General features: G+C 37.8%; 1 protein-coding gene across 1 annotated transcript; it reads left to right on the plus strand.

The window, feature by feature from the left end:
* The first annotated feature begins 2838 nt into the window (after window positions 1-2838).
* Window positions 2839-117079, plus strand: LOC116728437 (metabotropic glutamate receptor 7-like). Its single transcript, XM_032576561.1, has 10 exons — window positions 2839-4303; window positions 51416-51632; window positions 67716-67851; window positions 68487-68641; window positions 71329-71466; window positions 77734-77934; window positions 89741-89880; window positions 98301-99236; window positions 109520-109772; window positions 115988-117079. Exons 1-10 carry the CDS (start codon window positions 3815-3817, stop codon window positions 116035-116037), a joined length of 2715 nt encoding a protein of 904 aa, XP_032432452.1. The 5' UTR covers window positions 2839-3814; the 3' UTR covers window positions 116038-117079.
* The last annotated feature ends 22212 nt before the right edge of the window (window positions 117080-139291 follow it).

A 139291-nucleotide genomic window follows, 5' to 3' on the forward strand; every position in this document is an offset into this window, starting at 1 on the left:
AGGACAAGTTTCAGTTACAGCAACATTACTTGTTCTAATCTTTTAATTAAACAAAACAAAACAAACAAAAAAACTAATGAAACAAACATTTTCATAAAGAGGGATTCTATGCCTTGTAATCATTTTTGTGATACACCAGTTCATAGTGACCGCTTTTAACCTGACCTAAATTCCCAGTCTGTAGAGAATTAAAAAGATGGAACCCAGAACAAATGTAAATATAATGTAATGTTGATAGCAGCAGATCAGACATGCAACAAGGTTCATCACTTGATGAAATGCCTACTTTGGAAGGTCAGGAGTTTAAGCCGCCTTTTGTAAGTGCAGAATTGCAAAATCTGTTGGTCTTTCATTTTCTGGAACCTAATTAAACCCTTTAGAAAATGAATACATCTATATTTCTTATATTAACTGGGCATTATGTGCAGCTCAAACAAGAATGAACAAAATCTGTAGATATTTTAACTTCATATACAGTGGTATGTAAAAACATTCTTACATGTACATGCATAAAGTAGCATATAATTGGGAAATGTTAGAAGAGTTTTCAAAAATATTCACATAAAAATATGGAAAGTGTATTATTCTAATAATCAGTTTATATTTTTTAAAACATTTTGTTTATCATATTATGGAATTGGATTCTAGTTCTCAATTTTTTTCAAAAGTGTCCAATTATTTATAACTGTGTTATATACTTCTTAATCAATCTTTTTACAATGATACTGATGTCATGTTTTAACACCTGCCGCCTTGTAAATATATCTCTGTGTTGTAGCTGGTTTAAAAGTGGTCAGTTACTAAAGTTACTTGGAACTGAAAGCTTAAACATAACTATTGCTCTTACCAAGTATATAATTAGCACTTTCTCACATAACCCACTGAGCATGTACTCATTAGCAGAGCCTAACATTGATTATTGTTGCCATTCTGCATATTAGATTTACTTTGAGTAGCAAGAAGAAAGTACCTTTTTTAATTATTGCTTCAAATTGCCAAGTGAGTCCCTGGCTAATGCAAATTATCATAATCTGCTTTTGGTAAAACAACCATCTGTGCAATTAAATAGTTTGTTGATGGCAGTGTTCTGTCAGTGGGATGTGAGGCTTCCTTGCTCCTGGAGGTGTGGTTTGTTATTATCAGTGAGTGTGCCAACACCATGATGCATGTGTGCACAGAGGATAAGAAAAGTCTATATGCCTCTGTTGAAATGCCAGGTTTTGGTGGTGAAAAAAATGATGACATGATAACTTATTTAGAACTTTCTCCTTTTTATCCTGTACAATTCAACCGAAAAACAAACAATTCTACTACAAGGGAAAATGTCAGGTATGGACACATACCCGGACACCTATCCATCCATCCATCCATCCATCCATCCATCCATCCATCCGTCCATTCATCGGTCCATCTGCCCATCCGCTTATCTTTGCAGGGTCACCAAGGGCCTGATATGTCCAGAAGACATCCATCACAGTGTAACACAGAGACACACTGCCAAACATCATACCCACATTGTCGTTTGGCGGTGGAAGCAGTATGGTCTGGGATTATATCCACAATGAAATACAAGTTAAAACATTAATCTTTGATAAAAAAAAATAATAAAAAAAAACCTTCAAGTTTTTGCTAGTGAAGATTAATTTTAGTTTTCAGCAAAACACTGAGTCCAAGTATACCCCCAAATCAACAAAAGAATAAATACATGAGAAAAAAAAAGCTTGGAAGGGAGTAGCCTGGCCATTACCTTCCTGTGGAATACCACTTGAAAGAAAAAAAAATCTGGCTTCCATCACAGTCTGTGCTTTCGCCCCTTGACTCGGATTGTCTCTGGTCGATTTTTGACCAGGCCAATCAGCGAACACAAGGTGAAGTTGTGACCAATGACATTGATTTTCTGCGATGTTTTAAAATTGTAGTCTGTCTGGAGTTTTAACAATGGCAGCGGCGGAAGTAAACAAAGCCATTCAGTCCGCATTGACCACGCTTTCAAATATTAAATTAACTTCGTTCAGCTTGGAACTTCTCCATTTGCAGTGGAGAATGGTTGTTTCCAGCGCGGGCAATCTCTGGTAAGTTTCTTACTGTTTGTCTTGGGCGAACTGTACCAATTGAATAAAATTTAAAACCTCAACACAGTCCACGCCTCGGTGAAGCAATCATTTCTCAACAGCTGAGAGTACAGATCCTGTGAACGAGCCATGTGTAGTACAAGGAACTGTTTTTTACCAGGCTAGGAATGGGCTAGAGTTCAAAACTAAACCCAAACCTGAAAAAAAACTGGTTAAGCACTTACAAATAAGTAGGATGCTCATTAAAAACCTTATAAAGATGCTGAATATGTTTTTAAAAAGTACCTTTATTGATTTCTCTTTGTTTTCAAGTTGGACTGTACAAAATGTTTGCCTCATTAAAGGTGAAAACTTTGCTAAAATGATACACAATGGTCTCGTTTTTTACATCACAAAAAAAACTGGCATTTGAACAGAGGCTTGTAGAGTTTCTATCTCCACTGGGTGCATGTGTGTATTGGAGGGGTGTAGGTTGCAGAGGAGAGTCTTCAGAAGAAGGGTTGCCTGGGAGACCAGCCTGGAACCCCTCTTTCTCCTTCCTCCCTGTTTTAAAGGTGCATCAGTAATTAATCCAAAACTATTTCAGGAAAGGCACGTTCCTGTGAGTGGGGTGAAGCCCTTCATAAAACCTGCCGCTTCTCTGTGTTTTCTTAATGCCACCAATCTCGATTCCAAGCCTGCCATTGTCAACATCAAAAGAAAGGAAATGCTGAGTTTTTTTTTCCCCCAGTGTGTGTGTGTGTGTGTGTGGGGGGGGTGCTGCGTGTCTGTTTTTGAGGGAGCCTACACAGCGAAGCAGTGAGAGCCACTCGCATTTTTTTCCTCATTATTTAAGCGTATATGCGATTTCTTTTCGTCGCCTTTCCCTTCTTAAGAGTCTGGAGACAACTTCCTGGAAACCTTGCTGTGTAGTGGTGCCAGTCCCCCTTCCTTCTCCCCCCCTCCTCCCCCACTGCCAGCTGAGTGACGTCTCGCATGGAGAGGAAAAAGGGGGGAGCTGAAAACTCGGCGCGCACACTGAAACCTCTCATTCATTTCGTCCTTAAATGCGACCGGTTGCAGAGACGGGGGGAAAAACAGCCTCGGATTTAATTAGCTGGGTTCTCTCAGTCCTCTGCTTAGTGATCGCTCATTTGCGCGGGTATTAATCTTTCTCTCTTTTTTGTCTTACTGTCTCTCTCTCGCTCTATTCTGTGCTCTCCCTTTCTTGCTCTCTCTGGAGGCTGTGGAGATGATTATGCACCCATGGGAGACAGACACCACAGCCGAGCCAAGCTTCCGTGCGCTTCCGTGGAGTTGTTATGGCCGGGAAGAATGTCACCCACTTCTGCCGGTGCACAAATTTAATTTTGAGCGCAGATTTTGAGAGATAATCTCTGCCCCCCTTTTTTTCCCACGGAATTTGCTTGAATTGCGATTGTTGAGGTATTTCAGATTTGAGCAGAGCGTGACTTGCCTGCGTTTCCAACAGCCAGTTAATCTTCGGAGTGTGATCACTGATACTGTCCGTCTAATGGATGGGGGGAGCTGAATTACTGTCGGGGTCTTCACTATTCAACAAGCTGCGCTGCTCGCTCCTCCTGGCTGCACAGCGATGGGCGCAGTTTGCCTGAGCCTTTCATTCCGTCTCGCTTCTTCGGCCCAGCTTGTTGAATCTCCACCTTGGTGACTAAAATGGAGATTTTCTAACAAACTTCAAAAATCATCATCAGTCGACTCCATCTTTCCTACAAAAGTTGAGCATGGCGCGTCCGGGTCTTTGCGTCTGGAGACTGCTTTGGCTCCTGAGCGCCTTGGTGGATTTTGCGCTGCTCCAGGAGACCTACGCGCCACACTCCATACGGACACAGGGGCACTTGACCCTCGGCGGACTCTTCCCGGTGCACTCCAGGGGACCCGACGGCACGCCGTGCGGGGACCTGAAAAAGGAGAACGGCATCCAGCGCTTGGAGGCCATGATGTACGCGCTGGACCAGATCAACCAGGACGAGCAACTCTTACCCAACATCACCCTTGGCGCACGGGTGCTTGACACTTGCTCGAGGGATACGTACGCTCTGGAGCAGTCCTTAACTTTTGTGCAAGCCCTCATCACAAAGGACACTTCAGACGTGAGGTGCACGAACGGGGAGCCGCCGGTGTTCGTCAAGCCCGAGAAAGTGGTGGGAGTGATCGGAGCCTCGGCGAGCTCGGTGTCGATTATGGTTGCCAACATCCTACGCCTGTTTCAGGCAAGTCTCTGAGCAAGTTTATTTATTTATTTTTCTTGTGTGTGGCTTTCATGTTTTTATTATTTATTTCCCACTACTGTGAACAATCCCCTGGCATTTGTGCGCTTCAGGGGGGGCAGAGGAAGTGGTGCGCCTACTCTTTCCCTATCTGAGAAGAATAAATAATAATAAAAAAGTGGATATACTTCCCCTGCATAAGTTTTCATTCATATTCTGATCGCGAATTCTGTCCACTTTATAAGTCGTGGGGATTCTAGAAGGGCAGGTGGTGTGAGTTTGGGGGGCTTTCCAAACCACTACACTGTGTGGATGCGACAGCTGAGTGTGCTGTTGCATGTCCCCGGTGGTGCTGAAAGAACAGCTCCCGTCTGTTCCAGTCTCACTCCAGAGTCTGGATGAGTGGGCATTGACAGCCTGACACAATCACACCCAAACTCAACTACCCCCCTCCTGAGAATAACAGGCCTATTTCATGTGATTGCACATGATTATAGGAGCCTCTTGTACAACAAGACTGCAGGCGGTTCTTTTTAGATATATATATATATATACATACATATATATATATATAAATTGTTTTAAAACTCAAAGACTAGATTACAGTTGAGTTGGCCTGCTTTTATCTCCACACGGCCTCGCTTTCAAGCTGTTTTCAGCCTTATTGAACTAGATGACTGCAAGTCAAAGAGACTGAATGTTTTATCTTTTTAAAAAGGTGTTTGTGGTCACATCTCCTTATCTTGCTTACAGTCAGCTGCTGGTGCTGCATTCAAACAGGAAGCAGCAGCAGCAGGGCACCAATACACCAAATTAAATATTTAAAGCACAGCTCCATGGTAAAATAACTAATTGCTTGAAACACAACGTAGCTACTCTTGCAAGTGTGCAGAGTTGTGAGCAGTCTTTCCTGTGTGCATGGGGACAGTAGAGCAGGAGCTGGAGTGTTTGTGTTAATGATTTGCGGTTGCAGATTGCAACTCGCAGACTTGTCGTGCAGTGTTTTGTTTCAGTTCAATTAGACAGAGCATTGGCCTGACAGTAAGTATCAGTTAAACTGCAACTGGAAGACCATCAACATACTTAACAAGCTTTTAGCTCTTCCATATTTTTCCTTCTTACATGCGCATACAGAAAGCGCCACAAACATAATACCATCATTTATTTATTTATTTATCGGCTATTTTGTGGGTTTTGAGGCTCAAGTGGCTGGACAGATGGACTCCACCACAGCTTTTAGTCTTGCCGCCACTTCACTTGTTAATATAGCATAGGAAATTTCCATGATAGTAGTTTGGTCAAAAAAAAACACACACTCACACACACACACCCACGCACACATTCAGTCGTTATTCTAACTTTATTTATTTAATTTATTGATGAGTGTTTGGTTGTTCTGTGCACATCAAATTTCTGCTCATTAATCTCTATGTAAGATCTGCAAAACAGATCACTCTCCAGTTCCCTTCAGTCTCTCCTCCTCCCACCAGTTGGACCCGCACATCTGCGAGCGTCAAGGTGTCAGAGTGTAGGTGTAGTTCATGCGCAATGTGGCTCTGAAGCTCGGCTGTCGTAATCAAGCTTGAGGAATCTTTGGAGTGACAGCAGTTGTCATGCAGCTTCATCCATCACTCCGCGCAACCCCCTTGCTTCCCCGAAACTGTTTCCAGAGAGCGAGACTTAATCATCATGCCAAAATTGCCACACCTGAACGATGAGAAATTAAGCATTCCTTTGAAAATATTCACCTTAGCATTATCTTGTTTTTAATAATTCAATGTACTAGCTGGAACTGGTAGAAATGCAACTTTCAGTGCAAGCCTATGTCGCAACTCAGTGCCTTGACAAACTATTTACACACCTTAAATATTCTTAGACTTTGACATTCTACAATCAATGTTTCTGTTTTGATTTTATGATGTCGACAAAGAAAGTTATTTAAAGTTATGAAAATGTAAATCTTGGTTGTAATTGTTCAGTGCTTGTTTGCTGTGTCCCCTTCATGACTTTTGACCAACAGCAAATTGAACTACTTATGCGTTTTTTTAGACAGTGGTTTTGTTTATGCCATTTTCTGTGAAGATCTTCTCATCTGTCAGTTTAGGTGGTCATGTCTTTTTGGTTTGCACTTTTGCCATACCTTTCCTGTTTTTGGATGGTGGAATTAACAATGAAACACCTTGATGTTTGAAGTTGACATCAAAAATGTTAAATATATTACTGGATATTAATCTTTTTGCATAGTTATAGTGATCAAATAAGAACTCCAGTCCCATTTCCCCTTCATTGTCTTTTGGAATTTGACAGGTTTCTGAACAAAATACAAATGTCCTCATCCCAAGCTGTAATTCATGAGCTATGAACAGATAAACCCCCCCCCCCCCTCAAAAAACATTGATTTCTTGAGAGAAAAGCTTTTTAGGTAAAATGTTTCACAGCAGCTAAGTCTAGATGCCAAAGCAGAGTGAGTACTCCTGAAGCCTAATGTCTGAAGTTGCCCTCCTAGCCTACTTACCTCATTGTTCTCTCTGAATATCAATAGGTCATTTGGTGTCTCACTCCTGTGATAAATGAATCATCAGGGAAGCTAAATAATGATCGCAGATTTTATTGCCAGATTCCAAATATCATGGCCCGTCTATTCAAGACATGAGTGGCTGCTGAACTGTTAATGCTGGGAAATTGACATGAGGGATAGATTTTTCTGAGGACCCAGGAGGGTTGATCAATACTGTTGCCATGGTGAGGCCGATTTGCTGCTAAGATGTTTTTATTTCTGTGCCTTTCATGCTGCGTTGGAAATGAGAAGCAACAATGCCACACGAGGAAAAGAAATCAATCTGCAGAACTCAGGAATTGTTATCAGCAGCTATGATGTTTTGCACCTTTTCGGAAAAAAAGAAAATCGCCCATTCCCTTGTTTTCTGCTCTCGATCATAAGGAGAAGAAGGATGACAACGCAGTTCAAAGAACGAGGCAACTTTTGTCCATTTGTAAGTTTTAGCCTCTTGAATGAATCATAAAATAGATTTTTATCAAGATGACATTTAACATCAGGGAGTGCGGTCTGCTGTTCAGCATTGCATCTTTTCTGCTGAAGGCTGAGGGAAAAACCTTGTATTGAATCCAGGTGAACTCCGTCTTGTCCTCCTGTCGGGGGAAGCAGCCCCCTTAGAATAGCTGTCTAAGTGAGGCATTGATGTCCTCTGCTCTCATAGCACTGACAGGCTCCAGTCGGCTCTCCTTTTTCACAGAATCATCGCTGTGACTGATTTGAAGGAGATGGAAGACTTGCAGTGTGATCCATTCAGCTGACAGTGGAGGAGATGGACACCAGAGGAATAAGAAGGGCTCATTGTGTGCGGGGGTGTGTGTGTGTGTGTGTGAGTGACACTACAAGCTCCAAATATGACACTAAATACCAGAGGTTAAGTAAATCGGGTTTTCTGTGGACTTTTGCTTAAGGCAATTAGTCACAACCCTGCTATAATATTCAGCCAGATGATAAATGATAAAAAAACGCAGATGGTGTCAAATGTGCAGGATTATGAGTGGGTAATCATGCATAAGTAGGCACATACTTATAGTGCAGAGCCTTGCAAAAAGCACATTTTCACATTTTGTCACCTTACAGCCAAAAGCTACTATGCTAAGATATGCTGTGTAATGTACTGTCATTTTATGTATCAGATCAACACATTGCAGTCTAAAGCGTGAAGTGAAAGGCGAAGGATATGTGTTTTTTTGAAAGGTTTAACAAATGAAGGTTGGAATTAGGGTGAACATATGTATTCAGCCCTCCTGAGTCAATATATGTCATTTTAAAAAGCCACATTTTGGAGACTGATTTTTTTTGTTCGGTCTGATTGCACACCCACAGCATAATGCTGCCATCATCATGTTTCACATTTGCAATGGAGTATTCAGAGTGTATGTGGTGTAACCTTTCCACTGTGCATAAAGTCTCATCTGACCAGATCCAGAAAATGTTTTTGGTCTCCTCTGGTCTGTGGAACATTTCAAACTGAAAATCATTGGGCTATCAATAATAATTGGATTTTTTCTTTTTTACTAGTTTTCCATGCAGATTTGTAAAGTGCATAACTAACTGTTATCCTGTTGGCAATATCTTTTATCCAAGTTGTGAATCTCAGCAGCTCCTGTGGAGTTACCAAAGACCCGTAGGCTTCCTCTCTGATTAATGCTTTCCTTGTCCTGGCTGTTTTCTCATGTGGATGGCCATGTTTCAGGCAGTTTTGTAGTTATTATGTTTAAAGCTTGGGATTTTTTATAGAATAACAATGTTCTAAGCTTCTCCACTGCTTTATCTCTTACCTGTCTGGAGTGTTCTTTTAAAATACACACCGATGGACTTGGTCCATCACTTGGTAACCTTCTGAGCATAGGTTGTTGCATTGAATTTTACTTGGCTTTATTTAGGGATACTGGATTAATAGAAGCTGAATATAAATGTACACCAAGTTGTACAAGTGTTTAAAAAATCACAAATACCTTTTTTGTCAGTATATCAAACAAAATCCCAATGAAACACATTGTACATTGCAGTTTTAATTCGACAGAGTGCGAAAAAGTTTTGGAACGACCTCTACATGCTCACAAACTAATAAAATCGCTGAAGGACAGAAGACAAAAGGGTCCTGTGGACATTTAATAAACCAAATCACTGATTTCAGCTTTTGTGTTTTCTCTCCATCTTTGCTAATGGGCTGCTTCTCGTGCCATTAAACACAGACTTGCCCGAGTACAGTTTAACTTTTACAACGCTATAAAATATTGAAAGTAAAAGGAATTTTTTCTATTCACATTATTGTATATACCATTCAGTAGAAAAGTCTGTTGCCTTGCTATTGTGCACATGTCCCTGTGGGATATAAAGAAGTGGAACTGCAAATGTTTCTAACACTATTAGCTGGAACATACAAGAAATATTGTTTGGATATTTTTAAAAGCTCCCATAAGAAAATTCTGCACAAACTACCCTGTGGACTGATATTAAAGCCGTGTTGGGATATGAATGATTACAATAAGCTACCAAACAGGGCCAATCATGGCCAGGCACTCATTAACAGGGTGGCTTATTCAAGAGAATTAAAACATGAATCAAACTGTTCAGCCCATCTGTAGGGCAGAGCAGTCAGATAAATAATGTATTGAGTTACATTTCTGGCTTCGTAAGGTCATAAAGTCCTCATGGTTATGAGAAGCAAATTATTCTTCATAGCATTTTAAAATAATCCTTTAACTTAGATTCTTTTATATATCCAGCACACTTCTTTTATTTGCAGCAAAGAGCTACTCTGTTTAGTGCTCAGTTCAAGTCAAATATAGATAAATGTTGCGTCAAAAAGCAATAAGTGAACACAAGAACAAGCAGGTGATTTTGTGTTTCAGTATTAAAGCTTCAACTCTTTTTAGGTGAGACAGAAAAAAGTTTAAAGCTTGATACATTCTTGTATGAACACAGTTGTTAAAACCTGTGACACTATATCAGGTAAGACAACTAGGGTGCTATACTTTAACTATACTTTAAGGAATGAAATTAAAATACATTTTATTCCAGAAGTACATATTTACTTTAGAAAATTTGCTTTTGAAAAATCTGACTGTTAATTTAAGTAGCTTTATTCACTAGTAAAAAATACTACATAAATAATGCTACATGTTTTTTATAAAGTCACTGCTGTCATCAGACCTTTTAGCTCTTTGTCGGTCATTACTTTTGATAATCTAATTCTTCCTAGAGGTCAAAACTTAAGTTTGTAATTGCCCTTTTTCTGTCTCTACATCTCTCTGGATCCTTCTTCTGTTCGCCCACTTTTCCTGTGTTGTTTCGGATCATTAACCTGTTGATAGATCCAGTGAAGAGTTATTTTCAGTAGTCTGGCAGAGCCCAACGATACATCTATTAAAATACTGCAGTATTTCAGAGAGTGAATAATGCAATACACTCTAACAACTTTCCTAGGGTTTTTGGAAGAAAATAGATCCACAGCATTTTTCCCTTCATACTCCACAGAGTTATAAAAGGTCTCTGACCTCATATTCATCCATGCACATCTACCTGTAGTCTCGTTTGACTAATAGTGAACATGGTTTTAAATCAAAGACCCTGTACCATTTAACATTTTGTGTTTGTTATGAAGACTTGGTCATCCCAAGATACAACTGTTTGCTGGAGCTCTGGAGTGTTTAAATTTTTTTTTTTACCTTCTTTATCTTCCTGCTCACTGGTTTGAACCGTTAAAGATTGCTCTGATTGTAAGTGTAGATAGGGAATTATTTGTTCTTACCATTCCCTAACTCACAAAGATCAACACACATCTGTCTTATCTACATGACACGTTTTCCTGTCTTGCTATTTTAAAGAGAAGCTTAATTGAATTGCCCTCTATGTCACACTGCATTCACAGCCCCTAAAAAACAAACAGGAAAGAATTACAAAATAAAAGTTACCACTAACAGACTAGGCTAGATAGCTAGATAGACAGATTCATAATTCATCAGTTAGACAGGTGGTTTTATGCAGGTCTTGTTGACTTCATGTTCATAATAAATTAATATTTAACTTTTCCAAAATCTAAGATTTACCCATTAACCGGGTTAAACAGCTTCTATAGCTGCTCGATCTTGTTCAGCATTGTTGCATGGGGGTGGTGTGGTGGCTTAGTGGTTGCCAATCCATCACAAAACACAACACTGCATAACACGTCAGTAATTTATGCATGCCATTTCATGCAAAGTGTTGTTTAGGAGACATTGCACTGCTTATTTATCTTGTACTCCTTTCAGAATTATTGGAAAATATGAGCAAACATATAACAAGCATTTGAATAGAAATCAATGGGCCGTGTCATACAAAGTTGATATTTTAGGACACTATTACCTTCAGTTCAGTGACTCCTTCTACTGGTTATAATTTGAACCCTTTAGGTATTTTGACCAAAATAAACTTGAATTGTCAAAGAGGAGTTGACTCATACTCTGAAGTAAGTAATAAGGATGCCATGAGAAGTAGAGTTGCAAGTATGCTAACAATGGCATTCTATAAGATGACAGTAACACGCCTTTTGTTTGGTACTTAACGCTTAAACGCTTGTACTTTTGCAGCTCGATGTCCATGCAGTCATGGTGAGCTGCACAACATCAGCTCCTTCCCTCCCCCTTTCGTCCCTGGAATTACTTGTGTTCTTCAAGCATGCAGTTATACAAACAGGAAAACAAACAATCAATACTTACTTAAGGAAAGGTCACTACCACCTGCTCCTTCAAATTGGCTGGTGTATCGGTGAGTATTGCTGTTTTCTGAGGGCAGAGTTCAAACACATTGAACTTTTGAAGAAGTCAGCGAGGCGAGAACGGTTTATGTCCCCAAGCAAAAGCATTCTGGCTTTGAGGGTGAAATGCTCGAGGATGACTAGAGGACGCAGGTGAAAGATTTTTCTTTAGGAATATTTATTTGGATGCTAGGACACAAACACACTGCCTCAAGAACGTTCTTGCATTTTATCACATTACAAACAAAAGCATTGATATATTTCATGAACCAAAGCAAAACAGCACCTTGTTTTCTAGAGTATTTACAAGTCTAAATCTGAAAAGGGCCACATGCATTTGTACTTGTCCACATACTCTGATACCCCTTCATAAAATCCAGTTATCACCTTATTAGTAAATATTATCTTTGTAATTTTATTTTCAACATAACTCAACTGTTCTATGTGGCCCTCAAAGGTTTGGTAGCGAAAAATGTCATATTTTGTAAGGCATACATTAGCCAATCCCAACAGTTAATTTTATGTTTAAATTATATTTGGGAGTTTGAATTTTAGTGTTTCCTTAAGGAAAATCCAATGATAAAAAGTTGCAGCTATATATTGACTTATATGGACATATAGGCGAACAGCCTGAGCTGCTTGTGCAGTGTTAATAAAATGAATAAATTCAGCTGCTGTTAGACAAGTTGTCATTGCTGTTGACACAGAGCTGTTGGGTCAGCCGCCTGCTAAGATGAATTTGTGAACAAGTAATATTAATGTTATTCCCTATGGCCGGGGGGGCAGGGTTAGCTTTATTATGCAGCAAAGTAATAGCTTCCTATATGAAAAATATATTCTCTAACAAAAGAGAATACATTTGTATTCTGGTCTTCATTTTTTTTTTAACACAGGAGCTTGTTTATTGCTCTTTTATGTGATTTTCAGCTAATAAATGTGGTTTTGCTGTCTTTAATAAGTACCATGCCTGACTTCTACATCAGTTCAGGGTTTTGGTTGGATAATCTCAACAATTCGACTCTCTATAGGGTCATACTCTTTATTGTGCTGAATTTGAGATCACAACAAATGCTGCTATAAACTCACATTGAGGTCACAGCCCAACCACTCGGAACCGATCGTCTCAGTCGCTGTAAAATGTGACAAGAATATAGGAGTATCAGACTTCGTTGGAAGTTTTGTGCAGCTTTTTTTTTCTCTACTGAGCAGAAGGAGCCAGAGGAGAGGAAACCCCATTACGTCGGATCCTCTTACGGGGATGAGTGGAAAGGCACAAGGAGGTCTCTGCTTGCTGCTGCTTCTCCTCTCACTCATTCCTCTGAAAAGTAAAACTTGATTTGAAAACTTGGTTCTGCAGAAAGCCATCCGGTGTGGAGTGAAAGGCACCACCGCGGAGTCCATTGTAGTCCGTTCAAAAAGCATCATCTGTGACCTGCGCAACATTCAGTGCAGAGCATCGGTTTCAAAGCCTCTCATCTGTTGTGGGTTTATCTTCTGCATGACTAAATAACATCCAACTCTGTTTCTCAGCTCTTATGTAAGTACAAAAGGTCTGTAGAGATGAGTAAGAAGTTTGCCTTCTAAATATGATCTTCTCCTGGTTTTTTGAGGGTTTTTTTTTTACAAGCACTTATCTCGTAGTCCCACAAATCTGCGTAAATGAGTCAAGTAAATTTGCTAAAAGGCTGCTTTTAGTGCTGCCTTTCAGTGTGTCTGGAGCTTCAAAACGCAACATTGAGTTTCCTTTTCTGTGCTTTGTTCTCTATTTTATCACTCTCTGAACACTTTCCACATCCACCTCTGAAATCACAAGGCACACTAGAAATTATACTGCACTTAAGACTAATATGGTGGATTTACTTGTCACAGAGAATTCCCTCTTGGGACATGAAAGAGAAAAGGCCACAAAGGTATGAAGAAAAGAGAAACACACGAGAATGTTTACCACATTTCTAAGCAATATAAAAACCTTTAATGAAAAGTTTCAGACACACTTACATCACGGGGTAAATATTCAGTCACACAAAAGTGGCTAAAGGAAGTGGTGGGGATAAATAAGTGAAATCAATTAATTTAAAATAAGAAAAATTAAAATTTTTGCAACAGTAACCTGGAGCTTAAAAACAGGCCTGGTGTTTTTCATCAGTCAAACTTGTGTAAAGCATGATTGTTTTAAAAAAAAGACAGTTAGGTCTGGGCATACACTTCACAGTCGTTGTTTTCAGCACCAACTTGAACTATACGACTATATTGCAGGGTTCAATAATTCACAGCTCATGAATCATGTCCTCACACCCTACGACCTGATGCTTGGATGTGACCTGACTGCTCACACTGTCTGTGCGTTCATCAAACGTAACCTTGAATTCACAGTTACAAAGAAGAAAAAGAAAAATCCGGAAGTGAGGAGATGCCTGCCTGAGAATAAACGAATGCTCAACAAAAGAAAACATGCTTCCTTGGCACCCCTTGACATTGTGTGCGGAGAAACTTCAACTTTAACGTCATTACAGTTAGCTACATTTCTTTACTGCAGTTAAGTGTTTGAAAACATCTCGATGTATGCTAATTTGAGGGAGATAAGGGAACCTTAAAGTAAATATGGAAGGATAAATGCTTTGGGAAAAAAACAACAACTTATTTTTATGCATCTTTGAAGACTTCTGAAGTTCATAAATTCCAGTATTCAAATTTCTGCCTGTCCTTTTTGCTGACACGTCTACTTTTAGTCAAGCAACATTTAATAATAATAATATATCATATTATATTCAGCAGTGCAATACCCTCAGGACTGGCGACCAGAATTTCAAACAGACTTGATTTTCATGCAGCCGAATGATTGCTGATTGGGAGCTGGTCGTGAGGTGTTAATCGCTTCTCGTTACACTCTGTAATTCACAATGCATGACAAATACTTTGGCTGAGACTCCACCAGATAGCAAAAACTGTCACACTATTAGAAGGTCGTCTGCTACTGAGCCAAATGTCACATAGTGTATACCCAGCTTAAAGCTAAGTACTAAATACATGAATAATTCAGGGGTATCCAGACAATTTTACAATGTAGTGGTAGGACAACTGTTGGTAACCTTTGTGTCTAAAATTGAGTAATTTCTAGCTCCATGCTAAAGTATCCCTAAAGCTTGAGTAGTTTCACATATTCACAGATTTCTGTGCAAATAAAAACCTCAAAATTTGCCTTGTATATTTATTCAGTTCCTCCTTACTCCGATACCTTTGAATGAAATCCAGTAAAAAATTATTTTCAGGAGAAATCATCTAGTTAATGAATAGATTTAATCCGTGTGTCACTAAAAACTTTACTCTTGAGTTGAAACTATACTTTAAGTTGAAAAACTTGCTTGACTAAAAGTAAACAGTATTTTATTAAAAATAGTCAAGAACTGAGCAGCTGATGTCATATTATCAGAAAAAGAAAAAAAAATACAAGTATGTGAAAATTCTGGAATTTTTAAATTACATCTTCATGAAATAACAAATGGGACACATTTCTCTATCTCATTCTTTTAGAAAAAAATAACGTTTGAAACCAATACAGTAACATACAGTATCTTAGTAACAAGAGACATGTATAAAGAGTCACTCACGAGTCCCAAATGAAACTTCTTGGCTTGCATGTACAATGTGTCAGAATTGTAAAGAAAGAAAGCTAAGTTTGCCACAAGCTATGTCACCCTGAACATCCCAACACTATGATGAAATATGCTGGTGGCAGCATTATGCGATGAAACAGAAACGTGTCATTAACAGGATTTGAGACTGGGGGTGAGGTTTACCTCCCAGCAGGATAATAAGTCTAGACATACAGCTAGTACTAGGATGAAATGGTTAGATCAAGGCGTGCTATGTATTAGCATGGTACAGTTTTAGACTTCAACTTGACAAACTTGCCGCTGTATTCACTGCAAGTGAATATGAAAAGGTGGTTATATAAAGTATCAACATATGCATAATTTCCTTCCATATCACAAATTTGAAATGTGTAGGCTTGATGGCGAACTAATTAAAATACCACATCACCACATACCACATGGCCTCATTAAAATACCATCAAGTTTGTGGTGGTAATGTCACTTAGTTTGGGAAAATACTGTAGGTATGTTCATAAGTTCATTGTCTGAATCTCTGCATCCCTCTGTACTAAACAAGGGAACATAAATCTGGGAAGGGAAAAGTGAATGTGCTAAAGGAACAACTGTAAAAGCAGTTATTCATTCATGTTTTTAACCATGTGGTTTATTTGGGGGGAGTTGTTTCTTTCAGCACTGTTCCTTCCAAGAGTAAAAATGCTGTTATCCTATCAGCCACGTAACATAAAAATATAAAATACAAGCAAAGCTTCTGGCTAAAATTTCAAAGTTCATTGAATTTGGTAATTAACTTCACGTTCATATGCTTAAAGTGTACTGCAATTTTTAGTCAACAAGTCCAACAAAGCATTTTCCTACACTTGAAGGTGAAACTGATTGAAATGTAACCACAGATTTTTATTCTCTCATCAGCACTCAGCTGAACACAACGGAGAGTCTAAATGTTCATCTGGATTTAGGCTTGCTGTCTATTGAGCTTTTTTTTTTTTTCATGTCAAGACGCAACGGGACGCAGGTTGTCACAATAATTAACAGATGTTCAGCTTGATTGACTTGGCAATCGAACATTCAAGCTGACTTAAAAATCTAATTTTTGCTGGGGACCTGAATGCAGCCGAGCTAAGCCATGTTACAAGTCTTTAGTGCATTGGGATTGCTGAGGGAGGATGACATGATATTATGTTTGTCAGATAGGTGATTAACTACGGAAGAGGATTAGGGCCACTGAAAAAAAAGAATTCTGACTTTTTTTGTGACGAGAGAAAAGTCTGAATAATTTTTTTTCTTAGTTACCCTAATTCTCTTCCATAGATTGACAATAGAAAAAAAGAGCTGTCATGAATTGCGGCGTGAGGTGATGACAATAATGCAATGAACCCAGGCTGTAGATTGAAAATTATGAATTAGTAAACCAAAAAACACACTAATCCAGGCAGCACAGATGAGCTCACACTGGTAGCAACTGGTAACATCAAAGCAACACAACAGAACTGACAGACTGGTACCGCAGCTTAGACTAGGACCCAACGAGGAACAAGGAGCACAGGTGGGGTTAAATACACAGAGGGTAATCACAGAACGAGACACACCTGGGAACAATCAAAGGGTAGACAGGACAACATGGAGACTCAAGACACAGAAATCCAAAATAAACACACAGAAAAACTCAAATCAACACAGAGAAAACCCAATCCTGACGAGAGCTATGAGATGCTACAAAAAAGAAACAGAATTTTGCTACTGGGGTTCATGTGAAACTCAAAAATAAGTTAAAAATATGTTAAATTGCAATTATACCACAATTTATGTTTGATTATAAAATTATTGCAAGAAAATGGCAAATGATTTGAATTATTTCATATAACAGATATTACAAGAACTGGTTCTGCATAAACATGCAAACCTTGAATTCAGCAAATTATTGAAAATAGTTTTTTTTACAGAAAATTATAATTCATTTATTTTGAAAGAAAAATTGGAAACCATCTGATTGTATCTGGTATATCTATGTCATATTCAGAAATCTCCTTTTTTAAGACATTTATCGAGCAGCATATTGTTTGTTTTTGCTACCATCTTGTATGCATATTTAGCAAATAAAGCTGTTAAAATAAGTATTTAAAAAAAAAATAAAGAATCAAACAGCATAACTTTCTTTGTTACAGCACTAAGACCTTTATGTAATTACTGTGGTCTATAGGAGTACATAAATGAAGGCTTATACTTGTAAACATATCATAAAACATCACTAGTAGCAGCTTCCAGCGTAAAGAGTAAATTATGTTGTATTAGCAACTGATAAAGTGTTCAGTAGACATAAAAGGTCTAAAGCCCCTGGAAAATAAAGAAATAGTTTGTTGCCTATGTGTGCGAAAGTGATGTTTGAGACAAAAACAACACTGTACCTCCACACCTCCCCCCATAAAGGAGACATCAAAATCAGGAAAATAATGGCTTTACCAGATGAAGATTAAAGTTCAGAATACACTGAGCCATTTTAATAGCAGTAAATGATGGTAGGTAGGAAAACATTCACAAGGTTTGTCTACATAATCAAATGACTTTCTACTTGGTACAGAATAATACTTGAGTCTTATAGGAATGCAAACATCTCCACTTGACTTTTTAACTACTGACATAATATTGGTTGAAGACAACAGTATAAACTGTGTAATCTATCAAGACACAGTTGGGATGAAAGTCACAGCATTTGAACTGCAGGGGATGATTGACTGCGGCCATTTTCACTACTGTCCACCCTGAGGAGATTGTGAGATATTTATCCAAAAGTCAGTCATAGAAAAAAAACTGCCATGGAATCGCAGATGTCATTAGGATTCAACCACCCAGGACTGAGAATGTCTGCGCCAAATTTCATGGTTGTCAGGCTCAAAACCTCCATTGTCTCCATTACAGCCACGCTCATGTAGGAAAGCTAATGCAACAATACACTTAAGATGGTAAAGTCTGTGTGGCATGTCTCACACATGAAATGAAGAGAAGGGGCAACTCTCACATAGATGTCTTGCTGTCCCTTGAGCTTTATGGCACGAGGCTCTGCCTCGACTGCAGGCTGATATGAGAAATCTAATGTAGGCATGAAGAGCAGCAAGAATGAGACAGAGACATGGCTGCGAGAGCTGCAAGAGAGTGAAACAAACTTACATTGTTCCTTCTGTTTGAGTGATTTCATATATTCTCAGTTTTCTCTGGTGGTTTCGAGTCATGCAAATATAAAGGCATCAGTTTGATGTTTCTCCCTTTTTCTGACTTGTACTAGTATGTGTATCTACTGCCAACTACAAATATGATTACAGCTTAATTAGCTACATCTTGTTTTGAAATTAATGTTTTTAGGGGTTTAGATTTTAATCCATGCCACTATAGAATGTTTATAAAATATGATGTAAGTATAAAAATTATACAACTACGTACTGAAGCTGTCATATAAATGTGAGGGGAAAAGAAATACAGTTTCACTATAAAATGTAGTAACAAAAAATAAGAGTAATTGTTCAAAATGGTGCTCTAGTGCTGCCCTGCCAAAAGTAGTTTATATGATTAGTTACTTTTTGAAAGAAATAATAGATGGTTAATAAAATGGGAGAAAACAAATTAGACCAAATAAGTTCATGTTCCCCCCCAAAAATTGTACTTGTGTGTGTCGTTCCACCATGTTGGGGTTCACTGTGCTTCGTTTCTCAGAATATATAATAAACCGCCACCGGGACTCATTGTTGGTCCCTGTGTTGTGTTATTGCAGCAGGGCTTCAGGGCGCATCAGAACATTTTCAAACAACAGGCAGTAATATATAACCAATATATCAGCCAGTACAATGCGGGCCATGTACACGGAGGCTAAATTATTAAAGTGCAGCATGGGCCTCGGGTAGTTAAGCTAAAATACCTGTTGATTTTGCATTTGAAAATGAAAGAGCGCAACTTCAGAGTTTTATTAGCTTCAATTTCATTTTCTGTGAATTTCCCTCGAGAAAACGATTGCCGAATGTTATTTTTTTCTTCTGTTTCTCTCTGGGAGGGTCATGTGTGAGTGCAGTTAAGAGTTTTTGTGTCTTGTCTTTTAAGCTTGAAAAACTATTGTATGCCTCAACCGCCAGAGCATAGGCAAAAAAAAAAGAAAAGAAAAGAAAAATCAGCTGACAGGATTACTGTGTTCAGATGCAAATCCCATGGGATTTCAAGTGCTCTCTGAGAACAGCAGCATTCTGAATGTTGCATTGATTCCTAGGAAATCCTCAATCACAATTGACATTTTGCAAATTAGACAACCTCAGTCCTTTCACATAAGGTTGCTTAAACTGCCATTGACTGAGGGCCAAAAGCTATTGATGGCACAATATAATGTTTTTTAACTGCCTTATCGGTACCAAAGCACTCACATGTCGGCCCTAACAAGGCCAGGAAGATCGATGGAAGGTTGTTCATCAATGGATTTTGCACAGAGCAGTCACTCACCTTCTACCCGGTGGTTGAAAGCCAATCAGATTTGATACTTGCCTGCAAATTTGTGCAGTTGTCTGTAAGGCAAACTCAGCAATCTTGCATCATTCAGTCAAAGACTGTTTCACTGCAATACCACCCCTGAAAACAATTATTTAAAAAAAATATTATACAGCACCCTCAACTAGAAAGGTGTGGAAATAAAGTCTTATATCATTGCAGTTGCATAATTTCACACTCCACACGCAAGAATGAGCACTGGATGTTTTCTTTTTTTTTCTCTCAACGTCTTCGTCAAGCTGCAGTCTGTGGCTTACCTTCTGTAAACACTTGGTCCATGCCTGCACTAAATAAAAACATACTTAGAAGACACTGTCCACTCCTATTACTTTCCTGTTGAAAACATTAGAGAAAACTCACATGTTGTACTCAAGTCAAATCTCCAGTTTTTATTGTGTAAGTCTCTGTTTTGCGACTTAAGTTTGACTCAAGTTTCAGTTCTGGACTTGAGACTCTGTCTCTGTTGTGGTAGCAAGCCACGTTTGCCATAGCTCTGGTTGTTTTAAACTTATTGATTGATGCTGTGACTGTAGATTTGAGTAGTTTTAGATTAGTTACTATATTCTGCAAATTATTGTCCTGAATAATGAAGATCAACACACATTTTTTGGATTTGGATGATATGTTCTCTTGTCTTTATGCTTTAGATTGTGACTAATAGAAGTGGACCTTTGTGTCTCGTGTTAACTATGCCCTGGAAATCAGGAAATATTGGTCACTAGATAAAAATTTCTTAACATGCTGATCAATAATCGAAGCATACAATATAATAATACTTAGGTTAGAACTATTGTATGGAAATTGTCAGGAGTCCACCAATGATTTTGTTCAAAGCAATTATTCCTAAAAGTAGGGCTATTTTTTTTCCTTCCACGGTATAAATGGTTAAGAAATGACTAATGTCTTATTATCGAAGCTTGTTCGTGTTTCGAGCCAGAACAATAATTAAAAAACTTTACAGCAACTGGAACTGGGACAAAAAAGGCTGCATGAGGACCCGAGTTCAGCCTGCCACGGAGGAGGATGGAAGAGGAGTTAAAAATATCCTTGAACCTTGCTGCTGCAATTTTTCTTTAATATTAGTGTGCTGGAATAAAAGAGGAATTCATCTGAAATTTGCTTATATTTACCAGGGGTTCTTGTAAATGTGGAGGCCACTTGATTTAAGTAGGCTAGCAATGCTTAGTTTAGAATGAACTTTTTTAGATTGATAGAAATAACATTTTTAGATTGGCTATGCAAAATACTAAAACAGACTCACAGTACAAAGTAAATGTGGGTTTTTTAGCAATTACTGTGCATCACTATGTAAATCTAAAAACTCAGCTTTCCTAATTTTAACAAAAAATTAACTTTAACTGACAAGCATAAATTTTGTCTCTTGAAGCATCAAATTAATTATTGTGAGACGTGAACAGCTGGTGTAAAATAAAAGACTTTCAGGACAAGCCTTAGAGACCGTATGTGAAAGACGGGATGTAATTGTCTGCACAGAGGATGTGAGCAGTAGCAGGCTGATTTGTTCAGCTCCTCAGGTGTTACACATCTGGCTTGCAGACAGTCGTTATTGATGGCGCGTTCCTCTCCTCCTTGCTTTAAATCTAACCACTAAAACTAAAAGCTCACACTGACGTAATCATGCACATGTAATTTGTTCACATTTGGTGTCTTCAGAGCTTGGTGTTAAAAATTAATACCCGAAAGGAGCAGCAACATAATCTTAACTTCCTCTTTGACTTTGACAATTATTGTATTATACTTGTGTGAATAGTGTGCAGTCAGATGACACTGACTCAGGTTTTTCTTTTTAATCAGCCTTTCAGTGGTTTGAAAGTGGCTTCAGCTGACACGATCCCTTTAATGGGCTGTTTTTTTTTAATTAAACTCATTTCATGGTCTGACAATAGAAAAGAAAATGTGAATAAGAGCAGCTTTATAGGCAGTTATACTGTTACTTAAAGCATATGAGAGCACAGAGACGAGAGGAAAAGCAAATAGATGCACAAAGCTGAATAGAAACCTGATACGAAGATTATGCTGATTGACAAATGGAGTCATACATATATAATTTAGGCCTATAAACAGTTTCTTCTTAATTTACTTTATTAAATGTGATATTTAGGTTTGAAAGCTTATATAGACAGGTGATCTGTATATAAGAACATCTTAAATCTGTGACAAAACAGTTTTTGTGCCCTCGTTATACAGAGTCGGGATTCACAGTCAGTATTTTTGTTCATTTATTTGTCAGGGACCTTACACAAAAACATTAATCTCATAAGAGAACAGATGTGTTGGATCAGATTAATCCGCTGGCTTATTTCCATCTGTGGTCCCATATCAGGTAAACAAAATACTCAGGAAATACATACACATGTAAAACAACGATAATAATTTAGCAAAAGACAAAAGGACACACTGCCAATCATGTTCCTACAATCAAGACAGGAAATTTATTTTATGTGGTTGATGTCTGTTTTCTGATTTTGTGAGAAATTAGATAGTGTGTATAAAGAACTACCTATAGCTGTGCAGTAATACTTTTTGTGTTCATGTAACAACAGTATACTGAACAATCACATATTCATAGTTCAATTTTTGAACATTTTTTATATGTGTATTTTTCTGAGGAACGTTGCAACAGGGGAAGATGCGATATCATACAGCAGCCAATCCAGGAGGGCTGTTTATTTTCTTGGTGGTGATTGGCTGTTTCCCCAAGAGAAGAAATAAGGAATACTATAGATCAGTGGTACTTATGCTTTTTCAGCATGATACTTTAAAAATTACAAAGTCAAAATGATTTACCTGCTACAAAAATGCAAGACATATTTAGACATAAATATGTCTTGCATATTTCTAAATATGCAAGACATATTCCTTTATATGTTTAATTCCATATGAAAATGACATGTTTATGTCTTGTGTGATTTGTGACGGAGTGAGAATTGCCATGAATGCTTATTTCTTCTTCAGGTGACTAGAGTGGATCCCCACCTATTCGCGGTTCAGTATTTGCGGATTCACCTATTCATAGAGCATCTAAAATATTCAAAAAGAAATGCAGCTTGAGAAGCTAAAATACCTTTGTTCAATGCCACTTGACAGAATATTGACCGGCCTTTGTAAGGGAAACAATCCAGGAGCACAATTGATTTTCTTTGATGCTTTTTGGCTGAGAGAAATAGCAGCAAGGAGATGTTAGCCTCTATGTCATGCTAGTCGCTAGGTCACATTTTGGAGTGTTTGAACTATCAAAACAGGCAGTTATAATTGCTTTTAGAGAAAATATCAAGTATTCATGGATAGTTCTGAACCTCCTAAATACTGGGAGTCCACTGTATAACAAATATTGCTGCTCCTTATTTAATTTGAACATTTTGTTTGGAAAATCTTCAATTATTCTATAAGATTATGAATGTATTTATGCTAGCCTTACAGAGTCAGAGTACCATAAAGTACAATAAAAAACGAATAATGTGGGTCTACACAAGTTAAACCACTGCATTTATTTTTCTTGAGGCATCTGCAATATTTAGACAAAAGCTGGAGCAGGGCTAAGATTCTGTAGTTGTGAACTTGTGACTGGGGTGATTGTGGTAACAGCAAGGATTTGAGGGATTTCTCAGAGGAGTTTGCATGCATCAACGTGACGCTTTCCTAAATTCCAAAATACGTCTGTGTGTTTGTGCTTGAAGGCTCATTAATTGTCTCCTTTCATTGCTGTACAGCTAGACGCGCATCTCACCTGAGATGATCCTTTCTGAAGTTTGACTTGAATGCATTTTAAGAAACCAAAGTGAATAAAAGTAGGAAGAATCACAGGGTTCTCAAATCTCTTTCTGCTGGTGATAGATATACACTGGCAGGTTTACCACAGAGGCTTTGGCACTTTTTTCTCCCACTCACACTATATTGTAGTGTAAATGCTTCATGTTCACATAATCCTTTGCTTTATTCAGCAAAGGATTTATTGAGAATTTTGCATTCTCAAAAAAGGTTTAGCATTTTTGAGAATGCAACTGAGAAATCTTCTATTCATGATTCAGATTCTCATTTACACATTGGGCTACGGATTGATGTTTGAAAGTTCTCGCAAATGTTGAATCTCTCCTACATGTTCAGCTTTAAAGAATCAATGAGCCTTTGTTTTCATTTTGTGTAAATGTTCGTGGCATAGGCTTTGGGGCTGCTTCACTCATTTGACAGATTGTATTATTAGCAAAGTTTGGATTCACTTGAGACGTTTTTTTTTGCAAAAGGTGTCTGTTTCTGCTCTTGTCGAAAACAAAAGATAAGCCTTCACTGGTGATGTGTGACAGTTCTATTGTACATGACTGGGCCTCTTCCCGTTTCGCCTGGTTAACTTGTCTGAGGGTAATTGTCTGATCTGGTGTCTGTTCCACATCTTTGATTCAGGCCCTGAGCTGCATGGTAGCGTGCAGTGCGCCTTTTTACACTTTGTCTCTCTGCGAGTGGAAGTTATGTGAAATACGTGTCACAAAAAAAGCATTCTACATAAATCTTTCTTGCTCCATTAGTCAAGACGCTGGCTTTTATGAATCATGATGTGAGTTTAAATGGGAGTCTATGTATACAGAATAGCTGTGTCTCGAAGACTGTGTCCACTTCTTCCAGAGTTGGCAGGTTGTTCGGTGCAACACTGGAAAATGCTTTTTGTGCTCACTGAGTGGGCAATTGTTCATTGTTCTGGCTTGGCTGTGGTGCTATGGTGTTGCTGACACGACTCCAAGGTCAAATGTCCTCAGTGATGCACTACACCTGCAGATGTGAGAAGAAAAGGTGTGTGTGGGCTGCAAGGGCAAAAGTGAACAGAAGATGCTTTTTAGCAGTGCATAGAAGATGGCACAGGAAGCCAAGTTTATTTTGTAGCACCATTCATACACAGGGAATTCAGTGGTTCACAGAAGAAATATCAAGAAAGAAAGATTTAATAATTTGCACACTACAAAATAAGAAAATGCTGATCTAATAAAATAAACCAATATGCTTTACTTTTTTAATAAAGCCACTGTAAACAACAATTTGTTGGAGGCAGTGCATTGCTATTGGCAGTCACAAGTACGTTTTCAGTCCTGATTTGAGCAAGCCAAAAATGTTCTGCTCATCTCAGGTTTTCAGGGAGTTGGTTACATTGATAGAGAATTTATATACATCTCTAGTGAACTAAGAAGTCCACATAACCCACACAAGATAAGCCACTTTGGGCAAAAACATTTCAGTGGCTAATAGATCAATAAAAACAATTTAGAACCCAGGCTCTTAGAAATAAATGTGGAAGAATCTCATATTCAGAATTACAGTATACCATTCTGAAGTGGACAGTATCAATTCTGAAAATATTGCTACTTTAAGCTTCCACAGAATCAAATCAAATTTGCCATGAAAAACATTAATACCAGTTCACAATAACACAAGCGGATCCAACTAAGCAGATATTTAAAGATTTGATTTAGACTTTCCATTTAGAGTTTCTTAATTTTAGGGAAGTTCAGTGACTCAGTGTTGATGCTAACTTATAAGTGTCCTTTAACTAAGGGAAAGTGAGAATTTTTGATAAATATCTACTATGGAAAATTTGTCATTTTTAACGAAACCCTATTTTATTTGTAATGATTAACATTTTAAAAACTTGTCTATTTTCCAGACATTAGCTCTGTACTGACTTGTTCAGCAGGACTATTTACTTTTTAAGTGAAATGCTGAATTCAAACCTGATGCTGTCTTTATTCATGTGATTTACACCAGGAGTCCTTTGGGTGATTATTTACAGTTTTTTTCTGTAGTAGACATTTAGTAGTTCAAAAAGTAACTAAATAATAATAAAAAATGTACAATTACTAATAAAAACCAATTTACTCAAGATGAGAGCCATTATTTAAATCACTCTATGGTCTCTAGGTGCCATAACAACCAGCATTTCTTGTGAATTAATGTTAATTGCAAAGAGAGTGTGAATCCCTGCTTCACTTTGTTGCCGGTTATTAATTTCACTCATTCACTTGCTGTATCTAAAATTAAATGAGTTAATAAGATGCTCTCTATTTGAACCATGTCAACACACAAAAAGCCACTAGTACAGTGTTTTCAAAAGTTCAAGCTTTTCATCATTTCAAATTCTTCCTCATCTTTTATCTACTGGTGTATTTAGTTAAATAAAGAGTTTGCTGATCACTATTTTGTAATCAGTTTAATTAAAACTGGTGTGAAGAATGTTGCTTTTATTCATTTTTCCATAATTATACATTCTTAAGAAAATATCTGGCACACTTAATTATCAGACTGCTTTTTATTTCTAATTGGGAACAGAGCTGCTGCAAATGGTGGTAAAATTATGCTTGCATAAATATACACCTACACCAATGCTTGGTTGAAGGAAGCTTTGATTGAATTCCAGCAGTTAGTTTTCTTGGTTACATGTCCAACATCTAGTAAATATGATTAGTCTAAGTAAAGGAGAAGGATTTTCCTGAGATTTGCTCCTTTGCATTCTTTAACTAAAGCCACACAGACCTTAAACCTTAAATTCTACAAAATATTCAAAGAGACAATCAAAACTTTTTATTATAGAGCACATATCAGTTAATTAATATTGGTGTTAAATTCAGCAAAACATGATGTGTGCAAAATTAAATGTTTCTTAATATCAATTTGTGGTGATGAAAAAAAAAAACAAAAAAACAGTGTGATTCCTGAAAATAATTAGTAAGATACAACTCAAAGTAAGTCACCATTTTAATTGACACAGGAAAGTACAACTTTATAAAAAACAGTTGGCTGCACTGTAACATGCTAATTTAATATCTACAGGGAACATTACGGTCATGAAATGATTCAAAACAAACCACAAAATGTAACAGTTGTCTTGGGGAGAAATATTTATTTTTCACTAAAATGCACCTGAATGAATTTGAAGCCTGGATTTAATAAGAAACGAAAACAAAACATCCAAAAAAGGGTGATTAAAATCAGAGTATTCAAATGTCAGCCACATTAGTCTAACACAAGTATTCTGCTTGGTCCCAAAATGTGGAAACTTTAAATGTTTGTAGAACATTTAGACAAACTATTTTCTTCATATTTGAAGTTGCTAAATGACTTGTTGGTAATTGACCAGGCATGTAAAGTCATGGTTGATGGCCAATATTTTCAAAACAGCAAATATCAACTTAATTTTGTCCAGTAACTTGTTCATGTTACATGGAAGAAATGACATCTATAAAAATTCATTTGAAATTCAATGTTTTAGAAACATCCATCCATTTTCTGTACACCCATGTCCCTGGCAAGGTTGGGAGGGCTGCTGGTGCCTATTTCCAGAGAACGTTTCGGGTGAGAAGCAGGGTCACCCTGGACAGGTTCCCAGTCTGTCGCAGGGCAACACAGAGACACACAGGACTGTGGGAGGAAGCCAGAGTACCCGGAGAGAACCCACGCATGCACAGGGAGAACATACAAACTCCATTCAGAAAAACCGCGGGCTGGGAATCAAACCCAGGACTGTCTTGCTGCAAGGCAACGATGCAAGGCAATTGCGCCACTCTGCAGCCCAGTTTTAGAAACATTTATGTGAATTATCTAATTTGTTTGTATGTTAGAACTACAAAGTGCGGCATATTTTATTAGGATTTTATTGGAATCACCACAAAGTAAAAGTGACAAAGAAGGAAAACAATTTGTGATATAATTATTATTATTTATTTATTTTTGGTAATATAGCAGTTTCTCAATCTTTTGAACTCTGCACTTAACTTTCAGTGTTTCTACAAAGCAATGATTCAGGGTTATACATTTATAGCACACTTTACAGATTTCTTAAATATTTTGACAACGATTTATTGTTTTCCTTCTACTTCACAATTATGCTTTGATCCATCACTTAGAATCTTATTAAGTATACTGAAGCTTTGCTCTATTTCACTGCTATTCACAGCATAATGTACACATTACAGTAAAAAAAGGAGGTTTCAAGAGACTTTTTTCACCCGACTCACCTTGACCTTCCAATGTATCAGAATGAATCAGTATTTTACATCGTAAACGCCTAGCATCAACTCACTGGCTCGTAAGATGAAGCAATATTGGGTTTCTGTCATCCTACTCAAATTGAAAGCATGGAGCCATGGCCCGACTCCCATCAGAATATTTAGTTTCTTGTAAGTCAGATGCAACCTGACATCCTGAGGCAGTTCTGGCTGTCCCCCTTACGACAGAAAAGGAAAGGTGACTGGGCTTTTGCCACTGGGAACCAGACTGCTGGAGGGAAGAAACTTTACTTCATTGACCTGAATTGTTCTTTGTAGAATGTGTACTTTCACGATAAAGGATACTTCATGTGAGGGATAGATGAGTTTCAGGTGAAGCAGACTCTGACAGCGGCTTTAAAGGGGGTGATATTTGTTCATAAAGGCAGAGTAGAAGGTCATTGTGCATGCATCACTAAAACAAAGGGTAATAATTTCCCTTAGTTGGCAATAAAACTCTTCAACTTGAACTCAGTATTGTCTGAAGCAGCTTTGCATTATCTTTACTCCTCAGTTTTGTGACTATTTAATTGGTTTGCTGATTCAGCCTTTTTTTTTTATTTATTTATTTATTGTTTTTCCCTTTTCAATAATTTTAAACTATTACTAGGTTCACTGATAGTAATGATTCATGCAGTTTTGGCCAGAAATTTACAAACAATCATAATGGTCATGAATTTCATTAACAGAGGCCGTTTGGTGATCTATTTGAGCCATTCTGATGAAATGGTTATGAGACATACAAAGCTGAAATATATGCATACACCCCAAATGATATTTACCTAAATGTCTCTTACAAAGTTGCACTTCGTAAGAGACGAAGTTAGTTTAGAAGTTAGACGAAGTTAGTTAGTTTGCTAGCCGATCACGACACCAAACTCGCCTCTTTGAAAGAAAAATGCACTGAGACCCTGCATCCTCATATGAGGACATTACATTTTTACTGTTCTGCACCATGATACTTAATTTGTAAGAATTTTGACCAATAGACCCTTTTCACAGTGACGTCAGACAATGGCCGCCATAACTCAAAACTGGGTATCTTTACTTCCGGTGTGATTTTGCCTTGGGAACCAAGCTGAAAACTTCCCGCATTCTCATAATCTTAAGGATATAATAAAAGGTAAGTTTAATAATAACAGCATTTAAGTGTTAGATAGCTGTTACTAATCATTGTAAATTCACCATTCTCTATCTGTGTATAAAATAAACAGCCTCCGATCGGAGAGTAAACCACCTAGCAGCAGCTTTAGCCACATTTAGGAAAAATATACTCTCTGTCAGCGCTGTAACGTTTAGAGGTTCACTTTCTGTGTTTTATAAAACAGTGTTTACGTGCTAGATAACCGTTATAAGTCATTGTCAATTTACCATTCTCCAACTGTATTCAAAGGAACCAGCCTCTGATCATGAGTAAACCAGCTAGCAGCAGCTTTAGCCACAGTTAGGAAAGATATACACGGCCGCCTGTCAGCGCTGTAACGTTAGAGGTTCACTTTTTTATTACTTTTTTATAAGTTTAGAAAAAACAAGACAAAAGCCACAAATAACAGTTGGGCTTGACGACATTTCTGTTTTTCCAGCAACAAAATGCGCATCTCCATGCACTGTTCATGTTTCTGTCACTGCTAACTGTCACAGAGTCTCTCCCAAAGACGCAAAGAAGGAATAAAAATAAATACACAAGAAAATATTAATGTGCAATGATTTGGATAAATAACTTTAATCTGATTACTGGATTTGAAATACGAACTCGTTAGATTATTCGTTACCGAAAAAGTGGTCCGATTAAAGGCATTACAAAGCAGCGGCGGCACCGGACATCTCTGCTTATAACAAACAAATCCCTATTTTATGGGATGAGTGGCAACTCCAGTCTATAATTTAATAATCTGATCAAGATTAGAGCCTAAAACGTTATAGTTCAAAAACAGTAAAAAGTTCTGGTTAAGGAACAGTTATGTCACGTAGTTAGCTAGCTAACAAAATTCACTAATGCTAAGCTAACGGTTACGCAAAACAAAAATACCTACCTTCATAGTCAAACAGGTATTGTTCGGTGAAGAATTTGTAGCCTTTGTCTAATTTAGATTTTTTTGTCAGAGAGAACTGGTTTGCAAATCGTGATATATCTTCAAATCTTATTTTAGGCAAATGTTTTAGAGACTGTGTAAACTCCATGCTCCGGTGATCTGTCTGATCAACATATGCTGTCAGATTTATACCTCTCTCTCTCTCTCTCTCTCTCTCTCTCTCTCTCTCTATATATATATATATATATATATATATATATATATATATATATATATATGACATATATATATATATGAAATAGACAACTTTATCATTACTTACTATGTACACCGGAACTAAGGATACACAGCTTCGAGCCAAAACGGAAGTTGTGTGACGTCATGTGAAAAGGGTCTATTGCCCTCATCTGGGGGCCCTGCCTGCACCACCTAGTGGTCTCATAATGAAATTACACTCATTTGAAAAAAAAACAACATGGCGGGGATGACAGCGAACGTCTTCTACGGCAGCTCCCGACAGAAACATGACAAGGTAAAAATCCTAATCAAATTTTATGATTGAAACTAGTTTATTTATGCACAATAATGTCTGTAGCTTCACGTGGCATGCTTATTTGATATATTTGAGTAATATTAGCAAGCTACAACGTCTGTAAACATGACGTACTTCTTTAAGGACATCAGGTCTACCTTCAGTGCAAAAACGTAAAATTTTTCCAAGAGCATTTGTGTTTATTTCTAGTCAAAATGTCTAATTTCTAGTCAAAATAAGTCTTATTACACTTAAAATAAGACTCATCCTGTAAAAAGTAACGTGTTTTTAGACAATCACCACTTGTTTCAAGCGAACTTTCACTAAAAAATAAGTAGAATAATTTGCCAGTGGAGCAAGTTTTTATTTCCTATTACAAGGAAATAGATTGTGCATTTTTATCATTACATTATTGTTTGAGTTTGCTATGACACGTAGATAATGATGCTCATAAACGTTGCACTTTTCCATGCAAAGCCTTTCACATAGGCAAGCAGGAATACTTGAATTAATGACTGAGTTCGCTATGACATGTTCATAATGAAGTTCATAAAGTTTGCACTTTTCCATGCAAAAGCTGCACACTTTTATCTGCACTTTTATGTTTGTTGGCAGTATAAAATAAAGTTTTGTACTTTGTTAACCAATGGTGTCTTCATTATGAAAGTCTGGACAGAAAGCAGCGTAAATGTACATACTGTGAAACACAGATGTAAATAATAACATTGATTGAATGGTCTTATCGTCACACAGATAGACCCAATGTCATCGTCTGAGGACATTGGGTTTTGAGATAACCACTTATTGTAGAAAGCTAAAATTTCATTTTTAGGCTAATTGGGTTCTTATGATCCCAAATGACAAGAAAAAAATGTATATGCAAAAACAGACCCATTGTCCTCATATGAGGGCATTGGTTTTGACATAGTTCAAGAGCACATAGAAAGCTAAAATTTAATTTCAACTAAAATTAGGTCATACTAATCCCAAATAGTAAGGAGACATAAAAAATGCACATCAAACAAAAGCCCGGGTCTCAGGAGGTTAAGTTTCTGGAATAATTCTGGCCTCACATTATTACACAATATTTTGACCAAACCACCAGAAAACCAACAAATCAATTAAGTCCTGATAAGAATATTGGCAAAAATCCAGACAGATTTGTGACAAAAGTTTATTGATGTCAGCAAAATGTGTGTGGTTTCACAGAAATATGCCAAGGTATATTGGACTAATATTAGTAGCAGTGTTTGTATTTTTCAATTAGAGAAATCCAAAATCAATTCAAGCCTTTGAATTGCAGTCGTTGTCTTGGTACTTAACCTCAAAAAATTTATTCTTCAAATAGATAATTAAAAACTAATTTGCTGTGACATTCATGAGAGGAAACTTTTCTCCAGCACTGTATACTCCACTCTGAGCAGCAGTTTAAGAAGCTCATTCTTCTTGTATTTTTTCAGCACAAAATACTAGCTCTGCATAAATTGTACTGCATAAATTGTACAGTACATTGAAACTGTGTTCATTTATCACAGCACATTTCCTACCGAAAAGAAATACTGCAGCATCAATGCACAATGTTTTGGTGAAGAAAAAAAATTTACCGCAGGGATTTCATCAGTTTTAGTGCCCTAAATAATCATGTGTGGGACATTTTGCAGAAAATTTGATTCATCTACACATTTACACCTTCGCTGAATCACAGCTCAGGTTCTGATGGTTGTCTGGATGCATGCTACGAATGCAGGTGCTCACGGTAACATAAAATAATGTCGGATAGAGATTCAAGGCTGCACAGCACGCCATGCCGAAATAGTAGAGCTGCCTAATGCGCCTAATGCTCTGCTCTCATTCCTAACCCGTACATACTGTACGTCTCAAGTGCATGGCTTCAGACACACTAACAGAAGGAATGGGATATCTGTGAAATTTCCCACTGCCGAGATGAGTCTGTAATTACATGGCCCCTGCTAAATAATTCTTTGTGAGGAGCCGAAAGGAAAGATAAAATTGAGGAGGCTCGCCCGCATTGTCTGCACTATTAGGAGAGAAATGGGCCTCTGGATGAGATTCTGTCTAGTCTGAAGAGAGAGTTGCACAGGGAGACCAAAGATAGTACAGTCATAGTCATTGGGATGCAGGTCAGGGTGCTGCAGGTGCACGGCTGACAATGAATGTGTCAAACCCAGCTCGATCCAGGTGTAGCTATAGAAAAAAATGTGCCGTACTTGCTCTTTGATAAATAATATGTCACCAGCATATTAGGGCTGGACAGGGTGAGACTCAGAGGAGTGAGGTAAAGATATCGCGTATGTTCCCAAACATGTGCATATACTTTGCCTTTTATGCATTTTTCTTCTCTTTCCAAGCACACAAAAATATATAGATTTCACTGCTGTTTTATTATTTCACATGCTTTTCCCTCCAGCTCTAAAATAATGTTATTATGCAGGCTATAAAGATCACAAGGCTACGCAGTCCAGTACGCTTTGCGGGCAAGAAAAATCAATACAGCTGGTTGTAATGTGAGATCCTGCAAATTTCAAGGAACACATTTGATAACACTTAGTCATAAACCTGCAGGCTATGTTGTAACCTTGCAGAGCTGAGTGTCTGTCACACCTGAAGAGCGCGCAGAGCGTATTCACGGTTATCTGCTGCTCTGCTGAACCACAGTGTTCAATGAACAAGCCATGCTTTGTGTGAGGGCTAATTCAAAAGAAGCTTTATGAAATCATTTAAAGAAGTACTGTGGCTTTACACAATAGTGCTCATGATTGACACCATAAAAGCTCTACTGTTATTTCAGCTTTAAACGCGTGATCCTTAAGTCAGTGGGCTCCATTTGTGTTGTGTTTTTGTCACTGAAACACCTTTTACACTACACTACATAAATGCTGGGCCTGTCCTCAGTGCATGCTCTCCTCTGATGAAGCTTGGAGAGCTATTTGGCGTTGGGAAACAATTTGAAATACCAATAGAGCTGAAATAGCAGTCTGTTTACCAGATGGAAAGATGGAGGTCGGTCAGGTTCCCTTTTGTGAGCTATCCACACTTTCCTCCCACGCTCAGCTTTACTCCACTGTGTGGCTCTCCTGGTCAAATATCTGACTTGTGAGTCATACCTTGCCTCTGTACCCATGGAGAAGCCTGCTGGTTGTCTTAAAATACACTCTGACAGGGCAGCCATGCAAGAGCTTCCAGGGCCGACGTGGAGCACTGGAGCTGCCCAGGGGACCGGCATGGAGTGAGCGGCAGAGACGGAGGGTGAGGGATTCGGCTGGGAAAAAACGACGAGTGGGCTGAAAGAGGGAGACGGTAGAAGGTTAGATAAAAGATTATAAAAGCCTAACTTTTGTGTCATGTAACACTGAGGGTAGCTCAGCAGTGTAGGCAACTCAGAAATGGCTTGGTGTGATATTCACATCAAGAAGATTCTGCAACAATAAACATACAGAGCACCTGAACAAAAATTGAAAAATAAAATGTCAGGATAAAAGTGGAGAGAGGTGCTGCAGAAGGTAGCATTGCTGATTAAAGAAGGGAGAAAACAGGAGCTTGACTCCTGTTTTTTGTTTATTCTTCAAAAACCAAATTAAATAAAGTTATTTATGACTCTGATTTCTCGCTTTCAAGGGCAGAAATGCTAAACAAGCTGTTTAAATAATGACAAGCGTTGCAAAACAGTTCTTGAATTTTTCACATTTTAAGAGGTTACCACCACTAATTTTGTTGTATTATACTGGAATTCTATGTGATTGATAAAACACAACACACATACTTGTGTCTCATTGCTTTTTAAGACCAGATTTGTTGCAGGTGCAAATGTTTTGGTATATACCGGTACATCTAAAGCTTTGCACATCTGAACAATGATTTTTTTTTGGCCACCTTTCTTTTAGACAGACTGTTGTAAAAATGAATTTTAAAGTCTAACCACAGATTGTCAATAGGACCAATTTAAAAATATGTTTTTAATCAAAAATATTTTGTAGTAGGTTTGACTAAATGTCTTAAGGTCATTTCCTGCTTGAAGGCAAGATCTTCCCATTTTCAAGTGTTATATTGTGGCTTATAGTTGAAAAAGTGAAATGAGGATGCTGCAAGGTCTTTTATAAAATCAATCATATTTAATCATTAGAGTGATATTTATTTTTCTTAAGATTTGTTGTGGGCTAAAAAAGAATGTTTGCTTTCAGTTTGTTTTTTCAAGTGACGTTCATATACTATGCACCCATTATTGGAAGTAGGGGTGGGCATTTACAATTTATTGTGAAAAATAAGAATTTGGATGTGTTGTCATGATAAATTCCAATTATTAAGCTAGTAGAAGTAACAGGCTGTTGGGAAGAGCCACTGGTTCATTGCAATAAAATGTGAAAATGTTAGCTCTCTCTGTGTTTTCAGCCAGAAATGTGATTAAGAGGAAAACAATGGAGTGAAAGAAAAGCTGAGCTGACTGATTATTGAGAAAATTCAGTGATTTTGTGACTTTTGATCAGATTTTCAGCGAGAATATCTGCATTCAGTCCTATTATGAATTATTATTATTATTTCCTATTATTATGAAAACAACCCATAGAGCTGACATGCTAATAGAATAAGCAATTACCATGTTAGGAAGTTTTCTTTTAAACACTTGTCTATTTGTTGCAAATATGACTTCCGTGGTTGATGTCAATTAAAAAGAAGTAATGTTTTTTGTAATGCATTTAATGTTAGGAAATATGGTGCTAAATTAATGAAAAAGCTATAAAAGAGGCCTTTTAGAGCTCTACATTACATGCAGTTATGATTAAAAAATGCACAGAGAAAGGAGTTAGTGACTGGAATAGGGCAATTTTCAGCCTAATTAGCCATGAACCGTGCCCAGCTGGTTTGAAAATGTAAAATATGATATTTTTCCAGTCAGTAGCAATGCACCATACTCACGCACTACCAGGTCACCGACAACAACACTGTTTGGCAGGGATGCTGTCTCTGAGTCAAGAAGATTTCGCTATTTAATCTAGTAGTTAATTGTTTAAAATTAAACCAGATGTAAGAAAAATATGTTAAAAAGCCATTAAAAAGGCACTTCTTTTTTGTAAAACATGTAGAGACAAGTTTGTTGATCATTGAGTCTGGGACAATGAAAAATGTGAGAAGCAGATAACAGGAAGGCTTAACTTAGCAGCATATTCTCTTTTTATCTGAACATGCTGCCTGTGGACATGTTGGTAGGCTTTTCTAAATGTGCCAGTTATTGTAAAGATCTTTAAGCAAATACACACAGAGAACTTTAGTCGTGTTAGCCAAATGACCTGAGCTAATTGTTCGGCTACTCATCAGACTCATCTGGTGTTTGTTCTCCAGTTGCTTGCTTGGTTGTTATGCGACTAGCTGCAACCTCCCCTCTAAAACTGCTTTTTGTTTGTTATTGCAGTTTTGCAGATTTTTTATGATGACATAAAATAAACAAAGTCAGAATATCACTTCTAGTAACCACAATAAACCAACGCTTAATGTTGATGCTCTGTTTCAAGAGGACTTTTTAAAAAATCAACCAAATATTCTGTAAAATAATATATTTAGGTATTTATATGCAAAATATCGAATTGTTGGATATGTGAGCTTATACATCATAAGCATTCAAATAATCTGTGCTGAATTTTTTTTGTCTCAAGGCATTCTATTTTCTAACGTTGTTGATGATGATAATAATATCTTGTGCTGTCATGGACTAGATCTTTCTGCTTATTAAAAGGGGCCGTTACAGTTCAACTAATTGGTTTTCATTCTGACCACAATCTAACCTAGATAGCTGTTTTTTCTTTTTCATTTGTCACTACAGCCATCCCCCAATCTCTGAGGAATGCAACTCAATATCTATTTCTAATATATATAAAAAAAATGCAGCTTAGGAATCTGTAGTACGTGGGCGCAATAATGCTTGACATGCTACTGGATGGCGTTTGCAAGGTAGCTAATTTAGGAGTACCCTTTATTTTCCTCGATGCTGATTATTTGTACCCACCAAGATAATCAGTTCCAAGACGGTGTCAAGCCGGTTTCCACTGTGTGAATTTATGCACATTGAGGTATTTGGTGTTTAAACTATTAAAATAACAATGTTAACCCCTGCAAATACAAGGTGTCCACTGTATTTTGTAATTACAACTTTTCCTATGATTAAAAAATTTAACTCCTAAACAGTTGTAATTGTCATAAAGTCAAAATTACAAACCTTATACTGGTGTTGTTTGATATTTGTCTTAATGCTTATTCACAGGAAAGTTGTTTTTTTTTATACAAAACTTGAAAAGTTTGCCAACACACCTACTGGAGGGTTAGAAAGAATATTTTAACAGTCTTTTCATTTCTTTTAAAATTATTCTTAAAAATAATTTTTAATAAACAAAAATTGGTGCCAACCCATCTAAAAATCAGAGATAAGAAATCAATTACCAAATTCTTATGGATGTCACTGTTACTAACACATAAGTCTGCGCAGTCAGACAGTACTATCATATGTTTACATGTCTTTTGCTGCTTGATGTTATTTAAGAAGGGGTTGCAGTCCATCCCTTTGTTAGACGTATGAAGCAAAAAGGCAGGTGATGTGGATGCCTGAATGCAGCCTGCATTGATGGTGATGGACCACAAACAGACAATGAGTTGAGCCAAGAGACGATGATTAACGTTTCCCCGTTTCAGCATTACAATTACCCAAAGCTCATGTCTGGCACCTGCCATCTATAGTGTGGATCAAAGTTAGGATTGCTGAGGGTAATCGCCTGGCCTGCTCTTGAATGTATCTGAGCTGACAGAATCGATGGAGGGAAAACACAGGGGTCTGTTATAGGGGACACTGCCTTATTGATTTACCAGCACAAAGTGCTGTGGCCGGTCTGAATAAAAATCTGCTGCTGAACTCTGAAGACGGCTGAGGGAAAAAAAAGACATATAAGGAAAAGGAGAGTGGTAATCTGCTTACTGACATTAATTGAGAATTTCAACCTGAGTGTTTAAGAGGAGAGATGACTAAGCGAGGTTGTGTAAAGGTTAAGATGTGTTCACAGTTAGTTGGAATGCCAGGTGAAGTTAATTAGAGAGCCATGGCCTTTCGGATGGATTCTCATATTTAGCAGTGCGCAAGAGCCACAGGCAGCTCTAAATAAAGGTGAGAGACAGTAATGTTTGTGCTTTAACTGTGCCGTTCTGCTAATGTGAAGGTGATGATCTAGATGAGCTCAGAGCAAGTTTTGCACATTCAGCAGGATCTATTCTCTCTCATTTGCCCCACGTAAAAATAAACGTCACCAGAGGAGCAGCGTGGAGCATATGGCAGAGCACAGCTCTCAGTCAGAATAATGGCAACCATCTATCCTTCTAGTCATTGGAGAAAAGAGAAAAGCTGTGGCTGTATGCTCAGTGTTGTGAAAAAAGCCTCTGCCTCCTTTCGCATTTGTTTAATTTAGGCTTTTTTGTTACATCTAAATTTTTCAGATCAAAACAATGTTAATGTCAGCTCCTTATCATGGGCAAGTAAAGAAACTGTGTTAACTTAAATATTTGAATTATTAAGGGGGAAAAGGGATGCAAACCAACCTGGCCCAATGTAAAAAGAGTCACTGCCTCCTAAACCCAATGACTAGTTGGCAGTCATTTCTATTGAGGGCAGTGACTGCCATCATCACACATGATGCATTAACTGGCAACAAGTCTTCAACATTTCTGAAGGAAAAGAGGAGTTTTGACCCAATCATCTTTGCAGAACTAGTTTTAATTCAACCACCCTGGAGAGTATTGCGGTTTTAATGGTCTGTTAAAGGCAAGCCTCTCTAAAACCAGCGTTATGCATCATTGACTTGATGGCACACTTTGGATCATTGTCTAGCTGCATAACCCAAGTGTACGTCAGCTTAAAGTCACAAACTGATGACTGGATATTCTCCTTCAGGATTTTATGCTAGAGAACAGAATTCAGGGTTAGATGTTTTCTGGTTTCTTTTGTTACTGCCTGGATAAGTTAGTGATATGCTCTAGGAGTAATTTTGGTAGATCTTCCTTTCATAGGAAGGTTGACCACTGCTTCTTGTTTTCTCTATTTGTAGATAGTGGCTCTCAATGTGGTTTGATGCAAATCTACAATCACAAAATGACAGATCGATGTTTTCCCGTCTGTTCTTGATTAATTGTAGCTCAATGTCTTCCGTTTTGAGACTTTTTATCCTACTTCACTGTCAGAGGAGTTTGTTTTAAGTGATTTCTAGATTCTACGGTTGTGTTGCCGGCCAGTGAAATGAATCGAATCTTGATTATGTTATTCATAATAAACATTTGAAATGAAAATTAGAAATCTGACAAAAAAGAAAACCAACAAAAATCTGTAAGAGTTGCAAAGACTTTTTTCATGGCACTATGCATAACATCTTTTAAATTTAACATCTTGGAATAAAGAAAACACTGAAATGAGTGGACACCATCATTGTCAAAATTTGTGCACTGAAAACCGGATGATGTCTTGGTTTCTGTCCAAGCCCCCAAAAGGGGACCCTTAGAAACATGACTCCAAATGAGCTGTGACTGGCAGGGTAGAAATGTTTCCCATGAAAGGCTGTAACTGGAGCGAGGGCAGCCAGGCAGTTTCTTCTTGCAGGAATCCCCGCACCTCTATTTGCTGCATGATTAGCTTCTAAGTATATCTTGACATCAGTCAGCTCCACTTGGCTGTTTGCAACATTTCGCCTCCTTGATGGGCGGAAATGACAGCAGGTTCTGACAGATTCAACTATAACCCCGTGCTGTTTGTGGCTGAACGCCAGAGCGAAGACTCACAGCACCATCACAATGGCACACAAAATCACACACTAGGCATGACCCCATGAACTGACTATGGAGTTAGTTTGAAAGCAATTCTGGACACCCCAGCTAGGAAGAAATAAACATTTGCTTTGAAAAATATGCCTCTTTTCAGGAGATTTATTCAGAACTCTGCTGCCTGGCCTGGTAAAACACCAACAGTTGATATTCCATAAAAAAAGAGTAATATGGTTCTAAAAACAGGCCTATAAAGATACTGGGCATCTATCAAATTTTACAACATTTCTGCTAAATCAAGACTCTGTTGCATAGTTTGCATCAGACAGACATGGCTTTGTATCCAAACAGCAAAGCCATTTGTTAGCAGAGCAGAGGTAATGACTGTGTCCCTACATGCCACCTCGGGCTGAGCTTTGGTAATCTCTCTTTACCAGAGCGTGGCATAGCCAACACACCCGAGGAGGCAGGAAGGCAGGGTGGGGGGAAAATGACAGCTATCCCTCCCTCTCTCTCTGTCACTTTCTCCCCCTCTCTTCCTGTCCATCTGCGTCTCTCATTCTCACTCAGATTTTTCTTTTGTGAATGCTGTGTTTCATCAGTGCGCCCTCACGCAACCTGTGACTTTCGGCTTCTCTCCTCTGTTCCCCACCCATCTGTGGGTCTCATTCCCATCCGATTCTCATCTGATGGGAAGGGCTGACGCTCGTCTCCCTCCGTTTCACTGCTTCCTTCCTTGTCATCTGTCTGTGCTCTGACACGCCCACACAGATGATCAGCAGACAATTACTGCCCAGAGAAGTCCTGAAGATGCCAATATCCCCACGTCCCCCAAACCCAGACAATCTGCCCTTAGTTATTTGAGCCAATTTAAGCCAACATTTTTCCACAGTTTTTTTTTTCTCCACATTTCTCCCTGTTTGTAATTAGAGCTGCACAATATATCGAATTGCAATTGTCATGGCACTATCCTTGAGTGCAATATTGCAATCACAAAGAACAGCTTTGATGCAATATTTGTTAGGGTATTATATTTCAAGTGCTAGTTCAAGTGCTACAGTGATACAGGTTCAGAATAAATATGTACTGTATATAGATCATTGAAAAACGTATTAATTTTACTAATTCATTTTAAAAAGGAAAATTCATATATACACTTGAGGTTTTAATTTCTGTTTCTTTTGTTGGTTATGGCCTACAGCTTATGAATTTCAGAATTGTTCCATTGAGGCCTATAAAATCATGGGGGATGGCTGCTTACTTGATAGTTAACAACCATTTGCATTCTCCACCTGGAGAGAAATCCACAAAGCATGTTATTGGAGAAGGAAAAAGTGTGGTACAAAAAGGTGCACAAGGAACAAGGATAATCACAGCATTGATCGGATTGCATAACAAAACCCATTCAATAGTTTGTGGAAGACTCACAAGGCAGTGAGAACAGCTGGAGGAGCATCCACACACAGATGCATCCAGGACATGAGCTAAAACTGCAGCATTCCTTGGGCTAAGTTTCCCTTCGACCAGAGTCAACATCAGAAGCATCTTACCTGTACTACAGAGAAAAGGGACTGACAGAACTTGATAGGCCAAAGTCCACTTTTTTGGTCAAAGTAATTTCTGTATTTTATTTGGAAATCAACAATTCATAATTCCATAATGCTTGAGGTTCAGTGTTTCCAAAGTCGGTGATGATGTGAGGAGCCATGTCATCTGTAGGTCCAATGTGTTTTATCAACACCAAAGTGAGTACAGCCATCTACTGGGATGTTTTAGAACACTTCATGCTTTTTCCTACTGATAAGTTTTCATTTTCCAGCAGTATTTTCTGCCACTGCAGAAAGTACCAATAAATGTTTTATTGATGATGGCATTACAGTGCTTGCCTGGCCAGCAAAGTCACCTGATCTAAACTTATTGTAGCATATATTGTAGGATATGTGGCATTTCTCATCTTGTCTTGAGAAAGATGAGAAATGCCACAGTCAACCATTCATATGAGCTTAAGATCACTATCAAATCAATCTGAGCTTCCATAACCTCTCAGCAGAATCAAAGGCAGAACACTTCCATGCCACACTGCATTGATTCAGTAATTGATGCAAAATGTTTCCCAACCAAGTGCTGAGCACATGAGCATGGACATGCTTTTCAGTAGGACATAATTTTCAACTAAATTCATTGTTATTTGTCTTATGTAATGTTCTTATCTACTGACAATCAGAATTTGGGATCTTCATTAGTTAAAAGTTATAATAACCAAAATGAACAAACATAAACACCAGACATACTTTACTCTGCATCCAGAAAACTGTATCAACGTCATATTAACTTTTTTTTTTTTTAAATTATCGAAGTAAGTTTACTTTTATTGATGTTCTACTTTATTAAGATACCTCTCATATATTTAGACTATCATGAATTCCTACACATACAGGTGTGGCGCTTGTATATACATGTCTGTTAAATTGTATCAAATGTGGAATAATTATTTACAATAATTCAGAGAATACTTTCTGGATGAAAGACCCCAGGAAATGGAAACCTTTCAGAAACACAGCAGCAGGAAGGGAAGCTTACTCAATGAAAAGTAAAGAATAGTTTGAGCATGACAAATATCAGATGTTTTTCCATAATTGTCATATCCCATACAGAACTCTTTACTTCTGTTATTTCCCTGTATTGATTTCTTTTTTTCCTTCATCCATGTTTGTTTTCTCTGTTAGTTCAGTTATTTTTATCTGATCAGTCTTGTCATGTTTTGCAGTACAAAACATAACAGATTAATTTCTTCCCCTGTTTGTCCTCCCTTGCTGCCTTGTGTCAGGCTATCATTTACTCCCCTTCCCCAGCTGCTAGTCATTTACCTCATTAAGCCTCCCTTCTTGGCTCTATTGGTTCCTCTCTCTTCCTCCTCAGTCCACCTCTGGAGTCTCATCTCACACCTGCAACCTGTTAGCTAATCAGCCCATTTCTTCGGTTCCAGCGTTCTCCCTCAAAGTATTTAAACCCTTCTCCTGTTCACACTCCTTGCTGTTTTCTCCTGCTAATTCCTGTCACAGTCTGGTTAATTCCCTAACAATATTCTGCTTGCTTTTGTTCTGCTCTGGCTCCCTGCTACCCTGTCATTTTTGTAAGTTTTCAGCTTCTTGTTTTTTAGTTAAACAACATTCACTATGATCCACAATCCCAGCTCCTGTCTGCATTATTTGTTGGTGACATTATTTGTCATCAACAAATGCATTATGAAAATCATAGCACATCATCTGACTTGTTTTCATAGTAACTGTGGGAATATCTGAAGATAACACCCCGCTTCCCTTTTTTTCCCCAAAACAAACTAATTTACATAGTTTATTTTGGCTGGCAGCAACTAGTTTTTACAAAACAGTAGGAAACTGAATGCTACGTTATGTCAAGAAAATTGAGTCATGCTATAAAAAGCCAACATAGTAATTTTGAGATCAGGCTCATGTAAGGCTCATCATCCTCATGTAATTTTGAAAACGTGATGGGAGTCATACTGTAAACAGATTTGGCTTGACTTTTTCCTCACCATGAAAGACCTGAGAAGGTCCCTGCAGGACCAAGGACAGATCTATCCCTCACTTCGTTCTACTATCACTCATGAGCAAGACAAGATGGCTGAACCCCTCTCTTTGACAAAAACAGAAGGGAGTTTGCCCACCTTGACCACAGCTACACCTGATCTAAGTCAGTTAGAGGAGCTGACTTAGATCAGAGAAAGGCCAAACTGCTCCTCCTAAATCTTGATTTCAGCAATCCTTCAGTAAAAGCAGTCATTGAACAACTGTTCTTTTGTTGATACAAAGACACTAACTTTTATATTAGCATATTGATATATGGGTTAGACATAATGTTACATTTTAACGTTATTTAAGTATGGCAATACTGTAAATGCAGCAGTCGATTCTGGTTTGATGCATTCTGTTTAGAGAATTCGTAGAATTGCTGTGGATGGATATATTTTATCTGACTTAAAAAATAAACAGATTAATGGCAGAACATAGTTGTGTATTGGCAATGGGATCATAGCAAGTGACTCTCAGTTCCACAGCATGTGATTTATAACTCTCAATGTAGGCACTCCTCCAAACATAAGGTGTCGCTGGAGAGAAAATCATAGGTTGTCATTTGGATTGTTGGTTTTCATAGGCGCGCTATGCACTGGCTGTCAATCCTAAATCTGCTGTCTTGGGTTTTTGTCCTGACCCAGGCTATACTTCATGCCTTTATTTTCTCTATGTGACACCCTGATTCATCTAGAATCTGTGAAATTAAAATTTATATGCACCTGTATCACCGTCGCAACACTTTTAAAATGACAAAATTCACAATTATGGCATAAAATGATTGTTTTTGTTACCCTATGACTAGCCAGCCTAGTGCAACATACTATCGTTCTCAATGCTGACAGCTTCTGCAACCAGAAGCAACAAAAGAAAATAGGGAAGCACTTCATTTCAGTCTTATCACTTGCACAAATTATTTTGAAACATTGATAGGAAATCTATTCGCTTCGGTTTATGCTTCCTTCATTATCAGCCTCTCTAAATCATTTAAATTAGCTGCTAACAGGTGCATATTTTGCTGATGGGTTTAACAATTAGTTGTGCAGCTGTGTAAAAAACAGCATTAAAAAGCTAAACTTTGCCATGTCTTATCTACCAAGAAAAAACAATCAGGCTCAGCTCATTCTTATATAATTCACTTAACTGTCAAAGAGAGAGGAAAAGAGAGAGAGGTGTGGATAAGTCAGATTCTAATCAGTTCAGTTAGTCAGCGTCTCCATGTATGATTAATTCAGCAGGTTTAATCCTCAGCATTTTCTCTATCACCGTTGTTGTACCTGGAGGTCAAATTGATAATTAAAAAAAAGAACAGAACAGAAAAATAAAATTAATGTTTGCACTGCAAAAAAAAGAGTGCGGATTCCTGGGGAATAGGGCATGGAGAAATCGCATTAACAGGGCACAGGCCTAGGACAAAGTAAGAAGACATTCCTTTCTTAATCGTTTCCCTGCAGCAAAAAGCTCCTGAGAGACAAATGTTCATGCAGCTTTGTGTCGCAGCTGTGGCTGAGATAGGATGTGATACAACAAAACTTTAACACCTTTTAACTTCACTGTAGTACAACGGCAGGGCTGATAGATAGATCCCAAGCACATGTTCCGAATATGTGCTTCACATTTCTGAAGGATACAGTCTTTTTAAATTCAAATCACTTCTGCAGTTGTTTTTGCTTCTGCTTTTGCGGCACTCTGCCGTCCTCCATCTTTGACCCAGTATGTGTAATCTACGCAGGGCTGAAGGGATTTGACTTGTTTTGCATTTTCACTTGTAAATTTGCTTGTTTGCAGCACTACTAATTGCTGTTTGCTGATTTTTATTTTGATATTTTTTTTCAGATTTTTTTTTTCTGTTCATCTTCTGTGACATGAAACTCAGTGAGTGATCTTGACCTCATTGTCCGCTTCTCAGTTTGTCAGCTTTGTGCAATTGACCCCTTTTCGCTTGTGGGTCAAAGCTATAACTCCCACTCTGTGAGTTGAAGCAATCCCATCAGCATGTCACTGTCCTCATTCCAGTGTTTCTCCTGTGTCCAGCTGCTTTTGATCTCTCTAACAGAAATGGATGGCATTCATACAGTGCTCAGATTAGACTCGAAGATGGGGTGCTGTGCCAGGTTGAAGAGAAAATGATCTCTTTGCTAGTATGTCCTCCGATCCAATAGAAGGTGACCATTTTTAACCCTGAAAGCAATGTAAAAGACACTGCTAACATGCGGGTAAAGGCATCTATGTCAGATGAGATGAAATTCATTTTTTGAGCCTGCAAACATTTTGGGCAGAACACAAATTCTACATGTTATGTTAAATACAGCATCCACACAGTGAAACATGATGTTGGTACTATCATGCTGGGTGGATTTCATAAGCAGAGACAAGGCAGCTGGCCAAATGTGATTAGAAGAAGAATACAGCTGAAAGTATAATCATGAAGAAAAAACTTGCCAGCAACTGCAAATCAGCCTCCAGCAAGTGTCCATCTTCCATACCAGGATTCTTCAACCTGTACAATCCACAAAGCCATCTCTGCCCTCAGAGTAGCTAAATATAACTCAGTTAGAGCCACAAATGTCACATGACTGTTAGAAAAAATTATCTAAGTTCATTTACTTGTGAGTTTATTTGAAAGGTTATGTTTTCATATTATTATTCTTTTTTTATGTTTACTTAACTTCTCTCTTTTGTAGTACTTTATTAATCTTTTGTAGTATATTATTAACTTTGTTTAGGATGTTTGCCTGGAGGCTAGAGACATTTACACATTCCTGTGGTATCAGCTCCATGTGTAACTGATTAGTTGTGGTCAGCCACATGCCCTTTTAAGGGCATGTCCACAGAAGGTTCCAGAACACCCTGTAGAAAAAGGTCATTGGTCAAATTCTTTGTGTGACTGTGAAAAAGCCCAACCTCCTTCCTTGCATTTTCTAATAAAGCCAAATGCAGAGAAAGATCTGGCAGAGTTGATCCCAGACAGTGTTTTACAGCGGTATTCCGTGTCTCGGGTCTTCCCTCCTTTCTGCAGAAAAGACAATTATGCCTCCGGTTAAATCTTTGCTAGTTAGGAATTAAAATAAACCTATCAATGACCCTTTCAGAAAAATCTAACTTCTAATTTTTGATGAATATCTTCCATAGAAAATTAGTTGTCATTTGTGAAGAATCAACATTTTATTTCTAATTCCATGTTTTTAAATCAAGAAAACAAAACATTTGACAAAAAGAGGATGCATGTGATGTTGGAAAGTTTTGTAAATAAAAACTTTTCAGCCTACAAGGAAAATAGAAAAAAACAGTGACTGACTTTTTAGAACTATTCTGTTGAAATTCAATGTTACTTTTCCATGAAAAAAAGTAAAGCAGTTTAAAAACAGTTTGTAATTATATCTATGTTTAAAAATATCTGTGACTTCTGTGTTATTTTCAGCCCGAGTGATTAAGAGCCACTGTGGGAGGTTCAAAGAGCTACTTGTGGCTCTGGGGCTGCAGGTTGTAGACCGTTGTCTGAGAAGAACAGTCAGAGTTACAGTGAAATGGTTTAGATTGAAACATTGTCATGTTTTAAAATGTCGAAGCCTAAACCTGATTTAGAATTTAGAACTGGCAAGACTTGAAAATATGTTCAACATGTACAGCAATAAGATTGATCATTCTCTTTTTTTCATGAAATGATGAGTGAAAATGCCAGTCTCTTGTTGTGGAAGAAACATAGCCCAAAAAACTTGCAGGTGCAGTTTAAACACAAAGTTGCAACTATTGCAAAGTGTTGAGATGAAGTAGCCCATTCTGTATATTTATAGGAGGAGTTTTGCCTGGAAGGTTCTGACTGTATGCAGAAATCGATTTAAAACCAAAAAACATTGTGATTGTTTTAACAATATTTTTTATTGTCACTTTAATCAGTGTCGCAACAGATGCCATTGAAGAATAACTCCATATTTTCCACCCCTACAAAACAATGCCCTGCAGGCATTAACAAGGCAGGCATTGTAAAATCTAAAGTCTGTTTTGATATTACATCTGAAACAGACCAAGCCCAGTTTTACAAAGAATAGATGAGCATAAAAATGAATTTAAAAATAAAGCTTAAAACTGAACAAAAGAAGAATCTAAAATAGGTAAAGGATAATGAACTGAACAGGAGGATGTGAGGCTAAGGGTGTCATTTTATGTCATTGTTTACATTAAGTAGTATTTTGTTATGGATCTAAAAATATCCAGGTTCTCAATAAAGAGATACCAGAAGAGGAGTAAAACGTTCGCACTTTGGAGTGGCATTTGGGAGTGTGGCTGCAGGATTCGTGATTAGTAGTAACATTTTTATGCAACTGTTCATCCATGTAATATGATGTTACTGTGGAGTAGTTTGCAAGTGAGAAAAGCATGAGGCAGTTATTCACCTTTGAGAGAATATGTTCTTTATTTTACAAAGGTTAAGATGGCTGTTTTGCTGACTTGTGTTATTGAGATTGAGAATTTACTGGTCCCAGACTTTTCACTGGGATTCTTTGTATCGAGAAAATTTCGTCCGAAATGACTGCATGACTGAAAGATTCTTCGGATTTTTTGAGACCACAAACAGCTACTTGATCCAGATATTTTCAAGTGAAATAAGATTTTTATTTTTTTTTTTAGCTATCTCTGTCAAAAGATCTAACAGAACCAGCATGGAACCAGCAGAGGAAATATTATGAGCACTGAATCAATGATGAAAAAAAACAAGGTCTGTTCTTGTGTATAAACTGAGATTTTTGTTTTATTTTTAATCCAGCCTTAATTTCACACAAAATAAAATGGGAACAAGAATGACTTAACTTTCCCTCAGAGATTTCCCATTTTTTTGGTGCGACACCCCCTGGTGGTGACGTTTATTTAGTGTCTTGTCAGATATTTATATCCCTGGCTGGATGTTTAGCTAAATTAATGAAATTCAATGAGGTGTTATAAAGTTTGAGTATGTATGGCATACATCAATTAATATATCCCCCCTCTATGTTTCCAGTGATACCAAGACGTCACCCGAAATGTTATGATAATGCTGATTAAAAACAAAAAGCTGGAATTTTGTGGCATAATTTTTCCAGCCATTGAGACCATTCTGTTATTTTGTATAGCTTCAGAAAGTAGCTTCAGTAATTTTCTAGTGGGGCTCTTAACACAGACTAATTAAAGTACATGAGGGTTGGTTACCTGTGACTGATTTATCCTTCAACTGACTACCTTTTCCTAAGAGTGCCAATTGTACTGTGAGGATTGGTAATGATACATGTATCATTGCAGCCCTGCTTATTGAAAGTTTAAATCAGGTAGAATAGAAACTAAATTATGCATATGCACTGCCAGCTGAGCTTTGGTCAAGGACGTCAAGTTTATAAGAGTAAAGGCATTTTTATAATTGCAGGTGTGGCAGACTTTCATCTGAAATTGTTTTGATGGATGAGCAGTTAATTGTTATGGCTGTGATCTACTTATTTTGTGTCCGCATGAGTTTGTTTTTCTTGCTTGAAATTTAATGGACATTGATGGTTTTTTTTTGTTTTTTTTTTCCCAGGTGGAACTTTGTCTCTTCAGGAAATATGCGTGTTTATCATTTCAACAATCACTCACAGCCGTGCTGCTTTTCCGAGTTTTAATCATCAGTGTGAAAGTTTCTGATTAACAATGCTGCGCAGTTGCAATTTTACACTTGATGGTGAGTCCTGCTCAAAGCGAAGGCGAGTCATGCTCTCCATAATAGCAACAAATTTTATGGCTGTCAATCCAATAAGGGACTAGGGTCTTGGAAGAGCACCTGCACACTATTAACAGGACAGGACATTAGGAAAAGTGACGACCATGCACTATTTTTTCACAGCTTCACTGAAAGAAGCGATTTTATATCCACTTGAGACTCATTTATTAACGTGGATGCCCACTAAACTAAACTGTAAAAGTTTGGTTGGCAAAAGAAATCTAATTATCCTGCTCATCCGAGGGATCAAATAGATCACATGAACTTGGTAACATCTGAAAATTTCCATGCAGTATAAAGGCTATGCAAATGGGCTCTGAACCAGTGGAGCAGGAACAAAACACCTTTTCTTAAAAATAACTATATATATGTACAGTACAGACCAAAAGTTTGGACACACCTTTCTAATTCAATGGGTTTTCTTTATTTTCATGACTATTTATAAGGCAAGAAATCCCACTTATTAACCTGACAGGGCACACCTATGAAGTGAAAACCATTTCAGGTGACTACCTCTTGAAGCTCATCAAGAAAATGCAGAGTGTGTGCAAAGCAGTAATCACAGCAAAGGTTGCTACTTTGAAGAAACTAGAATATAAGGGGTATTTTCAGTTGTTTTACACTTTTTTGTTTAGTGCATATTTCCACATGTGTTATTCATAGTTTTGATGCCGTCAGTGTGAATCTACAATGTCAATAGTCATGAAAATAAAGGAAACTCATTGAATTAAAAGGTGTGTCCAAACTTTTGGTCTGTACTGTATGTATATTATGCAATATACTGTATATACATAGTGTTATTTTACAACATGTCTCTTCTCTGTATGAGCATAAGTGAGGTAAGTAGCAGAGGTGTAAAACTGAATTTTCTGCTCTTTACACAGATTAAGGTCTCATCAGGGGGTAACTCTGATGGAGCACTTAACTGTTCTGTGCTGCCAGTTCATAAAAAGTAATGCAAAGACATTTCCTGCTCATACAGTTGCATCTGAAATTATACATCCCTCATTGCAAATTGGATTTATTGGCAACATTTACAAAATAAACATAGCTTGCAACAAATTGACCTATTGAAGTAGTGCATTACAACTAATGTTACAAGTGATTTGTACATGTTCTACATGTACAGTACATAAACACAAAATGGCCATTTTAGTGACTACTGCAGTGAACTGATTCAGGACAAACATCTTTAGTACTTAGTAAAGTGCCCTTTTGCTTTTATGGCCTGCTGCAAATGGGATTCTTACCCAGGCAGACACCAGCTTCTGGCAGTGTTTCTGCTGAATCCTGAACCAGTCATTATGGGCAAAGGGTTCCAGTTCATGAATAGGCTTTAGTATCCTTACTGTAACTTCCTACTTTTTGAATCCCACCAGGGATTTTCAATACAGTTCAAGAAAGGCAACTGTGCTGGCAATTGTAGAATATTCAAGGACTTCTTTTGAAATCCAGCCATGGGGCACTTTCAGATATACTGAAGATCATTTTCCTGTTTGAAGGTCCACTGATCCCCAAACTCCAGCTTCTGCAAAGGCAGCATGACTTTTCCTCCAAGCATAGTTGACAGAATCCATTTCGCCCTCTTCATGCTGTGGGCTTCTGGTGCCAGAGAAAGTACAGCAGTCCCAAAGGATCACTGAGCCACCACCATGCATTACTGTTGGCGAGGGGTGTCCCTTTTAGCGTATGGTTCACTTGTCCTCCTCCTTACAGCAAATGCTTAAAAATGCTTAAAAACGCTCCAGAATCCACACTAGATTATGTGAATCCAGTGTGGATTAGTGTGGAATCCACACTAGATTTTGTGAATCCAGTGTGGATTCACAGAAGAGAAACCCAAAAAGATTTGTACAGTTGTGAGCAACCTGGAGCCGACCTGCCCCCATGTATTTGGATAAGTTGTGTTGCACATCAGAGACTTTAAACATTTGCACTTTGCAGCAGTCTTTAAGTTGAAGACAATCTTGTGATATCTTTGTTGAAACATTCATCTTTTGCTGTGTGCAGAAATATTGGCAGTGGCTGTTTGAATTATTTCAGGTGAAACTGTAAAGTCATTCAAAAAATAGGATATGCGTAGTGTCAGATTAAATGTACATTTTGGTAACTGAGTGTAATGTTAAACATATTTTTTTGTTCTGCCCACATTTGTGTATACTTTTTTTTGTCTGTAATATTCTCATTTTGAATGTCATGTTTTTATTAATAACAATAATTAACAGCCACAAAAGGATTGAAAACCAGAGTCTGTGTAGTTAATCTATATGTGTTTCACCGAGTGAAAACAAACTCTGAACGGTTGGATGTTTTTTCAGTCATTTGTTAATGTGACTCTCCTGCCTTCCACCATTCTGTTTGTTTTGTCTGCATGCATGGGTGTTTCCAGAATGGTTAAAAAAGATGTAAATAATATCTACTTATTTATTGGTTTTACCTTGAAGATGTTCTTACCTATCCATACAGCCAAAAGTTTAGTTCTCCTGCTTCCAATTTATGTCCCCAAAAGCAGCTTTGTAATTGGCATTCAGAGTGAATCAGCATTCTTATCTAACTCTCTCCAAGAAAGTCTGTTGCGCTGCACAGTTTCTTTAGCCTTTAAGTATATAGCTGACCCTGGCTGCATCTGTAAAATGAGGCAGTGTGCATTGTGGAACTGGAAGTGGAAAATACTTTTTCGTTCAACTGTGGGGATTTCCATGAGCGGTGAGCTGAGGTTATGGAGTATATAAATATCTGACTAAAAATACTAATCTGAGAACGCTTTAATAAAATGGGAAATAGTGCTGGCGCAGTACACCGCACAACAAACAGAAAGCAATTTTACACACAACCTTTGACGAATGTGATTTCTCAGAGCAAGGACCATAGCAACTGCGGTGACGCTGCATCAGAGCAGCAAAATCACATCTAACAACCTTCCTCTTCCCTTCTCCACCTGCTTATCTCGTCCTCTAGATCCCTCAAATCAGCTACGCGTCAACAGCACCGGAGCTGAGCGACGACAGGCGTTACGACTTCTTCTCACGTGTGGTTCCTCCAGACTCGTTCCAGGCCCAGGCCATGGTTGACATCATCCAAGCCTTAAACTGGACCTATGTCTCCACTGTTGCTTCAGAAGGCAGCTATGGGGAGAAGGGAGTGGAAGCTTTCACCCAGCTCTCCAAGGAAGCAGGTAAGCAATGGGCACTGCAGAAAATGAAATACTTATTCAGAAAATTTATTTTTTTTGTTTAAAAAGTACATTTGCACTTTACTGACTCAGACTGAGGTTCCTGTTAGTCGTAAAATCTGTTTTGGGTGCATGAATTATTGATCTGTTTAGCTTCTGAGTGAGTTGTAGAGTGTTACTGGAAATGTAGATGGAGAAACATGTGGTACAGAAAATCTCTGTAATGAGAATTTCCCGTACTCATTTTACACTTTTTTTCCCCCCAAAATGAAGATACAGACGAGAAATGGAAGAGAGGAGGCAGAACAGTAAATGCTGGCTGATGGGGGTGTTTTGCTTTAAATTCTTCTTTCATGCTTCATTCGAAAGCGTACATTGCCACATTTATTGGTGTCGCTGGTAAACATGTCTAGAAAACCTTAACATAAATGAATCTTTCATCGCAATAACATAGTCTCACACTAATAGACAGAAAAAACAACATTTAGTTTAAGTACATTTACTGAAAGGCTAAAATATAAGAAATGATCAGAAATCGAGGTTTAAGTGTTGGTACCCCTACAACTGAAATATTTTTCTAAAGGAAAAAGATTTTTATTTCCACAAACATACTCTAACAGAAACTATAAGCTTTGGTCAGATGAGACTTAAATTTAGTACATGCCATTAAAAAGTAGAGGCTATGTGGATAAAGCATATCCCGCTGCTAAGCATTATGGGGGTTATTTGATGCTCTTGTTCTTTCCTCAGCCTTGAGAAGCTTGCTGGAGCGCATGACAATAAAATCCCTTTTAAATTTGAGGAGATTTAACTTAAAAATCTGATGGACTCTATCAGAAATTGAAAATTGGATTTCTGCAGAACAATGACCCCAAACAGATAACCTACTGAACCCAGTAACAGATAGTCAGACACAAAATCAGCAATTTTTCATGGCCATCTCAATGCTAGACTTGAACTGAAGCTCAACAGTTTTGTGCAGTGTAAAGTCATGACCGCGATCTCCACTTGTTTTCATCTGGTTCACTAAAGAGCCACACTGCTGCTTTAAATCAGGCCATGACACTTAGACAAAATATTAGAAATTTATGTAAAAAGTTAAAATATCAACATGTTGTTATGCATGTAAATAAGTACTGAGGTTTATCAAGAAATCAAGTGTTTATCATCTCCTAAAAAGAAAAAAAAAATAGGCTCATGTAGTCACTTGATGCAGAGATCAGTCACTCAGACGGTTTTGTTTATGTTTTTAATCTGTTTAATTTCCCTGTTAACTTTCTGTGTAAACCCTTCATTGGGTATCATCTCTAGGTGCTGTTCTAGAGCTTGTAGCCATCCCCAGGCCCATCTGCTCAGTAAAGCAGTTCCCAGATCAGACTGTGTGGCGTTGTTTGGGGACATCAAATGTGCACTGTTAATTTTTAATTGTTTTTTTTAAAGCAGACTTAATATAGTCACTCAACTTATCCTCACATTAGACAGTTTTCAATGTCCTATTCAGTAGTTATTACTCCGGATTCAACAATATAAAATAATTAATTTATTACTAATTTGCAGTGACTTGCTGTGAACCTGTGCATGAAAATAGAATCATGCTGGCAGTCAATCATAAGAAAGAGCTTTTTCTTTTAGAAAAATGCATTAAACATGATCAAAAAGCCTTTAAACATTTGTTTCACTTGTCTAAATTTGCAGTAGAACAATAATAGAGATTTTCTAAGAGGAAATTATCCTGTTTGAGACTGAACAAGTTTATTGTTATGTCTAAAGAGGTTTGGAAGATAAGTGATTTGTATTCAGACGTTCACGTGTTTTTGTTCGGAAAGCAACCTGACAACTGTGCACACGCTCGACTCACCTGTTTTTTCCAAGCCGGTGTTGCCGACGGCATGTAGTTATGTCAGTCAACAGTTACTGCTATCGGCAGAATAAATTCTGCTTATACAGTTCGATGGGTCAGCTGGCTTCATCAAATCATATGGTTCAGAGGTCTTCAGACCGGAGTCTGCAGAGACTCTCCACAGTGGCTGCTGCAGTTTGTGTGCAACATGAAGCCAAAGATGCCTCATTACAAAGTATTGGATGATTAACCAAACATGTCTGGCAATGCTTTCTCTCACCTACATGTCTGTGGATCCCAGTCTAATTCTTGCACATTTGCTAGGAGCAAGCTCTGTCTCTCTCTTTTTTTTTTTAGTAGACCAACGTGAACAACCCTCAAAAATACGGAAAGCTAATGATATCTCACAGGCCCCCGATCAGAGGTCCAGCATGCATGAATATTTTATCTGTGTGCATTCATGTCCGGCTTGATCACTCACTAAAACTTTAAGAAGTTGTTTGCGGCTGTGTAATTTACATCGACAGAGGGAGAGAGCATGGTGAAGGAAGACGGATATGAAGAAGGCAGTGTTGTAGCAAATTAGGAAAAGTCCTGATTGAAGGCTTGTTTTGTCTCAGTTCCTCTCACGTCCTGAAATAAACGCAGCTTCCAACAGCTGGGCTTCTCAGACGCATTGCTACTAATGTTTCATTCTTTCTTATGCAAAGACCAGTAAACAGAGCGATATAATTATGATTCCCAAACAACAACACAAGAGGTATGGCATTATGGCTATGTTTTGCACTCCTCCTGCTAAAGCCGAGCTCCAGTCGCCACATTATTTTGTATTCATACACAAATGAGAATTAGATGCTCTAAAGGAACATTTTCAGTACCCTAGGATTTATCTTTAATAAACACATTAACTATATAATAGGACAACAGTCACAGGATTCATTCAGTGGCAGGGGATCTGCATTTGAAATGACTGAAATGGACTGAAGTGAATAAAAAAAAAAAGCCATCTTTGTTATTATGGGAAGACAGCGCATTTATTTCAACATTTCTGTTGTAAATAAATGTAGAAAGTAGAGCAGCATTGTTTGGTTGACACTACAGCATCCCTGCAAGCTCATCCGTAAGGCCCTGAGACATTTCTGCGCGGCTGCCCCGTTCTCTTGCGTCCAAATGTCAGATGCATTAGTAGGATTCTCGCTTCACCACTTCAAGGAGAACCATCTCGTGTACTAATGCAATATGGGTGCCCATTACCCCAAGCTGAGACTAGAGTGATGGTCAGCCTGTATTGATCTTTTCCATTTTTTCCCCTCCTTTTTATTTTATTTTATCTCCACTGTCTCTTCTCACATTGTGCACCTTCCATCTGGCTCCAGGTGAATCTGGCAGAGATGAATCTTGTTTGTACTTTTCTGTGTCTGTCTGGATTCAGGCCAGAGCGATGGAGTTCAGTTTTTCCCATCAGGTACAAAAAATAAAAAAAATAAAAAAAAAATAGCCTGCATTTGAGGAAAACCTCCCACAAAGTATCACTGTGGAATTGATTGCAGAACCTTGCCAACACTAAGTCTTTCTCAAATCTCTCCTTAACAATGACGAGAAAGGGATCTGCCTGAAAACATATTAGGCTCATATGCAGCAGTAGAGGGGAGAGGTATGACGCATCTGGAAAATAGACCGCGATCCTTCGGCTGGGCCCTTCCGACATTGACGTGTCCCAGGCCATCAGTGGAAAAGGCAAGCAGAATATGAAAGGGCACCGAGATGTAGAACGTGAATATAGGCTGCATGTCAGCCCAATTTGATGTGCTCCCAAGTGTTCAGGCAGGCAGACCGGAGGGATTAAGTCTGCCGTTTGACTGTCGAGGTGATAAATATAATTGCAGCATTATGGACACCCTGGAGGTTCTGGTTTGGAGGGTACTAGTGAGTAGGCGGGAAAGCTGGATAGCTGAAACCATCAACTGCTCCTAATTTAAAGGGATTTGTATATTACCAAGCGAAATGGGAGTGCCGGGTCTCTCATCCTGCGGTGCATTTTTAGATCCGAGGGCACTGAAGATGAATAATTGAAGAAGTTAATGCGGTACATGACCTGTGGCAATCTGATAAGCTGAGAACTTCCAGGAGTCCAATGAAATTAGCAATGATCATTATTGAAACTCTTTTTGACATATTAATCTAATGCAGAGCAAAGGTCACAGGTTCATACTGCGCTTTGTTTTGTTAGCCTTTGTATTACCAGGAGTAAGTGAATAATGAGCAGCTATTACTGTCACAAGTTAGCATCACATCCATCTGCTGCAGGGAGAAATTCAACATTTAGAGTAACTGTATATAAATGTGTAAATAATCTCACTTTCTGCTCTTTTTTTCTTGGCAGACTTTAAATGACAGTTAAAACATACTGCCAATCAAAATATTTATTACAAGGAATAAGTATGTGAGTTGATGGTAAACTAGTTTGAGAAGAGGAACTATTAGTTTAGGTCTAAAGTAGGACAAGAATACGACCTCCACTGTTTAATTAATTAATTAGTTTATTTAACAGAGGTGCAGTAAATATTGTTTTACATAATAAATATAATACAAAGCAGATATTCCCTTGCTAGGCTTTTGAGAACACAAACATGAAGTTTAGATAAAACAGTGTATACAAAACATCACAGTAACTAAAAATCAAAGTTAAATTGCGTTATTATGCATAAACCTTTTTTTTTTTTTTTTTACATAAATCCTCACAAATCAGTTGGAAGAGGCAATCGATGAGTGAATTTATTACATTACAAGATGTCCAAGATCTGAATTTTAAGGTTGATTTGGGAGAAGTGTAAGAATTGATATTTCAAGTCAACATTGTTATTACTTGGCAGGTCTGGGTTGCAATTTTTTCAATTAAAATAAAGTTTACAGAATGAAAAACATCATTTATTATTGATTAACAAATATCTACTAACTACTGATTAACTAAGAAAATGCATGATGTAAATCTTAGACTAAAAAACAACACTAAAACTAAACAATTCACTCTCCCCTAATTTTGAATAGTTTCTTTGAAGAAAGTCAACAGATTAAACATCTACAAACCTTTAGGAGTCTTTTTTATTTATTGAGGTGGAAATTAAAAAAATATATATTTCCACTCTTAACGACTATAGCTGGACATTTATTGTATCATTAATGTAAAAAGAAATATTTCTGAGATTTAAGGATTCCATGTGACAATGACAAATTTGTCATGTTTGAAATGTTCAAAAGCTGACTAAATTTTTTCTTATATTTTCTTTACCCTTTGTTCCAAGAGAGCATCAATAAATATCAATAAATTCAAAAATATGGTTAAATACAGTTATGGTGTGTAGTTTAGGGAAAAAAATGCACTTATTTATGAAACTGGTGTCTCGATGAAGCCAAATTCAAAATGGGAATATTTTTCCAGAGCAGTATTTGGGTTTGTGGGCCAATAATTGCTGTGCCATGCTGTCACAGCCATACAGTAACCCAGAAAAAAAACATAAAAGAAGTGACTAATAGTTGTTCATCATTATCATAATAGCACCACAAACTATCATGATGAAAATCTAAGTCTGTACCGCCCATCCCTAATCAGAACCACCTTGGCATCATCCGACTTCACAAGCACCATGAGCTTCAACAGAACATAACAGTTTTCCTTACCTAGTCTGATAGGTGCTTGGGGGATGGCTAACGCAGTTTGCTGGGTCTTGGCTCCTGTCCACCCACGTCCCACATTGTGCCCTGGGCCCATGTATGCTCCGTTGGTGCGGTTTCTTTCCACATTGATGAACTGTAGGGGGCTGTTTGTGTGCGTGGTGGAAGTAACTCTCTCCTCTGTGACCACCTCCACATTTTGACTTTAGAAAACTTCTCACTTCACTTGTGTGGATATATTTCTACAGAAACATGCAGACACAACACAAATGCACCTTTACACAATGTACACACAGCAAAGCACAACATAGACTGGGGTTTTCTGTTACAATTACTGCTTTTACAGTTGTAAGATCAAATCTGTACAGATATTAGGGGTGTAGTGGTACATGCATTCCCACCCAATTTTGTCATTTTTTTGTGGAAAGAAAATGCAGAATTTTATGTTCTGCAAATCAATTTATAGTGGCACCAAAACAAAGCAGAGTATAACAGTCTTTTCTGTTAAAGTAGAAATATATTCACATGACATCTAATTAGTCATTACATTTTTTAAAATAATTCACCTTTGTGTGGCCTTGTAATAGCATTTAGTTCCTGTTAGGAATTTTTCATCCTTTTGTGCTATGAACAAACTCCTACTTTCAAGATCCACATTCATCTGTGGGGTTTATGAATGTTGTATAATAATTAGATCTCTGCTTTTCAAGGAAAAAGATCTAGGACAGTCCCTTCCACTAGCATCTTCTGAATTTTTTACTTCCTTTCATTTTTATTATTCTTTAATTAAAGTCATCTTTAAAGTTCACTTTTTAAAATGGGCTCTATAAGGACAGAGAATAATTTTCCTAAATTTATAATTATTTTTTCATTTACCTCTTTAAAGCACTTTTATATATCACCATGCCCACATTTACAATCCAGACTGTTGAGTCCAATCTTCTATTAATCAAAACAAAAATTATTAATTTGGCTAAAGCAGCAACTTGCCATCATTGGCTGCCCTGGTTGCTCTTCATAACCTTGATCCAAAGTAATAAAGAACTGGGGAGAGTTTTTATATACAACGTTAATTAAAATAAATATTTTTGAAATATTTTTCTATCTTTCCATGTTACATTTGAGATTAATTTATACAGTAGAATGGCACTAATGATACAAATAATCCCAAGGCATTCCCAGGCCAGCTGAGAAATATAGGTTCTCCAGTGTGACTTGACACATACAACATTTGTCAGAACAATAGTGGCTCTTACAAAGTTTATGGAGTAAATCCATAAAGGATCATTTGAAGTAAAAGTGTGAAAATGTGTACATGTGCGTTAGCAAATTTTGTACATTTCTAAACCTTTTCTTAAGTGATAGATTTTTGTTTGTTATTTTTGGCCTCCAATGGCTTTACCAAAGTCTTATCTTTACCACAGAAGTGAAATATATGTATAAATTGGTAGTCAATTCAATTAAAGACCTAAATGAATTGCACTATATTGCTTACTGAAAATATTATCTCCCATCTCACCTGGTATTACAGGGCTTTATTTCAACAATGTACAATTTCACTCTATTTTCTCTTTTTTACATTGCAAGAAAACATTTTTATAAGATGGGGGATATGGAGCATACCAACCACACACATATACAAAATTACACAACAAATTTCTACCCCAGGTAAAGAGTTATATCCTATCTATACAACAGAATAATAAAATTGTTTGTGGCCACAGCATATCAATTTATAACTTTTATGCAGCATAATAAAAAATATCCTGACCACACAATCTAATGTAATGTCTGTTATAAAAGCCGATAATTACAAATGCATAAAGTTGTTGAACATTTTCTATATAGAAGCAGAAAGCAGGCTGGATGACTTCACCAACTGGATCATGCACAGCATTACCTAAGACGAACTATAAACCAATTTTAGTGATCTTTTAATGGCTGTTCTGTGAATACAGAGACCTGGTTGTGTCACATGGTCTTCATTGGCTTAGATAACTCATTCTGAATGATGTAGAACCTCATAAGTGAGAGGGGAAAAAAAAACTGGGTTTTCAAACTTCCTTTACTGGAGATTTCAATACAAATAGCAACATTGCAGAAGAATAATTTTCTTTTAAGAGAAAAAACCTCCAGCAGAACCAGGTTCAGTATAAATAAAATGAAAGCTAGGGCTTAATTTCTACTGGTGAGGAGGAGATGAGCAGCATCTAGCAGAGTGGTATGGGTTCATTTGCCTCAAAACATAAGAGGAGTTTCGAGAGTCTAGTTTTTCTAGAAGCTGCATCTTTTAAAACCTTGAAGTTTGTATTTGGTTCGCTATTAAACCTGATAACCATCAAGTTGCTCTACGTTGGTTGCTTCTAGGTTTATGTAAAGTTAAAAGGTGTAAATTCACTCCAAGTCCGCCTTATGGGAAGACCCAAACTATGACTAACAAAAGCAAAAAGCAACTTTTCTGTATGAGCTGTACTGTATGTTTGGGGATTTTACATTTGCATTGTAAAGCAGATATAAGATCAATGCAAAAAAAAAAAAATCTTCCTTTGTTTTCCTCACAACAATATTGACATCAGTTGCCAAAAAACTGAATAGACTCAAAACTCCCTAAGCACATAGTTACCAGCTCGGAGAGCCTTTATTTCCCACACAAGCTCAGACTTGCACACAGCAGAATTTGGATCGCTTTGGGGGCACGGGCTTAGATGGCCTGGTTTATGAAACAAAACAGAAACATTGACTCAAAGTCAAACTTTTCAAAAGTCATTTAAGGGTACACAGTACCTTGCAAAAGTATTTCTACCCTTTCATCCTGTTTGTGTTTGCCACTTTACAACTGCAAACATCAATACACTAATGAAGGATTTTGAATAATAGAAACACAGACAGCAGAGCACAAGTATGAATTGGAAGGAAAAGAATATGTGATTTTCTTTGTCTTTTTACAAATAAAGTGAAAATTGATGTGTGGATTTGTGTTCAGTTCCTGCATTTTAAGTTGCAACATGTTCAGGCAATGCTTCTACGAGAGACGGCGACTCTAGTTTGAGACTCTGACTCAAGTTACACCTAAGTTGCAATAATGAAAAATTTTAGACTTGAGTTAGACTTGTTCCTTGAACTGAATGCTGTTTTAAGTGACTGCATTATTTAGGAAAATAAATAAACATAACTTACCTCAGAGTCCCTCCGTTAAACTAACTGCTATATTTCAAGTACACGTCTGGCTAAAAATATTTAAATAAAAACAATATAAAGTAGACTTTTGCAGTTTCTTGGATGGCAGCTTAAATAATTGTTTATAAATATTAGAAGTTTGAAATGTAATTATACAATTTTTGTGATATGATTTAGGCCTACAGATAAACATTACAGGTTTGGATTCCCAGCCTACAGCAATGCAGGGGTAGACTTGACATAGATGTGTATTTGATAAGAAATAGTTTTTTTTTTCTTTTGAATAGATCTTGTTTTCTCGTTCATCAGACTTGCAAAAATGACTTGTAAACATTTTTGGCTTCTACTAGCTCTGCACAAGTAGACACAAAGATCTCTGCACCTTCCTCTTTGAAAAACAGCTCAGTTTGTGTCAGACTGGAAGGAGAAAGTGTGTGGAGATTGATTTTCAAGTGTAGTGACAGATTCTCTTGATTTAGGTCTGGAATTTAACTTTAGCCATACCACCAAAGTAATATTTTGATTTAAAACACAATTTCCTTCTTTATTGTCATCGTACAAAACTTGATAGATGGAAGTAAAAAAAGAAGGAAAAGAATGAATGTGTAATCATAAATACACATGTCACATGCACACATAAAGAACACTCACAAATACACCCCATCTTACATCAATTTCATATTTGTAGATATTATATAAAGAGTATGCAAATGATACAACTACAAAGGGCCTATCCATATTGAACATTCAAGTACAACTTTCACATTAAAATGCCAGTTCTTAGAAATCAATTGTATAAATTAAAGGTTTAATTACATTATCAGAATAGTCAAGCTTTATTATGTTAGCTAGACAAACTTGAATAGGTGTTAATATTCACAATCTGTACTCCTTAACTATACTTCCCATCAAATATATTTTATTTCACAACTTTGAGCCTAATATTTATAGATACTGCTTGTTTTCCAAGATTGTGTTCTTTTGAGAAGGTTGAATATGTGGCAAATCTGTGTTACAAAGAAAATTTGAATCAGTGTGGAAGTTCACATTGTTTTCTGTCTGGAAGTTTAGAAAGGTTTAAAGGCTTAGCGATTGCATTGGCACCGTAAAAATGTACTTTGAGAGCAATTATGCATAGACAGATGTAGCAAAAAATAAATAAACATCAGTGCACCTGTCCAGGACAGATATAGATTAGATTTACCTCTTGTTGAATAGCACAAGCAATATATGCAGCCGGAACAGACACACTACTTGATTTGTTCAACATAGCATTTTTAGTGGAGAATATGGAATAAAGAGAATATTAAATAAAAGACATTGCAGCGCACTCATATAGTTGCACAGCAGCTACAGAATTGGCTGTAACATTACTAGGCAACCAATAATTTAATCTGCCAACTATTTTTTGAAGAATGCTTTGTTATCCTGACCCATTAACACTAAGAACATGATAATTAATATATTATAAATGTATTATGTGAAATATATTTAACACTAAGAGTGAAGATGAAAAGCATCACATTGTCCTTTCTAACTACTTTAAATAGGGATACAGTGTTCCCATTTCTTTCAGAGGCAGCCCACAGAAACTCGGTGTGTGTGTCTTCACATAAATTGAAAATCAAAGTGAAATTGTTTGCCATTTTGGACAACGAGGATATAAACTGCATTTTAATGGACATGATAAGAGAAAATATATTATTCTCTTATCATGTATTTTCTCATGTACAGGAGGAAATACTGCCATCCCAACCATTCAATAGGTAAACTTGCAAGCTACTCTAGCAACATCACTGCCATTTCAGCTGAAAAACACAATATTGAAGTTAACCTTTGTTTTATAGCTTCCAGCTTTAATGTTAAATTAGTAAAGGGAGTTAGTTAAGGAGCTACAAATCACATGCTAACTTCAGCTTTCAACAACAGAAACTACCAGCTAACCTTTTTAGCTCAAAGGACATGTTGGAAAGATAAGCAATCACTCGTTGGGACTCTGAAAATTGATTCATTATCATTCTCTTAGATCTGTAGGTAGGTTCAATTTTCAAAATCTAAATTCTTTATTAAGAACAAAGCAGATCAAGGCACTTCTAACTCTGAACGGACTTCAAGTTGATAAAAACAAAGAAAGGTGTATGAAGAATACAACCATACCGTGATCACCAAGTGCTAGGGGTTTCAAATCGCTTTAACTCATAACATGTCTGAAGTGTTATGTGTTAAATATATTAAAATATTTAATCACATATTTTTAAGTCCAATTTTTCTTGCTGTTGATTTTCGATAAAATATGGTGTATAGAATCAGTGTGGAAGCGACAGCTCACATTGTTTTCACAAAATTTGGTTTACACTTGGAGAACTTGGATATGAAATTTGATCAGTACAAGATGCATGTTAGTAACATGACAGTGAGAATCTAGTTTACTGTTAATATTTGTGTAACAAAACAAAACATTCTTTAAGCATTAGAAAAAGTTAGGGTGCACATGATCAGAAATAAAATAAGAAACTATGCACACCAGGGATTTCACAGATAGGTTTCACAAAATGTACATTTCCTATTATTGCCTGCTTTCTTCTCTGAAGGTAGTGTTTAGTTGGGTAGAACTGCTACTCAAAAATAACTTTTGTGGCCAAACATTTCCCCAGCAGATATTTTCCATAAACCAGACCAGTATGATTGAAGAAACGGACAAAAAGCTACTTTTTGTCTGCTTTAATAGCAAATAGGTATTGGCAAGTTCAGTATCAGAAACCTGATGGGGCAAAAGTTGGGTTCTTTTTCCTCTTACACTTTTGAAAATGGAGAGCAGTCCTCTGGAAATTGTTACAATTTGTTTCATTCTGTGATTTTTCTTCTTTTGTGAATTGTCAAAGCAGCATCACTTTCATCCGCTAGCGCTTTAGGCGATTTTCTAATGTTTTCTAACAAACCTCAGAGGTATCAGAGTAAAAAGGGCTGAATCACAATTGTCTGTAGGAAGATGTATGGTTGCCTGAAGTAAACATTAACCAGAATACAAACTGAACTCGTTTGATGACACTTGTACACCCATAGATAATAGGAAAGCAGCAAGAAAAATGTTCAAGACACCGCTCAAAGAAAAAAAAAAAAACCTAAACAAATGAGGAACAAGGAATAAAATATTTAGGATAGTTTTTTTCTATAATCTGTGACATACCAGTGCCTTCTAACTCTGAACGGATTATTGTTCCAAAAACAAAAAGCCAGGTTTGCAGAGTTTTTTTTTTTTTAGTTTCTTTGTTCTCTTTTGAGATAAAGTGAGGCAAAAATGATAATGGAAAGTCTACACAGTGCATGTAATATTAAATTGATAAAAGAGACAAACATTTTAAAAATGACATATTGTTTTAAATACAGGCCTTTAAAGTATCTTAGGACCAGGGGTTCGTGTGTACTTGGCTTTTCTGACACACTATTATCTCAAAAAGCCTGACATTTCACTGCCTCGCATCGGACATCAGCAACCAGAACAGGCCCGCAGAACTCCTTTAAATCTATTCTCTGAGATGAAGACTCTTTCAAGTCCATTTCCATTCCAGCGACAGCAGAAGGCAGCCCGACATACTGCGCGGCACTCTGAAACTACTGACACTACACTTGCATTTTCATCATGGTAGCCTCCCTGCCTCTCTCTGCTCGGCCATCTGACTGACTGACAGATGAGGTATTCCGCAGGTATTCAATAATTTACCCCCTTTTGCACAACCATCAGCCCACAACCGCCGGGGTAGTTTTAAGCTCACAGCACATTTCTCAGTGAAGATGGGCTTTGCTCCAAGTGCTTTTTATCTTCATCAGTGGCTTGGGTGGTCTCTATATTAACTGTTGTGACCTGCAATCTGTCTTTGTTCAAGATCTTGCAACTCTTTACACGATTCAGCCGGGTTTGGTGAGGATGTATTATAACAGGACCGCAATTCAAATAGATAATATTTACAGTGTCTTGTAAAAGTATCCGTACCCGTTGAACTTCTCACATATTTCACTTTAACACCTGCTCCTTTTCGAGCAAATTGTGTAAAATTGCATATCAGTTGGCATGACTATTTGTCTTATTTTTATTTCTGCTTTTACTTTTTTATTGGCTGATCAAAATAAATAAATAAATAAAATAAAAATAACCCCCCCCCACAAACTTTGAATGTAAAAGCAGGGATTTTATGTGATGGAACAAAATAGCAATTCATGATTGTGAAGTTTGAACAACAATGTGCTTTTAACTAATAATTAAATAATTTCCCTGTTGGGATGAATAAAGTAATTCTTAACAAAATTCTTTGCTAATAAAAAGTGTGGCCTTCATGTACATTCATCTCCTTTACAGCTAAATGAAATCCACTTCCACTAAATCCACTAAATAAACTTCTGAAGGCAATCTGAACTCCCTCCAGAAGTTATTTAATTTGTACATTTCTAGCTGTGTGTAATTTAATCCCAGGTGCGCTATAAAGACCTTAGTAGTTTGCTAGAGAACTACAAACAGACTACAGAAGACCAAAGTCCACAGCAGACATGTTATGAATGTCATGTCTGCTGTGTTTCAAAAAATGTAAAGTTTTATGGAGGGTTCGGTCCTACTACCATATCCTTAATGTTCAAGCTTCAATTTTCTTCGAGTTGTTAAAGCTTAGAGCATCTCATAGAAAACTGTCAAAGAACAGTTTTCTATGAAACTTCAAACCTACTAAAAATAACTTTCAAGGAGAGCATCAGAGAAGCAACCAAGTTTACTCTGGATGAGCTGCAGAGACCCACAGCTCAGGTTAGTTAATCTGCCATCAATTAAATGTAATCCAGCTCCTGTTATTAGCTTTTTACTTTTCATTAACATAGAAAGTAATCCTACATCAGTTCTTCTGTTTCTTTTTGTGTGGCAGCCACTCACAATGACCCAGAATTTGCTGGAGGGCTCGTCCTGTTAGAGGGGAGACATGAGGGGAGGATGATGATGACATCATCATCATCCTCCTCCTCCCCCCAGCCTTACTCGGTACTAATCTTCTGATCAGATCTGGACAACTGATCTCCTAAAGTACAACATGGATCAAATTAAGGATCTTGCCACATCGCCATATCAATGTTCTCTTATTCAAGTTCTGTGTCAACAATATGTCCCCGCTGTGGAGGGGACATATTGTGGAGGGGAGGTTTACCTCTCCACTGTCACTACTTGCATGTTCATCCACCTTGCTAATGATCTCACATTTCCCGCAATAGAAGAGATGGTTTGAACTTCCTCCTTTTCTCTCTCCCCTTTGCTCCTGCTCAAAACCCACAATGCCTCATTTTCAACTCCTTTGGGTTTTGTGGCTTGAAGTTGTGGCATCATTTCAGCTTTTGCAATGTTAATCAGCTGCTCCTGTTGTAAACACCTTGTTGCTATGGTTACATCATAACAAATGAGCAAAGTATAAAAAGTGTTAGCAAAAATCCATCCAGCTGCACATCCAAAACCAGAGAGAACCATCATGTGAAAAAGCATTTTTTCCCACCAGAAACACAGGAACAAAAGTAAAAAATAAAAAAAGGAAAATATGAATGAAAATAACAGATACTCCAACATGCTTCCACATTGTAGCTGAAACTTAAGTGAAAGCAATTTATCTTTCACTTTGTAAAATTACAAATTCATACCACATCTTTCAGATTTCTATTTTAAAAGTAATTTTTAGACCAGGTATTATTTTACTTCAACTTCACAGCTATGTTCTACTTTTGGGTCGGTCTATCAATAAAACAAACTGGAATTTGTGGCTATAGTGAGATGAAATAGAAAATGTAACAGATGTAATCATATTTGCAAAGCAATTTTCTTTTGTATGTAGTACTTGTGAATGAATCCTACAAACAGAAAACAATCAGCCCAGAAATGGAAGTCGCTGCTTAATTCTTTGCATGGCTCAGAAAACAGAAACCTGGAAGTGCAGTCTCATATAATGTGCACTCTGGCTTGAATTATCTGAACTCTCTGAGCTGAAACAGAGCCTTAGTGTTCATCCTCGGAGACTTTCAGCTTGGCCTTCCCTGCACAAATGACACAGAGCACATTTTCCTCATAACAAGTTACCACAAACCCTTAAGCAACGACATAGCCACTGGCAGGAGATCCATTTTATGTTCAGTCTATTCCAGCTGGATAACAGCAGCCATCTGAGAAGCCTTTTGACACTTGCTGTGTCTTTTCTTACATCAAAAGGAAAAAAAACCCAGCTTTGCTTGCTGATGCTAGAAAAAACACACATCTAAGGAAAGGTTCAACAGTTATCATTTTGTTTTCTCCTGCCTTAAGAAATGCCACAGAATAATCGTGACTGTGGATGTTTGATCTGCCAGCTAAAAGCTGTTTATATCAAAGTAATGAGCCTGAGGAGAGTGGCAATTAGGAGATCCCTTCCATATCCCTGTCTATTCAGGGAAACTCAAACTGAGAGGTTATTGGGTAGACTATTAAAATGCTTGAGTGGGAGAAATTTAATTGGTTTGGGTAAAGCTTTGCTGTTGACTCGGGACGAGCTGCTGCTTCAGTGTAGGCCTGCAGTAGTTAGTACATCCTTCTGTACAGGTTATCATATTATTTGTTTATCTCCAGCGCTCAAAAGGTTAGCTCGTCCTCCACATCTATAATTACCACATCACACGGGAACAGAACACAGTTTCAGGTTATTTTTGTGAAAGAGAGGATTTCACTCCTCTACCCAATAATGAGCTGTTGAGCGTCGCGACATCTGATGATCTGCTTAAATCAAAACGTGGAAATATGTACGGTGTTGAGAGCGGCGTGTGGCAATCAGCTCTCTCCATCCTGTACAAGCTCATCAGCGGTGACCTGTCTGAGAGTGATTTATCGTCTGTATTAATATCCTCTTTGTTTGTTATTGCCAGCTGGGCTATCTGATCGGTTCAGGTTTCAGTAAGAGATGTTTGATAATGACGTAAAATGAAAATTCAATGTCGAGCTGGTGTTTTCTTCTCAAATCCATAATATTAAATCTGTAGCTTTGCGTCCCAGTGGGTGTGGATTATTGGATTTGTAATAGCCGATGTGTTTGTTACTGTCTCTGTCTGTGAAATGATGCCGGCGCTCAGCAGGAAGGTTCACCATACAGTAAGTGTTCGACTGCAGGCTGATGTGGTTTGGAGATCGTTGCCAAAATGTAAATGTATACACTGTAAGGATGTCGTTTAGACTCCGTAGAAGGCAGAGCAGCTTTATCAAAGTCCTTCTGTGTTTAGACTTGTTTTTCTTTCCATTTGGGAGAGATTTCCATGAAAAAGCCGCAGCTATTGTGACCTGAAGCTTTGAGAAACTGTGCACGAAGAGAATCCCAGGAGCCTACTCATTTGTACCTTCTTTCCCCATTATAAAGGTGGAATCTGCATTGCCCAATCTTTGAAAATTCCCCACAACCCCAAGACGGAGGATTACGACAAAATCATCCAACAATTGCTGGAAACCCACAACGCACGGGCAATCATCATCTTCGCCAGTGAAGAAGACATACGGTGAGGAGCGCAGCGGCACAATCTGGAGTCATGCGTGTTTCTTGTGGCGTGCCGCTGAGTCGCCACGTTGGGGTGTTTTAATCTCTGAGCAGCAGGTTCTGAAAAAAGAGAAAGAAAAGAAAAAAGGCTAGAAGTGCAGTTTTAACAAGAGCATACTGCATCTGGCTGCACAAACATACCTGCTACAAGACAAACATGGCTCAGAGGGGAAGCAGGGAATTCGGGTCGGAACAAAGAAGAGGAGATATTGTTTCATTTACAATAGCCCCTGAGTAATGTTTATATGTTGAAGCTCAGAATCAAACCTTTAACACATGTAAATTCTGAATAAAGAATCCAGAGGTGAAGTGCGAATGAAGAAAATAAGCGTGTCTGCCTGCAGACATATGCTGTGTTATTTAAATGTTACCATCTCTGCTATCCCCAGAACACATGCTGCAAAATAAGAACAGTAATAACCTTCTTTTGGCTTGTGCTCTAATGAGAAAAACCCCATCAGAGGCCTTTTATGTCCAAAGAGCTGCTTAAGGCTAGCTGTGTGCCTCAGTTTGATAAACACGAGATTGCACACCTTTCTTTCTCTCTTTATCTCTCCCTCTTTTTTTCTGCTAATAACCATATGGATGTTCTTGCAGAGGAGTTCTCAATGCCACCAAGAGGGCCAACCAGGTGGGCCATTTCCTGTGGATTGGATCAGACAGCTGGGGTTCCAAGAGCAGCCCGATCCACCAGCTGGAGGACGTAGCAGTGGGAGCAGTCACAATTCTGCCCAAACGCTCCTCCATTGAAGGTATCTGCATCATGAATACCACAGACTGCAATCTATGATTTTTAAATCTATGCCTTTCAAATATTTCCTCTGGGTTATATCTCTAACCCAAAAATATGCAAAATAGACATAATATAATGCATTATACATATAAAACTTGGTATTTACATATACTGTGTAAAAAGACATTTATTTTTCTTACTGTCTGACATTAAAACATCAGAATTATTTTTTTATTTTTAAGAAAATCAGAGTGAGCAACATATTTATGGTGCATATGTAACATGAAACAGACCTGCAGTTTTTTCTAGAAATCAAGAGCGCACATGGGTGGCATTAAGGTTCTGCAAAGCTTTTTAGGTCATAAAATTGTTTCTGCATTTTAAAAAAAAATCTGCCCTGCTGCAGTTTGTGATATCACATTCACTAAACGGAGGCACAATTTAAGTAGGCACTGTATGCTGCATAATACAGTACATGTTGTATTATGCAGCATATAGTGGTGTGAGTGGTTGTATTTTACCACTCAACCATATTAACTGGAGATGCACTTATAGAACAGATTTATTTAACTTATTTTCTTTGAAGAATTAAAGAAAACTCATCTGATCCCCTTCTAAAAAAAATTGCTTTTTTTCCTCTTTTGAGTGTTTTAGGCTCCTCCTAGTACCTCCTTGAGGTAATGCCACCCTGGGTTGTGTGTCATATTGCCCATATCTGAAATCACCACAACTAGTCCACCAGAGCTAGTTGCCTTTTCTTGCACCTTTAACCTACAACTTTGGTCATACAAGCATTTGACAAAAGTCTCTTTGACCCTTTTCTTACAAAAAATATAAGAGTTGAGTTAAAGTGAAATAATTTTCAATGTATTTGATGGGCTCTTTGAATGTTTCTGTTTGTGGTTGTTTTATATAGAAGTGTAGCCAATTTAATAAAAAAAGGTGTTTGTTCATATTTTCTTTCATGCTCCAATGTTTTCATTTCTTATGCATTTACCTTACTGCTGCAAAACCCACTGGATCTATCCAGGTGTTTTTGGTTTATATAGCAGATCCATTTTGAAAAACTTATTTATCAGACATTTAGATTCAGTCAACTTATTTCAAGTTGATAAAACTCAAAGACTCAAAGGCAAGTTATTTAGAGTTCTGTTTCTCTCCTTTTGGTTATATTATACGAATATCACTTTTACCTTCCAGCGGTAATATTAAAAGATCTAATACTAATTTAAAGATTGTGTGAAGACATTGTTAACAGCTAACAAACAAAGACATGGATAATATTGAAAGTCAGACGAGACTAATTTGTGTGCGTCACTCTTTGCAGCCACAGTAAACAGCCATAAAAAAAACACTGATCCGTACAGCTGTGAAAACAATACATTTTTGATAAAAAACATTCTAGATTAACAATTTTTTTTACTGACCTCCACAGATTCTGCTGCATATGTAATAATGCTTAAGTATATATATATATATATATATATATATATATATATATATATATATATATATATATATATATATATATGTATATATGTCCCAATAACTCTTGACAGTCCTCAGAGAAAAATTATAACCTTGATGGGTTTGAAGTGATAAGACTAAAAACCACTTTGGATAAGAGGAGCTCTCCTTTTTATATTTAACCATAAAACCAGATAATTTAAATGGCTTAGTGTGAGGGACTGATTTTACTTTCTTAAAAAGCAACATTGGTGATGGATTTAGACTGTCAAAACAGGTGCATGATAGAAGTCTGTAAAAGCTTTAATTTCTATTTTTTTTCTATCATATTCTTAACAGTTTTTTTTTGTGGTTTTTTTGTGGACTAAATTTCTACCCACATGCAAAATGAAGCAAATGAGGATACTGTAGATCTGCATTTTCAGGGATTATGCAAAATTCAAAGCTTAAATGGAACATTCCCAGCCTGTTCTATCTATTTTAAACTCTGGTCTGTGTCACTGTCCATACAGACGCTCGTAATCATAAAAGAAAGCCTAATTTTTATGAAGCATTTGGTCATTAGGAGACGTCTAGCCAAATGCAAAATGAGAAAATGTTCACTGTGTAGGCATGGAAGACATTAGCTATCCACCATGCATCATTGATGGACTGTTGAAATTAACATCAGGAGAATCATTTAGCTTCAGTGAACCATTTCCACCTTTTCCACCAGCTGGTTTGACTGGATAAGAGTGAAATTCAGATTACTTTTTACTCTGAAAATTGTTGGTTGAGCAGTTAAAGAATAAAGAACAATGGCAACAAAAAACACATTGTAGCACATTTAGCCCTGAGGTGTGCTGAATATTTTTGCTGAACAAGGTTGGGCGTAATTTCACAAAAAACTGTCTGTTAAAGAGAATTTTGCAAAGTAGGAAAACCTGTTCAGCACCTTCAAGCTTCAGGCAACAGGCTGAGGCACTACTTAGAAAGTTTGCGTTATTTATAATGCATCCTGTTTCTTAATTAATGTAATTTCCTAGATGAAAGTTGTGATTAAAGTTCTATGGGGCTTCAGCGGAAAAGGATCCGCCATGGTCAAAATTTGATGAGGAAGTGCTTGCAAGGGCTTTTTCCAACACCTAGCGGCGAGCTGTGCACCTCCTACCACCACAGTTTTTACTTCATTTCCTCCAGGTCAGAATTGGCTGATAATTGGTCCGGAACTGAGCCTTTCTTCTCTTTCCTCTATTCCAGGATTTGATGAATACTTTACGGGCCTCACCCTGGAGAACAATCGCAGGAATGTGTGGTTTGCGGAGTTTTGGGAGGAAAACTTTGACTGCCGGCTGCTCAGTGCTTCCAAAAGAGAGGACAGCAGCCGCAAGTGTACAGGTACATGTGTTTAATGGCATGGAGTAATTAGGGAAATGAATCTGGGTTGGCATAAAGACTACGAGCAAATTCAACATTAGAAACCACAGACACTGGGGGCTGTTGTGGTTTGATTTTGATCACCTTGTCTAAGACCAGGTGTTGATACCCTGCGTGTGCTGGACAGTTAAGTTGTATGATTAGAATAATTAATGCTCTACATGTATTTGTCACCAAGACCCCAATGATGAAGGAAAACTTTGGACTTGGTGTTCCCTCGCCCGGACGCGGGTCACCGGGGCCCCACTCTGGAGCCAGGCCTGGAGGGGGGGCACGATGGCGAGCGTCTGGTGGCCGGGCTTTTACCCATGGAGCCCGGCCGGGCTCAGCCCGAAGAGGAAACATGGGCCCCCCCTCCCATGGGCCCACCACCCGTGGGAGGGGCCAAAGGGGTCGGGTGCAGTGTGGGATGGGTGGCAGCAGAGGGAGGGGACCCTGGCGGTCCGATCCTCGGTTGCAGAAACTGGCTCTTGGGACGTGGAATGTCACCTCTCTGGTGGGGAAGGAGCCGGAGCTAGTGCGTGAGGTCGAGAGGTTCCGGCTAGAAATAGTCGGTCTCACCTCGACGCACGGCTCTGGTTCTGGAACCAGTCTCCTTGAGAGGGGCTGGACATACTTCCACTCTGGAGTTGCCCAAGGTGAGAGGCGTCGGGCAGGAGTGGGCATACTTGTTGCTCCCCATCTCGGCGCCTGTACGTTGGGGTTTACCCCGGTGAACGAGAGGGTAGCATCCCTCCGCCTACGGGTGGGGGGACGGGTTCTGACTGTCGTTTGTGCTTACGGGCCGAACGACAGTTCAGATTACCCACCCTTTTTGGAGTCCTTAGAGGGGGTACTGGAGAGTGCTCCTCCTGGGGACTCCCTTGTTCTGCTGGGGGACTTCAACGCTCACGTGGGCAATGACAGTGAGACCTGGAGGGGCGTGGTTGGGAGGAACGGCCCGCCCGACCTGAACTCGAGCGGTGTTCTGTTGCTGGACTTCTGTGCTCGCCATGGATTGTCCATAACGAACACCATGTTCAAGCATAAGGGTGTCCATATGTGCACTTGGCACCAGGACACCCTAGGCCGCAGTTCGATGATCGACTTTGTCATCGTTTCATCGGATCTGCGGCCGTATGTCTTGGACACTCGGGTGAAGAGAGGTGCGGAGCTGTCCACTGACCACTACCTGGTGGTGAGTTGGCTCCGGTGGTGGGGGCGAAAGCCGGTCAGACCTGGCAGGCCCAAACGTGTTGTGAGGGTCTGCTGGGAACGTCTGGCGGAATCCCCTGTGAGACGGAGCTTTAACTCCCATCTCCGGCAAAACTTCGAACACGTCCCGGGGGAGGTGGGGGACATGGAGTCTGAGTGGACCGTGTTCCGTGCCTCCATTGTCGAGGCGGCCGATCGGAGCTGTGGCCGCAAGGTTGTCGGTGCCTGTCGCGGCGGCAACCCTCGAACCCGCTGGTGGACACCTTCGGTGAGGGATGCCGTCAGGCTGAAGAAGGAGTCCTATCGGGCCTTTTTGGCCTGTGGGACTCCGGAAGCAGCTGATGGGTACCGGCGGGCGAAGCGGCATGCGGCTCGGGCGGTTGCTGAGGCAAAAACCCGGGCGTGGGAGGAGTTTGGAGAGGCCATGGAGAAAGACTTCCGTACGGCTTCAAGGCGATTCTGGTCCACCATCCGGCGTCTCAGGGGGGGGAAGCGGTGCAGCACCAACACTGTTTATAGTGGGGATGGTGTGCTGCTGACCTCTACTCGGGACGTTGTGGGCCGGTGGGCAGAGTACTTCGAAGACCTCCTCAATCCCACCAACATGCCTTCCACTGAGGAAGCGGAGCCTGGGGACTCTGGGTTGGGCTCTCCAATCTCTGGGGACGAGGTCGCCGAGGTGGTTAAAAAGCTCCTCGGTGGCAGGGCCCCGGGGGTGGATGAGATCCGCCCGGAGTTTCTTAAGGCTCTGGATGTTGTAGGGTTGTGTTGGTTGACGCGACTCTGCAATGTCGCATGGACATCGGGGGCAGTTCCCCTGGATTGGCAGACTGGGGTGGTGGTCCCCCTGTTCAAAAAGGGGGACCGGAGGGTGTGCTCCAATTATAGAGGGGTCACACTCTTAAGCCTCCCTGGCAAGGTCTATTCAGGGGTCCTGGAGAGGAGGGTCCGTCGGATAGTCGAACCTCGGATTCAGGAAGAGCAGTGTGGTTTTCGTCCTGGTCGTGGAACGCTGGACCAGCTCTACACCCTCGGCAGGGTCCTGGAGGGTGCATGGGAGTTCGCCCAACCAGTCTACATGTGTTTTGTGGACCTGGAGAAGGCGTTCGACCGTGTCCCTCGGGGAGCCCTGTGGGGGGTTCTCCGGGAGTATGGGGTACCGGGCCCTTTGATACGGGCTGTCAGGTCCCTGTATGACCGGTGTCAGAGTCTGGTCCGCATTGCCGGCAGTAAGTCGGGCTCGTTTCCGGTGAGAGTTGGACTCCGCCAGGGCTGCCCTTTGTCACCGATTCTGTTCATCACTTTCATGGACAGAATTTCCAGGCGCAGCCAAGGTGTTGAGGGGATCCGATTTGGTGGCCTTAGGATCTCATCTCTGCTTTTTGCAGACGATGTGGTCCTTTTGGCTTCATCAGATCGTGATCTGCAGCTCTCGCTGGAGCGGTTCGCAGCCGAGTGTGACGCGGCCGGGATGAGGATCAGTGCCTCCAAATCCGAGGCCATGGTCTTGAGCCGGAAAAGGGTAGAGTGCCTTCTCCGGGTCAGGGGGGGTGTCCTGCCCCAAGTGGAGGAGTTTAAGTATCTCGGGATCTTGTTCACGAATGGGGGAAGAAGGGAGCGGGAGATCGACAGGCGGATTGGCGCAGCGTCTGCTGTCAAGCGGGCGCTGTACCGGTCCGTCGTGGTGAAGAGAGAGCTGAGCCAAAAAGCGAAGCTCTCGATTTACCGGTCGATCTACGTTCCCACCCTCATCTATGGTCATGAGCTTTGGGTCATGACCGAAAGAACGAGATCGCGGATACAAGCGGCCGAAATGGGTTTTCTCCGTAGGGTGGCTGGGCTCTCCCTTAGAGATAGGGTGAGAAGCTCAGTCATCCGGGAGGGACTCAGAGTAGAGCCGCTGCTCCTTCACATCGAGAGGAGCCAGTTGAGGTGGCTCGGGCATCTGGTCAGGATGCCTCCTAGACGCCTCCCTGGTGAGGTGTTCCGGGCACGTCCCACCGGGAGGAGGCCCCGGGGAAGACCCAGGACACGCTGGAGGGACTATGTCTCTCGGCTGGCCTGGGAACGCCTCGGGATTCCCCCGGAGGAGCTAGAAGAAGTGGCTGGGGAGAGGGAAGTCTGGGCCTCCCTTCTGAAGCTGCTACCCCCGCGACCCGACCTCGGATAAGCGGAAGAAGATGGATGGATGGATGGATGGATGGATGTATTTGTCACACTGCTGTAGCAGACCATCTGCTCCTGGGTTTCATATCTCTCTGTTCCCCCTTAACCTTGACATCTCAGCACACACGGAGCCAGAGTATATTTTATTTAAAGCTGAAATTACAGGAAAATCTTCCCAAATCTGAATAAATTCCCTTCACAAAACCTGCTCCTGCAGTCTCTTTGTGTTTTATTAATGATAGTGTTGTTTCCAGTGGTGATGCATTCTCATGTTACCTAAACTGCACCTGCCAACGGTGTGACAGGCATTTCACTGCATGAATTATCTGCGTGGATGACGGCCGGCAATGTGGGATGCTGTATTAATCTTCCCTCCGTACCTGATGACGGCAATAGCGCCTTGACACAAATTACAGTTTGCTGAGGGATTTTGTTTCCTTTAAAATCTCTTGTATGGTGTCTTTCATCATGTGTCAAAGACAATAGATGCTTTTCCACTTGCTGAACTCTGAGACGCCTTCTTGCAAAATGACAGTGAAACACTTTTCCATTTTTTTCCATAGATTGCTCTGAACACAGATGCACAAATGCAGAAATAGGTACTACTTTTTTAACCCGCACCCAAGCTGAAATGCATGCTTTTTAATATACCAGGTCCTCATCAAAAAGTTGACATATTTCACAGATTAATTTCAAAAATATAACTTTTTTTTTATTATATACAGTTTGATACACAAAGCATTATATTTCAATTGTTTTTTTTTATATTAATTTCAAGGAATTTGTATGAGCTTTTGGAATCACACATACATTCAAATTACTTTACGTTATAGCTACATTCACACACTGATGTGCAGATTGGTAAATCAGCTTCTGGTTATAAGAAAACTACTCTTCTCACCGAGCCGCAGTTGGCCACTAATGAAAACCTGAAGTAACTTAGAAAATTTCAACATTACATATTTGCCTACTAAAAAGTATGCCAATGTACTGTACAGTATGCTCTCAATTCTTGGCTGGGGCTCCTTTTGTGAGCAGGCTTTGGCTTGGGTTGCTTTAACAATGACCTTCAGCTGATCTGTTTTGTTGGGCCTGGTGTCCTTCCTCTTCCTCTTGAAAACCTACTGTCGAAAACAGCGTCTTCAGAAAGTTTATCAGCAAGGGAACGCATGAAGTACTTATGGATGTCTTGTTAGATGCTAACTTTTGACTTGGGGATATAGTGGACCAACAGCAGCGAATGACATGACTCCCCAAATTCCCACTTACTGTTAAAATTTTACTCTGGACCTCAATCAAGAGGGATACAGCTCCTCTCTACTGCTCCTCGAAACTCTGGAACCTTGATTTCCAAATGAGATTTGTAAAAAGTACTGTAATCTGAAAACAGGACTTTGGTTTACTGTCCAATAGCCCCAGGCTTTTTAGCCCATGAAGGATGCTCCTCTGGCTCCAGAGTGGCCTAACACAGAGAAAGCAATAGTTGTAGCCCATATCCTAAGGTTCTTAAAGTACTGACTCTTTATTTAGTCCATACTTTATGAGTCTCCAAGCAAACTCTTGAAGGAGGTTTACTGCACAACCGACTCAAAGGCTACACTTATCCTTATTGCTTGTGTGTCTTTTTCCTTCCACTTAACTTTCTATGCAATTCTTGTGAACTAAGAGGTTTTTTTTTATCAATTACCTTCTGTGGCTTATCTTTCTTCTGGAAGGTACAGATGGCTTTCTGCTAGACAGTTATAGTCAGAACTCTTCATCCTGACCATATAATATTTTTCATTTTCCAAGGCACTGAATTTTGAGTAAGGTCTGAGTTTAATCTCTGTAATCTGTGCAGCTCAGTTTTTGTATATGTATCAAGGAAATAAATCAACTTTCTTAGCATATTCTCATTTATTGAAAGAAACCAGTAATCCAGAATATGAAAACTCTAGCAAGAGGGATTTTCATTCGAGGTCTGTTCACTGAACTCCTTATGTGAAGCTTAGAAAAATCAAAAAGGTTATGTGTGGGCTGAGATGTATGTTAAGATCTGAAAAATGTACTGAAATGTCAGCACAGATTGCTTTCAAGCTCATTTCTTTTCAAAAAAGTCTCCCACATTACTCTGTTTTTCTTATTAACATGATTACTGAGCTCCTGCGGACAGCTACCACTGAGAAAATAATCTTTTTTATATTCTATTTTCTTGATGATGCATTCTTTTGGTAAGTGGGAGCTTGAAAATCATAATTACAATGATGATAATAACGATCACCATAAAATGTAATGGGGGTAGTTTTGTTACTATAATTTTTAGGCAGCCTTTGAAAACCAGATCTTACCCCCTAGAAAGTTCAACTTGCAACAAAAACAAGAGGAGAGGTTGTGCATTAGGTATTCAAAAAGTGTTCCAGCAGAATAAGGCAAAACCTTTACAGCAGCCCATAGTGAAAGGGCAGCGTGCGGCCGGGAGGATATAAAGGAGCAGGAAACTAGTGTAGCAGAGTCTGTAACTAAAGTTCATGGTGATCTTCATCTCCTTTCAGATGGGACAAATGAGCTTCATTGTTGCCTGCCTATTACTTTGAAGCACATCCCAGTAATTCAGTCTGACTCTGCTGAATTTTTTCACAAACACTTTTTTCCCCTCACAGCTCTGCTTTAGAGCTGATATATCCCACTGGGGAATTAAACACGTCTTCTTATTTCCTATAACACATTGTCCCCTTTAGCTTGTAATTCCCTCAGAATCTAAACTGAACAAACAGCAGCAAATAGTTAATGAGGAGCTGGATAAAAACAGAAGCTGTCAGAGCTGATAGAATGTAAAGTTTAACAGCTTCTCGATGCATTCGGCTAAAAGCCGGCGTTTTCTTCCCACAGGCCAGGAGCGGATTGGGATCGACTCCAAGTATGAACAGGAAGGGAAGGTGCAGTTTGTGATTGACGCTGTGTATGCTATGGCCCACGCTCTGCACAACATGCACAGAGACTTATGTCCCAATCATCCTGGCGTCTGTCCACAAATGGAGTCCACAGATGGGAAGATGCTGCTCAAGTACATTCGCAACGCCAGCTTCAACGGTGAGTGACAAATTGTAAAAGTTTACTCATCAGATGTGCACAGACTATGAGGAAGAACAAAATTCACTTGCGTTTACTTAAGTAATTTAGGTTTTGATGACATTTAAACTGCATGTCCACCATAATAACCAAGTTAAAATTTAAATTTTAGCTACCCAGCTTTTAATATGACCACTGTAATTGAACTTCAGTCTTAAGAAACTTAAAAATATTATCCATCATGGGGTTTTAGGATTTTATGTGATGGACCAAAACAAAGTAGTACATAATTGTGAAAAAGAGAACAGAATAGATTTTTTTTTCTTATTATAATGTAAAAAATATGTGGTGTTTACTGTGATACAACTAAATAAAATCAATTTTTACCAGTTACTGTTAGAGTAGATCCAAACAAAAAGCATTATGAAGACCAAGGAAAACATCAGGCAAGTCAAGAATAAAACTGTGGACAAGTTTGAATCAGGGCTTGGTAGAAAACAAAATGTGAAGTTTTTAACACCTCAAAGAGCACTGTTCCATCTGTCATCAGAAAATGGAAAAAAATGAAGGGGCCAAAAGCTACAAAGACATGTTCGTTGTCCATCTACCTAAGTTGGCAGGCCAGGCAAGAAGAGCATTTGTCAGACTCATAGAGACCCAAGATGACCCTAGAGGAGCTGCAGAGATCCACAGATCAAGGAGTGGAATCACTTGATGACATCTCAGTCATACACTCTACAAATATGGTCTTCATGAAAGGGCGGCAAGACAACTAACAATGCACATTACTATGGAGAAATCTATGCCAAAAGGTGCAGTTGCAGCAAAATGTGGTTTTAAAAAGTATTGAGTTAAGAGGACTGAATACACATGTACTCCACACAATCACTTGGTAGCTATTTTAGTCGATGAAAATTATGGTTGTAATGTGAAAAGAGGTTAAAATGTTTGATGGAAGTAACTTTGAAAGAGACAGCATTTCTAAAAATGGTAATATACTGTTTCATCTGCCATTATATCCTGCACACTTGGCTCATTGCTACATCATCATTCATTTCAGGAGAAACACAAAAGACAAAAGAATGCACATAAGGGCCAGAGCAGTGGGAGATGATAAAAACCAGGACATAAAATTCCACATCCGTCATGTTTTATGTTCAATATGGCATAAAGAACAGTCAAGGCAAAGCAAAGAGAACACTTGCAGACAGTAGTCTACGACATGTTGCTCAAAAAACAAAGCTTTTATACAAGCAGGAAATTAACTGGCCACAAAGTTTGCATGAACATAAAAAAGATTTTAAAAAACCCAACCCAAAAGAAATCATAAAAAAATAAAAAAACAGAATCAGTGACAACATGAGTATCTGAAGCATTCTCAAAGGAGAACATGGACAGCATTCACACATAGAGAAATAGTGAACATGAGGAACAGGTGTCCTGATAACAAATTCAGGACAGATGCGACTCAGAGAATGGAAAGCAAAACAGACAAGGAAACAGATGCTATGCAAAAAAAAAACTTGATACAAACAAATAAGCAACCAAAAATAGCATTACTCATAGTCAGCAGAATAAAAAAGTTCTAGAAAACAAAAGAACCGTGACAGCACCCCCTCTCAGGAACGACTCCCAGATGTCCGAAAAAAGAAAAATGAGTCCAGCCAAAAGTGGATGAAATGAGGTTAATGGGATAAAGAGCCCAACTGGAAACAACGATAAAGAAAAGATAAGTAGTTCAGGGAAGTAGCACTGGGGCACTCCAGGTAAGCAAAGCAGTTCAAAATTCCCTCAGCAACAGGAACATCAGCAGGAGTCAGAATATGATGATGAATGGCAATGATGAAGATGCGCACCTAATTTTGTGATAAAGGCAAAACAATTGTAGAGCCAAAAACTGGGAAAAAAGAATTGGATACCATTAGATCCATTCAGCATTGGACCAATTCCTGCTCCATCTCAGACTTCTGAGATGGAGCAGCATTTACAGAACCAACTGGACTTAACAAAGGCATGGCTGCAGAGCCCTTTAGGAATGAATGTTTTCTGGGAGACAAAATCAGGTCACCTATGGTAGAGATATGCATAAAGCCTTTAAGTAAAGATCATGTCTATTATAAGTTACTGAATGGCAAACTTATTGCCTCCATAACTATCCCTAATAAATAAATAAATAATATTTTCAACGTATAGATGGCTTTTTTGAGTTCATCTTAACGTGTTAGTTAATGACATTTGTCCATATTTACAGTCAAGGCAAAAACTTAACAAGTGGAACTGAGACAAACACAGCTGAATGAGAACATGCCACAATCCTTCCTCACCCAGGAGGATTATGAGGGATGTAAAAAAAAATCCCAAGACTCACTGCTGCAATTAGTAGCATCTTGGGGTCTCCATAACCATCTTGAGACATTATCTACATGCCAAATGCATTTTTAGAGAACCCCTTGAGAAAATATATTGGAGTTTGGGAAACATTATTGGGATTTACGTGAACATGTGATTTATTGTCAAAGCCTTCTAACACTGTGATAGAACGGAAACCATTAAGACTGTTATGCACTCTTAAGCATAGCCTAATCTAATACCTGTGAAAGCTTGTTTGAGTAATTTGCCACATGAACTCTATAAAATATAGAGTTCATGTGGCTCTAAATAAACATTGTTTAAATGTTTATTTAAATAAACATTTGTGGTTCTCTGCCTGAAAACTGAAAATGGGTCTTCAACAAGTCTTACTGCATGACAATGATCCAAGATCCACAGCAAAATCAAGACAAAAATGGTTCAAAGAACAGAAAATAAATCCTCTGTCATGGCCGTGACTGTCACCAGTACTAACTCCTATAGAAAGCCTTGGAAAGGTTTGCTGAAGAGAAGAGATCTTATGAGAATGTCATATACTTTGGACAAGAAAGACTGTGAACAGAGAAATGGTCAAAGACCTTTCTCTCTGTGTGCTTCAACTACAGAAAATGTTACAGGAAAAAATGAAGTGCTGACCTACTGGCAAAGGAGAAAAGTACCAACAGCAATGGTGTAGATAAGTGTGACTTTGGTCTTTTCGTTAAAAAAAAATTAAAAAATTTAAAAAAGTATTTTCATTACTTAATGTAGGACCTTTCCCCCCTTACCATCCATACTTTCAGAGGAGTGGGAAGAAAGGAATTTAAATTGTTACAGGAAATGTTGGACAGTGGGGCAATGACCTATACACTACAAAAAGTATTAATAGGCCAGTGGCTCTGTCATCAGTGCATTCTTTTCAAAAGCTTGTTTAATTAGTACTGTTCTGCTTCACAGAAGAAGTATGCAAATAACTTTACCTTGAAGACTTTAAAAGTCTTGGCTGTTGATGATTTGTGCTCAGCATCAAGTGGGATCAACATCATGTTGAGCTTTGACTGTTTGCGTGATGCTTTAGATTGAATTGGGGGTGAAAATGAGACATTAACTTGTAGAATCTGGCTTCACAAAATGAAAGTAGTCATAAAAAGATTTGAATTTCAACACTTTTCAGTGCAATATTATTCTACTCTGTTAAAGAATGCTATTTTTTTTCACATATTGGTTGGCAATAGGGATGGAGGGCACACAGCTTGAAGGCTGAGGCATTTGCTGCTGGGTTTTTCAGGATAGCATTGACCTGGTGACCTGACGTGGTGTTGGTGAGGTCCAGGGTGGAAAGCTGAGCCAAACTCTTAAACATGCTTGGCTCAACAACTTGACCTGAAAACCTGAGTTAGGCTGAGATTGATAACTTTTTATTAACTGTTCAAACTGTGAGCCGTTGCCCACTGGAGACAGTGGGAGTCACCCCTCGTAACTCCACTAGGGATAATGGATGGCAATGGATGGATGCTAGACACAAACATAAAACAAAACACAAATTAATGTTGGGAAAAGGAAACGAACAAAAAAAATCCAAGTTAATAGTAGAAAACCTAAAAAACACAACATGATATACAGTCTCATGAGAACGAGACACAATTTAACTTTACATTCACTTTCATTTAAACGTCAAAGAAACATTTTTAGACATTTTGAGCAAAATGTATGTTGGCTGTGCCTTTAGCTGAACTACTACATTATTTAGCCTTGTACAGACAGCATAAGATAGCTCATAATGACAGCTGCTTTAAAATTCAAAAGTGAATAGAAAAGAGGAACCAGCAGGGAGATACGTTTAAAACAAGGGGAACCTTTGTCACTACAAATTTTCCGCTATGTATGTCTGACAGTGATCATTAAAGGGTCCTTTGAAGTACTCTGCGTTTTTAGAGAGCTTTCTAAAGACAATTTTGCTGTTTATTAAATTATACATCACTGTAATCTTTTCAGAACATTTCAACTTAAAGAGGTGAACCCAGTTCTTTGTGTCGTCTTTATCAAAATTAACTCTCCCCTGTTTAAAATGTAGGACTTGTTTGGCTATATACCAGATATATATGCTTCAGTACATATTTAGGAGCGTTCCTCTTTTTGGGGCTAATATCGCTGAATATTTTTAACCTGGCATTTTTCAGAAATTATAGACCCAGCCTGAAAAGTCAACACACATCCAATGACTAAAGAGGGGGAATTAGAAAATTTGACTGCTTGCCTGGTTTGAGAAATGAACAAAATGCTGATATTTTGGTTACAAATGAATAAAACCTTTTTTTATGTGTTTTTGTCATAGTTGGATGTTGTCTCTTGCTTAAAGCAGACGTGTTGGCAGAAGAGAATGAGTCATACTGTTTATCCTGATCCTCTAATTTTTCTGTATCTCCATTAACAATTTAAATGGCATAACTTAAGAAATTTGAGAGACATGGCAATCAGGCTAAGTTTCCATTGTATGTCATTTTTTTCATCAGAAATAAACAGTTGGAGGAGGTTTTATTCAGTTCAAATATTAGTCCGACAGTTATCCCTTTCACTCTGAACTAAAACTGTGCGGGAGCAATCTTAGAGATGAGTCAAAGTGTTCTTATGAAAATCAAATGATTGCACACAATGGAGAACTGTCTTGAAACTGTTATACAACAAAGAAATCTACTTATTGATTTGAAGCCACATTTTTAGGTTTGAATTTTCAGTCTGACTTGTCTGTTTATTTTTTTAGTGTTTACCAGACTATCATAAAATCTGAAAGAGAGAAGAAAATTAGGAACACAATGAATAAATGTTGTTTAAAAATATATATATTTTGTTGGTAATGAGAGACCAAATTTATTTAATCATTATGACTATGCTCTGACCTTCACAGGTTTATGTGTTTTGACTCAACAGGATTTTTGTTGTAGAGAAATTCAATATGTGGTGAATGCAAAAAGACAAGATTGCTTTTTTTTGATTCTAGGGGGAGGTCATATGTTTTATTGTTGGATAACAGTGACAACAGTTTTTAGCGAGTAATTCTTACCTAAGAAGGAAAAAAAATTATGACTTAAAAAGAACTGAGAACTTGCCTTCAGCACATCATCACAAAAATGTTCCTCCATTATGCCATTGTAAGAAGCATTGGAGTGAGAAGTAGTCTGCTTGATAAGCTGAGCACCACCAAGTTCCACCAAGGGTTTACTAATGAAAAATAACAGAAATATGGTTTTCTGTTTAGCCTTCTTGTTACCTGCTGCAAGTCTTGTTCTCTCTTACTCACAGTCTGAATAAACCACAGATCTGTCTCAACATTTTGTCAAAAATAGGTTTAATTTGAAATCTGTTCTTACATCTCTGTGCTTCCTCTGATTATTTTTTGAACACCTACATAAAACTGAAAATATCCAATGTTCTTGCTTCAACGCCAACTTCCAAACTGTATGGTATTGCAGTCACCCACCTTTGTAGTGCTTAGTGCATGCTGTTTTTTCATTTGAAATAAAACATAAAATTTTTAAGTTTATGTTTAAGCTGGTAATCTACAGATAATATGTAACATACTATTTTAAGCCAGTATAGGAACCAATTTTCAGTAAATGTGCCTCACAACAAGAAAGTTTCAGGTTTGAATCTTGGCGGTGGAGGGTTTTCATGTTCTTCCTCTTCCTGTTGGCATGTCAGTAGGACAGAAGATATGTGTGATCAATTGAATTTTTCTACAATAGTAGTGTGATGGATTGGCAACCAGTGGAATAGGCTACAGCCTTCAAACAACCCTGTACCAGAGAAATTGGTTTGGTTAAGCTATCACTGATTTTTTTTCCCCCCAATGCATCTTATTCAAAATGCTGGAGGTAATTTCCCACCCTTGCAGCAGTCCATATATACATATAGACAGTGTGGGTCCTTTTCTTTAGATTTCACAATACTGCACTGCTACTTTTACCGCAGTGACCATAAAACAGTGAAACACTGGCTCTTCAGGGGGCTGTTTGAGGTTTTACAGGCCACTCTATTTTTCTCCTACACACTTGGAAAATGAGGGTTTGTTTGCAATCTGCAACTTGGCTGTTGCTGAGTATTTCTAAATTCTGTTGCTTTTACATAAATCTGAGAGTTTAAGTTTGTTACAGAGATTACTCATACACCATAAAAAATAAAAGCAAATAAATATTGGTATTAATAATCACAAAACTGCCTCCGACAATGTAACTATGTTCTTATGTTTTGAGAAAGATCCACATACAAGTTGATTGTGTACCATGTATTCCTCATTACGTTTTGCTAACACAATAGTTAAAGTAGAACATTATCAAATGTCAAACTGTTTCCTGTCATCCCATGTATGTAGGTTATTTAAAAACATTTTAAGTGGATCTAAACATGACAAAACAAAAAGATTTTGCAGAACACCACATCCTGTTATGTCTGCTTTAAGTGCCGTTGTCACTTTTATTTGTGAAAAATTTGCAAATAAGGTTTTGGAATGAAAAAAAAAGCGTTTTACTTTCTTGTGGATTGCTGTAATCTTTCATAGACGTGTTATTTCTGTAGAAAACTGTGATATGCTTCATGTGGAAAAGCTATTTCACTCATGTGGCAGAAATGTTTTGACATGTTCAAAGGCAGGCTGGTTGATGTGGTTATCAAATTGTTTACACTTTAATCATAAATGTGTAGCAAGGCATGGAGGAAAAATATTTCCCTCATGCCCTCCTATACCATTAAAACTAAAGGGCAATACACAAGAGAGAGATAAAAATCTTAACTATTACCTGATGAAAAGAAAATTGATGATTGGTAATTATCCTTCTTTCATTTGCATAATGCCAAACCTCATACAGAGTAGTTGATGCTTTCTCAACCATCTGTACTTGACTATTAGTTATAAATGTTTGTGAGGAAGAAATTAAACATTATCATTCAGAAGCACTTTAATTATCAGTTCTTACATTGCAGGCTAAAAAAACAAGGATTTTAACCAATCTATTGCAATTGGTGTGTTTTTCTGTGTTAATTGTGAGTGTGCTTCTAGTTTTGTTGCTTCACTGTGCCTTTAAATTTCCCCTCAGGAACACATAACATTTTATTGAATTGAGCTGAATCTGGAGAGAGCCATTAAAAGACAAATATCCTAAGATTTTTCTAGATTTCTTTATCAACCTTAAAAAAATACACTTCTACATTTTGGTTAGCAATTATTAATTGGTTAATGTTTAACTTGCAATTAGTCTCCAATTTAATGCTTTCTTATTTTAACAACCAAACAATAGTGTCTGTGGCTATTTAACAGTGTGGTCAGGATGATCAAGAGTTTGTCATTAGGAACCGGTCATTAACTTACGCCTACTTAACAAAATGTGATCAGTAATTAGTCCCAGTGTTGTTCCTCATCAAATCACATTTAGTTCCTCAGTGTAAGGCAATACAAAAATATGTTGTCAGTGTTTAAGATTCTTAGTCACGTTGTACTTTAATGCAAATTTAAAAACATTTCCTGCAGCTGTTTTATTCCACCGATTCTTCTTCGCAGAGAGAAGAACAATGATGAGGCTCTTTTCTGTGTTGTAAATCTTTTCCCAGCAGCTTCTGCAAGAGCCTGATTGGACTAACCGGCTCAGTTTAGCTGGTGTTGCCTGCGATGGATGCTACATTCAATCACATGCCAAATTTTTTGTTGTGTTCTTCCAAAGTGGCTACTCGCTTCCCAAATGCTTACCAATGATGACTTCCCAGATGGTTCTGTGTAACAGACCATCTGGTCCAGCAGGTTACGCATTTACGGTGGCAGGCTGGTATATATTAGGGCAGGAGTAGTCGCACTGAAGCATGGTGAAGATGCAAAAACTGTTAAGTGTATTAGTCTATTGATATAGCATGCAAACAATACCTTGTGTTATGTCAGCACTTACGTACTTACTAAGTCTATTTTATAAATTGACTAAGTGCCACATGCCACATGATTCCATAAGGATTTATAAAGAAACATTTTATCCAAATTCGTCATTTATCTAGATTTCATCACACATTAAGTAATCAAGTAATGTGTCTGGCTAATTCGTACAAACAGTCATAAAAAAAACTTGAACTGAAGCCCAACAAGCTGCTTGCCTTTCTCTACCATGGTCGCTATGGCAGCAGTGCAGAGTTCCAGCAGGCGAGAAGACCTATTTTAAGGTGGAACCAAGCAAACTGAACGTAGGCAGTTGCCTGCATTCAGGACGATATTTGTTGGAGACCCTAAGTGCAGATTCATGCACTGGTTTCAGAGTCAACTGTCCGGTGTCAGAAACAATCTGGACTTGGCTGACTTCTCTGGTTTTCCCTGAAAACATTTACATAAGCGTCACAGCGACACACTCATTTCACCTCAGCCAAAAATAAGCTTTCCTGCAGCTCTCTTCCTGTCTCGATGTTCTAACTCAAACCTTTTTACTCCGCTGGTGCTCCATCAGGCATCTCTCAGTGCCCCTTATTGCATTTAGACGGGAACCATGTGAATTATCTTGTGTATGTGCCCCTGCTAATGTATATTTGAGAGCGAAGGAGTGTAAACCTCCTTAGCTAATCTCCCCACTGTGCTGGAGTCACAGAGCTGAGAAGTGAGAGGCAGAGAAACAAAAAAAAAAAACAGGAAAGAATAATGATGCGAGAAAAACACAGCAGTGGATCCCTGGTCCACCCACGCTGCTTTGCACAGCTCAGCAGCAGTGCACTTTTGTCATGTCTTAGTTCACAGCCACATTCAAATGCATAAATCTTTCATCTTAGACGGAGCTTTTGCTAAGAAGTCTGCAAAGACCATTTTGTTCCCCTGAAACTATCAGCTAATAAAAGAAAAGAAATGAATTTCTGGTAGTTTTTTTTTTCTCATGTGCACCCACAGAAACACTACTTAATTATTTGCTCTAAACCTGAGGAGCACCCGGCGTCCAATCATCCGTGACGCTCGGCTGAGTGACAGAGCTGTTCTGAGCTCAATGTAGAATAGTGCTGAGGCAAGGAGTAAGAATGGCAACCCTGGCACCGCTTTTTCTCACAGAAGTCAATACTTTGTCAACATCTTTATACACCGTGTCAACAAGTTTTCTGTCTACATGCTGGAAGCCGAAGTGACAGGAATGTGACTGCCACCCACAGAGCTTTAGCTTGGCTTTCATATCAGCAGCATTCAGAACAGGTATCGTAAGTTCAGTCCAGATTCATTTTCTGTGCTGACAAATTGAAACTCACAAATTAGTGATCCACCTTAAGGAGCAGGGTCAGACGGCGCTGTAACTATAATGCTGACATGGAACATACAGAATGTGCTGTCACCTTACATAACCAGAGGCATTTACTGATTGGTGGCTCTGTGTCAACATGGAAATAACCTCTCAATGTTACAATTTCAAATTTGGGTGGAGGTGTGACAACTAAATTATGAGTGGTGGTAATTTGTTGTGACATTTTGGTTGGCATCTTATTTTGCTGTCTTTACCTCATGCTATCTCTGCCTCTCGCAGATTACAGTAGACTTTAGCCCTGAAATTGTTGTTGAATATTTAGTGGTCAAATGTCCTTGAGCTAAAAAAAAAAAAAAAAAAGTCTAAAAATGAAGGGTAAGGTGCATTAACCTTCTGTCCAAAAGCCAAACAATCTGCTCTTCAGATAACACCCTGTGTTCCCAAAGTGTTTTGAACATATGCTTGTGGTCCATTCTCTACACTTTTTTATAGCCAGAGCTATTAAAAGTGCCTAATTCCCCTGCCAAGAGTCATTAGACTACCCTGTCCCACTTAAAAGATGGTTGCTCTGTTTGTATCTGTGTGCCAAGGTGAACAGACTTTTTTTTTTCATTTTCACACTGCATTGTGAAACAAATAGAATGACCTTATCAGCAATGCAGAGCTCATGGATAAAAGAAAGCACAGACATTTTTATGCTTATGCCATTACGAAAAATGTTATGTTGAATGACGTCACTCGCATGGCATGTTACCTCATGCACTCTCACGAGACTTGTATAATGGCGTAATGTGCATATGCCACGACATATACAAGGACTGAGTAGTTTGGTTTGGCTGAGAAATGAAATAAAAAAACATTTTTTTAACATACAGAACCTGTTAGGTTTTCCACAGTCCTCACTAAACTAATTAATGAAATATTCTGGACTGGGCTGGAGAGAAAGCCGGTGCACACAAGATGGGGAACAGATGGGGACCATATGATGCTTTGGCTGACCTGTTTACCCTCCCAACATCTCCTGTTGTTGACCACAGACTAAAATGCAGACTGAAATGCAATGCTTTTAAACAGTAGAGTTTTGCTTTTATTATACCTAAAATTGGGGTACATGTCAAAATACATACTAAAACACTCAAAAAATAAATAAATAAACAAATAGACCAGAATTTCATAACAGTTTCAGCATAAGTCACTGCTCTGTGAAGTTATGAAATTGTGGTGTATTTATTTTTTCATGCTACACTGGTGTTTAAAACAATAAGCTATAAGATTACAGTAGAGATTATAAAAAAGAGAAAATCAATACATTTGTATCAAGGGCATTTATACATCTGTAACCCTCCTTTTTCAGTTTGTTTCTGATTATCAAAAACGTTTTAATATTAGACGAAACCAACTTCAGTAAAAAGAAATGCGGATTCCAATACTGCATTTCTTTATTGTGCTTTATTTTTAAAGCACTGTAATGTACAGTAAGTTTGACTACTTACTGTACTACAACAACAATTTAACTTCACAAAGTGTTTTTTGAGAGATTTATACTTTCAGCTATTCAGCAAAAATCCGTCTTATCACTAGACATACGAAAATTTAAACATTTTCAGAAAGCCACCCAGTCTTTGTGGTTTGCTTGACATTACATCAAACTCCAACCACAAGACTTTAGTGACAATACAAATATTTTGTTTAAAAAAATCCAAGATGCATGAATAAATCTCAAAAGTCATGACCTTCTTTGGAGCTGAAGACAAACATACACAGATTTCTGCTTAGTGGAAAACACAAAACCACTAAAGTAGCTTTAACATCTGATGGCCCATGATATTTCATACCAAACAAATGTTGAATGAATCTCAGAGCTGCAAGGGTTTTTCATGTAGAATAAGTGTATGCGAATCCAAGCTTTAATTTTGTATGCCACTGAAGTAAAGATGAATTTATTTTAAGGTCTTTTACAAATCTAATAAAAGGTGCCAAACATGGAGAAGGCGCAGAATGTGCAGAGCTGGAAACATGCATTATTTAACCATGGCATGAATGTGACAACTTATTTTTCAGCAGTCGTTGTGCAGCAGGAACAAACCTCCTTTGAGGTCACTTTGTAGTTTAAATCAAAAGATTAAAGCATCTTATGTGCAGTGAGAAGAAATACTGCTTCCTCTGACCTCTGCATGTGATTTTCTTTTTCATTTAGTTTATTTTGCTCCATTCCCTTTTCTTGCCCTGTGCAGGTAGTGCCGGCACATCTGTTGTGTTTAACAAGAATGGCGATGCTCCAGGACGTTATGACCTGTTCCAGTTCCAGGTGACCAACTCCTCGGGCCCAGAGTACAAGGTGGTGGGACAGTGGGCGGACATCCTTCAACTCAGGGTATGGTGATTCACAGAGGCTCATAAAGCAGGAGACTGACAAATAGTTTCTAATGTTTCTGCTTAATCAAGACACATAGGCTGCTCATGTAAAAAACTGAAGCATTCAGTTTGACAATATGCGTACACTATTTATATTTCCAACTTTATTTGTAGTCTGTGTGTTCTTAGATGCAGAAAATGAGCAATCCAATAAGAGAGAAAGACATTCTCCAACCTATTTGAATAAATTTACCCAGCAGATAAATGTTTCGGTGATGTAATTTTAGCTGCTGTTGTTTTCTTGACATATGAACCCAGAAATATTAACAGAAATGTTTTGGTTTATGTGTTGTCTTGAAATGTGCCAAAGGCCAGGTCCTACAGAGGCCAGACTTTAAAGAAAATGTTTCCATGCATAATTTAATTTTTAATGTTATCTTCAGCTTTTAAGAGAAAAAAAAGGAAGAGGGGAAAGAAACACGATGTGAAACTTGGCCATTTCAAAATTAATGTGTGAAAAGGGATAAAAGGATTTCCGCTGGTTACATTCAGCATGTTATATAAAAGTTCTGATGTGTTTTGACCAAGAAAAGGAATCTTTGGCAAAGACTTCAGCAGGACCTTGATAACAGCGATTGACTTTAAAAAGTAGAAGTAAGGTAACAGTGAGAGGAGGGTTTCATTATACTTTCACTGCATCTGTCAAAAACTGACTGCAAAAGAGTAAGGGAAAAGAAAGGGCCTATTTTCAACAAAGATGTCAGTCCATGCGCTATACGTACAGTTTTTTTAGGCAGGAGAGTTACTGAAGATGTTGATGTTGTTTGAAATTGAAACCTAAAATACTGCACACACCTTCTATGCTGCTTGTGCAGCTCATTAACTTCCTTCAGACTTTACGGCTCATAGCAGGGTTCTCTGATTGCATTCTGGCAGATGAAATTACACTGCTAGGGTAAAATTGTTTGGAAGCTCAGGAAAAAAAACATATTTTTATGTATATAAACTCAAAAACCTTGAAGGTATTGAAGATATTAAAATACAGAATACATTTATTTAACCAATAAACATACCATTGTATAGATTCATGTTTAGAGCTGGAAATAAGATGCTTTTTAAAATTTAAAGTTTGGAATTAAACTCAAATGGGTTGCTGTCACAACAACAAAGTCCATTTTCAGTCATTCATTTCTGACTTGAATACACAAGTAGATTTGTTTCAGTTCAAAGAAAATGATTTTAAGATTTTTAAATTTGACAGTTTATCTTAATAGCCAACAAGAAATAAATATGTTCTTATGTTTTTTTTTCTTTCTTATTAAATGTTTAAGGGATGGTGGCCGGCAAATGTAAACCTACAGAAAAAGGAAAATATGAATGATGAACTCCAAAACATACTAACACAAAATAAGAAATGCAACAGAAAAACATTGCAAACATAAAAAGCTGCAATGACAGAAATAGCAATAATCAACAAATCAAATGAAAATGAAAAATGCTGCAGTCACAGAGGAAAAAGCTGTAGTAAGCGTCATTTTGTGGCTTTCGGCCACCATATTCAACTCATCAAACATTCGAATCTTAGATAAAGAGAAAGTTAGAAATATCAGTTTTCCAAATGATAACTTTGTCAAGGAAAAGAAGCAATCCAAGCCACCTTGGCTGTATGTAAAAAGCAACTACCCCCAAAATGCATTAAGTGACGTCACCACCTGTGTGTGGTATAATACCTCTACAGGGTGTTATCACCAAAGCACATTTTCATCCACTCGTCTTTGCAAATGGAGCACTTTTTTTTTTTTTTTAGCATGGACAGCTTGCTGAAGCTGAAAGTTATAGTAAAATATCTAAATCAGATTTAAGTCCAGATTTGACCAGGCCACTCTGCAACAAGTTTTGTTTTCTGAGCTCTTTTTTGACCTTAAATTGAATGGCTTACCAAGGGAGGGCAATAACTTCATGATATATAGCGACGTTGGTTTGGATGGAATTTTATTTCTCCCATTAATAAAAAAAAATAATTAATTAAAAATAGATATTTTTTTTTCATATTATGGCATATTATTTTTGTATTATTTAAAAATTTGTTTTGTAATTTGAAAAATTGCAATTTCATATATTTAATTTAAATTCTGTTAAAAAATATTTAATTACAAGACATATATCATAAACATGTCGTCTCTGCAACATGACCAATCATTGAGTTCAGAGTTCAGAGGTCAGGATAGTCCTGTTTTTGCTCATGGAAAAACTCAAATTATCTGCAGTAATGATGAAGCAAAACCCAAAAGAAAACTACCAGTTCAAGGTGTCAAAAAACCTTGTTTCTGGCCTCCATGGCAACAGAGCTACTGGTCTCATTACTGTTTCCACATTGTGTGCGTTCAGGAGGTTTTCCCACACACCACCATTCATCGTCCAAATAACAAATGGCACCTTCATAGCCCTTGATAAATGACAGATGATAATCTATTCTGACAGCTCAGAAATAATACATTTGTCACACAGACACATATCACAGACAGACTGCAGATGTGAGTGTGTGTGTAAGTGCTGCCTAGGTGTAGGTCAGTAACTGTAATCACTGGCTACATATGGAGGAGGCATTCTGTTGTCTACCTATACATATGTTTTATCCTACGATGAATGCCCCTGTTGTGTCTGCTTCACCTGATAATATTTATTTTAAAGGCACTTTGAGTTCAACAACAGGTGGTGGAAATTAATTACCCCATGCTGTGTGTTTATGTCTTAAATCAAGTTCAATTAAAATGTCAGTGATGTTTAAAACATTTTTTTCCCATTTATTATATAACAAAATCCATGTTCAAATTCAGTCAGTGATATCTGACGATAGCAAAGCACTTCAACCTGGATATTCTTATTCATATTGAATTGTTTGACTTTTTATTTTGTAAGTTTTTTTCTATATTAATAGGTTAGTTTGCTCTGGAGCTGTTCAGTCAATGATTTTGTGACACATTACAGAACTAATTTTGAATTTTAATCAGCAAGTAATTAAAAATAAATGAACACATCTTCATATTAACCGCCATTAGTTCAATTTATACCTCTGCACAAACCAAGCATTTGTGTTGTTCATGGTAACATTGAAATTATAACCAAATTAGCAGCTCAAGCATGAGTGGGAAAATCCTTGGACTTCCAAAACAACTACTTCAGTCAGTGCTAAAAGTTTGTTTGTTCAGGTCTTTTAACAAAGTAATATAATATTAGAGATCATTATCAATCCAGCCAAATGAATCGATTCAAAGTCAACCACATATATTCCAACTCGATTCTAATCATACCGCATGAGAATTTGTAAAAAAGTAAATTTATTTAAGACAATCCAGCCAATTGCAAGGAGGGACTGAATTTGCAAAATTCCCTCATATTCGGCAAGCATAAAGGGAAAGTGGAAAGAAAAGACTATCTTTTAATGGGAGCAAACCTCTATCAAAACTGTCTCAGGGTGAGAAATCTTTTCTTTTTTTTAACAAAAAAGGAAAGCGTTAAAAGCAGCAGTAGCTCCTCTAGTGGCTCCATCTTGGGGGCAATACAGCTAAAAATACAAGGTCCTATCCAGTTCTAAAATCTATGGGATGGAAGAGGGAGCAAAAACTGTAACCCCAGGTTCAGATATAACTTATATGAAGCGATGTAAGAGTCAGTGTTTCCATTGAGTAATGTGTGCTATTTCAACTTAGAGGAAACAGTATAGAAATAAGCCACAGAATATTTTTGAACCAAGTTTCAACTTGGACCCGCTTTGAGAACCAGCGATTTAATTTTTCATCATTTACTAAGCTGTTCATGATACAGCAAACAAGACACCAAACCATTTATCCATCTCTGGCTCTATGCCTCACTTGAGGCAGAGACTGAGTGATGGTCCAGAAGGAGCAATCCACCTGCTTCTGGTTGAAAAACATGGCCTCAGTCTAGAAGAAATGAGATTAGATTGTAACATTTTTTGATCATTAATCTCCAGAATTCTTTTGAACACTTAATAACAAAGATACACCGTAGTTAAGTGCATTGGTACAAAAAGGATTTTTTTACAGGTACAGATTGTGGAAGGATTAAAATTATCATAGAAAACACAAACAACTATTATTTTATAAAAAAAAAAAACCACAACCAAAGAAAGATCTCATGAAGCAGTTAGTGAAACTATAATGTCACTTAAAATCTTTGCCTTACTGTCTGAATGTCTAAGATCCCTATTCATATTCTTTTCAGTTGTGTCACTACAATTATGAAGAAGCTGACCTTTTGTTTAGTAGAGGTCTGAAAAGGGAAAGAACTGATGTAAATATAAATTTATACTTACATTTTTTCATTGTACTATCAGACCGTTTTTAAATATTGCCCTCCTGCTTTTTAAATAATTTATGAAACGGTGATAGGCAGCAAGGATTTTGAGCCCTTCTTAAATTCTGACATCGTAAGTGTCAGAAAGCTGAGTAAATTATTTCAGGAAGATTTAAAACTCAGTCAATCTTTTCCCTTTTGACTGTGCATTCCTTAAATTGTTTGAGAGCAGATTTTTTTTTATAGTTTGACAAAGTGTTATTTACATACTTTTTTCTGGCATTGTGCTGAAAGAATATGAATTGTTATTGTTCAAATTAGAATATAATAGAAATAACCTGTATGTTCCCTCAGCGAGGCAATTCAGGTGTACCAACATCAAGGTGACAGGCAAGCCGAAGAATGTAATCTTATGTTCTCTCTCACAGAAATTGTTTGTGCATATCCTTGAAGTGTGAATTTTATTTTCATTTCTTATTATTTTCATGATGAAGATAACTATTTGATTAAAAACTGGACTAAATACTACCACTTGCATAGAAGTAATGAAAAGTCTGACATGTTGAACCTACTTGTTTTCAAACCAAAGATAAGGATGCCTTGTTAATTCTAGTCATTTAGTTTTTTTTAATTATAATTCTGCTGAAATGCAACTTTGAGGACCAAAGATTTGCTATTTTCAATTATCCAAGTAATGTGAAAGGAATATTAAGTTAACCCAGGACTTGAGGGAAGACATTTTAAGTTTTTTTTTTTTTTTTGCTAAAGCTACAGGTTTGTTTTCTTGTGTTGTTGTGCAGTTAAATTTAAGCCATAGAAGTGCCTCCTTTGTATGTGTCTTATAATCCCATTTACTGAGCATCAGTTAAGTAGGTAGTCAATCAGTGTGCTCCAGGAAACCAATTCATATCTCAATAATATTCATGTCTGCGGTGCTCAAACTTTTTAAAGTAAAAAAAGAATGTATCCATCACACTATGGACAAAACACTGTAGCATGCTCAATTTGATAATAACCTGAGCTGCTGTGAGTTTTCTGGACATGATTACAAATTTTGCAGAATGAACATTGCTACTTTCACAAAAAGCCATGTACAGTATATCTCACAGACTGTATGTGCCAGTGCTACACACTCACCAGAACTTAAATATTGCAGCAATAAAAACAGTATTTAATATCACTCTGCACAATGTAGACCCTTCCCTCACCTTAACGTACCAGATGCTGTGAACTCAAAGCAAAGCTGATAGTATGACCTACTTTCTGGTTGAATTAACTAATAATTATCTGTCAAAACTGATGGGCACTCATAGAACATTGAAATTACTTTCCCAGACAGTCGGGTTTAAAATATGAAAATAAAAAAAGTGAGCAGGACACTGATATCACAGCAAAAGTAATTTGGCATGTCCTAAAAACAGCAAATCATTGTAGATTTAACATTACTGATGTGTGCTATTTGGAAGTGTTGCAAAAGGAAACACGTCATACAAGTGGGTGACTTATCACATAAAGGTCAAAGATTGACAGAAAAATAAATGATTAAAACACAATAAATTTGTATGACTAATTTAAGCTAATTCTTTCATTCATTAAAAATATCATCCACATAAAACTTTCTCAACAGGAGGGATTAATGGGGTGACCTAGTCTGAGATGGTTTATTATTTCTCAGAGCAGAATGTCCAAACCTCATAGTCGAAAATGTTTTGCATTTTGCAAAGAAATCACATTTTGTTTTCCAAATATTTAAACAGATCATTGTAGCAATACTCATAAAATATAAGTGTGACCTCAAGTTAATTTTATTAGCATTAAATACTTACATCAGATTAAAGTTTAAACTGTAGGAAGGTACTATAAAGTTTTAGTCAAACAAGACACTGAAATCAGCAGTACAGTAGCCTTCTAATTTCCTAGAGTTGGCCTCAAAGCTCTAACAATAATCATCATGATCAGAATCATTTCTGTCAGGCATATGCCACGGTCCTCTTTAGAAACTGTAACCATAGCAACAGCATATGTAATTTGTTGTATGTATAAAATTCTTATCTATGATGTTTAAAGTATAGTGTAAAATAAATGCTAGCGGTTATTACAATCCCTATTACTAAATAGATACAAATCTGCAGCATGTGTGTACATGGTCCTATGTGTTTCAAAAATGTACTACCCAAGACTCTCCCACAGCCACCAGTTTGGCAAATGTAGCTAAATTTTTTTAGCAATCACTGCTACACATTTAGTGTTGATTTCTGAACTGGAACTCTACTTATGAATTGTGGAGTTTCTATTTTACGGCATTAATAGATTATTCAAATAAGTGTTGAATTTAATAGGCATTCACCTTCTCCTCTTCTGACAGTACTACATCCGTGTGCAGATAGACACACATGGTGTCTTCATTACATCAACCGGTTGGTTTTATTTTATTTGTTCACTTATGTTTGTGGACATTTGTGGTTCATATGTTCAAAAAAGCATTCATTCATTTGTTAACTCATTCATTCATTCATTCCTTCATTCATTCATAAAGCTCTCATTTAGTGTGACTTCATTGACAGCATCAACCTCCAACGTCTGAGATAAATCAAATGCAGCACGAGAACAATCTTGGTGCATAAGAACAGTAACAATATCACTGTATCAGCAGGAGTTTTAAAACTGTGGTGCAATCCAACTTGGACATTTGCTGTGTGTGTTATGTAATTAAAACCAAAAGGAGTTGTAAAAACCTGGAATAAAAGGCTGTGTAAAGTTGAAATTTCTAGAAGCAAAATGTCAGATTTATTACTCACTGTGACTGTCGTTCATTGAAAAAGAAAATAGAGACTAGATCAATGATTTTTATCTCATTCAATTTTTCAGATAACTTCATTCTGTGAACATGTGGTGATAGTGTTTGAATAGTATCAAAAAGTCGGATAAATACACTGTTATGCTAATATGAGTTTGGCTGAAGTCAGCAGCACTTGTTCCTTATTCTCTGTCATCAGCTTTTGTTTAGCTGGAGAGAGTTTTTTATGTTAATTACTGCACTTCTCTTTCAAGAAATTTCTGCAGAAGCAAAGATCAATGTGCTACAATGACTCATTGTTTGTGCTATTGCTCGCTTTTAGCTTCACAACATAGTTAATTTCTTCTCATTTATCTAGCTAATAACTGATGCCAGAATTTCTTGTGAGTAACCTCTAAAGGCAGCCTAAGTACCACTGGCTTGTACCACAGTATTGAAAATCATGGTTGTACCGATCATGAAGGGATCTGGAGTATTTGTGACACTTTCAGTTAAAAATGTTATATCAGTCATGTTTCACAAAACCCATGTTGGTGTCAAATGTAAGCAGGTCCCCAGTCTGTTGGAGATCAAGCAATTTATTTTAGTATCATATCTCTTAGTGTTGATGTTAGATTTTTGCTTAATTCTGTTGATGTTCTGATTTGATGTGAAGCTAAGTTAGAGAAGCTTTTATCCTCCTGGTGCTTTTAAAGCCAAAGTTCAGAGCACTTTCAAAATAAATCAAAAGATCTGCTCAGAGTGGTATAAATTTTTTAATGCCTTTGCAAAATATGTAAATCCACCTCTGTTGCTTTTTAGTTTGACTTGTATGTTCCAACTACAACGTAATCTTAAATCATAAAACACCTCAAGGCCTTTGTGTTTATGACATTCTAACAGTGTTTGCTGCTAATGTATCCTGCACTTTTCCTTTTCATGACAAGATTCTGAATAGAAATGGGGTATAGTTGAACGGTTGCATTTTACAAAACCAAATCCCATTCTCCTTCCTCCTCATCACGTATTTCATACCTCACCGGGTCTTGTATTAAAGCCTAATGTCTTTTGCATTTCACATTTATTTTTACTTCGCTGAACAAAGGTATTCTCTGTTGCTATGGTGATTTCAATTACTTTCAAGTATTAGGAAAGGCAATCCCCTGAATAAATTGGCAGGAGAGATCTTGTACTGTATTAATCCTTTCTTTTAGCAGTGGGAGGTTAATGTGATGTGTTTGAGCGGCATATCGATGCCATGTGTCCTGAAAGTTTTAGATACCTTTTTCAATCTCTTGCATATCTCACAGTCACTAACTCCTCATCCTGTGTCACATCTCTCCCAGCTGGAGGAGCTTCAGTGGCCAGATGGGGAGCAGGAGGTGCCCAACTCTGTGTGCAGTTTGCCTTGCAAAACCGGGGAGAGGAAGAAGAAAGTGAAGGGCATGCCATGCTGCTGGATCTGTGAGCTATGTGATGGCTACCAGTACCAGTATGACGAGACCTCCTGCAGATTATGCGCGTACTACATGAGACCCAATTCCAACAGAACAGCGTGCCAGCCCATCCCCATCATAAAGCTGGAGTGGCACTCTCCTTGGGCAATAATCCCCGTCTTTCTGGCCATGCTTGGAATCATCGCCACCATCTTTGTGATGGCGACATTTGTGCGCTACAATGACACCCCCATAGTGCGGGCATCTGGCAGAGAACTGAGCTACGTGCTGCTAACTGGCATCTTCCTCTGTTACATCATCACCTTCCTCATGATCGCCAAGCCTGATGTAGCTGTATGCGCCTTCAGGAGGATCTTCCTGGGCCTTGGCATGTGCATCAGCTACGCGGCCCTCCTCACCAAGACCAACCGGATCTATCGGATCTTTGAGCAGGGCAAGCAGACAGTCACAGCCCCTCGCTTCATCAGCCCAACCTCACAGATCGCCATCACCTCCAGCCTCATCTCTGTGCAGCTTCTAGGGGTTCTGGTGTGGTTTGCCGTTGATCCGCCGAACACAATTGTTGACTACGACGAGCAAAAGACGATAAACCCCATGCTGGCTCGAGGAGTCCTTAAGTGTGACATCACAGACCTGCAAATAATCTGCTCTTTAGGCTACAGCATCTTGTTGATGGTCACCTGCACCATCTACGCTATCAAGACCAGAGATGTACCAGAAGACTTCAATGAAGCCAAACCCATCGGCTTCACCATGTACACTACTTGCATAGTATGGCTGGCTTTCATCCCAATTTTCTTTGGCACAGCCCAGTCAGCGGAGAAGGTAAGTCATTTCTTTCTGATGTGCTTTCTCACTCTGTCACCACCCGTCCCTTTGTAGCTCTCCCTTCTTTCTTTCACAATTGTTCTTTTGATTTCTGACAGGACTTGTTATGTTGTGTCCAAACATATGAGCATGCACAAGATGAAACAACCTGAAAACACACAAATACACATTTACAGTTGCCTCGCAGAAACATTAATACTGTTTCAACCTTTTCACATCTTGTTGCAGAGCAGTCACACTTTAATGTATTTTAGCGCACAAGTGTGAAGTGAAAGAAAGCTTAAAAAAAAATCTGCAGTGTGTCACACACACACATTCCACACAGCTGTAGGAATACAAAAGTATAGTAAAAATATGATTTAAAATGATATGCTCAGACTAAAGAATCTGTTAAGGGGATAAATTGTAAATTATTCACTCAACAAATCTGAGCTTTATGATTTGGATGTTAACTTGTGTAAAGAAAGCCTAAAAAAATATTAGAATTCCCATTAATGATATTTTTTTTATTGATCTAGTGACTAATGTTTTGATGTATTGATTATTCTAAAATACATATTTTCCACCTAAATTTTTCTAAATGTTTTGTTTAAACCTAAGAAAATGTAAACAAATATAATAAAATAAAGTTTGCATTTTAATTTGGCTCCACTAACAGAACAAAAATAATTAAAGCTAAGTTCTTATAATTACATATTTACAAAAAAACCCAACAACAACTGTGGGTTTTCAGAGTGCTAAATATTTTAGTGACAGAATGACCTAGACCAATGTTAAATCTGATAATTGATGTTCATAGACACTGTCCATCTAATCTGCTCAAGCTTGAATTTTGTGAAAGAAGAATGGCCAAAAAGTAAAGCTTTTTAGACGTTCAAATTTTAGATGTTTTACTAAGTATTAGCTCACGGTGACTGGATACAAATCCAATAAACACATCACATTTTATTTACAAAGAAATTTGACAAAACATGCATAATTTTTCTTCTTTCTTCCAATGTACAATGTGTGCATTTCTTTGTTTTACACAATTGTCATGTGACAAAGTGTGAAAAAGGTTCAGTCATATAGATCCTTTGTGGGACACTGTAGAATCTACATGGATGATGACTGCTCTGACCGGTGCAGCAACCCACACTTGATTCTCGACTGTGCGAAGGAGGTCTGTGAATGTGGTGGAGGAGAGGATGTCAAGCACCAAATTCTTGAAGCGCCTGAGGTGCCATTAGCCTACTGCTTAGGCCCAAGGCTCAGGATATACTATTATTGCTTTCATCTGGAGAGGCAGACAGGCAAATGGAGGTGGAAGAGGAGGATGATGAGGACCTGGAGGAGAAGGAAAATGTGGAGAATGGGGGTGGAGCTGGGAGGGTGAACACAGTCCGTCTTTTGACAACTGCACTCAACAAAGCATTTGACATAGTGTGCTGCTGGAGTTGATTGAGAGGATGACATTCTGACCTTCTGTGTTAGTCGCTGCTTATCTGGGCTGTGGCTGAGCAGCATACAGATGCATTCATCTGCTTTGACTCTCGTGCCGCTTGGCGAAACCCGTAGTTACATGACGGAGCCAAAGGGAAGTTTTCCACCGACAGAATATCAATGCAGATAGGAAGGTGTTACTCCTAACCTTTTGAGAGACACATCGCTCAATATCTTTCCTGCTAAGCTCCCGCATGAGATAGATCAGAAACTGATTTTCCTCATCTCAATTTGCGGCTGATTTCATAGATGAATTACACCCTCAGCAGCGATTAGGAGTTCATTATGTTACTCACGGCAACTAGTGAAGCAGTAATGTGTTTATCTTTCCCCTTTATGCAGTTAACTCTTTCTTCACACGCTGATCACAGCACAGTATCTCTGAGTGCTATGTCTTCAGTGAGTGCCACTGATAATGAGAAGCGCCTTTGCACATGTTAACAGCCAAACACACTGAGGTCTTAAGGGATTGTGTATGTGCTAAAGTTTTCAAAGTGCATTTTTTTTTTACATGTCTTTTGTTCAGAAAGTATTCTCTGCTTCATAAGTTCTCAAATGAGCCCTCTTCTTAATTGTGAGAGTAAAGAATTAGTGCAATTAGAGGATAGATTAGATTGATGCTGTATTTGTTAGTGTGTAAACCTGCACAAATTAATGTTGTGCATTTGATGGTGGCCTTGCTCTGTAAGTGTCTTGCCTGTGTTGTGTTTTTATGTGCAGATGTGAATCAACACCCACTCAGACATGAGTAATCTCATTCACACCAGGCTGTCTAATATCAAATGATTTATAAAACCCAAAACGCACCATGCCAGCTGCCTCTGACAGCCCCTACTTTTCAACCACTCCTAATTGCCGAACCACTATGTTGTAACCAAAGATCCAACCAACCAGAGGGGTAAATTCACAAAGTATCGCAATGATCTCCGTTTTATTGAATATTTTGTACATGATGCAAATGGCTAACTTCGGCACTGAAGTCACAAAACAGATTACACCAAATAAACAATTGAGCAAATACACCTATCCATTCCAGTAGATGGGAGAAAATTGGACCTTATTTGGACTTAATTGTATTTTTCCTTCAGCAACAAACATTAGTAGACATAAAAGTTATTCAAAAGAAAAAGAGAACTATTTTACTTTTATCAGTGCAGGTTCTGACCCATTGAGGTAATTCTCAAAACTGTCAGAAAAACATTTGACTGGAGTAATAATGTCAGAATGGTGTTTATAAATCAATATGCTTCATAATTCATGTCAGTTGAATGATGTATCCTTTTAATGATTCATTCAAAAATAAAAATTATAACTTTTTAATTTTTAGATGTTTTCTTTTCCATTCAATCTGTGTAAAAACAGTCCTTGTCTTGAGAATACTAAAGTACTTTTTCTGTCTTAAACATAAGTTTTTTAATATATAAGTATATTGTTGAAAGCACCCATAAACAGGTTTGTAAACATTTAATACCACCAAATGTATTTATGAATTTTCTCCTGTGTATATTATACTGATGTCCATATTTAACACACTTTTCCCCTCGCTTTGATTACTTCATTAGCTTTAAACAAAGAGAAATATTTTGAAACGCTTACAAAAGAACACATAGGTTAACGGGTGTACATAAAATTCAGAGTTTGGCGCATCTCTCAGTTCTGAAGTAACAGTTTGGCATGTCTTTATACAGGAGTCTTGGGTATTAAGGTGGGTGTTTGAATCTTGACACTATCTATGTTTGCAAACTCTTACCACGAAGACAGAAATTGTTTCTTGAGTTTCCCTGTTATCACAGATCAAGCTGAAACAGACATTTAAGACTGACTCACAACATTAGATTAAAGCAGCATTATCTACCACATTTAAACCTTTTGGATTCTCTCTTGAAAACAGAAATGGTGACTGACAGACAAATTAATTAATTTGGAAACACTGTCAGAATACTGCAAGTTTTGCATGCATCCCTTCTCCACCGCACCTGAATGAAACAGATGTTACCCCCTCAGCATATCAGCAAGCTTTGAAAAATCTGAGTCATTAATCATTTATTTGATTCAGGTTTGATGAAGCAGCGATGCATCCAAAGGTTGCACAGCAATGCCATTCAAGACTGGAGTTACAGACCCCAGGACTAAACATTGGCTGGCTAACCAGGCTGGCATTGGTATTTACTAGGATTCTGATAGTCATTGAACTTATAGGTCCAATTTTACTTTTTCTTAAATGAGTTTAAACATCATTTTTTTCATCTCTAGTTTCAAACCTAAAACCTTTATTCTGACCAAACCTGATCTGAATGGTTGTAGATTTCACCTTTTTAAAACACAAAATGTTATTATTTACGTGCATTTTGACATTAGACTCCTTATAATTTGCCAACCTTAAAACCTTGAGATATGGACTAGTAAGAACTGGACTACACAATTGTACACTAATATATTTTTTTATAACACTGTTGTTTCTGAAAGCTTTACTTCTTTGTGTAAGCAAAGCTCCTGTTTACTTGACTTTTCTCAAAATTAGGACATAAATTAAAAATAAAATTTGTCTAATTATGATGCCTGGAAATTGGTTCACAATGACCCATGTCTGAAACTCAATCCAATGAAAGACAGAGTTCAACCCCTGCCTCTAGAACACATAAACAGTTTTACTTATGGATAACTTGCCTTTGGGCTTTTTGGACCAACTTATGCTCAGTCAGTTACTCTGTGTTTTCAACTGTGAGAGCCACTGCATTCTTTAGACTTATGTTGTACTTTTTTGACATGCTTTAAAACAAACTTCTCAAAATAAGCATAAATATATTCATTCAAGCCTTTAAAGCTACTGTGTCAAAACAGGATTTAGAAGAGTCGGGTGGTATAATAAAATTTTTTCCCTGAAGCACAGAGCCACTCAAATACAAACACCTCCAACAACTCTATTCTATATTCTATAAAGTTAATTTGACATGAACACTTTAATACTTCCCTGAAACCGTTTGTATTTCTTCAGCTACGAAGGGCTCACAAAGACAAAATGTGCCGATGAAGATTATTAGAAAGTACTAACTATTCTGAAGAATATATATAAAAAAATATATATATTTTTTACTTTCATGCAGTGAGATGAGAGGTGCATCATCTAATTCCCCATTCTCTCTGCAAACAACTGCACTTAAGAGCAGGACTTGACAGTTCCTTCAGAGCTTTGCAGTCTTTCTGTGTGAAATTTCCCTGTCTGTCACTTGATTTATGCATGAAACCCTGGGCTAACTGCGAGCTGAAAAGCCAAAAGCTGGTTTAGAGTAATGGAGAGAGAGAAAAGTTGTAGGTTTGATTTTAACCTGGGTCCTTATTTATTTATTTAGGACAGGAGAGTGTGACATTGGGTTTTACAGCTGCGAACTCAAATTGTGATGACCACCACAATTTTGTTGCAGCTTTTAGTGTCAAGCTGAAAAGTGGAATGGACAGCAACATTTTATTGATAGACGTTTTAAGAATACAAAAAAAATGTTTTATGCAAAAGTCAGAGGGTACACAAACATTCAGGTGAATCAGTTGGTTTTGCTATGTGATACAACTTGTATACAACCATGCAATGTTGCTGTCTTGCAAAGCGAATGTTAATTTATGTGCTGCATCAGGAAAACTCCCTCCTTCAGAAAGTCAAATTCAAGATCTAAAGTGTTATTTAATTAAACGGTAGCTGCTGTAGTCTCTTTGAGGTAAATTTCAACATGAGAAGGTATTTAGTCATTATCCACCCAGAGAGGCTGTGCTTCCTTCCCACGCTGCATGAAACTGATAGCACTTGATCAAACTGATTGATTATCAGGGTTGTTGGTTTGGATGTAATCCTCAGCTTTGCAATCTTGCACTATTTTCATTTCAATAGAATGTCAGCTTTTGGAGGACATTTGCTTCCACAGAGATGGATAGCTTCCTCCTCTGCTGCACCAGTACAAAATCCGTTTTAAAAAGGATTTTGTTTTCTCCAAAGCATCGTATTTTAATCAGCATTCCTTTATTAAACGTCCTTGAACTTAATGTTCAAGGATTTGATTGACTATCACTGATTATCCGTTTCCTGCCATCTACAATTTTGCCTGATTTAAGTTTTCTTTCCAATAACCTTTCTGCAAAATATACAAATAAACCAGTTTAAACTGGTAATATAATTAAAAAATAAAATTAAACTAATTAAAATTACAAATGTACTACCATTTGATTATTAGCATATGTCCTTAAATTTTATCTAATAAATAATACACTTAAAATAAACCACTTTAAAATCTTTGCTGTCTCCCTCTTGATACAGTCACATGAGGAAAAAGTAGTAGGTTTAATCTTTCAGGCATTTAAAGGACAAAAAAATAAGTCTGATATTTTTTCAGTAGTAGGTGAGTTGTAGTTGAGCTCCCAATCAATGTAAATTGACAGGATAATGATCACAGACTATGTTCTGATATTGACATCAGTGTACACAAAACTATGTTACAGTTATTAAAAGTTTGCAATGCAAAAGATGATGACTCATGATGATCAAATAATTTAGTGCCAGGCATTCACTGCTCATTGGCTGGTTCCAGGACAACAATGCTCACAGAAACACCTCTGGTTCTGTGAACTTTAGCTCTGTTTGATTAACATCATCAATATCTGGGAAGTACTCTCTGACGTTGGGCTGTGAACGTCAGCCCAACGTTCGTGTAGCTGTACACGAACGTTGTACAGCTCGTGTACACGTAGCTGTACACGTGCAGCTACGTGTACAGCTACGTAACCTGCTTCCTCTAACGTAAGCAGCAAAGAGAGGGTGCCTTCTCAACACAGGGCGTGCCAAATCCTCACAGGCTGCTACTGCCAATCCGATCCAGCCAACTGTATTTATAAAGCAGTTTAACAACCACAGTGGACTAAAGTGCTGTTCAGAAAATTAAAAACAAAATAAAAGAGTAAAATACAAGAAGAGATTTAAAAACATAAAAGAGCTATGCAATTACAACAATTAGAAAACGGTATAACAAAAATAAATAAGAACAGTATATTCAGCATCTCCCTGGGGGTGAGGGTGTAAGTGGTACCACAAAGAATAAAAACATCATCTCTGTCCTTTTCTTGTTAAAATTTAAAAAGTTTATAGCCCTTGTGTATAGCTGCAAAAAAGCAATACAAAACTCATTCAGTGTGTAACTGAGTGAAAAAAGGCACCTTTTTATTGTATTATGTCCTTCTTCAAATCCTGCCCCGGGCGACTTTTGTCCATATCAAAAACCACTACTGGAAGCACAAACATAAACCTGAGAGCAAGCAAACCGTTTTCTTTTAACATGATTGTCTAATTTGTAAAAAGCAAAAAAATACATGAAATAAATAAAAAATTAAAGCGGATTAAGTGAACTCTAGGTCATTGATATTTACACTGCCTTTCCTTTCTATTAGGTAGTTACTCTGAATTTAAGGCTTGTGATACTTAAATTTTGAGTAGTTTCAAGGTTTTATAAGTCTGGCCCCTTTTGCACTAGTTATTAACTTCAGCCTCTGGGTCCATTCTATCTAAATTACACCAATGAAGACTCAAAGAGCATTATCTAATGGGAGGAAGACATTCACTGCGTGTTGTACAACCTTTAATCAGGACTTCTCTTGAAAAATCGTTAACTATCCCTCTCAGGTGACTTGCTCAGCTTGTTTTGACTTTTACTGACCTACACCAACAAGTGTTCAGGGAGTTAATATGTCACAATCCCTTAAAGCACTGCTCCTAAAAGACAGAGATGGGGGTGCAAACCCAGGAGAGCCAATTCACACAAAAAGCATTGTCTGCACTATGTGACGGGGCTTTGCAGTACAAAAGCCACCAAGAGTTATTCATGACATGAGCTGGTTTTTAAAAAGTAGGCCACCCAAAACAACCAGAGACATCCAGGTAGCTGAGTGGAGACTGCAAATCCCCTGGATTCATTATTTAAGCATGCTCTGACGGGCCAGAGAGCATCCTAATTGTCACTTACTGAATCAAGTCGTTATCACTGTGTGCATTTATAGTACTAAACCATACAGAACTAAATTGCCTTTGCAAGTGCGTGGGTCCCGGGTGGGTCTAATTATGAGAAACACCCTCATCAGCTTTTTGCAGAGATGGAAGCTGCACGCTTTGTTGCGACTCAATGTTGGCATTTGGTTTGTCAATGAGATGTAAAATTTAAAAGCAGGCGTTTGATTCCTGATGAGGACTTTAATAAATCATTACGGTGTCTATAAATAGAGTGTTGCCGAGGATTCATGAAAATGACTTCATGTAATTATTTATGTTAAAGCAAAAGGAATTAATTATGAATGTTCTGTGACAAGCTAAACATTGGAGTGGTAGCTGAGAGGAGGCTATGAATTTGGGTCAAGCTCACAGAAGGAGCGCTAAAAAAAAAAAAAAAAAAATCCTGTCTCTGTGATTAGAGACGGTGAGAAAAAAGGATTTGCGCTGGTATGTTTACATGTCGGGGTGTGTGTGTCTGTGCTCATGTGTAGCAGTACGAGGGTGAAAGCCCATATTCTCACATTTTTATTTATTTTTTATTTTGCTGCTGTTTAGACATTTTAGCTTGAGTAATGAGAGAAAGCACGCCCTTATTGTTCACACTGTTTGGATTTAGTTGGATCACAAACTCAGATCTGATAGGGTCAGCAGTGCAGGTTCTAAGATATCTGCTTGTTTTTAACACGGTTACCTGCTACCAAGCATAAAAAACAAAAACAAGACTATTCTCTGCTTGATAGCTTGTGTATACCCTAAAATTTTACCATAAGTAAAACCAATTTAAAGCTAAGATATTGCATCCTTTCAGCATAAGAGCAACAGAACAGAGTGCACTGTGATATTTATACAGTTATAAATGCATGGTATACCAGGCAGATCACTGGCTCTGAAATTGTTATACAGCCAAGCGGGGAGGCTGTGAAAGGAAACGCGAGAAATTCATTGCACCGGCTTGTTGATGTTAGGCATCTGATGAGGTTTCTTTTTTTTTTTTAGATTAAAAGACAAAAGCATGCCACACATGTAAATGAGACTAGTGTGATCAAAAAATTATCATTAATGATATGTACCAAAATAGATTGTATGCAAATGGTGACATTTCCCCCCCTCTCTTGCTGATTCAATGAGCATGTTGCCTCTGCAAATACGCGGTGGTGGATAATGTGTTTACAATTGTACGCTCATCCCATTTTCGTTGACTGACGGAGAGGCGGTGTATAAGTGATATCTGCTGCTTTCAAGTGCAGTAGATTAGTGAGGAAGCTCTTGAAACAATAATGCCCTCTTCTTGATGCTATTCCTCCTCCTCTAGGACACTTAAAAGTAAGGACGGGGATCTCGCATGTCTGCCGATGCAAGGTCTCTATGGGCTCTCTGCAGAATCGACATATTTTAATGAAGTTTAAGTTTAAAATTTGAGATATGGGGCTGCTATGGGTTATGCAATCCCACAACTGCAACTTACCATTGTAAAAACTATCATGTGAGTCTTTTTAAAGAAGGGCTCATGTGAGCATCCCATATCACATAACTGGAAACCTTATAAATAATCTGCTTTTGATTAACTGTGGAGTGTTTTTTCAGGATGCTGCAGTCGGTGTGTTGAAAGCAGCAGAAGAAAACAAATGTTGACCTGCTGTGTACTGCAGAATCAGCTTCCCTAGGTCCGATTTAGCCTTTTATTGTACAGCACAAGAATATTCATTAAAAGGCACCCAGGAGCAAACACTGCTGGCTGAGGAGTGACTGTTGCAAAATAGAACATGGGAAAAGGAAAAGAGTGTGCATCCTGTCAGGAAAGGATCTTTATCTGACAGTGTGATCCATCAATCAAGTCAAAAGGAAACAGAACGATTCGACAGAGGTCATGTAAGGGCATTTTTCATACAGTCATGGCAGTGCTACTGCTATTGGCTTTTAAAGCCCTCTGTCTTCTCAGTCGTGAGTGAGTAGCTGCAGGTCAGGCTTTAATAAAGGCTTCTGCATCTCTACTGAATGCATCACTGCTCCCGTGAGACACACAAATAATAACCATGACAGAGTATACAAAAACAGAACTTTATTACAAGTATTACACTTCTTATGATATCAAAAATGGTCCCTTATTTGCAGGTGCAGATCAATAAATAAGAATATCAAAGTTAATTTATAAGAGTAATCCAATTCAAAATTTAAAGTAATTAGAGATTCATTGCATTCAGAGCAATACATTTCAAGTGTTCATTTAGATCATTATGACTTTCAGTCCACAGTTAATTTAGTCAGAAAATTATAACAATATAAGGCTTAGTTGAAGAAAAGGAAAAAATAAATAAATAAAAAATGAGGAAAAAAAGATAAAGATGTACACGTGTTGTATAAAAAGGTGTAATGAATCTATAAAATATATAAGTTAAATTATTTCAATTGAGTCACTGAAATAAATGGAATTTTCTAATATATTTACATTTATTTAAAAAAAATAGCTTCTACAGTTAAGTAAGAAACAATCAATCCATTGAGATTCTTTGCTGCAACCCTGTTCCTCTTCCACATGAGTGCACATGAGGTGAACTGAATGCTGTTTTTGAATTGTATCTCTTGAAGATACTCAGGAATGAATCTGCAGATGTGCAGCATCCACTGATGTTTTGTTTTGACATTTTTATGGTTTAGATTTGACACTTCTACCTACCTCAAAGAGTAGCCAATCAAAATTTGATTAATGTTACACACTTCATTGAGGAGTAACAGATTCTTTTTTATGTATTCTTCTCTTGTCTGTTGTTCCTTCCAGCTGTACATTCAGACAACCACCCTGACCGTTTCCATGAACCTCAGTGCCTCAGTCGCACTGGGCATGCTCTACATGCCCAAGGTGTACATCATTATCTTCCACCCTGAGCTGAACGTGCAGAAGAGGAAGCGTAGCTTCAAGGCTGTGGTCACCGCTGCCACAATGTCATCCCGTCTGTCTCAGAAACCCAGTGAGAGGCCCAACGGCGAGGCTAAGACTGAGCTGTGTGAGAACCCGGCTGCTGACCCCATGAGTGAGTACAAAACATAAAGGTCACTCTGTAAAGACTTGGAGACACATAAGTTTATATTTATCTAAAATTTATAACAAAACTTTTTCTAAATGCTTTATACTGCCGCTTGATAAAGATTGTCACTGTAAAATACTGTTGGGCTGTCAGCTAGTCTGAGATCAGTGAACAATGCTGTGATTGTCTTGCCAGCCTAATGGCTGGGATGCGAACAAGACACAACTAACACACTGTTATTTAGAGGCAGATAGTAAAATACTTCTTACTGCCACCAATGAATGGTGTGAGTATGTAGAAAAAAAAACATAATATGAAAGTTATGAACATTTGATTGATATCAGATATTAATATTGTCATGGCAGGTAACAAACACACACACACACACACACACACATATATATATATATATATATATATATATATATATATATATATATATATATATATATATATATATATAGATGGGCACGTCACTGCCCAGGACTACCGAACCATTCTGGAGGACCATGTGCATCCAATGGTTCAAACATTGTATCCTGAAGGCGGTGCCGTGTATCAGGATGACAATGCACCAATACACACAGCAAGACTGGTGAAAGATTGGTTTGATGAACATGAAAGTGAAGTTGAACATCTCCCATGGCCTGCACAGTCACCAGATCTAAATATTATTGAGCCACTTTGGGGTGTTTTGGAGGAGCGAGTCAGGAAACATTTTCCTCCACCAGCATCACGTCGTGACCTGGCCACTATCCTGCAAGAAGAATGGCTTAAAATCCCTCTGACCACTGTGCAGGACTTGTATATGTCATTCCCAAGACGCATTGACGCTGTATTGGCCGCAAAAGGAGGCCCTACACCATACTAATAAGTTATTGTGGTCTAAAACCAGGTGTTTCAGTTTCATTGTCCAACCCCTGTATATATATATATATATATATATATATATATATATATATATATATATATATATATATATATATATATATATATATATATGTAAAACGTGTTCATAATATCAGCCCAGTTTTAGTTAATGGTATTGGAAATGGTATTTTAGTTAAAAATACCAATTCCAGCCAATACCAATGTTAGTTTAACATAATCAAAATAATTTGGACATCTGCTTCACATTATTAATATTGCAGCTTCTTGTTTGTCCTGAAGGAGTTAATGAAGACAGTGATAGCAGGAAATGATACCAAACACAAATCCCCAAGAGTTCAGATCTGAGCTGTAGATATGGATTAGATGTGCATTTGTTTTTCTTTTCTTTTAAATTCTCAAAAAATCTCAGATCTTCTCCATATTTGCTTTTCTTCACTAAAAAATCCATTCCTCAGATTTAATTGGGTGCTGGAATCATATTCCATATCCTCTGCAGAGAGCCAAGTTATCTTAAATCCTGATAAATCGCAAGACCTTTTGCCCAAGTTCATGACAGCGAGCGTGGGAGAAGATGACGGCCTTGCTCCGAGGAGGATTTAAAAAAAAAAAAAAAAAAACAAGACCCTGTCACTGAAAAATGAGCCAGATAATCTGTTTCTGTTGCTGTGTGTTACTCATGCCAACCTTCAACTGAAACAGTAAGCATGATCCTATTAGCAAAGATAATACTGGGTATTAGTAGGTGAGCAAGGCAGCCTACGTATTCCCTTATTTGGATGGTGCAGCATTTGTTTTGGATGAGAAACAGAAAAAAAAAACTAGAAAGAGTTTCAAAGAAAACCAAAAACCTGCATTTCAGACACACTTCGCAGAGGAAGCCGTTTGCTCATCTTTAACTGTCAGGGACGGAGACAGAGAAGATTGACAGCCCATGCAAATCTCACGTCATGGCTTTCAAGGCCTCCCTCTCCCACCCGACGCTTCTAATCACATCTAGCAATCATGGCACCCACAGGTGCGCCGTTCCCTCACCCCCTCTTTGAATTATGCTTCTGAGGTAGCAGATTTTTCAGGGAATTTCTCCAAGCAGTTGTCATACTCATCTGTTATGAGCACAACGCGTTCGGGTGTATCTGTGCAACTGCGAGGGTGCATGTCTCGGCGCAAAGCAGAATGTGCGAGGTGAACACATGTAAGTCAGGGAGCTGGGCGAGTGTGTCAGGGGACGGAGAACAGATCCCCGCATTTCACACATGTGGCTTATTGACTGGATGCAAACCTTGAACCGAGGGTAAAATCATAACATCTGTTGCGGTAGCACATTAAAAAGTCCCCGAGCAGGACGTGTAACCTCTGGAGAGAAGTCCCAAAAGTGCACAATGTCATCTGTTCTGTGCGTCTCTAACCTTCTGCCTCTGCTGCATGAATATTTCCTCGCCTTGTCCCCCTACCCTGCCCGATCTCTCCTTCTTTTCGCCCTTCTTTTTTAGCAACAGTGGAAGTGACATTTATTAATGGCGAATTTATGTGCATGACCGCCCTGAAACCTGAACTGTGCCTCGACCATCCCAGGAGACTGTCCGTCAATTCCTGTAAACGTCAGAGTGCCAACCACCTCCCCTCCAGCCCCCATCAGATGACTCAGAGTGATTTATAGCATTAGCAGTTTTGCAGATTTACATTGGTATTGATAAGGTGTAATATCTTCATGATTACAGCTCTCAGACAGAAGCATTTGCTCTGTAATTCTGTTGAATTGATTCCATGTCGAGCACAATTTTTCCCAATGGGCATGTGTGTCTTTGTGTATGTGCATGCAGGGGTGTGTGTGTGTGGAGGCATTAATTCTTTTTAGATTGAATTTATTCAGCAAGGAATAATGCTGTAATAAAATGGTGTAACAAAAGCCAAAATCATACATAATAGAAGGTGCATGGTGAGACAACATAATAAGCTTTCAAATGTAAAAAAACTTAATGGGATAGTAAAGGTAAATGAATCAGTCCTGGACCTGTAAACACAGGCCAAAATGTCTCCCCCTCCAAAAATCATCTTGAAGAGTTTTAATGGTAACCAGCGAGAGCCTGTTGTATACTTACTAATGTTTTATTCATCATACTTGCAGGCTGAGACTACAAAATCCAGCTGTAAAGAAATGGTGCGACTTTAATTGTGTAGCTCCTAGGGACTGGTTGCCATAGCAACTTTAACACAGTAGAATGAGAATTAAGAGGAACGTGTGTGATGAAGGTTTACATACTGACTGACCCGCCACAGACACACTTCATTGAACAAGCAGAAACATATTGTGCCTTGCAAAAGTATTTGCACCCCTTGAACTTTCCTGTTTTTTACTGAGATTAGATATCTGTCTCTGTCTCTCTCTCTCTCTTTCTCTCTCTCTCTCTCTCTCTCTCTCTATGTATATATATATATATACTGTATATACAGTATATATATATATATATATCCATCCATCCATCCATTTTCTGTTCACCCTTTGTCCCTAATGGGGTCGGGAGGGTTGCTGGTGCCTATCTCCAGCTACGTTCCAGGCGAGAGGCGGAGTACACCCTGGACAGGTCGTCAGTCTGTCGCAGGGCATATATATATATATATATATATATATATATATATATATATATATAGAGAGAGAGAGAGAGAGAGAGAGAGAGAGAGAGAGAGAGAGAGAGAGAGAGAGAGAGAGAGAGAGAGAGAGAGAGATGTTTTTGTTAACTTTTCACATCTGGAGATTGAAAGTTTTGAATATATATATACTGTATGTATATATATATATATATATATATATATATATATATATATATATATATATATATACACCCTGTAAATTCTAGACACTGACAGGTACCATAGAATTGCACAAAAATCCGTGAGGGACGACGGAGTCCCAGCTCGAAATTCCGTGAAAGAGGTGTAAGGAGCCTTGTGCCAGAAGCCCATTAAGATGCTGTCTACATCGTTTTAAACTGTGTGATTGTGAGCGTGAGTAGGAATAAAAATAGCAATAGGTATTTTGTTCCATATAACACAGTAGGAGTGTAACCGGTAAACCTTTTATGGATGCAAACTCGACTAAAACTCACCTGTTTAGGATTGTATTTGAAACGTAATCAATTACAAATTTATTGATGGAACTTGACTTAATGTCGTGTTTTGATTGTTGATCCTATGTTGCATTGTGCTTCTGTGTTTGATATGATGTAAAGCACTTTGAAATGCCTTGCTGCTGAAATGTGCTATACAAATAAAATTTGATTGATATATATACAGTATATATATATATATATATATATATATATATATATATATATATATACGTATATATACAGTATATCTGAAAACTTTTAAAGGTTTTGTATCTTTGCATCGCTGACCTGCTGATTAGATTTACAGTCAATTTCCTCACATGAATAATAGATTCTACACCAGTTTTCTCAAACTTCAGTCTGGGCTCCTGCCCCACATCCCTTTCCCAACACACGCACACAATCAAACATCTTCAAGATGCAACAACGAAAGAATAATTTCGATTTATCATTTATTTATTTTAAATATTTTTAAGTTGACGTTTGCCTTTCATAAAAGCTGAAAGCCACCTTGATCTTTAATGTCTATTTCCAGAAATTAAATGTCAGTGTGTCTTGTAGCAACTGGTTACAGGCTTTTGCTTTTATTCTGACAAGGAGCTGAAGACTACTACATGTACGTGTACTGTAAGAAAGACTAAGCTCAAGTGCTACGTTTGATCACTTTGAGTACAGCTTCGCCTCCTTTGACAGTTAAAAACCTTTTGTTGTCAACCTTCTAGAATTTTGTCTTCCATATTAAATCAGCTTGTAGACAGGAGAGTTTATCGCTCCTGAGGAATCTTATGTTCTCTGCATAAATCTAAATGTGTAATACTACTTTTAGGTGTAAATGTAGCTGTTACCAATTAATAAAACAGGCAACACATTTTTGTTTGTTGTGGTACAGATTTCAAATAATGAATGTGCTTGTTAATTGCCACTGTGGGTCCTCAGAGTCAGCGCCTTTTGATAAAAATGTACAAAGTAAGAGCTAATTTGTAAAATACTTTTAATTGCAGAAACATAACAACTTGTAAAAGGCTGCTGTGTCTGGTTTAGCACTGTTCAATGTTATTAAAGTATTAAATAATTTATTGTGTTAATAATTAATTGTAGAGATCCACCAATGAGAATGGCAAAATAAACATTTACCATTTTCAGGTAAAGGTAATTCCTATTGTCGCATTCTAATGTGTATTTAAAAACTACATTATAAGAAGATATGGCCTTCTACACAAATAAACCAAATGGTGGAAGGTCATACAAACACTGGTTACTATTTCCACAATATGGTTGCCTACTCTGATGCTACAGTCTTAGTTTAATAAAATCAATACTGCAGTTAAAATTATTTCTTTAGATATCCTTTTTGTAGTGCTAAACTGCCATGGCAAATATAAACGAGCAGTTTCTCCATGTGTTATGTCTGGAGTGTCAAGATAGGACATGATAAAATAAATAAATGAATAAACATCGAAGCACAGCAATTAAATTTTGATAAACTCTTTGACTTAAGATGAAAACAGAGCCAGTAGTTTTAAACATGGTGCTCACAACATTTTGAATGGTAATTGGTCTCCATAAGCTCACCTTCAACTTCTGATGAAAAGCTCCCTCACTGGAGCTGGTTTGGTGCAACAACCTGCAAACCTGTGAATCACTGTTATACAGCATCGAAGGGGATATATGAGCTCAAACTGGAAACAATCCATAACCTTAGAATTAACTTTTAGAGAGCACTAATTTCTTAAAAAGGTCACAATGAGCTTGAATGACCTGAAACAATAAAACAAAATATGCTTCCACTCTCAAGGGCTGAAACTCAAATTGGTTCTCATTATGAAAGCTATGCAGTAGGACACACAAACACAAACGGCATCTGGGCGCTCAGCCATGTTCTAATACGTTTCCATGGTAATGGAGACTGGGATCACATTGCATGCCCTAGCATTTGTTTGGTGCCCACTTTAGTGTTGTTTGTGATTTCTATCACTAGTTAACATCTGAAAATAGCAGCTGAATCTTTCCATGCAGGGAGTGCACACTGAAATGATATGCTAGTCCAGAAAATATTGCAACTGATTGCACACAGCTGGTGATAGGAATTCACTGCACAGCATAAAGAGTTCGCCAAAGTGAATGATGTCTGTTTACTATTGCGAGCGCCATTCCTTTCTGCTTTTTGTTTCGTGTGAGAACATCTCAAAATAAATCCATTTTTTTATGTTCTTCGTTTCGCAGGTCAAGCCACAAAGAAAACTTATGTGAGCTACAACAACCTCAGGATCTGATCTGCTTAGAAACACTTTGTCCTCTGTTTGTGATCAGGAAAAAAAAAGCAAGAAAAAGCTGTAGGATCTGAGAAAGAAAGACAGACAGAGAGCGCAGGCATCCCAGCACCACCTGCGGTACCTATGCACTCCAGGACTATGGATAGCATCCAACCTTCATTCTGACATGATGCATGAGTCCTAACAGATACGAACAGAGCGCTGGGCCTGTGTGACTGTGTCGGCCCCTCAGAACCAAACCACAGGTTGTAAACTTGTGATGTGGCCCTCTTCTCTTGGTCTGACGGGGAACGCATTGCCTGCTGAAAAATGGGGTCACTGTGAAAGAGGACAAACACATAAAAATGGACCGTTGATCTGCTTCAAGAAATTTTCTTTTGAAATGTCATTAAAGCCATATTCTCTTGGGGTTTCCATTATCTGATTTCTGTTTTGTATTGTTTAAGTGATTTTCTTCTGTGCCTCTTTTTTCTCTTGGAGTTGATTTAATTACCTTGAACAGCAATCTCTGCCACACACAGCATTTTGATTTATCAACTTCAACTCAACTCAGTCCCAGATGATTTTTACCGAGTGATGGGCATTGTGAGTATATTTTTTTTGTAAATATTTGAGAGTATTTTCATGTTTGAAGAGCACAGAAATAGATATCCAGTCTTTGTTCAGTTGGATTTGGATGGTAACTAAAAAGCACCACAAAGTGTCCACTTTGCATGTGCCAATGTATGTCTGTTCTATTTGATGTAAACTAAACAAACAAAAAAAATCATAAGAAAAATAAATTCAGAAAATGATGATGAGCTTCTGCATCCTTCTGCATTTTTTTTTATCTTTACCAGATGTGAATTTTGTTAGATTATGGAATATGGCTTTAAAGTGTAACTGGAAGCATGTTTGTTTTACATAGTTTTGTACTGGGTTTATTTTGCCTAATTAAAGTGTGGGAAACAGTCACATCGGAGCAATCATGCAAGTATGTTGTGATGTCTGTCAAATTACCAACATGTAATAAAATCATTTTGTTATTGTTTATACAATCATATCGGACAGCATCATAATCTTTTTTATGCATGTGCAAAGTAGAGTCCCCCTGGACTTACTCTGCTGTGTGTTTTAGCTGGACATCTTGCAAAATGGTTTAAACTAGGGAATGGATAAGTACAAGCAGGAGCTGTGGTGTTTGTTTCTGAAAGGTGATGGATATTCTACATGCTGCTTGGCAGTCTCAGCTCACAGTGGGACATATTAGTGAGCTCACTGAGCAGAAACGAAACCTGACGAGAAGAGGTTCTCCAGCACAATCTTTTTACCCATATTGTCTTCTTGCATCCTCATCTGTCTTAATCAAATATTCTTCTTTAAGGTGTCACCACCAATCACCCACGGTGACTTGAAAACCCCTCAATCTTTTTCCAGATTTTGTCATGTCAGACACAAACTCTGTATTTGTTTTTTGGGACATTATGTGATAGACCAACAAGTACAAATCTGTGAAGTGGAAGGAAAGTGATTCATGGTTTTCACGATGTTTTGCAAGAAAAAAACTCAGAAAAAAGCAGTCTCCTGGATGCAATTCCACCTGCAAGTCTTTTTTTGTTTTATATCACTTTAACATTGTCTATTCTTTTAAATACAGCAATTACATCCATATTTTGCTAATACATACTTATTTTAATGAAAACTGACTGGCTTCCATGCTCCTGCATCCCCTCAGCATTATGCTACCACCACTATGTTTGGGGATGCTGTTTTCAGTATTTTTATCCAATCATAACATTTTGCTTGTCAGCCAGAGAGTTATGGTCTCATTTGACCAATACATGCTTTTCTCAGTGTTTTCCATTTCCTGTGTCAAACAGCAAATTGACTTTTTAAGGTTTTCTGTCAACATCAGAACTATTAGCTACATCGATGGATGTTGCTCCTCCACAGTTATAATGAGCTATGTGGTCATGTTTCTAAATAAACCTCTGCTTGCATGTCGGTTCTGGGGGGACATTCATGTGGGTTTTCAGTTTGTGCCATACATTTTCCATTTTCAACAAATGGATTGAAATTTTGCTCTGTGAAATTTTATAAAATACCAGGATAAATATTTATTTTCTACTCTTTTAAACTTTTCTGCAATTGTATCCCTGACTTGCCCTTGGTCTTTATGTTGCATTTTGGTCCCTTGTGTTCTCTGAGGCCTTCACTTAACAGATGGATTTATTCTGAGATTAAGCTACACACAGGTGGATTGTATTATTTACTAATTAGATGAACATCTTGGAAACCATATATCCTCTCCCTTCTACTTCCCAGTTATACATTATACTTTGTGTCGCTTTATCACATAAAATCCCAATAAAATACATTGGTAACTGTGATTGTAACATGAATAACTGTGGAAAATATAAAAGCATCTGACTACTTTTGCAAGTTGCAGTGTGTGAAGTAAGTATGCTCCATGTCTTAACAGGGCGTCATACACTTTATACACATTAACCACATTTTTTTTACCTGCTTGTGTCTTCTAGCAGTATGTTGGAATTTTCAATATTGATCATGTATAAATATGCCACGATTGAAACACTTCCGTTTATTCAGCTTCTGTACATCCCCTTGAGGCTGTTACACAGGCACATGAAATATGACCAAATGATTGTGACTCCTTTATTGTGTGTTTGTGAGACTCAAAGAGAGAGAACAAGTGAGGAGGAGGGAAGGAACATTATCCGTACCCACACGGGTTTTCTGTTGTTTCTCTTTCCATTTGTCTGGCATCTCTCGAAGCTCCTGAGGGACCAGATGGTCTTCACTTCTCATGCACACAGTCTGTCATTTTTTGTTGCACACAGCCAAGAAAAATCCCACTTATACCCAATTAAGACTAGCCTCTCCCCTGGCAAATTAATTGCCTGTGTCAGAGTCTGTGTGCAAGTAATCAGTGGGGGCTGAGCAGAGTTTAGATTTGCAGCTCAGCAAAAAGAACAGAACTGCTAAACAGCTCAAGCAATGGCTCTTGGAATGTGGGTATGAAACAAAAACAGAGGAATATTAGAAAGGCTGATCCAAGAACGGTTTTCATCCACCTAAAATAAAATGAAGCATGGACTCCGTCAGCCCCAGTCTCTCAAGGCTCCTACGTAATAGTCCACCTGCTCAGTATGCACCTGCTCTGTAGGCAGCAGTTTCCTGGGCGAATCAAATGGGAAATACATCAAAGGAAGGAAGCTAATCACAGGACGGAGAGCAAGCAGGAGAACTTATGTTTTTAACTGACAGTCTTTCTTTCGCAACTATTATCTCTGATTATGTGGCCACGGTAAACCAATTTATCACCTAATGGCTGTGCTAGAGCCTCATAAGTAATACCTATAAATAAAAAAATGACTCTAGTGTTCCCATTTTATTTGAAAAATCAAAGAAAAACTGTTCTCAAAACATCAAGTATAAGGTCATTATGAAGACTCGTTATTTACTTACTGAGTAACGGCGTCAGAGAATAAAGAATCTAAAAAATCTTTTAAAAATGTATGGGAAAGATTTTGGGTGTTTAAGAATTTGGCAGAATTTATTTTAACATAAAATTAATCATGAGTAACAAATACAGCACCTCCCACACGTTTTTGCAACCCTGGTAAGGATGAGTAAAGGATTTAAAATAAACCTGTCTTTTTTTACAATTTGATTATTCCGCTTTGAAACATTAAAAAATCAAGCCTTTAGTTTAAGTAATTTGTTTAACAAGATAACTGGTGCTACTTATTAGTAAGCCTGCTGCTCACATTTGGCACCAACCCCTTTTAAAGATCAATTTTTAAGCAAAGAGGCCTTATTCTTCTCCCACATTTCCTGTGATACAAGATTACAGAGAAAGGAACTTATAACCATTCCTTTTTCCACTCTCAAGATCATCCAGAGTCCACTCTTATACCATCTCTTCATCTCATTCCACAGATCTTCCTCTGGATTTAGGCCTGAGAGCAAAGGTGGAAGTAATGAAATGGTTGATTGTGTCCGGTGAAACATTTCTGTGTAAACTTGACCCGATGATGAGACCCCCGAGATGACTCAACTTTTGTTTTCAAGTGGAGTGTTGGTTTGTGATGAAAAATCAGATAGAATCCAGAAATTGTAGAGCTCTGAATATTTTTCTTTATGCAGTGATTCAAAGATTTCATTCCAGTTCACAGCATAACATGCATTCAAACAGGAGGGAGAGTCTCCCTCTGTTCTAAACCACCTGGCTTCTAAAGCATTGGCTCCTAAAAGGGACTAATTAAGAGGCGGAGACAACATTTACATTTCCAAATAGGAAAAACATTTGTACTAAACTCTATTAATTGAAAAATATTTACAGAATTATTATTATACAATTTCACAACTAAAACAAAAACAATCTGGGCCCAAACAAAATCCAAAAAACATCTCCCCTCCCTCTCAAACCATGGATTTTCCCAGTGAGGCTGATTGAAAACGCCAGGTCCTTGTCAGCACTGCTCATGGGTGCGCTTCCATGGCAACACATGACCAGGTGACCTCAAAGAGAAGAGAGAACGATTAAAACAAAATATTAAATGAAGCAAGTTACTTCCTCCAAATAAAAACAATACATTTACCAGATAAATTAGAATATAGGAAGTACAAAAAACAGCACCTGTTAGGGAGGGGGTAAATCCTTCACATGGAGTCACAGGTTTTTTCTATTTAAAATCTCCTGTTAAGTTTTATTTTTATTTTTTGCAAGTTTGCAAGACCCACATATGGAGAATTAACTTCCGTTAATAGTGGGCATGTAGCACTTTTCCACACATTCTTCCTTTATTTAAAATAACTTTGTAAACAAACAACCATTGTCTTGTGAGATTGGATTCTTTTGCAATCCCTCCATCCGGGCTAGCAAAGATATCTGAAATTTTAATTTTGACTACAAAGAATTGATTGGTAGATACCTGACCTGCAATGTATACTGCTCAAAAAAATAAAGGGAACACTTTAAGTGTTAAACACCTGTTTAAGTGTTCCCTTTATTTTTTTGAGCAGTGTATGTTCAACCTACTAAATTACTTAAACTTTTACATTTCTTAGACATCTTTCTGTATTTTAAGATATATTGAAATATGTGTTTTAGTATTATTTGAAATATATTTAAGATAAATTTAGACTCTTATTTTGACTAAGAGGAAAGCTAATACCATTGCAAAACCTTAAAAAGTATTGTGGGCAATTCCGTGGTTTAATTATATGTTAGCATGGTCTGCCATATTTCTACTGCATTTGATGTGAACAATAGGTTTTACTGACTCTTTTAAAATGTAAGCCGCCTTGCCGAAAAGTTTTTGCTCTTAAGCGCTGTCTACTTACACAACTGTCACAAGTGTCCTCACTGTCAAAAGAATTACAGGACTGCATGACCTAATTTTGATGACAAGGTGACACTGCTGCTCTGAGGAAGGCACATTTCAACGTGTGTCTCGTGTGACATGTAAAAGTCCCAGCTCCAAAGGCTCAGGCTTTCTTCTGCCTGAGTTTCATGTCACTTTGGTCCAGCTCCGCCTTTGAGGAAGGCCTTCTTTATCTTGTCAGAGCTCCTGATGCGCTCTTTCACAGACAATTTACTGATGCTGAGTCTAGATTAGCCCTGTTTCATGGCTCCTGGGCCTCAGGCTCTCCTATCTCTCCATAAATGTCCAATTATCCAAGTGCAGCCTGAGTGAAACCTTATCTGCTTCCCGTCAGTGACCAGCTGAAGCCTGATATAACATGGGGTGCATAAAGGCACTCTTCAGTGCTCTTATTTTTCTTCTCTGCTGTATCTTGTACTCTAAAGCTCGCCGTGAGGCTTTTATAATTTGCAGCATTTTTCTCCTTTTCTGATCTCAAGAAAACAGGCCAGTTAGTTTTACCAGACGATTTTGACAAACACATTTCAAATGTATTCAGTACTTAGAAAAGGCTTATGGTGGTCATGGCAACTTCAACACGTCTCCTCGCTTCTATTGCTCAGGTGGGATTTCAGGCCATTCCTTTACCATTCTTCAATCCTAAATGTCCTGGTAGCACATTGTATGCACTCTACAGTCCTTTCTATAGATTTTCACTTCAGGACAGATGGTTGCCTAGGCAACCATAGCATCTTTATTTGCCTCCTGCTCCTTGACTGTTTGATAGCCTTGTTTCTTTTTTAGATTCTTTTGAAGATTTTCGGTTCCATTTCCCAGTCAACCATTTTTTATTTTTTTATTTCATGTAACATACAGTATATTGAAACACAGACCCAAATCACTATCTTCCCATCCACAAACTTATCTGTTGGGTGGTGGTTTTGTGGTGATATGCAGAAATCACTTTTGGCTTCATCTGACCAGACTATGTACTCTCAGCATTTTATTAATGCTGAGAGTACATAGTCTTAGCATCAAACTTTAAATGCACTACAACCTAATTTTTGTAGGTTGTAGGTTTTGTAGGTTGTTCAGCATCAAACTTTAAATGCATTACAACCTGATTTTTCCTTCTAAAGTGGACTCCTGTGTTGTGACAAATCATAAAGGCTCTTTGAAGCGCAGTGTGAGTGACCCATGGCTCTTGAACAACTTTTGATTGTTTTTTTGACTACACTGTAAGAAATCTTCACAGGGCCATCTGGAGTGTTTTGCAATAAGATTGCAAATGTCTTTGCTCTTAGCAATCATGGATTGTTTCTTATATGGTACCTTACAAATGAGAAACCTTTTTTTCTATATATTTGAAGATGCAGGAAGGCTTTCTAACTACTGAGAGTTCAATTATTTTCTGGGCTTGCTATGCACTTTTATGGTTGTTTGTCCTGCATGTGTTCAATACTTCTTATTTTAACTCCAATTTATTACACACAGCTTAATTTATGAGCTGATTTCATAACAATTAGTTCATCAGAATTATATTTCCCCAGGAAAATGTTGACGTCTTCAATAATCTTATCCGCTGTTCTAAATTAGTCTGAGATCACTGGGTTTGAATTCTTATCTGTTGCTGCTCAGAGCTGCACCTTGCCCTGTTTATAGGCTGATCCTTCTCTGCCTATGTGTGTGTGTGCGTGTGTTACTGCATTTTTAATCAGCGGAAGAGACCAGGCATCATTCTCATCACATTAGTGTCTCCTGGTATTTATTCCTATCACTGCATGTTCACCCCTGTGACGAGGGAGTTGGGTGGGAGGAGAGAATACATTTGAAAATTTGCTCATTTGACAGTCATTAGAGAGATGAATTCTGACAGTTCACAATTAGCTCAGTCACCTCCTTTATCTTCACTCATCTGAGACATAACCGGCTGAGGGATTTTCAACTCTTTTCCCACCCCGTTTTCACCATCCATTTTCTCTGCCGTGTGCAAAATTCGAGTACCAGTCAATAATTATCCGAAAAGTGCAAGTCTGAATTTGTGGGTTTAATCGACTGCTGGGGTATGGAGTATTTTCAGCCGAGGAGGTGCTCTAATCTTTTTTACATTTTCCCCCAACTTCACCCGTCACTGAAATGCCTCCATGAAGAAAATATGCACGAGAACTGGTGTACACCTTGTAAATATGTTGCAAATCTGTTCTGCCTTGGCTGCACAGACGATCAAAAACCTGTACTTGTAGGAGAAATAAGCAGCACATTTCTTTTTCTTTTTTTTTCAGGTGAATCAAAGCTCAGGTTGAGAGCACAAACAAAAGCCAAGAGCATTTAAACCGCGGCATCTCACCATTGGCTTTAACCCGAGCGGGGAGAGATGTCTAAGTGGTGTCTGGCTTTGAAATGTAACCTGAGAGCCGAGTCTTTTATTTCAAGCGGCACAGCAATTGCAATCACACACATCCCACAACCCTTTCACTGTTATTTCCCAACAAAGCAAATTCCTTAAGCAAAAGAAAAGCAAAGTACACAGAGATGAATAAATGATTGACTTACAATCACAAATTTGCACATCAGGCAGGGGCAAAGGGAAAGAAATGTATTCTCAAAAGGATTCAGAGAGAAAAAAGCTTTGAATTGGTAGGTAGAACCAGCAGCTGTATTATGTGCTTGTGTTTGTACTTTAACTCTTTTATAAGTAGGATACCAAAAGTAATTTGAAAACATTATGATTTTTAGAAATTAAACTATTCATATAGTATTTTCTGTTTTACATTGGGCTTTAAGGGTCATATACTGTTCTTATTTTACCTAAAACGTACATTTTCCGCATGTGTGTTGCATTTTTAGAAATAATGTAAATTACATTTAGCAACATATAATTGGAGCTAGGTACAGTATTAGATATAAATTTCTCATAATAGTTTACAGAAATGTGTCATTCTTCCTAACAGAACTCCTGTTATTGAAGGTTGCCATTTTAGCCTACTTATTTTCTTTATGACTAAGATTATAACTGTTTGATGGCCACTCCAAAACATTGACTTTGTTTTCCCTAAGCCACTCTGTAACTAAATCGGCTGTGTGATTTGAGTTGTTGTTCATTTGGAAGAACCATTTGTGCCCAAGCATCTTCGTGGCTGACATCATGACATGCTGCTTCAAATAACATTGTTTTCTGATTATGTATTCTATTTTGTCCCTCCAGCCAAACAACATGATGCTGCCACCGCTGTAATGATGGTTGTTATGGCAAAACATGTTTTTTGTTTCATCTGTTTTCGGATCAGAGGACATGTCTTTGTCCTAAAATACATCTGTAAACTGAAATCTTGGTTTTTGTGTTGCGTTTGGAGGGATGCCTTCTGCATTGACACTTGTTGGACTGTGAATATCGACACCTTTCACAAAGTCTTTTTCCTTTTTTATGGGGGTGATTTGCACCAAAATGGTTTATTTTTGCAACTATAAACCTCCTTCCATTCCCAAATGTTGTGCATATACGTATGTATGTATATACGGTAATTGGAAGTACTATGCATGTGGAAGTTATTCCATTTTTTTTTCCTGCTATCTTGATTGATTTATTTTGATTTTTCCTTAATACCACAAAAGCAAGCTGTATAAGTTGGATTGCATGGTGCCTTGAAAAAACATCCATAGGTGTCCCTGCAGTTAACACAAATATGGTATCAGACTTTTATTAAGCTGAGACATTGGTCTTTCCCAAATTATTTAAAGGCATAGTAATGTTAGTGAATATTAGATGTACAACCAGTCCATGACGGGGCACCACAAAGACATGTAGGACAAACATTGAATTTGGACGCTGGGCCCTCTTGCTGCACGGCACACGGCTAGCAACTGTGCCACTGTGCATCCCAGTCTTCTGTACCTACTATGTAAATATCTGGTTTCAACAGTACTTTTTCAGTAGAGCCAGTTTTTAAGGAAAGTACTAAATTTGTTAAGGATGGAGATGTCTCAGAAATACTTGTATCTAGAATGATTCATGTGTCTTTTCTTTCTGAGAATTGATTCCAATTCAGGTCCATTCTACAACTCTGTCTCACAACTCCACCCTCAAGTACTCAAATACTGTAAGTACTTCTCTGGACACTATGCGGTAAAGTCAAAGGTGATAAATCAATTCAAAGTGTGAATTATAATCTCGCCATGCAAACTACATTGTGGGGCATCGTGTCTCTCATTTTTCAGGTGGTGGTGGTGGAGTGTGGAGCACCCTCCATTTGATTAAGCTCTAGCCAAAGGCTGCATCAATTATGTATCTTCACAATGGAGTTAATGGACTGCAATAGCAGCTGAAGATGATTTGACTAAATTTCCACATGACGTGGCAAGAAAAATATCACTTCAATAATGTAACCCTCCAGAACAGCTTGTCTGGAATGATAAAAGATCAGGTCTGCTTCCAGCTTATTAAAGATGAGTGGAAACTCTTTTGTTAATTTTCCTGTTAATGAGAGACACATCATGCTGCCTGATGTACGCCCTCGAGGAAATTGCAGAATCCAACACATTCAGTCCACTGTTGCCATGCATGATCCAGTCAATGTAGTATTATTGTGCAACACCTGATTGGTGATTTCCCAGGGTGGATCACTGTGTGTCATGGTGTGAAAATATTTTCATTCTGAATGTGAACAAAACAAGTGAGATTATTTCAGTCACTCCGTCACCAAGTGAGACATATTATATAGATTAATTACTTAAAGATTGATGTTTTAACACCTTTATTTCTCTTGTTTATCATGACAACTAATTATTATATTTCAAATTAGAATATTACATTAGACCAGGGGTGTCGAACTCCAGTCCTCAAGGGCCGGTGTCCTGCAACTTTTAGATGTGCCTCTGCTGCTCCACACCTGAATAGAATAATTAGGTCATTAAGGCTCTGGAGAACTGATCTACACAAGGAGGAGGTAATTAAGCAATTTCATTCCAGTGTTTTGTACTTGTGGCACATCTAAAAACTGCAGGACAGCGACCCTCGAGGACTGGAGTTTGACACCTGTGCATTAGACCAATAAAAATTATTTTTGAAAGCAGAAATATGGTCTTATTGAAAAATATATTTAATACTTGTTTAAAGGTTAGCTTTAAAAAAAAGCATTTAATCTGACAAACAAAACTCATCAAGACATATATTCTAATTTACTGAACATGACTGTAGATTTCAAGGGGAACAGGTTTTAAGCGAACCCTATTTCCATCATGGGAGAAGAAGCGGATATGGTGGAGAATCTCATATACATGAGCACTCACCTGGACAATAAACTGAACTGCAGATGCAACATTGAAGCCATCCACAAGAAGGGACAGAGCTGACTTTGCTTCTTGATTAAGCTTAGGTCCTTAAACGTTTGCAACAAGATGCTGCATATTTTCTATTATATGCTGTTGTGGAGAGTGAAACATCTTTGGCCATCATCTGTTGGGGTAGCAGCATCAGAAGTCAGACAGTTAAGAAGACTAAACAGCCTAAATGTTGACCACCCTGGAACATCTGGACATTTTGCACAAGAAAAGGACAAAAAATTGTATCTGTAGACGCAATAAGTTTGTAAAAACATTCGACAAATACCAAAAATAAATAAATAAATGCTTTCAGATTTCTATTGGTAAAACATTTAAAAGCATTTGACATATCCTCTTGACTGGCCATGTTTTTGCTTTCCTTCGTGTGGGCCTATCACATCAAATCCCAATAAAGTATTAGTGTGGTTGTAATATGAGAAAATAAAAATATAAGCTAAGATTCAAATAAAGATAAGTTATGATTTAAAAAAAAAAACATTTCTTTTGGCACAAGCGATCAATCTGAAAGGAAAACAGTGAAAGACTTTCAGAATCATATATAACTAATATTTCAGATCAGGAAGCCTGAGTCCTTTGAAGCAAAATATGAGGAAAGGATTGTTGCATAGTGCTGTACCTGTGCTGGGTTTGTTTGTACATTCTGGATTTGAAGTAATGTCTCTCTTCAGCTTGTAGACTGTGAACCTTGTGACCCAGCGACTCCAATTCAAGTCTCCTGGGTTTTGATCCCATGAGTGGACCCTCACAGAGAACAGAAGGGGCCAACCAAGCCTCAACTACACAATCACTGACCCATCTGCTCATCAGGCCGGCAGGGAGTGCGAAGGATGCAGAGACCAAAGCTCTTTACGGACATCCAGCTCTAGTATTAGCCTGACGGCTCACACGGTGTCTTTTAAAGCCACAAACAACATACAGAGCAACCATGATTGCTTTATTTTGGGATATGGTCCAGACTGACTGTAATGATAGAGAGCAGAGACTCTCTAGCTACATGCACACAGAGAGAGGGACATGAGTGGCAGTTTCCCTGCTGCTCTGCTGTACATAATTTACAACATAAACAACATGTCAATTCGACGATGAGCTTTCAGAATGAATGGGAGGTTTGTTCAATGTGACATAATAAGACAGTGGGTTGTAACCTGACCCCTATGCTGCCGTGTCTTCTGTCCTATAACATGCACATCCATGTAGATGCTGCTAATGACCTCTCACATAACAAGTGTCTGCTGCGGTAAGGCTCTGCTGAAAACGCTGCTCACCCCATTAATGTCAGCAAGAGGCAAAATGTGTCATGTTTTTCCTCCGCTGGTTAGCTGTGAAAATATATAAACCTCTTGGCTTTGTCATGCCTTAAAACCCCCCCTACAGTTTTCTCTTGATCAGGCTTCTTCCAGAAGCCCCAGAGTGGATCTAATTTATGATATAGGACGCAAAATGCAATTACTCTCTAAATCTGTGACAGAAGGAGAGTCTCAATGTGGTTCTGGCTTGTCTCTGATTTACAGTGTAACTTAAGAGAGCCCCTTTTTTTTTTTCATGACAGGTAATTGAATGAGGATCACCTCTCTGATGATGCACTGTTTAGCAAATAACATCATATGCATCAATGACACCTTGATTGAATTGTGTGTCATTGTTTTGGTAACCCGTCTGAAAGGTAATGAATTGAAATAAACTCAAATATCTTATAATATGATCTTATTACCTGAACATGAAGGATCTGATGAATGATAATTGCAGTTTTATCTTTTCTTACTGTGGCTAAAGGCTAGTTATTATTTGTTCACAGAAAAATATGAAGATTTGGTACAATATATATATCTATTGATTGCTTGTTCTGCTGTGGTGTGATACTACTGCCATCTATTGATAGCGCATAAATATCCATTTTGTGTTTTATTCATACCTTAGAGCCTTGTAGTCTCACTGTCCTGCCTCAGACTGTAGGAAAAGCACAATCAGAAGTGGCAGATGACAAAATGTTCTTCTGAATCGACTTCCCGTTCTGGGTGAGCAAGCTCCCTGTGTGGCCTTAATGTCGGATCAAAGTGAATCACTGGGACTTTCACAAGATGGCGCTGCAGATGTTGTTGCTGAGGTGAGATAAGGTCTCTGTATCATGATTATTTTCCCTTTTTGACCCGCATACATTAAATATACTCTTTCTACACAGGTTTCCGCACTCATCCTTGGTTATGCATGAAAACTTTGCATAAAAGTAACCGCAAAAGGAAATCTAAAGATTTTTACACTAAGGCATTTATATTAATTGTTCCGCAAAGGTGATTTACTATGTTTACATAAATAAAACTATGGGAATCAACAAAAATAAAACTTCTCTATTCAGCATGTAAATGGTAATATACCTGCAGCAAAATTATTCAATGTGGCATTATAATAAGGCTATAAAAGAGTACATCATAAAGATAAAGAAACCTATTTCTCGCTTGTTGTTCATATTTTACTCTATTCTTATATTAACTTTAAAATGTCAAGCAGGTCTGAGCCTAATTCTGTCAAATTGTTGCCACTATGATCCAAATTTAAAGCTATCAGCACTGATATCAAATATTTCAAAGAACTACACAGGCTTTCTATCAAACTTATAGTTGGTTAAATTCTATATCTTCAGATATCTGCCAATTGATTAATTAGATTACAATGTTCCAGTGGTAGTAAATAACCAGTGGTTTGCATTCTCTAAGTTTTAGAAGGCAACAATTTTTTAAAATTTGTCACTTCATTTCCTTGGAAGGTTTATGCTTTGCGGAAAAGGATTTTAAGAAACTGAGAAGTCAGTTATAAGGATATATGTCATTGAATTATGCATATTAAAAAAAGTGAAAGCCATAATTTGGATTTCTTAGTGCTTGCAAAATAATGAATATTATTTTTTTAGGTTAACATGCTAAGAAAAACCTGTATTCATTAAACATAATTACTACTTCTTTATTTTTCCCATGTAATTAGTTTTGTATCTGCTTGTGTTTTGTTTTATAACCGTTAAACCGTGTGCTGCTGACATAGATCAAAATATTGTTATGTCACTGCAGAAATAAAAAAAACAAAGCAGTTATTTTTGCAGATTTGATTGCTCTGTTATTATTCTTGGCTTCAACAATGACAGAGTATATTATGTTGTCATGGAGTAAAATAAGTGATGAATTACCCAGCTGTTATTATGAATAGAAACTCACTTTGGTTATACTTGGTGATATTTCATAAACTGAATGGTATGGACTGAGCTTGTGTTTGGGAGGCAGAAGAAACATCAGATTGGCAGTAATTTATAGTTTGATTTATTCTGTGCTGTTTCACACATTATCAAACACACAGTTGTCATTTACACAGTAGGTCAAAAAAACAAAAGGATATTTCAACTACTGCTCTAAATTGCGTTGTTACAGTTTAGCTTGTACCTAGGCTATATATAAGATTTGAAGGTTTATTTGAGGCTTTTTCAGTTATTTACTCTAATCTGGCTAAAGAAATGATTCTGAACAATATATTTGCATTTATTATGTAACTATAGTTACATAAGATTATGAATGACATCTTTTGCCTTTTTCACTCTCCTATTGCTCTTTACACTCTAACCTAAAGCATGATGATGTTCATTATTATGGTGCAGAGGATCCTTTGACTGTTCCAGACTAAGGGGTTGTCTGAACACATTTCTAAATATGTCGCAGGAAAGGTACAAGGTGACAGCTTGAACATTGCTGCATCTCTACAAAATGATCTGAACTCTTGCAGAGAATATTCTTTTTTTAAGATTTTTTTCAGCACTAGTGGCCTTTATTGAACAGTTGTTAGATATTACAGATTTCCTTCTAGTGTATTGTTAAGAGTGCATTCTCATCTGTAATTGTCTGTCTGGGTTGCATCATCGCAAAGACCAATTTGGAAGAGTTAAAAAAAAGTCACTGTGCAAAGAAGGAGGTTTATGAAATGGAAAGCATCAGACTGCTACAGGAGATCTTTAAGGTTCATAGCTTTAACAACGCATTATGACTCTTTAAAAAAATCTTGGATAGTACAAGTTATGCATCTAATTTCACTCTGGAATTATTAAGTATTTTTGTAATCCCACTAAATTTTAATTTTAGGACCATTCCAGAAATGTGTGAGAGAACTTACTTGAAGCTCTGGTACAACCACAGGTGAATGGAAGGTAAGTGGTTTCTAGTTAGAACACAGGAAAACATAAAACTCCAACATAGAAATAATCTGGGATCATTTCAAACTAGTAGGTGTACTGAAATTGTCTGTCCTCATAAGAAGTGTGGCTTGGTGAGTCAATAAACACAAAGTGTGTGAATCAGTGCCGTAGATGAAAAGTTCGGCTTTAAAAATAACTCTTCCAGAAGCTGTGAGGGAAATGCTACAGATCTGTATAACAGGGGCATCTGGCTTTCGGATGGTTTGTAGAGAATCGTTAGCATTGGCTTTAAAAAGGGTTCATTAACAGTCCAAAACTTTAAATAATAAAGGTTCCTAGGAAGGTTTTTTTTTTTCTCTGACAAGTGCCTGTTGCTCTCAGTGATCAAAACAGCAACACAGTGGCCCTGAGGCACATCAATAGGGAGATCAATTTCTATTTGACAGGCCGATCAAAGTCTATAACAGATTCTCCAGCAGGATCTCAGACTCCCCGAGGAAGCCCTGACCAGACCATCATCAAAGCCATGGAGCCTAGATTTAAACCCATTACTTTCTCTGTTCGAGGCACCAATAAATGTCAGAGTTACTCAGTCATTCCACCAGGGGAGATGTCAATACCTGTCCTTCCTGCCGCCACATCTTCCTCTGGGAAAAGTCAAAGGACCAGCAGTGATGTAGCCAAACATGTTACAACATAGATTTTGATCATTTCCTATCTATTGTAATTTTTTACAATTTCAATGGCTAAGACAGGCTGTTTACTTCAATGTAAAAAGGTGCAGTGGAACAACATTACATTCATGTATGCAAAAGAACTAGGATTACCATTTGAATTTTGTTCATTGGCTTTGTGCTCTTGTATTTTACAGAGAAATGTCAACAACCTCTTTAAAACATTTCTATCAAAAACCCACACCTCTGAGCTACTCCTGCCATTCATTAATCACAAAGGCATTTTCTGAGGTTTGGGACAACAGGGGGTGTTAGGCATCATTGACATTAGCAATATGTATAGAAGTCTCCATATATCATTTTTTCAAAACAGTATTAGGAGACAAACGTAGTTTAACCTTCCTTTTATTGACAGAGCAAATACTTTACATTTAAATGACATTTGTCACTGTCTTACTCTTCCCATCTAAAATTATTTCTGACTCTTGCTTTCTCTTAAATCCTGCTGCTGGTTGGTCACACAAACATACTTCATCATTACATCACTCCCTCCTGTTTGCCCCATACCAGTCAGCTGACACAGGGCTGTGTTTGCTTGGCAAGTCGGGCATAACAGATAAATGGACTGACTTCAACGCTCCCTTGCTGCATTGGTCCTTTAACAAAGAAAAATGGAGATACTAGGAAGGGACGCAAATATTTTGTCTTCAGTCTTTTGTGAAAGGAGATAAGGAAAAAATCCAATAACTGATCCTGAACTCGTAAGCATCATAGTATTAGCGAAAATTGCAGAAACATTTGAAATAAATTCCAATGTTTGATAGAGGGCATTTCCATTCACAACATGTGGACCTTAAGAATTTTTTTAATTTATGTGTTAGCTTAGACTACTTTTGACCAGACATTTCTATTCATCTCAGCCAAGATAAGTCTTTCAGTAACTTGTATGCAGTCTATTGCTCAATGGCTGCCTCAAAGTGCAGTTTCTGTATTTCAGCCAAACACTCATTAGAACATTAAGAGGGGCTCTCTTGTTTTACACACACTACAACTGAGTAATGGCTGAGCTAATTTGCAGACAGAGCAGGGTGCTTCGTGTTTCTTTAAACAGTCACAGGTTTGGCTTTGTGCATATTTCATGTACCCTTAATTTTTCATTGCGCTCTCTTTGATGGATGAGACTATGTATTAGTTTGAGAATGCAGTCTAAACATAGCCTTTGCATGTTTGATACCTTGCAGGGTACCTGCAATTTTACTGTCATGAATCTAACTTCACTTTTATACTAAATAATTTATTGTGTTATAATAATAAATGACGAGAGAATAACATGGATATTAGATTTAAAGTAAATAAATAAGCTGATTAATGTGATGCATTGTACTGGTATAAAGCTGGGGAGCACCTTGTGTGTTGGGGTGATCAGTAACAGAACCAATCTCCTCCGTTTCTGTGCACCATTGAAACATACAGTCATATCTAGTACATTTGAAAATCCTTTTTGATTAGGTTTGTTTGTTGTAGTCAGGAATGTACTATTCAAGCAGGTATAAAACAAATGTTTTATCATGCCCACATTTGTGTATTAAAATGTTTTTCTTTGGTCTGGTGTGATATTCTAATCTTAAATGTCGTGTTTTCATCAGTGAAAAATCATCATAATTAATAGAAGTAAAGGCTTGAAAGCATCAGTCTGTAAATAATAATAAACATAATAGCAATAATAGTCTACTTTATTGAATATGAGTGTAAATATTGTTGTAATTGATCATTCTAAATTATCCTTAGAAGATTGCTTCTGCATTTTGAAAAATTATACATTCTAGATTAACTTGTCTCTCCAAATTGTCTTTAGGTGTGAGTGCATAGTTGTTTGTTCTCTGTGTCTATGCTGGGTTGTGATGGGCTTGCAGCAAAAGATAAATTGATTGTTTTAAGTCCTGCAGTTTCTAGAGTGGATGAGCAGACTAGTTTCTGAGAAGACTCAGATTCCTCAGTGTATGCAATAATGCGCTGGGGATCTTTTACCACTCTGGTTGCAATCGCACTGTGCTGTGGCTTGCAGGGGTAGCAGCATACTGCGACAGATGTGCGGGTTTAATGAACCCAATAAGAAAGCAGGCAACAATCAGAACCTGGAGATGTTTGAGATAGTGACAGACAGGAGGTCACTCACCAAACTGCCCTTGATCATTTACAATCCATGCCACCTCCTTAATAATCCCCTGCTGTGGCAAATTCGACTGTTGTTATTTATGCTATAACATTATTTTATACATTTAAAGGGAATGAATTGTTGTCCAACATGATTGAAAAAATTCGACTTTTGTTTTGTAATTTAAGAAAATCCTTCTTTTTTCAGACTTGAGAGCTTTTTATGCAATGACATATTGTGCCTGTTCATGTGGTGTCATAAAATGAGTTTACTATTTGTTGCCTTAGCTTTTATAGTGACATAGATGAAAGCTTTTGGTGTAATGAATGTTGGCTGTAAAAAGTAGGAAGGAATGTTCTGTCTCCATTTTTCCAATAAACATCATTGTTTGAAGCACACATCTGAAAAACCAACAGCTTGTAGGAGTTTTTCCACACCTGTTTTGTAAACTTGATGTACATAGCTAATGTTCTATCTATGTGTAGTTATGTTCTGCATGTCTAAATTCTGTGTTTTTATGACATACTCTGCAAAATAAGCAAGGCATTAAGACCAGGAGCAGAAACCTTCCAGCTAAATGTCTAAAACAAAAGCAATGTACTGTTTAGTGCATTAACCAACAGTTTTCTCTCCTAAGTTGTGTATCTGTGCAGAAACACCTTGAGCTATAAAATGTGTGTGGGCAGATTCCTCTTTCCACTTGACCTCAGTGCTGTAGCGTTTGCTCCACAGATACACAGTAAATGTTTTAATGACCTATCACTTGTCAGGTGTCTGCATCCCATGCAGTCAGCCTCACCTTAAAACACTGCTAACACTGTTATTGCTGCTGTGAAACAACACTTGCTTATTTATAAATTCAATATTTCCTAGGGTTGTCATGCTTCCGTATACACATGATTTTAGCATAAACATTGCAGACCTGGATTCTACTGGGTATATCAGAATAAGGTGCAAAATGCTATTACTTTGCTTTTCTAAATCTGTGACTGAATGAGACTTTCATTGCTATTTTCTCTGATTTTTTGAGAATGAGTCAATGAACTTAACACATTTTTATGCAAATAAATAACTAGATTAATGAATAGCCTCCCTTCTGGGAGGGTAATGAAGTGAAATAAAAACAACATCTTTTAATAGGACATTGTTACCCACACAGGCCCAGTCTGACAAACGATAATTGTGTTTTTATATCTTCTGTCGTGTGACCAAAGGTTATTTATTAGCTGTAGAAAGAAGATGAGGATCTCATTAATCAGGCAGTAATCAGGATGCCTCTTTGTGTAACTCTACTGCCATCTACTGATACTGTAGTAATGCCTGTTTTCTTCCTACATCAGAGCTTTTCCGCTTAATATCTTGTATCAGATTGAACGATCAGTACTTAGAGATAAGAAAACGTTATTTTGAATAGACCTCCTCATCACGGAGGGCAAGTTTCTTCACCGTGTTGCAGCGTTCAAATTGATTTATTTTATTCTTTCGCCAGGTGGCGCTGCTGGCATTTTAGATCGAAAGATGCAGTTTGATGTCTGTATGATTTTAGGTTTTTTGTGAACACATGGTAGTAATTTGGTTCATCGGTTGACATTATTCTTTGGATGTATTGCTTTGTTGACATACTGCTGTCTTTGCTATGCTTTATCATAAAAGAATCAAAGTGAAACTGACTACAATTTATCTACAAAGCACAGAATTAGGTAAAAAAAAAAAATAATTATTTAATAATGACAGGAGAATATTTGAATAATTTCCAGGGTCCTGACAGGGCACACCTGGGGCCAGTGTCACCAGAGTTCCCAGTCTATTTAAACCTGCCTGCATCTTATACCAGCAGCTGTCCTTGTTGACACCACTGTAGGCAGTCCAGTATTGGTCTGGCTCAGTGTTGGTTTACTTTGGTTTTGTTTCACACTATTTTGACACTTACACATTGGTATAGATGTTTTTGAAAAGTCAAACAAAAATGATTTATGTTAACTATATCTTAGTATTTGCTTTAAATCTTATTGGTTGTTTCTTTTGTCTTAAATTAAGCTTATTAGCAAAAGAAAATTAGCTGCTGAAATAGTGTCTCTCTTTTGTCATCATGACCTAACGAGCCAGGTGGTGATACAAAAAATAAATAAATAAATGTACAACTTTGCACTCAAGAAAAATCCCAAAAGGATGAAACTGAAATGAACATCTTAGTGTATCAAGAACCAAAATACAGTTCTGTGGAAACCACGTTAGGCTGTGGTGGTGTTTGACAATATCATACTCTTCATTATTAATGAAGCAGCAAGTGATGTCTTCATTTCACTCTGACAAGTCTGGAAATAATATTTAAGTCTACCATTAAACAGAACACGCTCTATTTATGACTATTACCATATAATGGGACTTGAACAGAGTCACCATCAAATTAGAAACTGTATTTGCTGCTACAAAGTTTCAAGAAGAAACAAACAATTGAAACCAGTCTGAAATTTCATGGGGTTCGTGGAGAGGCATCCAAATCAATTCAAGGTTGAATAGCAATAAAACAGAGGAGAAATGTTTAAGTTAATATTTTAACAAGCCAATGTACTCATAATTTATAGTCAAAAGAGACTCTTTGATGCCACGGAAAGTATTTTGTAAGAGTTCATGTAATATTATCTGAAGTACATGCTCACTACCCTGACAGACATCCTCATTATTATGTTATTTATTATTGTGCTTCAGGCTTAATGGGAGACAAAGTGCTATATTTCTATAGAGCAGTGAGTCATATAACTGGGGATGCCCATATAATATGCAGCTGCCCACCTTTATTAAGGTCTCTTCAGTTCTAATTCCATCGATAAAAAGCAGCTTGTCTAACCACCTCCTGATCCCTTGAGGTACATGGTAAATGACTGATACATTTTTAATAAAGAGAAAAAGTTCCATCATTAATGCTATTGATGAGAAATAATTAAACACCTGTCTACACTAAGGACTTGGTCAGACGATTATTTCTTTTAACTATAAAAATTCCTAACACACTGACCTAACATGTGTTTGAATCAAAGCTCTGGTTTGTGTGGGTACATCTGACTAAAATCATCACTATTTTCTTCTATGATCTTATGACCCATGTCACGAGTTGTGAGCTGGTGAAGCTAGTAGTGCTTTAAGCTTGCAGATGCAAAGAAACCAGTGCAGTACCTTTTCTGGAGCTTCAAGCATCCACAGCTGAGTAGAGGTCAGCACACCTTATAGGTTTTCGTCAGGTTATATATTTTTCATCACATATGTGATGTTCAATTCCCTGTTCATTATTAATGAGTCTGGAGATGAATCAAGAGACCAACTGGACAGTCGTGAGATTTTTATGCACTCTCCTCATGTCAGAGGCCTGATCAGCTTACCCTTATTGGGAGACTCAAACATGGCACATTGCATTTATTCCAATAAAGTAACAGATTTTTTTTTTTTTTTTTTTACAGAAAGCAGTGTCTTTATTGCAGATTGTATCCACCTTTTGCAATAATAAATGGACATGTAAGATGTTGGCACATTTGTGCTCTTTAAACAGCAAGATAACAGCACACACAGCTGCTGTTTATTATAATGTGTTGTCTTTCTTCCACAGAGCTGCTGTCAACTGAACAGCAACATAAGCAGGCATAACTCTTCCAGTAAATGGAAGCGTATTTGTTTTTCCTGAATATTTCTTCCTACGACATCCTATAGAGACTATGGCAGTGCTGAACAAACACACCTGATATCATCTTATGTGGGTGTTAATTTCACAGGTGTCTGCCATATCTCAATATTTCTGGAAATAAGGCTTTTTAAGCCAATGTTGAGAGAGGTCTGCAAGACCAAAAGGCTCAATCTTTAACTTGGAATATGTACTTGCTTAACACGTTCAGTGAGACTTATCCCATCTGCAACTAGGGGTGAAATGTCACAACAGTAGCTTGTCTGTTCATTAGCAAAACATGCTGGATCTAATTACCCTGTCAGTGGGCGACTGACTCCTGTAAACGAATCAGCCACCCACTGTTAGATGGTTGTTGGCCAGCTGATAGATGATTATTGCCTTCACTTTGCAATATCATCCACCTTCTAGTTATCAATTATGTGCTGTAACGACCAACAGCAAGGAAATGAGAGAAGGCCAGCCAGCATTACTGCAGCACTGACAGGGAGCATGAATGTAGGTTTTGAGATATAGTCAGAAAAAATCCCACGTGTGCATCTCTGGTTGGACGCATAAAGTTCTGTTATATTACACAGACAATATGCAGAGGAAAAAGAAGAAAAAAAGAAAATCGGAAGGGGAAATTCTTTTTTTTCTGTTATAATATCCTCATTCATTGTTCTCGGGTCCCATGTGATGCCATTAAGATTCCGATTTTCTCCCAGTCTCAGATACTTCCACCGCTCTCATTTAGTTTTTGTGCTTGCCCATGATTAATGTTGGGTGTTTTCTGGGCTCCTAGCACACAATCCAGCACAATGAAATACATTCTTACAACTTTAAATATGAAGTTTTTTATATCTCTAAGAATTCACAATATCAACAACACAAACAACTCCCTGGCTTTCAGTAGTTGGCAATTTTGAAATTCAATTCAATTAATGCAATTATTATTATGGAAATGAAATTAATTCCAAAACACAAAAATGTACAGTGGTGTGAAAAAGTATTTGCCCCCTTACAAATTTTTGCAGTTATCAAAAAATGACTTAATTCTTTTAAGAAGAAAAAAAAATATTCAAACCAATGTATGAGGAAAAATAAATTGCCTCATTGTTAAATTGTTTTTTAATACTTTTTTTTTTTTTTTAGAAAGGTAAGTTAATTTTTACAAGCCATTGCCTGATCTATACAATCAAAAACAAGACAAAAACCAAAAACAAACACAAAACCTGACAATATGACACGTAAAAAATAAACATACCATGTTTTGATCTAAAGAAATTCAACAAGACACAAAAAGGCCATTCATTGTAACAAATCCTTTTCTAAGCCATTGGGGCTCCAACAAACCCCAGTAATTGCCCTTATTCACAAAGGATAAACCATGGGAAAGTGGTGACCTTTTCAAGGACTAGCTGGCCTACCAATAATCCAAGATCACATTGACAATTCAGCCACGTGGTCCTGAAAAGATCCAGGTCAAGATGTTTGCATTTTTCAACTTTATGCACCGATGCGTTTTGTTAGTATACAAGTTTTATGTTAAGCACTTTGAATCTCAGTTATTACTGCGTCCTATATTAACAAGAATATGCATTTGGTATCGAGATTACTCCAGAAATGCAGGAGGAGAGAGCCAAAAAGAGAAACATGGCAGGAATAAGGGACCATTTCTCCTGAAATACTGTATAGAGAAGCTGCCTATTGTGGATTTTATCACCACAATGAGAGCAGGCAGCACTAAAATTTCAACCATATCAAACATCACCAACCTTTAAAGTTCAATGTAGCAGGAATATATTGAAATACTACAAACATGTTCTAATATATTTTACCTACTAGCAAACAAATACCTTCTGAAAGTTAAATAAAATGTTTTTTCAATACAGA

The sequence above is a fragment of the Xiphophorus hellerii genome, chromosome 1 (assembly GCF_003331165.1).
Source record: "Xiphophorus hellerii strain 12219 chromosome 1, Xiphophorus_hellerii-4.1, whole genome shotgun sequence".
NCBI lineage: Eukaryota > Metazoa > Chordata > Actinopteri > Cyprinodontiformes > Poeciliidae > Xiphophorus > Xiphophorus hellerii.

Bases quoted from the DNA above. Each gene is read 5' to 3' on its own strand.
- LOC116728437 (XM_032576561.1), top strand. From the start codon at position 3,815: ATGGCGCGTCCGGGTCTTTGCGTCTGGAGACTGCTTTGGCTCCTGAGC. The intron at 51,633-67,715 runs GTAAGCAATGGG...CCCATTATAAAG, and splicing joins CCAGCTCTCCAAGGAAGCAG to GTGGAATCTGCATTGCCCAA. The intron at 71,467-77,733 runs GTACATGTGTTT...TTCTTCCCACAG, and splicing joins CAGCAGCCGCAAGTGTACAG to GCCAGGAGCGGATTGGGATC.